The sequence below is a fragment of the Pristis pectinata genome, chromosome 1 (assembly GCF_009764475.1).
Source record: "Pristis pectinata isolate sPriPec2 chromosome 1, sPriPec2.1.pri, whole genome shotgun sequence".
NCBI lineage: Eukaryota > Metazoa > Chordata > Chondrichthyes > Rhinopristiformes > Pristidae > Pristis > Pristis pectinata.
Genome location: NC_067405.1, coordinates 88,992,826 through 89,114,721, shown reverse-complemented (window position 1 = coordinate 89,114,721; position 121,896 = coordinate 88,992,826). Strand labels below are relative to the sequence as shown.

The following is a 121,896-nucleotide window of genomic DNA, read 5'->3' as shown; positions in this document are numbered from 1 at the left end:
AGGCTGTTACACAGGATCTGGCCTCTCAGTGACAGCAGGACCCTAGACTGTGGTATAGTCTGCAATCTCTGGACACACAAGCACTGAGGTACATCTGTTGACGCCTGTCCAGTGCGTCAATGTACTTCTCACTGAAAATACACGTCCTCTCCCAGAAATTTATTGACAACTGGCGAAGCCCCCTGCAACTCCACCCTACTGCACTCCAACCACAACCACACACAGGCTAACCAGCTGTCAGAACTCTTCAACAGTTTGGAATGTCTGTGAACCTCTCTGACGTGCACGTACACCGAAAATTATTCATACTAGTAAAACAATAAAAGTTCTGAAAATAATTAGTTTTTAAAAAGTTAAAATTTCATTAAAAATCAACTACACAAAATTACAAACCAACAATTAAATATTTTAAGTTAATTCAGCATTAAAAATTGTAAAATACCTTTAACTTAAAATGAATAGAGTCGCTCAACCTTTGCTGTGTAAGATGGAGCAAGCTCAGAAGGCAGATTTTTCCCGCCAGCATCGCTGTGAAACTGCAGGACATTGACACTGGCCCGCTGCACTCCACCATCCAATCCCAGCCAGACCGACAGCACTGAGGACCTCTGAATTGATCTGGATTGTTAAACTGACCCTTCCTGCAAAAAGTGTGGCACCACTGGTTCAGCATTGCACTTGAAAGGTTGTACTACCGACAGTGCGGTACTCCCTCTGTACTGCACGGGACTATCAGCCCAAGTTATGTGCTGAGGTAGGCAGGGCATGGTCAAAGAGATAGGTTTCAAGGAAAAGCCACTGCGTGTCAGTATTGCAATACTGCGTAGGCTGTCTACATGAGTTAGGGTGCATGCAGCTGCTTCTGGAACGAGGAACCAGGTAGTAAACAAGAGGCTAAAATTGGAAGAATGCGGTTCTGGAGCATTGTCGAGGAGAAGATTAGAGAGATAAAGGGACGGTCGTTGAAGCGATTAATATGAGGGAAATCGGCGAGGTGGAAGTAGATGTTGTGAGGGAACGGGAAGAGGATCTGGATGCTCAATTCAGGGTCAACTGGAAGGGCCTGGTCGCGGGGTGGGTTTAACCCCTGCGACGGGAGTATGGGATGAAGTTTGTAGGATACGAGGGAAGCACCCATCCATTCTGGAGGTCCGGTGTATCAAACGGGCTCTGCTTGCATTACCGGACCAGTTTGGGATAAAGGCCAGAAAAAGTCATGTGTCACTTTTGTCGCGGCGATGTCACGTACAAGGGACCTGATTATGTGTTGGGACACGTGGGTGCGTTCCAAAACAAGATGAAAGGTTTGCCAAAGCTGGGGCTCCGTCGTGGCTTTTGTTGCATTTCTCCCCATTCTTCTGGTTACGTTTGTAAACGTTAACATGAGCAAATGTTTGCCCCGCGTAACAAACAATGCACACTGGATAAAACAGGTGGAGACTGGTTTGCGTGTTTACTGCATGTTCGGGTGGAAAGTGGGACAATCTGTTTTTTGCCGTGTCCGGAGGTGGCGCAGTATTGCACACACAGGCAAAGGGGTGAGAGATGACTTGTCTAGCAGTGGAATGGAAGTGATGCTCTGTAAACAATCGCACCAAGACTTTTCTAGGTAGCTCATTTTTTTATTGTGCAAGTAATGACGTGCGTCCCTGGAGCCGCCTTATTAGTAGCATCACTTTGATTGCACTTTTTTCATTTTGTTTTTAATCTCCAGGTCCTTGGCCGCTCCGATAAGGGACGTGTGGACGTGTGCGTGATTTGCAGAATGTTGCATTCCAGTCCGCGGCGGAGTCACGTTCCCGGAAGCGGAGCATGACATGTTTTTTTTTGTCGATTGCCATTAAACTCTTCCAGCATCTGGAGTTAACGTCGCTCGAGGGGCGGGAGAGAAAGAATGTTCTCAAAATTGAACTGCGTGGTACGCCGCGTCTTAGCTGCTTGTAAACTTCGATTCAAGGTATAGCTTCCAATCAAGTGATGAATTTTCAGCTGATATCACCCATCCTCTTTCTGGAAGGGTAAAATGCGAAAGAAGAACTTGAAAGCTTAATCGGCCTCTCTTAATTCGATTCTTGCACTTTCAAGTGGGAAGGAAGTATATATGTTTTATTCGTGAACGATCTTTCAAATGTTCCTTCCTAACTAACCACAGAGAAAAACCTGTCGTTTCCCTTTCCTTTCCCAAGCAGATTATGTTGAAATTCGATTCTTGGATATGATCGATCATTGCGATCGCGAAGCGATCCGACCGATATGCTATTTGAGTTTGCATTCATTCCAGGAAGAAGGCTGAGCTTTTAACGGGGCGGGGGCGGGGGTGGTGGGGGTGTAGAGAAGGTTATCTGTCTGTGCAACCCTTGGCCGAATCCCCCACGCATTCATCGTGGGGTGCACTTTCTGCGCACACCCTGTCCTCTCCCGAGTGTCTCCGCCTCCTTCATTATTTATCCATTACCGCGTACCATATGGCAACCGTTACTTTTACTTTTGTTATGCAAATTTAATTTTTCTTTTGCACACGTAATATTACCCACCAAAAAAAAACAACATGGCGCAGGGCAAGCCGGAGCTGGGCTGAAAAGTTGCTGCCTATTTTTTTTTGTTGGAAGGGGAAAAAAAATTAACATAGATACACAAAATACGGCGCTGCTCGTACTCTTGGTGAATGTGTCGACTGGCAGCGCGAGAGCCCCAGGTAAGTGTCAGGCTGTCAGTCAACGACTTGGGGGCTGGTGGATGCCCGGGGATCTGGGCTCGGCGCGCGGCGCGGACTGGACCTGCGGAGCGCTGCGCTGCTACATTACATGCACTGGCCTAAAAAAAACATTTTTATTTAAGGATGTACCGTATCCGCCACTTAACGCGGATGCAATGCAGCGAGGCGAGTGGATCGCACCTCCGAAGTTTCCGGTTATTTTAAAGGAGGAGGGAGCAATTTTGAGAATAAATGGCCGGGTGGGTGATGGAGAGGGGGAGAGTGATTGACGGGCCGCGGCGCGCGCGCGGCGGCGGTTGGCCCCAAGGCTCGGGCCGCCCGGGTGTCCCGGGAGCCCGGTGTTTACCTCAGCAGCAGCAGCCGCCGCCGCCGCCCTCTCGCAGGCCGGGGAGCCGGACGCCTGGGGCTAGAGGCCGTCCCGCCGCCCGCTGTGGGAGTCCCGTCCCGGCCCGGCACTGGAGGCCGGGACGGCGGAAGGGCAGCGGTCGGCGCCCCGAGGCCGTTCCCTCCTCCCTCCCCCGGCGGCGGCGGCCGTGACCCCCGCCATCTTCTGGAACCCGGGTGGAGCGCGGTGGCGGTGGGAGGAGGAAGTGATGGGGGAGGATGAGGAGTGGAGGGGGGAGTTGGGGGGCTGAGGAACTAAAAGAGTGAGGGGAAAACTATTAGGTGGAGAGGAGACAAGACAATGAGTGGTAGTTGGGACTGGGAGGAAGGAAAAGGATATTGAGAAATCAAGGGAGAAGTAAGGAAAGTGGCGCTCAGAAGGCAACAAGGGGAGGATGTGAGGTGGGGAGGAATTATAGAAAGAATGAAGACTATGAAGGAAGAGAAGGTAGTAAAGGTGCAAGAGGGTGTATTTGACATTGAACAAGTAGAAGAGAGATGGATTGTGAGGTGCAATGGCAGGTGGTAGTGAGCTTAGAAAAGGAAGTGGAGGGGAAGCACAGTGAAGGAGAGAACAAGAAATTGATAGGCAAACTGAGGGGAATTCTGGAGTAAAGAGGGCGTGAGTGCATGAGAGAGTAAAAGGGGGAGCCCTATATTAAGGAGATTGCACTCAATAGTTATTACATTATAAAGAAGAGAAAATCAAAGTGCTCTAAAGGGATGAAAGAGGAAGGAGGGAATTATGAGTAAAAGGGAGAAAATATTGAAGGTGACATTGAGGTGGGGAAAGAGCAGAATATGGGAGAGAAGGGAAAAGTGAATGAAGCAAAGAGAATGGGAAGCTGAAAAGGAAAAGTGGAATTTGAAAAGTAAGCAAGAGAAGATGGGAGGATGGAGGGAACACATTGTAGGAAGGTAAACAGAAGGTAGGAGAGAAGAGGTCAGAGAGAAGGAGAAAGATGAGTGATTTGGGGAAGTTGGAGTAAGAAAGTTGAAATAGATGAGAAAGGTAAGAGATTAATTGCTTGGAGATAGTGAAGATAGGAGAAGCTGCAATCAAGAAGATAAAATGAGTAGAGCAAGCTGAGAGAGGTGAAGATGCAAAGTGTAAAGGAATTGAGGAATTAAAAAAAAATCTAAGATACAAAAGATGCCAGTTGGGAAAAGTGTAATCCAGCCTACTTGTATCTTGAAGCATTAGGTCCATTGCCCTACACGTCACAACTCCTCAAGTGCACATCCAAGTACTTTTTAAATGTGATGAGGTTTCTTCCTCAATCACCTCTGCAGACAGTAAGTCCCAGACCTTTACTGCACTCTGAGAAGGGATAAAAAATATTTGTTCTACTTAAGCCACTCATGATTTTATGTACCTCATTGAAATATCCCCCAATTTCCACTTTTCCAAGAGAACAATTATTTATCCACACTGTTCTAGTAGCTACAATTTTCCAGTCCTGGCAACCTCTGCAACACAAATGCATCTTTCTTGTAATGTGATGACCAGTACTTTATTTGCAGTGCTAGGTGTGATCTAATAATTCTATGCAATTCTAATATTCTCCTGGTCAGCTATTAAAATAGCATCTCTGTAACCACCTTATTGACTTGTCTTGCTACCTTTAATGTGACGCACACCCATTCTTCCCATTCTTGGTATCCAAACATTTATTGTTTAATCCCTTGCCTTGTTGCATAGCCACAAATGCCTCTTTTCTGTGGATTGAAATCCATTTACCACTTTGCTGCCAGCTGACCAAGCAAGCCATCCCTATTATCCTCGCTGTCAAACACTCAGCCAATTATTGTATTTTATTCATTTTCTGGAACGTGGCAAAGAGTAATTCTGCCCATTTGCCTCCAAACAGACTTGTTTGGCCATTTCTGTGGGTCTGGAGTTGCACAGAAGCAGTTTAAGGATGGCAGATTGATTTCACTTTATCAATGAAATTAAACTTCCACAGCTGCTGGGGTGGGATTTGAGTTCTGGTCTTCGGATCATCAGTCCAACCCTCTGGCTTATTTCTCTGGTAACTTAATCACTGCCACCACCATACCTATTTTAATCAGCTACAAACTTCTTTCTCAAAAGAACTGGCATAAGGAAAGCAGAAAACTATAATGGAGTGGAATAAAAAGAGAAAAGGGAAAGATGAGAGCTAGTGAGATGGAAGGTAGAGGAAGAAGTGGAGTGTGCAGAAACAAAGAAAAACAGGGTTACAGAAAAGGGCAAAGGAGAGGAACTAAGCTGAGAGAGAGAGATTGAGGGGGAAGAATGATCACGAGACTTGGTCAAAGTTTTAAGTTGTTGGGAATTTCCTTTTTTTAAACTCTAAATCTGGGAAATGGTCTTTGTAAAGGTGTTTGATGTAAGTTATATGGAGCAGCAAAGTAAATTGAGGGAGGAGCATTTAGTTCCAGGAAAAAAAGGTTACTATGGTAAAGAGGAAGATTGCATGAAGACAGGAATGCAAGGGACAAGAATAACGTTGAAAAGATTTGGAGGAGTGAACAGAGGACGTATGTGAAGGATAATGGGGTGGGGGGCTAGAAGGAGAATTTGTTAGAGAGTGTGAATGAAAACGATGGCAAATGAATGTTGACAAAACAGTATAGGAGGGGCGAATAATGTGGAAGAGCCCATGCAACAGATTAGGAGTAGGTTGTATAGCATGAAAAGTAAGGATCCTGGAGTATTAACTTGGTATGATTTTAGTGAGACTGGAAGATCGTTGGGTGGAAATCAGGAGGGGGCCAGGGGACTGGAGAAGCAAAACACTTCTCTTCCTCCAGTGTTTTCTTATATTAGGATTATGGAGCTAAGGGAGTTAAAAGTATTTGAAGCTAGGTCTGGCAGTAGCAAAGCAAAATGATAACCTGCTACATGTATTTACTGTTGCAATCCTTGGCTTTGAGGTGATGAAGGTATTTCTTGTACTGGCAGGAATGTTGATTAACAGACTTTGTCACCTGATGTGGGTGAGGGCATTTAAAAAAAACAAAAACTGGGTGGTTAATTGAAGCAGCAATCTTGTTGCTTCAGAATAACAAAAGTGAGCTTGAGATGGTTCTGGGACAGGATGAGTATGATGGTTTGGAGACAGGCAGACTGGTTGTCCTAAAGGAGCCTTTTATATGATGGGTACTGCACTGCACATGTGGTCACATATGAAACATGCTGTGTTGTGATTGAAAAGACTATACTTGTGGAGCTAAGATTGGGTTGATCATGAGAGCCATGCTATAGGGGTTTAAATGGGGAACATGTCCATGAAATGGATAATATTTTAAATGTTTTGAGTGTTTTTAAACTCTAAGCAGTGTTGATGAGTTTTAGACAAGGATTTGGAGAGAAAGGGAGAAAATTCAGAGTTTAAAAAATCAGTTGTGTGTAGAAGAGTGATTATCTAGTAAACTGGATTTGGGTGGAATATGTGGATGTTAGAAGGTTGGAGAAGTTCACTGAGATAAATTTGAGAGAGACCAATTTTTGAAGTCCAGAATATTGAAAGTAACATTTTGGAAGACCAGTAACCAGTGAAATATAGCAGGAAGATTTGGGAAGGCTGAGGATAGCAGGGAAAAAGTTAAGTGTATTAAAATTGTGATGGGGAGGTATAAAAATGTAATTATAGGAAAGTGGGCCATTTAATTCCCCAGGCCAATTATACAATGTATGCTCCTTCCATTTATTTGTCTTGGTTTTGCTATCCTTTGTACACATGCTTAGCAAAAATCTAACAAATTTCAGTTTTGAAATTTTCAGTTGGTATGAGTTAGTGGAATGCAGGGTGAAAGGCATATTCTGGGATTGAAAAATGAGGGAAGGAATAGTGTTGGTTCCCATCTATTTTGAAGTGTGTTGATTATAAATTGTGAAGGAAATATTGAAACAAAAGGCTTTTTTAAGTATGGCAATTCATATGGAAGAACTTTGTGTGGGTTAATGAGTATTATGATTTTACCCATTCTCCTAGTGCACCCTGAACTTGATTTTTGGAAGGAAAGTGAAAATGGGCCTGGGGAAAGAAGGGGGGAAGCAGTGATATGAACTCTCCCACTTATATGTACCACTTGCAACTCTGTGCCCTCTGAAGCTGACAGAGCTGAATATGGCGAAGAGTGAGATGGAAGAAGTGACTGCACTGGAGAGCATATTTCCCGTGTTATAGAACAAGTGTACATGAGTAACGGGGAGGACCTCAATAAAAATGAGAGAGGAAGCAGGTGGACAGCTGAGAATGTTTTAGTAGTAGGAATAATGAATGTAAGCAACCATGTGGTAATTTAAATGGCATTCAAGGTGCCCCAAGAGGTTGAAAGAAGTAAATTTAATGGAGTTCCATAGCTGAATGCAAGGAATTTCATGGGATTAATGTGGATTTATCTTGGAAAGAAATGCAACTAAATTTGTATGTAATTTAGTAGAATGTTTGAGGGGGGTGGGGAAAGAAGGAAGATGTGCCTTTCTGTAAAGGTGTGGCACAGTCAAATTTGCAGGTTACTAGTTTCATGTAAACGGCCCACTGCTTTTTAATCATTTGCTCAAACGGACCTTCTGTAAATCTAGCTCCAGTGTGAGCTTAATTTGTATAATGTGCAAGTCAGTTTTAACATAACAGGAAGTTGAGGAGAATGTGTTTTTTAGAAGTGGTGTTAACCTATTCTCTACTTCCATACTTGCTGCTAGAAATCCTGAGTTTAAACTGCTTTGTGTGCACTGGGTGGGGCTGGGACTGGGACTGGCTACTCAAAGTCCCAGGCTAATGAACGTGGATGGAATCATGAATAAGGGTTGTGATTTTAAACCAGCATCTTATATATATATATATATAAAAAAGTGTGGGATCTGCAGCCTGGATCAGAAGAGAGCTACTGCAGAATCTGTCTGATTTGCTTGAAGTGACTTCCTATCGTTCAGTACCACTGACAGGATGAAGGTTTAAGGCTGAAGTAGTCTGGATATACACCAAGTGTAGGGGAAGATTGTGTATCTGATTCTGGGTGGGTTGCAATGAGTTCCTAATTATAGGATGTGTGTGTGTGTGTGTGTGTGTATGTATGTTGTATGTGTTTTTATATACATACGCACGCACGCACATATACACAAAACAAAATAAAAACAGGTGGGTGGGATAAACACTTTAATACCCAGTGATGTGCATCTGTTCAACTTCCCCAAGATCAATGAAATCTAGTTCATAGTTCCCAAGATTTTGGGGACAATACGTCTTGTGTATTCACTTGTGAATTGCATTTCATGAATTCAGTAAGATTGTCATCCTTGTGATGTTTTGTTTTCTCACCTGAGATGTGTGCCCCTTATCATTATGTATTGATTCATCTTTGAGGTTTTCACTAGTAGTTCAATTTCATGTTGTCACCCTGGTGATGGGGGAGGGGGAAGAATATTTCAGTTCTGTTTGATCTTTCCTCCTTAGAGGGGTGGGTCCACAGTTGTGATCAATGATTTTAAAAAATTCTATATACAGTAATAAACCTTCAAAGGGTCTGAAGTGTTGACTCTGTTTCTCTTCCCACAGATGCAGCCTGACCTGAGTATTTCCAGCATTTTCTGTTTTGTTTTCAATTTCCAGCATCTGCAGTTTTCTTTTTATTTACACTTTTAAATCATTTTTTAGGTGATCGGGATTTTCAAATAGATAGCAGATTTTTGGAGGTTTACTGTAATTGACCTTGTTCCTAAACCTGTAGCACACAAGGCCAATTGTGATGTTTCAAATATCTCCCCTTCCTGGACATATCTCTCCGCACATACCAGATCAGAAGGAAAAGCGAAAGAAAGTTGCAGACTGCCTATAAAGGTTCTGCCACCCTTGTGTAATCTGTGACAATTTGTTGAAGTTTATTGATCAGAACAAGACAGTAACAGTGAGTGTTGAAGGTCAGTAATCAGGATACTATCAGTTGAAATTTTGGAAGTTGATAAGGGGGAACAAATTTGAAATAAACTGCTGCCACTTTGCTTATTTAACACTATACAAGACCTGTTTATATAGAATGCTGAGAATCAATTCAACTGTTTCTTTTTTGTACCTTATGTAACTAGAATTATGCTCTGACTTCATCAGTTTAACTTGGAGACAAATATTTGAGGGTGGGTATTTGGATATTTCATATTGTGCACCTGAGATTAACTTGGTACTGTGGTGATTGCAGTGAATGTCTCATTGCTATATGCTCTAAGTTCACTCCATTTCCAGAACTGTTGTCAGGCATTGTACTTGACTGCAATACCCTTGTGTAGAATCCACTGGAAGTTTGTAGGAAAGACGAGATGATTAGCTTTTTTCCCCAAGAGCAAAAATTCTCCTGAAGCCTATGTAATCAGTTCTGATCAATGAAAATCATTTGCAAGAGATACTGAAATCAAAGTGTCTCAACAACAATTTGAACAAGATTGCCTTGGGACAAGTGTTTAATGTTGCCTGTCATCAGTTATGTATTACTTGGTGCTATTTTACAATGAATAAATGTTTTTACATGCTACTGGTAGAGAACACAGAGATAATTAAAAGGAAACATTGGTTTTGAAATGTCCCCCAAATGCTGATAGTGCGACCAATTTAATCATGGAATGCACGTTGAGAAAACAGTGGAAGGTGCAACAAATAACAATCTGTTCTTTTTGTCCCTTTAGTGCATAGAAGTTACAACCTAGAATCAATCCATTTTTGTTGTTCTAATCCTCCAGGACAGTGATCTTAATTCCATATCCACTCTCTTCTTGTATCCATTAACTGCATTTCTGTTGGTCGCCTATGCAAGTTTTTTAAATATCGGTGTGATCTCTGCTTCAACCGCTAATTCTGGTTGTGTGGAGCCACACAGTTTCACAATCAAACAAACTGGAAGCTTATCCAGAGATTAATCAGGAGAAAATAGAAATGCTGAGATGTTTGTTTTTGTAGTGGAAAATTAAGGAGACTTGACAGAAGTCTCTGAAAATATTATGCATGTGGATGAGGTGAAACAATTTGTGCTGGTATTGGCAGCTTTCTAGGAAAAAGTAACGCTCACGTTAAGATGCACAGTCTTCTGTTAATCCTATGATTTTATTTGCAAATTATGATCTCCCAGATAAGCAACTAAACTAGTTGCAGTAGACTTAAGAATGGCACTTAGTGGGGTCCTGATAAAACATTTCTCCTTCAGCTAAGATCATCAAAAGTAGATTAATGGTTCTCTCATTTGTCTTGTGTATTCTTTCTGTGCATAAATTGGTTGTCCTGTCCATACAATAATGGTTGTTCTTAAAATGTAATCAATTGGATGTTTAATGTTCTTTGAATATCCTGAGGATGTGATCAGGAGCTTGGAAATGTAAATTGAAGTTTATGGCTTACCATTAGTCAATGCACCCTTTCTGATACAGAGTGAGTAAAATGAGGGAGGTTCCAGGTTTTATTACTGAGTTAGACAGTTTCTACTACCCTGTTGCTAAAATTGACTCTGTCCCATCATGATAGAGATGACAGAAGAACAAAATCAGTTGGTCGTATCCAGTGATACTTCGTTGGAATGAACTTGTTGAAGAACACAGGACAAGTTTTGTCTAAGACTTGTTTCTAACTTTCATCCAGGCGTCTCTCTCGCTCTCCCTCTTGCTTCAGCTGTGAGCTGAAGTGGGTCTTGTGAATCGTGCAGTATTTCTTTAGATGTGGTAGCGTGGTGCTGCATGTAATACAGTTGAATAATCTGTTGGTGGCAGGTTTTTTTTGTCCAAATACGTTGAATTGAATAATTCACTGCAAGGTGTTTTTCTTGGCTGAATTTAAATTGAAGGATTGTGAATTGAGAGGGGTATATTGTATTACCCAGACTCTCAGGACAAAAGATCATTTAAATAAGATGCAGGAGAGTTACTGGCACCTGTGGGACTGTACTGTAGAATGGTTGACACCTTGAAGAGAGGAGAGAAAACCTGTTGAGCTATGTTCAGAGATTTAAGTATATTCTCAGATTCCAGCTGATAAAATATTTAATCTTCATAAAGATTTGCTGTAGTGGTGTGTTGCTATGCATGTATGGCATTATTTCTAATTTAATTGATACCAGCACAATCCCTCTTCACTTCTAACAATCTTAGCTGACTGCTTATTTTCTGTACTGAGAATTTGTTGTGCTCCTGCCTTGATTGGGGTTTGAGCATTTTTTTAGGAAAGATAATTTTATAGCCTGATTAATCCTGTGTGGTTTTGATGTCAAGTGGGCCATAGAAATTTGCAAACTTGGTATGATGAGTTATTCTAGAAGTGGTTTTCTATCTTGAGTTTCACTGTTGGTGTGGTACCATGGAGAATTGCTGTGTGATTCATTAGAGCTTCTGTGCTAAAGTAAGAATGTGTATGTGAGAGATGCTGAAAGTTTTTTTTTAAGTCTTTGATGTGCTTTTAGTCATTCTTGTTGCAACTTCACCATGACTTTATGGTAATTGTTAACTGCAAATTTTGCAGTTCATGCCATCTGAGGTTTACTTAGAGGCTGCTCACTGTGCTGAAATAATGCACTCCAGTTTATGTCATGGTTTGTGTTCAGTAAACACTTGATAGGTGTGTTGACTGGCATCCAGAGTTGACCTTTTTGTCCTGATTGACTTTCTCCCGGCTAGTACAGAAAATACATTAGTTTCTGTTGCACCTTTCACAACCTCAAGCCCTTTACAATCAGTGAAATATTTCTAAGTGTATCCACTGTTGGGAATGATAGTAATCCACTTCACCGCAAACCTTCTGATTTTGATGCGAGAGTGCTACCTTTTGGAATTTTTGGATGGCCAGATGGAGACGAGGCTGAAGTGAGTGATGTAAATTACCTGGTCAGGCAATTCTTGCTTTAAGAAATTGTGTCCTGTTCTCTGAGATGTTGATGAATTATTATAGTAATTTTCTTTTAAAAAAATCTTTTTGTTTCCTTAAAAGAAATGTGTAGGCATATGTATAGAGCCATAGCTGAAAAGGTATGTTTTATTAGGGCAGCTGGAATTCCAGTACAACCACTGTTTGACAGATTAGCTGTGTGATTGGTCTGTGCAAAATTCCCTGTAGACTTGTAGCCAATTTGTTTTTTCTCCCCCTGGAGAAAGGGAATGATGACCAGGTTAGGACTGGTGTAATGTTGCTTTGGTTTGGAAGCTTGACATATACCATGGTAAAGAACTCAAAAGTTTAAAGCGTGAGGTTTCAATTTTTCATTATTTTAGATACTGACCTTGCAGTTCAGTAAGTAAAGGAGAAACTTGCAATTTTCTGGAATAAAACTGATTTTTCTCTTAGCTGAGGTAGATGTTTCCTTTCCCTTCATTGTTGTGGCCATCCCTAGCTGGCAAGAATAGAAGAGGCTTCATTCCTCAGGCTGCATCAGTGCTGTATTGTAATTGATTACTAGGCATTGTCTCAGCAGGGGTTTGGGGGGGAGGTCCCAGAGTAATTTATGCTGTGTATGGAACCACCTCCAGTAGCTCTGTAACGATCAAGAACTTGACTGAGGTACCATAATTGTATACCTGGTGCTTTGTTCAAACGTTCATGTGGGTTTAGTACTTTTCCCAATCCTGGCTGCTGTTTCACAGAGCAATTTGCTGTGACATTTCAGATGAAAGCTGAAAGTTGTGGATCTCGAGTCATATGTGTGTCATACTGGACATCAGTGGACCAAATAGGATTTTCTGACAATCCAATAATTTCATGGTCACTATTTCCACAACAGGTTTCAAAAAGTACCAGGGTGCGTTCTTGAAGAACCTCTATGTGTAGTTCTGTGGACATGGTTTAGAAGGTGGAATTAGGCTGGATAGCTCTTTCTTGCCCAACATGGACTCAATGGACCTGACCACCCTGTGTTGTAAATTTTGTTGAATTCTGTTACTAATACTGAACATTGGATACCGCAGAGGCTGCGGGATCAGACAGCATCTCAGCTGCTGTCTGAAGATCTGCACTCTAGAACTAGCTGGTCCAATGCACCTGAACATGACACCAGCCTGACATTGTGGAAAATTTGCTCTGCATCCTGTCCACAAAAGATGGGACAAATCCAATCCATCTTATTACCACCCAATCGATCTACACTCAAACATCAGCAAACTGATAGCACTGTCAATGACACTTTCTATCAGTTGGGCACAACTTCCTAATAATCTGCTCAGTTTGGGTTTTACCAGGACTGCTCAGCTCCAGATCTTATCACAACCTTGGTCCAAAGTAGATTTCCTGATGTGAGTTGACAGCATTAAGGTGCCCTGGTAAAACTGAAATCAGTGTGGGCATCAAATGGTTGGAATTGCACCTCTCACAGAAGATGGTTGTGGTTGTTGGAGGTCAATCATTCCACTGCCAGAACATTGTAGGGCTGCTCAGGGTAGTGTTCTAAATCCATATAATCTATAGCTACTTCATCAATAACCATCCTTCCATCATCAAATCTAAATTTGAGGATGTTCACTAGTGATTGCACAATGATCAATTCTATTTGTAACCCATCCTCAAATGAAGCATGTTGTAACATTACTTCATGGGCTGATAAATAACAGGTAGCATTTCTGCTACATGACCATCCCCAACAAGGAAGAGTTTAACCTCTGTCCTTTGATGTTGAATGGCATTACTATCATCTGACCATCAAATATCTTGGGTGGTCGGCATAGGCTGGAAGCTCAACTGGATCAGTGACAAATATAGTAGCTATGAGAACAAGTCGAAGGCTTGGGTATCTTAAGTGAGTGACTCAACTCCTGACACCCGAAAAGCTTTCCACCATTTACAAGAAACAAACCCAGACGTAATAGTATACTCTCGATGTGCCTGGATGAGTATTGCTCCATCAGTTCTAAAGAAGTTTATTGCCAACTAGGACAAAGTCTGCTTGTTTGTCATCCTATCCACCACCCTAAATGGTCATTCCATTCTCCAGTTGTGCCACAGTGGTTGCAATATATGCCATTGTAGTTACTTGCTCAGGATATTCCAACAACTCTCAAACCTGCAACCTCTACCTCCAGGAAAGACTAGGACAGCAGGAGTATGGGAACACCACCAAATGCAGGTTTCCATCCAAGTTGCACACCAAACTGACTTGGAAATATCATGCTGGTCCTACAGTATGGGCCCCAAATCCTTGAACTCCCTTCCCAACAGTACTGTGGGAGCACATTAACCAAAAGGACTGCAGTTGTTCAAAATGGCAGCTCACCACTACCTCCTTAAGGGCAGTTAAGGGTTGCAATTAGATGCTGATCTTGCCAGCAATGCCCTGTTATCAGAAAATGAATGAACTTAAAAGAACATGTTTTGCTTTCCATATTAACTGAAGTAAAATTCCCCAGATGCTATAGTGGGGGTAAATGTACGTCTCTGCATCACTAATGCAAGAGCAAAATACTGAAGGTGTGGGAAATCAAAATGAAATGGAAAATACTGGAAATACTTAGCAAGTTACTCAGTATCTGTGGAGAGAAAAATGAGTTGATGTTTTACATCCATTACCTTAATAACCTACAGACAGCATTAAAAGATTATCTGGCTGTTATCATATTGCACTTTATGAGAGAGATACAAGTCTGCAGATGCTGGAATCTGGAGCAACAAACAATCTGCTGGAGGAACTCGGAGGGTTGAACAGCATCTGTGGGAGGAAAGGAATTGTCGACATTCCAAGTCAGTTCTGCATCAGGGTTCCGATGTGAAACTTCATTTACTTTCCTCCCACAAATGCTGTTCAACCCGCTGAGTTCCTCCAGCTGATTATTTGTTGCTATGGTTTATGGGAGTTTGCTGTGCACGGTTTTTTTTTCAAAACCACAATTTGATGTTAAGCACTTTGGCTACCTCAAGATCAAGAATCCCTGAACAAGATCTTGTGTTCTCTCTCACAAGTGCTGTATCTTGACTATTCTCCCTTTATTGCTCTCCATCCCTTTTTATCTTGGTAACTTTCATTCATTCTTGCACTTTCTCTTTTTCTTTCTTACTTTTCATGATTCAAGACTCAGAGGTGCCAAAATGTTTTGAGATTTTTTTCACATCACTTCTGTATAGTCAATCAAACAGATAGAGACAGCAAGACCTTGCATGCAGAACTAGTCATCTCCATATAAGTTCTGTTCCAGGCATGAGTTAATTTGAGAATACTGAAATATTTGGAGAGTGGTATATGAAAATGTTAGTTCTTAAATTGGTAATATGAGAGGGTATTTGGGAGCGCAGATTTTGAGTGGTGTTGATTTATCGTTGAGACCTTAACATCAGCTACAAAATTAACAAACTGTACAGAATCTCACTTTCTAAACACGTCTGCTTTAAGTTGTGTGATTTGCCTGATTCCTGAATGGTTGGGTGTTTCCTAGTTTCTGTGTGGTCCGTATGACCTGATGTAAGGTGGTCTGTTCCTAGAGGATGTGGGCTAGGTAAGCTAAAGCCACATTAGATCGGAGACTCCCTGGGGATGAGGTCATGTGATGTGGGGTGAGCTCATGCAAATACAGACCAGCTCTGAATGGGGAGTTTGTGTGAGATCCAGCTTTTACGCGTCCTTTCTCACATCTGTTCAGAGAGACTACTCTTTATAGATGGACCATGACCTGCATGTCCCTGCTTGTAAGACTACTCCTAGATTTGCATGGTGCGACAAAGCTGGTCTGAACATTTAAGTAAACTTGTTTGGTGCATCATTTTTTTTATTCTGAGTTTACCTGACCTGTTAATTGATCATGGAGTGTGATTATTACAAATTGTTGATTTGTAGTGACACTTCAGACCATTATAATCCTTGTCTGAAATACTGTTAGTAGATGTTTAAAATGATTTAATTATTTTACAAAGGTAACTAATGCCCATTTTCTGAAGCACAACTCTGTCGGTACATTAAATGACAAGGGGTCAAGAAGGTGGGTGAGGAGGAGGAAAATAGCCTGATTTCTATCTGATCTGGCTTCTGTGCAGAGTTTCATTGCGATCTGTCACATAATTACCTGAACTACACTCTCTTGCTGCTTAGCATTCTTTTTTTCCTGAAATGGATTTTAATTGAAGCATAACAAGTATGAACCAAACACTATAAATTGAAGTGGATGTTCTCTGTTTGTCAAGCTGACTGGCTAACATGTTCACTAATGGTGAATGGCAATTTATTATCATCACATTACTGCCCAGTTTATCATCATTGGGAAATGCTTTCTATTTTGGGGAATGAACAGAAATCTCTGAACCGCATGTAGTTGAAGCTGTAAGCCTGTTTGTTGACGTGTTATAAAATGCTTCTCTAACATATGAGATGGTTTCAAATAAAACAATGTTTTTCCCCAGTGAGGGAAACATTTAGTGCCTTTCACAAACTCGGGACATTCCAAACTTCTACAAGTGGGGGAGTTCTTTTTGTAGTGTAGGAAATTGCAGTGAGGTTTGCACACAGTGATGTTATGCTGGTTGAGAGATAAATATTGGCCAGTGTATAGGAGAATAGGACATAAACCATTTAGTCTCTTGTGGTAGGGAAAAAGAGACCCAAGACTTTGATGCTGCATGAATTACTCTATATCCAACAGTATAAGACTTACGGAGTATTGTGCCAGAGAGTAAGCCTGGATGATATGTTCAAGCCCTTGACCTGGGTGTCAGAGACACAACTGAGGGGGAATATTACCTGAGGCAAAACTGAGAACCCCAAATGAGTAGATTCTAGTTTCTTTGATTACGTGGCGTAGTCAGTCAATGCATTAGTAAAAGTGTAATTTCCTCTTGAACAGCAGTCTGGAGGGTATGTGTTGTCATATTATGGCTTCAGTCACGGTTTTGGCTTGGGAGCAAAACAAAGTAAGTGAGGCAATTAATTGATTTTGGGTTTTGACCTGGAGGCTAATTCGTTCAACTTGCATTAAGTTACTGTTATTGGACCTTCACAAGAAGTGCTTGAGAAATTATATGAAACTGGTAAACCAGGCTAGGAGCTAAATGTCTCAATGGTTCTCAGTTCCCTAGAGACTTTGTGAAAAATATCTAGGGGGGAAATTCCCTTGTTAGTTATAAAGGGACTATAGTTGAAAGTCCAGTAGAAACTAGAAGGGTTTAGGTTATTTAAGTAGCTGGGCAGATAAATGACCAAACAAGTTTTAACAATGTGAGTAGTTCTCGTGCTTTTGTTGAATACAGCTTTTGAGTTCGGATCACCATGTGAGGATGCAAAGAGACAAAATAGATAAGTAAATGAAAAATGATGAAAGAAAACTAAACTCTGTAATGGCAACAATGAAAGTACCAGATTATTGTAAAAACTCATGCAATTCACTAAAATCTGCTGCCCTTATTCTGTGTGGCTTGTATGTTACTCCATGAGAACATAAAGGGGAGTAAGCTATTCAGTCCCTCATGCTTATTCCACTATGAATAATATCTTGGCTGATCTTTTACCTCAATGCCACTTTGCTGTACTAACCTTTCCCCCCCAATCCCTTGATCGCCTTAACATCTAAAAATCTATTGGTCTGTACCTAGAGTACACTCAGTGATTGGAAATCTCTTCATGAGGGCAATAGAGGCCCAAAGGTTCACTACCGTGTGAGTAATGTAATTTCTTTTCGTCTGTCTGTGTTTTAGAGTTATACAACATGGAAACGGGCCCTTCGGCCCAACTCGTTCATGCCAACCAAATTGCCTAACTGAGCTAGTCCCATTTGCCTGTGTTTGGGCCATATCCCCTTAAACCTTTCCTGTCCAAATGCCCTTTAAATGTCATAATTGTACCTTCCTCTACTACTACTTCTGGCAGCTTGTTCCATATAACCACCACCCTCTGTAGAAAAAGTTGCCCCACAGGTCTCTATTAACTACTTCCCCTCTCACTTTAAACCTCTCCCTTCTAGCTTTGGACTCCCCTACCCTGGGGAAAAGACTATGACTATTCAGCTTACGCATGTCCCTCATGGCTTCATAAACCTCTAAGGTTGCCTCTCAGCCTCCTATGGTCCAGGGAGAAAGTCCCAGCCTCTCATTATAATTTAAACCCTTCAGTCCCGATAACATCCTCAAATCTTTTTTGAAACTCTGCAGTTTAATGACATCCTGCCTATAGCAGGGCGGCCAGCTGCACTGGTTTCCTCGCACATCCCCAAAGATGTGCAAATTAGTAGGTTAACTGACCTCTGTAAGTTTGTAGAATCTGGTGGAAGTTAATGGGAATGTGGAGTAAAATGGGACTGGTGTAGCATTAGTGTAAATGGATGTTTGATGGTTGGCATGAACTTTGTTGGTCAAACAGCCTTTAGCTGTGCTGTATGATACCACTGATCTTCTTAGGTTTTTGAAAATGGTGTTGCCTGGCAATAAAGATGTTTTCTGAAGTCTGGTGCAGAGACAAAATTGGCAAGTTGAGTGAATGAAACTCAGTACGAGAAAATAATTGGGCTTTTTGAGGATTGACGAGGTTAAGTTGTTGATTCTGACAGCAGAGCTGCTGTTACAGTTCTATTTTTTTTTAAAAACTGATATTTTAAAAAATTGTAATTGTGATTTATTGTAATTTGGTAATGTTAGTGGTTGTCTGGAATTGGGGCTGGAAACACTAATGTGGAAGTGTAAAAACTGCTTAGGACTGATTGTAGTGGGGCAATGTTAATTTTTTTAAAAGGTAGTTTTTGCATTGATCTCTTTAGCATGGCTTTGACCATTGTTAATCATATTAATGGAGGGCTGGGGAGAAGGCAACAACATCTAGATAGCTTTCAAAATTAGGATTGAAATAGATAGTAATAAAAGAAATGCTCATTATCGTTTTTAATGCCCTCCTGAGGGGGAAGATAGACCTATAACATCTTGACTGAAAGATGTCTCCAACAACAGTACAGTAGTGAAAAATGCTGCATTGATATGTCATATTAGATTATGTTAAAGCTTTTGTCATGAGCTTCAACACTCAACTCGATGTTTCTGAGCGGAAATGATATCCGTAAATCTTACTGGGTCAAGGAAAGATGTACATGCTGTTCAGAGCATAATGTTTAAGTTTTAGGACAAGAGAATATGTAGAATATTACAAAACAGAAACTTGCCACTGATACCAGTTTCATATCCTGAAACTCTAGGTTTTTCCCAATAGTCTTTTATACTTTTTCAAGTTGTTTAATTCCCTTTTTTTAAAAACAAAAGGACAACTTGATTCAACAAATTTTCAGTACTGTTCTGCATTAAAGGTATTCTTCCTGATGTGGACTATATTACAAGAAGTGACTGTTCCAAAATTATTTCACAAGGTGTACGATACCTTGGGATATCCTGAAGTTATAAAAGGCTTCTTGATCTTTCATTGTCTTGATTTTCTTGTCAGGTCATTTCTAAACTTAGCTCCTGCGGAAAAATACCTCCCTTGCAATTATTCTTCCTTATCCCTTGTTGCATAATTTTGTGGAAAGATTTGCATAAGAGGTGTCAGATTTGATATTCTGGATTCCTTCAATATGACTTGAAAGTATCAAATAAATTCTTAAAAACTTTCCCATCGGATATGAAACTGGTTGGGTAATGTCCGAAGTTGATTGTACCTAATGTGGAAGGTAAAGCTTGAAAAGGTGAATGATCTTTAATAGCTGCAAATTACTTTGCTGCCCCTTATTCTAAACGGTGCCCTACCATTTGGCCCAATGGATTCCAATTGCTGTGAATGCTCTTTAGTCACTTGCACTGCAATTCCCGAAGTTTAGAGCATGGAACAGAGTTAAAGGTGTCTTGAGGTAAGGATGAACAAAGTGCCAAGTTGAAACCCTCATGGAATTTGTCCTAAAATGGTTTATTAAACAGGAAGACCAAGGGGAAAATGAATCCATTTCATGGTCTCACCTCTCCTTTATTTCTGTAACTTGCAGTTCTTCAGCTCCTCTATCAACATTCCTCCATTTGTCGTGCTTTTCGCCATTTCATTAGCAGCTGTGCCTCCAGCTGCATAGGCATTGAGTTCTGAAATTTTCTTTAAACTGCTGCACCTCTCTCCTCCAATTCTTTCTATAAAACTTGCCAGAATCTGATCAATGTTTTTGTTGCTAACCTAAATCTTTCTGTAGCTTGGTGTCTAATTTTATCTGATAATGCTACTGACATTCATAGGCTCTTTTACAAATTTAAGAGGTATAGAAGTGCACCATTGTAATATGGTCCCAGTAGCTAACTAAAGGGTTAATTTGCATCTGTGGGAGAAGAGACAGTGGAACACCCTTCATCAGACTGAAAAGGAGACCAAAGCTTGTAAAGCAGTTGGGTGGGTGGGTGGGGGGGGGGGGGGGGCAGTGGCGGCAGTGTCTCTGATGGGGTGAAACCAGAATGACCAGGTGGGTAAGCTGTGAAAAAAAACTTACCTAGTCAATGAGTGAATGGGAGCAGTTAGAGAGTGACAACATAGACAAAAGAACATACAAGAATGTGGGAGTTGCAAAATGAATGGTAGGAGGACTTGCCTGGCTGGTCAGGCTGGGATGCCCTCCAATCCTGGAGAAAGGAAAAAGGGGGTGGGAAGGTGGGCTAATTTTACAGATGGATGACTGATGTAGAGAAATCAAGTTACCTGAAGTTGTAGAGTTCAGTATTGAGCCTAGAAGACTGCAACATGCCCAGACAGAAGTTGAGGTGCTGTTCCTTTGATTCTGAGTTATTTTCTAGTAGGCTAGACCAAGTTGACATCCTCCCAGCATTGTAGTGTGTTCCAGCAAGCTGCTGAAGTACAAACCTCACTGGGAGGATTAACACTTGCTGATTTTTTTTAACTTGTTTGGCAGAGGGCCTTTTTTTAAAAAATCATTCTTGTAGTCTGTATTTGGCAGCATTTAATGTAGGCATTTCAATCAGCATGTGAAAATGAGCCTCTCTGATGAATTTTGAGAACCAGAACCTAGATATGCTTGGTGAGTAGCACTCTCATTTCTAAGTCGAAAGCTTATGGGTGTTCATTGCACTTAAGAATTGGAGATAAAGTGTGCATTCAGAGGGAGGGCTGCAGTGTTAGAGAACCCATGTTTCTGATGAGATGTTAAACTAAACATTCATCTTACATGCACAAAAGATTTCGTGGCACAATTCAAAAGGGATCAAGGCAAGTTCTTTCCAGTGTCCTGATCAATAGCTCTCAACACACAATATATGAAATACCTGGAGAAAGGTACCTCGTGCATAAATCAGACAGCACGTTCCTTGTGCTTAAACATCTCTTCACTGGCTGTAAAGCATATGGGAATGTGTTGAGGTTGAAACTAGTGCGATGAAGGTCTAAGCTTCAAAGAAGGATGACATCAAGTTTCTAGGGAGGAGGAAAGAAATTAAGTGGAGAGGAAGTTTTTAATGTAAGAGATCTGTTGATAAGATACTGAGACTTGGGAAATGAAATTTCGACCAGTGTGTCTGCACCTGGGGGAGCCACATTTATGCAGTAATTGTTTGGATAGAAATGGTAGCAGGAAAATGCATTTTCCAATCGATGTTCACACCCAGGACCTTGAGTTGAAAGATTGTAATTCACTATATTTTGACAGTATAAAAATAAATAATTGATCTTCTGTGCTATTAGTAAGAATTGGCATGACACGCATGATATAAATCTCTTGCACTAAGCTAATATCGCCATTTTGCTCCTTGATAAGACTTTATAGTGATCTGGTGAGAGATTTACTTGATCCACCAGGACAGGAATTAACTGGGATTGTGAAATTTGATTCCAAGAGACAGTGTGGACTTGCTCTAGTACTGCACTTCTCGTGTACTTTTCACATGAGTGAAGAATGAAGCTACAAGAGCAAATTAACCGTGACATTTTGGTTCTTGGTCTGGTGGTGCCCTTTGTTTGTCCAGGCTTGAACTCTGTTCTTTTCCTCAGCTCCATATCTACCCAGCTCCTCTTTTGAGATGTTCTTTAAAACCTACCTCCTTGATGATGCTCTTGGTCTCCTTTTGTGGCTCAATGGCAAATGCTGCTGATTGGACTCGGCATGTATTTTCAAAGCATTTTTATCATGGGAAAAGCAAATTGTTGACCTTGTAAAGGTGGAGGTTACAGATTTCAGTTTCTATTTGAGTCATGTGATGTAGATTCCCAGCAGAAGTTTGTAATGTGATTCCTGCCTATCTTGTCCAGTGAGAGCCCCTGACAATTGTGTGGTCCTCCTGGATTTGCATAGGTAGATAATAAATTTATCCATTGTTGGATTCTGAATTCGGCTAATTGGTCTTCTGTCTTAGTTTTGGATAAATGTTTAAGATTTTCCATAGAACTGTGGGGAGAAACTTCTTTCTTGTTCAGTAGGGGTAGAAATGCACTCAAACTATATGTGGAACGTACAGCAAAAAAACAGACTACTTGACCCAACCATCCATTGCTAGAATTTATGGCCCACTTGAACCCACCAGACAGGATGCTTTCTATGGTGCACCAACTTTTATCAATGCACCATAGAAAGCATCCTATCTGGATGCATCACGGCTTGGTACAGCAACTGTTCTGCCCAGGACCGCAAGAAACCATAGAGAGTTGTGGACACAGCCCAGCGCATTATGGACACCAGCCTCCCTTCCTTGGACTCTGCCTTTACCTCTCGCTGCCTTGGTGAAGCAGCCAGCATAATCAAAGACCTCACCCACCCGGGTCATTCTCTCTTCTCTCCTCTTCCATCAGGTAGAAGATACAGGAGCCTGAGGGCACGTACCGCCAGACTTAAGGACAGCTTCTACCCCACTGTGATAAGACTATTGAACAGTTCCCTTATACAATGAGATGGACTCTGACCTCATGATCTACCTTGTTGTGACCTTGCACCTTATTGCACTGCACTTTCTCTGTAGCTGTGACACCTTACTCTGTACTGTTATTGTTTTTATCTGTACGATCGGTATGCAAGACAGGTTTTTCCACTGTACCTCTGTACAAGTGACAATAATAAATCAATACCAAACCTGCTCTGTACTTTCCTCCTCTAAATCTGTTTTTATAATGAAGAGTTATCAAGCATCTCCTTAAATACATTTATACTGTTTGCCTCAACCATTCCCTAAGCTATCGATTCCCACATTCTTGTGGCTCCTTTGTTACTGTCTTCTACACATGGTTCCTCTGCTGTGCGTACAAGAATATAGCCTTTGCATCAGAGGAACTTCATCATTTGACATGGTCCCCTCCAAACTGCCCACTCTACTTGCTTGGCATTATATGACTGCTGCTTTATTGTCACTGGGTTCATTTCCGTATCCAACAGCACTGTGGGAGTGCTTTCACACCTGTACTAGTTATCTTTTGTATCAGTCATCTCACTTTCCCAAGGGGAATTGATGACTCTGGCAGTGCTACACATAGCAGGTAAGTGAATTTGGTTTAGAACCAGCACCAAAGTGTGTGTTACTCATTAATTTTCCATCATGTCAATGAAGCATGTCAACTGCTGCTTCATTGCTTTGGTCTTAATTGGTGGTTACTGTGTAATGATTGAGCATTATCCTAATTAGAAATTAAGCATACTTGCTCTTTGACTTTTGTGTCATTGTTTTTGACCTAGCAGTTCTATATTCAATGCTGTAAAGTCTTTGCAGAACATGCTATACTTGTGCCTTCTTGCATCTTCTAAGTTCTTCAGTATACCCTTTAGTCATTTTTTTCTTGTTTGTTTATTCTATTCCCTCAAATTCATCCATACCTCAGCAGTGAGATCTACATTCCAACTATCTTCTGGAAAAGGACATCCCTCCAAAGTTCCTGGCTGGTTTTGTTAATAACTGTCATTACATTTAGAATTGATATTGCACAGGAGGAGGGCTGCCTTTGTATAGCAGTCCAGTTTTGTCCACATCTTTTCCCAATAATTTTCCTTTTGAAGGTCTGGATTGGTATAGTTTTCAGAATTATTTTTTGCACTGAGTTCCAGGTATGTTTATTTGAAAATAATTTCTTTGTTTTATCCAACACTTGTAATCTGTGAACCTTAGTCCTTCAACCATGGGGTAATAGGAGTAGGGTAATATCTCTCTTTACATTATTTAAACTACCTGTCAAATATCCTCTTGAAACATGTTAAATACAACCCTCCTTCCACTGTCTAATCCTTCTGGCAAATATATCTTGCACCTTCTAGGACCTTCACATCCTTTCTAAAGTGCTAAGCAGAATTGAGTGCAATATTACAGTTGTGACCCGGCCAATTTTTGTTTTAAATAAAGGTTCAACAGATCCCAAATCCTCCCTACTTTTGCATTCATACCTCCCAATTCATGAAACCCAGGATCAAATATGCTTTACTACTTGTGTACTCAGCATCACTTGTTGTCATGGAAGATTTACAATCATCTACACATCCTTTTGTACACCCTTCAGAACTGTGCTATTAATCAACGTGGTCATTCTTGGTTCTTCTATATTTCATCTGCCAGGTAACTGCCCCTTTCAACCTGTGCCTTGCAGTCCATTACTTTTCAATATTTGCCACAGCTGCAAGTTTAGTCATCTGCAGAGTTTGAAATTTTGCCCTGCACATCAATATTGGAGTCATTAATATATGTCAATAAAAGTATTGATCCTAGCACTGGCCCCTGGGGAACATCACTACCACCCTCCAATCTGATATGCATTCGCAATTGCAGAAGTGACTGCTTGCTACCTTCAGTGACTCTGGAATCCCCCTACACTTAATATACTTCTTAGACTTGGCCCATTCATGCCACGTTCTGCAGAGTCCGCCTTCAAGATGTCGTCTTTTCCACCGCTCTCTAATGCTGAGTACCGGCTTGAGACTGGCACATACAGTGAAGGTTTCTGCACTTACCTCTTACTGTTGTCTTGGATGGCTGCCCATTTGTTGCACTGAACTCTGGTCCCCATTTCTGGTCTTGACTGCAAATGGAATTATCTTTGCCTACGCTATCAAACACCTTCATAAATCTTGAAGACCACTGTCAGGTCACCTCTCAGCCGTTTGAGGTGCATTCCAGCATGTTCAATTTTTCATGATAAAGTGTAACCTTTTAGTTCTGATAATACCCTTGTAATTTCTCTTTACCATTTTAATAAGACAACAATCAGAATTGTTCACTGTACTTTGTGTGATTTAATGCAAGTTTAGTGTAACTTCTAAATTCTGACCCCATAAAGGAACCTTAACATTTGGTAACTTTTGTTTGTACTGACGTGTTGCAACGTGATGAGCTGTGTACTTGTGCTCTTGGATCCTGTGTCCTCTTTTCCATTCTGCTTGCTGCACTGTTCTTGATTGCCAATAAATCCAATCTAGAATTCAAAAGAGATGTCTACCCAGAAAGTGGTTAGAATGTTGATCAAACGTAAGGAGTTGAAGACTACAATGCACTTAATAGAATCTACAAAGACTATTTTAAGGTACCCTGTTTCCCTCTTTGTGTATTTCTGTTTGTAATGCAGTTAAAGTGGCAACTAATCCACATTTTTAGCAAGGTTTTGGAGCAAGGTTTTGGAACAAGGTTGTTAATAACCAGCTGCTTTGTTTTTAATAATTGTGGTTGAGAGAAATTACTGCAGAGCACCAGGAAGAATGCCAACTGAGGAATGTGTAGATTTGTCATAAGTTTCTTATTACTACTTAGTAGGTCCTTTTTGTGACCAATAATAACTTGTTTCCATTCTGATTCTGTTGAGCCAGTGTGGGACCCACTGACCCTACTGCAGAAGGTAGAGTAAGTGCTTGATGGGACAGGTGGGTGGGTATTTTGTGGGATGGTGATTCCTTCCATTGCTTACACTGGTGTTCCATGTACTTCCAGTTCACGGGCTGGAGGTTTTCAGTGCTTTCCCAGATGCTCCTCCACTTTGAGTAGTCATGTGTCAAGAATTCCCAGGAGTCAGTAGGGCGTTGTGCTTTCAAGGAGGCTTTGAGAACATGCTTGCACCTTTTTCTCTGTTCATCCTGTAATCTCTTCCCATGACCCATTTGAATAGAATGTCTGTGTCAGGAGTGTGGTATTCAGTGGGCCATCTGAATGACGTAGCCTGCTCAACAGAGCCAACATCCTATAATTTAATGCAAGAGACATCAGCTAGGGGGAAGATAATGACATTGATTCACCTAGGCCTCAAGTGGATTTGGCAAATTTTGTAGAGACAGTATTGGTGGAATTCCTCCAGTGCCTTGGGATGCCTGCTGTGGATAGTCCAAGGCTGGAAGTGTTTAGGAGAGCAAGATCACTGCTGCCTGCTAAAGAAGTTTCATATGAGGTTTGAGGCCTTTATCTTGTCAGCCAAAGGCTCTGTTGGCTCACTGAAGACAATGGTGAATTTCATCCATAAATGTCTCTTCCCTGAGAGGTGGCTGATTTGGGAAGTGGTCCATGTGATCCAGGGTCTCATCATGAACTTTTATTGTTAGAGGGTGGCATTGTATAATGGTGGGGGCACAGGTTGGTTGAGGATCTTTGATTTGTCGATTTTTTTTTTTTTGTTTCCCCCCTCCCGCCCCCCCCCCCCCCCCCAAGTACATGGGCCATCCTCCTTATATGTTCAATGAATGAGTCAAAGATGACTTGGAGTTTCCAAATGTGGGCATCATTTGCTTACTGTAGTTCAACTACCTAGTTTGGGATAACCCTGGTTCTAGAGTGGAGTCAACATAGGTTGAACATCTGTTATTTGTTCCACTCCAGTGGAAATCTTGGTGAGGCACAACATTGCAGTGAGAAAGATTGAAGACAGTGGTGGAACAAGGGTGCAGTCTTGCTTTACACTGGACTGCGCTGAGATTATCTCTGTGGTCCTATTGGTTAGGTTCATGGATTCAGTGTCATCACGAAACAAATGCATGAATTTCTTCAGGCAGCAGAATTTGAGGGTGCTCCAGTCCTTTTGGGTTGACAAAGCCAACTATTTCGGTAATGTCAAAATAGGCTGCATCTAGTGGTTGGTGCTGCTCTTTGAATTTCTCCTGGAGTTGTTGAGAGGAGAAGATCCTATCTACTGTGTCTCAATAGGATAGAATCCACACTGTGATGCTAGCAATAGGGCTGTGGCTGCTGAGCAGAGCTTGAACATCTTGCCTGTAAAGACTGCACCTGTGATAGTGTGGTACTGCATTGGAGTGTCAGCCTGATAAGGTTGAATCTCTGGAGTCAGGCCTGAATATGAGAGTATGAAGGTTACAGAGAAATGTTACTCACTTTTGTATGAATTATAGGACCTGTGGGTTCTGTGTCTTTGCCAACAAATGGATGTAAAAAGACCCCATAGCATCACTTGGAAGAGCAAAGGCAAACATTGAATCCTGAAACAATATTGTTTTTTCAAAATAAAACACTCTAGGGACTATTTTACTAACCTTGTCAATGCAATTGGAGAGTACCAATGTTTCTTCTTGTCACTTCTCTGCTCTGAAATTTCCTCAGAAAATTTTGCATGATATACAACCGTGCACTCATCAAAATGAGATTTGTTGTCTTGCTGTGATTTGAATTTGTCTCGGCAGTTTGTTATAAACCACTTCCAATTTCAAGTGAAGCTTGGAAACAGAAGAGATTGTTAATGCTGGAATCTGGAGCAAAAAGTGAGCTGCTGGAGGAATTCAGGGGGTCAGGTAGCATCTGTGGAGGGAAATGTCGACTGTCCATTTCTCTCCACAGATGCTGCTGACCCACTGAGTTCCTCCAGCAGCTCGTATTTTGTTCAAGTGAAGCTTGTAGCAAATTACTAGTTAGACCTCAACTGAAGCATTCAATCTAATTTTGGGTACCTTGCTGCTGGAAGAATGCCAAGACCTTTAGCGAAGTTGCAGGGGAGACTTAACAGAGTAATAAGAGGGATGAAAGACTTGGTTATCTGGCAAAACTAAAGCAAGGATTGTTCCCTCAAGTTTAACTGATCGATGAAGGCATTGAAGAACGAGGGATTTTGGGATGAGAGTTCACAGAAAATGTTTGTTCTGGCATAAAAGGCCCATAAGCATAGACTACAGAGTTATGATCATTGGCAAAGAAACCTGTGTGGTTAAAATGAGCACTTTTTCTTTCATGAAGCAAGCTGTTGTGATCTGGGATACACTGCCTGGAAATGGGTTCAATAGAAACTTTCAAAAGGAAATTGTACATGTATTTGATAGTAAAATAACTGAGTAATGACCAGGGATTGAGGCTAATTGGATAGCAGGAAGGAGTGAATGGTCTTCTGTACTATATGATTTTATGATTCAGGAATTCAGTGTTCATTTAGAAATTTGGTTGTAGGTGGCAAAGTGGATTTAAGGATTGTGTTGGTGGCAAGAAACTCAGTGCTAACATAAATTGTGTAAGGTAGCTTTAAAAATAAATTACAGGCATGTGGCATTGTTGGAAGCTTCATTGAAATCTTGACCATATGGTTGTCATCATTGTTAATTCTCTGTCCATTGCTGAATTTTTGGGAGCTTTTCAGCTCCTTCAGTTCTATCAAAGCTCCTATTCTTTATATTTTAAAAGCAGCACACATACACATGCGCACACAATACAGCTGACGTATAGGACTAGAAATGAACAGTTTCCAGATAGCATCTTCAGTTCGCTCTCAATTGTGGATGGGATGGGGAGGAGGAGAGACCACTGTTTAAGAAATGACACCTCGCTGTGGGTGCTCTTTGTGGGATCAGTGGTATAGTGGTTAGGTTACTGGATTAGTGATTTATAGGCCTCGAATGATAAGCTAGAAAACTTGAGGCACAAGAGGAAAGAGATTGGGGGTATTCTGCCCCTAGGGTCTGTTCCACCATTCATTCAGATTTTGTACAAGTGATTTATATTTTAACTCCATCTGCCTGCCTTGGTTCTATAGCCCTTAGTGTACTTGCTCAATGAATAATCTTATTGATCAATGTTGAATATTTTTCAGCAGAACTCCCAGATCACCTTGTGAAAGAGTTCTCCATTTCCACTACCTTCTATATGAAGAAGTGTATCCTAACATCCCCTGAGAAACCTAGCTTTGACTTCTTTTGTTATTTCCCTCTTGTTTCTGGGCTCCCCCCATGAGGGAATTATAATTCCTCTCCATCCACTTTACCAAATCCCATAATCGTATAAAAACACCCTAAATTAGGTCATGTCTTAACAAGTTTCAAGTTGTTTTTCATGTTGATTGGGAAACAGTTATGTAAACTCCTCAACTTAAGAATATTCTGTAAGTCAAACACGTTCCCTAGTTATTCACACCATCAATTAAGGGAAATTACTGCTGGTTCACACCACTGATACAGCTTACTTCCTCTCTGAAAGGAATATTTAAAAATTTGCACTGAACAAAAACAGTCCATTGAATTTTTTTCTTAATGGTTTCAGTGAATTTGGTGATCTGCAATGATGTCTTCTTGTCATTCACTTGAAGCCCCAGGCAAACACCAATTGCATCAGACACGAACAATTCTGTGGGGACTGCCAGCAATCACTTCACCTCATGATTTTAAATAAATTCTGTGCATTTGCTGCTTGCTTCCACAATGATTTGTTGCTTGGAGATGTGTGGTCTGTCTTTGATGCCAGTAAGTTCGAACTTGTACCAAAATCCTTCCAATCATTAGTCTCTTGGACGCTTATTTTTCTTTCCTCTCTCGCGCTCCTCTTCATCCTCACTTTCTGCCTTCTTGATTCTTCCTTGTCTACACCCCACTTCTGTATCCCCCTCAAAGTGGTATAAAATTTATTTGAAGTTATTTGCATCTTACCAATGTTGAATGGCACTTGAAATGTCTTGGGTCCATTGATAGGCTTAATTGTTTGGTTTGTGCAATGGTATTCCTACATTTGGATATGAAGAGGTTTGGTGCTGTAGCTCCAGAGACTGTGGGTTGTAATCCTACCATGGTTTCAGTTCTTCAAAGAAATTCAAAGGGCTGCTGTCGGTAAATATATACATAATTCTTAGATTTTTGTAGAAACCTGACTGCCTGTTTGATTCATGCCCCATAGGGAAGGAAGCATCTTGACCTGCCTAACAATGATTCTAGCCCCACAGCAACATTGCTGACTCTTAACTGCCACTAAGTGGCCGAGGAAACCATTCAATCATGTCAAGCTGTTAAATTGTGTGAACTGGGATGGGCAATAAATAACAGGTCATGTCAATAATGCTCATGCTACAGGATTGAATTATAACACTGGAAAATGCAATTTAACTTTCAACTTGGAGATCTGGGAGGAATGCAGAAATATTTCCATTAAGGGCTGGTTTGTTATTGCTCACCATTGCCACTTTCCAGTAGCACATGTCACTAAAATAAGGTGAGCACTTTTCTCATAGTCATCTACTCTAAATAGCTTTATGAAGCTTTGGCTTAAAGATCCATGGCTCTCTCTAAACAGCCTTGTGCATTTTGACAACAAGGGTGAACGTAGTTCTTCAGCCAAGGCTGCAAAGCGCATGTGATTTGTCTCATCTTCTCACAACCCAAGCCAAAATCACTCTGCAGGAAAGCCAGATCATTTCGGAGCCAAGCTTCGCTTCAGCTGGGCTTTATGTGTGCCAGTCAGTGCTGTGTTTTACAAAGAATAATGAGCATGATGTGAAGTGGTTGCCCTGAATTGTTGGACTCTGCAAGTAACTTGCACTCTGTTATTTTCATGTATCCTATTTTTACATGGTACATCTCCCCAGCCTAAACAAATAGTATCTTTGATAAACTACTTCTATTCTATACAGAGGCTCCAGCAGTTCATTCCCTACTGACTTGAGGGAATACCTCTTCCTGTTTCAACATGCCATCGCCTAAGTTTACTTGATGCCAAAGCGCCTAGTTGATCTCCAAGTTGAGGAAAAGGAAACCGAGGTTTATTTCTTGGTTTATTTCTTGGGGAGAACCAGAGCACTGGACAGGCTTGGGGTGGGGGAGGTAGGGGGGAGTTGCTGTCTGGCAAGATTGATTTTTAAAAACCTAAAATTCTTTCTCATGCTGATACACGAGTGTGATGGGATTGGGGTGTTTGGTTTGTATTTGACATATTTAAACCTTCTGTTCTGCACTTCACAGGTCTAATGATGAAATGTCCTGCCTCTTGATGTCGTATGACATGAACTGCACTGATTGTAACGTGACCAGCTTAAGCAGCGCAGCCATGGGGAAGATGATGCTGGGGCACAATGGAGTCAGAGGCAGCAGGGAATACAAGGATAAGGTTGCTGATGGTGAGAGCAAGCAGGAGTATCTTCCCAAGCACCGCAAGACGTACCCGCTCCGGAAGCGCATTCACTGTCAGTCGGGTGATATCTCTTCTCTGGAAATTGCCAAGGATCTGGAAGGGATGTCGGTTGATGGAGCGAGTCCTACGCAGGCTATGGCGGAGCACTGGGATTGCCAGGACAGGCTCCGAGCAGAAGGGCCCGAGGAAGAGAGGACGGAGGACACTGGCAAGGAGAACGACAGGATGGCAGCTGTGGTGCCACGTGCTGCTGAGCCGCGACCCCGGAGGTTGGCCAGCCTGAATGCCGAGGCAGTCAACAACCTGTTGCTGGAGCGCGAGGACTGCCCGTCGTCTAGCCGCCGATGCCGGAGAAGTACCAGCTGCGGCATGGAGTATGCCGGGAGCCGGCCCGAGGGCAAGGCCGGGCACCCGGCGAAGAAGCGGACGGGTAGTTTGGGCGGTTCCTCAGATGGCGACGTTTTTGCCAAGGCCGAGAGCGGCGCTGTGCCAGCCAGCCACAGCTGCCCGGGTGCGCCAGCTGAGCTGCCGGCCAAGAAGCGCATGGCCAGCCTCAATGCTGCCGCGTTCCTCAAGCTGAGCAACGCCAAGGACGGTTCAGCCAGCCGTCGCAGCCGGGCGGATGGGGAGGGCAAGCCGGGAAGGGGGGTCGGGGGGACGCGTCTGCCCTGCTCTCACCCGCTGGCTGGGCAGCGGTGCCTGCAAGCCAAGAGGAGGGACCCAAGGAACAGTGTCTCAGCTGTGCCGTCGCCAGTCGCTGGTGACTGTGAGGGGCCGCAGAGGAAAGAATCTGCCACTTCGGGCAGGTTGCCCATTACCACAGACCTCCCCTGCCAGTATGCAGACAAGACCAAACGATATTTCCGTCAATTCTCAATGCTCATGGGAGACCAAGCCATGATTCAGCCCAAGTATCAGGCCATGGAGGGGAACACTCCTTCAGGTGCTGACTTTACACAACCGTTCCAGTCGCACTCTAAGTTGACTTTGCTGGATAATTTTGTGTCTGCTTCAGACCACTACGAGTTGCTGCCTCCTGATGTCTGTCTTGCTTCCCCAATGGATGACCTCTACCTACAATATGATAGAAGTGACCTATTGCCCATCGGATGCAATTCTCCACACAGCTGTTCCATGTGTTCAGCCAGTTTCTCCTGTTGTACCCCACCTGATGACGAAGGGACCCTCCTCATGTCACAGAGCACTGTACCCTCAGGTATCTCTTTTTCACATGCTCCATGCAGGGACTCCCTTTGCTTTGTGGGAGATACAGCATCTGTACAGTGCATGGGTATCACTGGCTACGATCTCTGCAGAATGCTTCATCCATCACTGAACAGGGACATAGTTGGGAGGACTTTAAACTCAAGCCAGACAAACTCTCTCCACGAACTGGGACGGAAAACAGGTAAGAAATCACGATTAGTAGAGTTTTTAAATATCATCTTGGGGGTGGGATGGTATTGGATGAATTTGAAATAGTTGAATGAAAGCTTTGGTTCTGCTCTGAATTTCGTTGTCTTGGTTCACTGACATTGTGGGTAATAAATATGTAAGGTGGTCAGTTAATGAATCCAGGAAAAGTTGCATTTCCAAGAAAGCAGTAAGAATGTGGAGTTTGCTAGCACATGAAGGATCTGAGGCAAATTGTATGGACGGGTTAAAAGAGTTGCCTGGTAATCATGCTAAAGGGAGGAATAGTATTTGTTGTTAAACAACAAGCTGAGAAGAAGCTTTTAAACACTAGCATCGATTATGGTCTTAATGGGCATTTCCTTCTGAGTTTTCACTTGTGACCCATTCTCTGATACTGTTTGGTCTTACATCCAGCCAAGATGAAGTCCATCTCTCTCTGGCCACAGTCTTGCAATAAATGTGATTTTTTAATGATGTTGAACCCAATTCTATTTACTCATTGCCCTAGTGCATCTGGATCTACATTTGGTTACCATTCTGATGATGGCTGAACTTGAAATTCTGGCCCTTGTGCTCAAGTCTTTCATGACATCCCCCTTTTCTGCCTCTTCAACACTTAAAATTATTCCACTGCCCTGTCTTTTATCTTAGGAATTTACTCTTTTAAACCATTTACTGTCTCTCCTATTCTTTTTTTGTCCTCCCGTAAAACCCCCTTTGATCAAACTTCTAATGACCTGCCTGTTGCAATGTGTCAATTTTTCCCTGACCATTCAGCTGTAAAATGCCTTGTTTTTCTATGATAAGGATATGTAAATTAGATATTTTGATGCTATCTTAAGGGTTTGAATGTTTTATTTGGTTTGTTGTGATGTCTAAAGTTTGCGTGCATTATACCAGGAGCTGTAGATTTATTGGGCAGTTGGATCACAGGAGTAGTATCCTACATTCACTGTGTATCACCTGTAGCTGCACACGTTGTTTCCAACTTCATCTAGTTGAATATTGCCGAAGTATTATCAGTATGTTTATGTAATAAAGGGCCAGATCATCTCGTAGCCGAAGCTGGTTTTGGCTTTCTGGAGAATGACAAGCAAACACTATTGTGATTCCAAGGTACTGTTGACAATGATGTAATTCCAATGTGTCCAGTTTTCAGAGAGGGTCCTCTGTTCAGTCATTCCACAACTGAATGTCACTCAGATTGTTTACCCACTAATTTCAGGTGGGGGAATTGAACAAAAGATGTTAACTGAAGAAATTTTACTTTAGTCACATCCTAACTTGAGGAAACCAGTTAGAGAAAGAATTGAAGCCAGATCCTTTGGTTGAGTACCCATTCACCATGGGGAGTAATGGTTGGAAGGGTTTTGGAATCAAATATTGAAGATGGGGCAGTTTTTTTTTGTGGGGAGGAGGTGGGTGGTGGCAAACTGGAGGTCAATTTTAGCTGCAAGTTATGGGATTGAACGCCCACTGACTCCTCGTATCATACAATCAGCTGTTTGGAGTATTGGGATTCTCTTCATTTTCATGTCCTGAATGACAAAATATGTCCCCAGTTTCTATAAACTTGGGCAACTGTGGTAATTCATCAGACAAGCCACTTTTGAGATGCAAGTTATTCTGAACAAATTAAATGGGACATTTATATAGTGTTTTTGCAATGTGCAATCTTGAAGTATTTAGACCTCCTTTCAAAGTGTAATATATAAAAGTGAAACAAAAATGCAAGGAAACACTCAAGTCGGGCAGGGTGGAAAGAGAAACAAAGTTTAAAATTTTCAGTCATTAACTCTCTCTCTGCAGATGCTGTCTGACCTGTTGATTGTTTCCCATCACTTTGTTTTTTTTACTTCAAATTTCCATAATATGCAGTCTTTTTATATTTTGTTTACTGGAGACCAAGAGTTGAAAGGCAAAAGTGATGGTGGTAGTGCTGGCTGAGAGAGAAATAAAGATTCACCAGATTTCCAGCGTGTGCTTCCAATTACTACAAGAATTTTAAAACTTCAAAATTGAAGCATCCCTTAGCTAGCAGACAATGTAGCTCGGGAAGCAGAGGACAGTAGGGCTTCATGTGTTACGACAGGTCAGTAGGGCTTCATGTGTTAGGACATGGATGATGGCTTTGAAAGACCTCAAGTTTATAGTGGCCAGAAGCGCACACTAATAGTAAAGTCTAGTTATAACACAGCACTGATGAGAGTTTTAGCAGCAATTGAGTTGAGACAGGGACAGAGTCTGACCATTTTGCAGATAAGCGGATTTTGCAATGGCAGGTGTACATCTGAGATCAAGAAGGCAAATGGTCTTGTTCAGCTTTGTCTGAATGGATAGAACGTGTGACATGGGCCAATAATGATGGCTTTGACCTTTCTAGCATTTGCTCAACCAGAACTAGATGTCAGGCAAGCAACTCGACAGTTTAGTGGAAGGAGGAGTCGAGAAGTGTTGGTGGAGAGGAGCTGGCTGCTTGTGGCAACTGGTGCTGTATGACGTTGAGGAGCAGAATGTTTATTTAAAAAAAAGATGTTGGAGGGAGGCAAAAGAAGGTCCTTGGGGATACCAGAGGTATGGCTTTGGGAAAATAAACCAATGCAGGTGATTTCTCTGGCTCTGATTAGACGGTTGCAATGGAGCCAGGCAGGTGTGATTTCTCCAGCTTGGATAAGGTTGGGGATGTGCTAGAGGGAGAATGTGTTGTCATTCATGTCACGGGCTGGAAGAAGGGCAAGAAGGGATCAGTCAGTCTCCAGAATGTCGCTGCTATCTATTTTTATGTTGAGCTGGGGCATGTGCCTAACTGAAGAGATTCATATAAGGAGTTTTAGGAACTATGTATTTGGGGGGCTATGTTGGAGAGAAAAGAGAGGTTGGAGATGGGATGGTAGATAGGACAAAGGTGTAAAGCATTCCTCTTTAGAAAGAGTGGTGATAACAACTGAGTTTAAGAGAGTGGCATGGTACTGTAGAAGCTAACATGGGGGGAGGAGCCAGAACAGAAAATTGGGTTGTCAACATTTCACTGGGAATAGAGTCATGGGAGCATGAGGTTCATCTAGTCGATTAGCCCAGTTTGGCAAAGAGCAGAGATGGGATGCAGTTAGACAATGGTGTAATGTTTAGCCTAACCAGGGGAAAATACTTCGAAATTTGCCTCATTAATCTTCGGGAAGGAGGGGAAGCAGAAGATGTAGATAATCAAATTGTGCCAGTTTTATGACCAAGTCCACGAACTCCCTGTCGTGGAGGGAAGATGAAAAATATTTAAGGTGATGGCTTGCAGTTGGGAAGAAAGCCAGGGCATGTCTTTGCAGGCCAAGAGGATTTTGGCAATGTGGTGCAAGCAGGTATGATGGTGAAGTATATAGTCTGCCATTTCTGTTCAGTTCTGCATCACTTGGCCTAAGGGGAGTAGAGATGAGAGAGAGGCCAAAAAGTGAGAGACTAATGAGAAATGGGGCATCGAAGGTGGTGGTGATGTGGTTGAGCAGTTCTGTAATTGCAAATGGAGAGCCAAAGGCTGAATCTTGCAGCACAGAATGAAATAATTTGGCCTGTGATGGTTCTTTTGAAAGAGCTGTCCGTTATTCCCACCTCCTTTTCTTCATGGTTTTTATCTTTTTCAGGTTTTTATTCAATATTTTTAATAGGATTATGTTATTGATCATATTGGGTTACCGCCTTGAATAAGTGCTGACCCTGCCCCTGTAAAAGAGGTAGGTTAATGTCCATCACACTGTGGTAGTAAGCTAGCGATTACTGACTGACTTTATGTTCAAATGCATCAATATGTCTGCAGAATGCTGGCCTGATGTATAATAATTGCTGCATCAATCCCATCATTTGGTGAATGTGTCAACATTATCTATTCAGAAATATTTTATGGTTATGGTGATACATTAAGTTGCTGGGAGAGAAATCTGACTGTTTCTTGGGATTGGGGTGGTGGGAGAAGGGGTAAAGTGAAACTGTTCCTGTGATGGTATTGGTTTATGGCAGGAGCTAGCAAACTTGAACCTAGTCGCGAGGTTTAGTGATTCTTCTTTTCCTTCTTTCTCTGTTGGCCAATTGCAAATTTAATCTTTAATGAATTATTGATCTGGACCAATTTGTTCAAGTGCCATTTGTTGGATTGTCCACCAAGCTTCCAGAATCTGACGTGAACTAATTTTCTTCTGCCTTGGGTGTACCGGCCATGGCACACCGTCGATAGTAATGTTACATCTGGATCCCAAGGCAATGGATTCAAATTCTGCTTCAGAGATTTCAGGATATAATGTATGCTGGCACTCCCATTTATCCTTCTGGGGATTCACTGCACTATTGGACATAGCAGCTCTAAGGTGAGACATTAAACCAAAGCACTAGTACCAAAAGAGCAATTCAATGGCATTACCTTGAAGAAGAATGAGCAACTCAAATCCTGGCCAATATTTTATCCCTGAAGTAAGATCATTAAAACACCATTGAAAACTGATCAAATTGTGACTGCACTAAAAATACACTATCACCTCTTGATCCTCTAGGATATCCTGAGGCTGTGAAAACAACGGTACAAATTATCTTCACAGACCACTGGCAGTGTCTCAGGGATCCTGGGAGCCAAGCAGACTACTAGTGTCCACACTTGTTAGCTCCTTTCTGCTGGGGCAAGCTCAACTGTTCACTGTGAGTTTGCTGCTGGACTTAAGGGTGAGAAGTTGCAAAGAAAGTTCCTTCCAACGTCTTCAGTATTCTCGTGATGCAGTACGCTGCTTCACATCGCTGAATTCCTTCCAAGTATTGCTATCTTGCAAACTGTATCAGAGGCATCTTGCTGCTGCTGCTCTCTCTAAGTCTGAAATAAAACCTGCAGCATCTTGGTTCTTTTATGTAGCACCTTCTAAGATGGAATATCACTGAATGGATATTTTGCCACAGGAAATGGAACAACTAGAACTTAACATATTGGAACCAGTGATAGGAGCGGAGAGGAAAAAGTTAAAGAATGGGACCCCACAGTTTGGCCTCCAAGATTATTCCCTGTATCGTGTGCTAGTGAAGCTGGATACATGACCAGAAAGTGGTATAGGAGGGAGGTGTTCAAATTCCTGGCCATTAGGACTAGTTCTGGAGCAGGGCAAAGAGTAACAGAATAAAAAAATTATTAATAATTTTTTTCAAAGAAAACTAAGTTGAGGAGCTGCAAAAAGAGCCTAATCTAACTTCATTTTGATGCTGAGATACACAAGGAGATGTTATGACAGGGATTGCTTTCAAAGAGGAAAGGGTGAGTTTAGGGAAGGAATTCCAGAGGTTGGTCTCCTGCTGATTAAATGCAAAGGAAATGAGGTCACATTAAAGGAACACGTTTCCTGGCAGGTTTTAGCACTGTAGGGATTTAAGGTGGAGAACAGTGTTGTCATAAAAGCAGAGGTGTGAATATAGGAATTCAAACCGTCATGCTAAGGCTGCAAACTTCCTGCAAATATTCTTGAACACCAGGCACCTTTTAAGAATTTAAGGTTGCCACCTTTTTTAAGGTGCAGCATAAGCATAGACTTGCAGTGTTTAATGTCACTGCCAAAGAAAAAACTGATGGCAAGTGAGAGAAGCCATATCACATACAAGAAATCCAGAACTATGGATATGGGCATACTCAAACTTATTAAGCATAATAGTTTTGCTCTTGGATTACTAATAATTGAAAACTATCATTCCTGTTGCCTCCTTTTTGAAGTGTTTTGCCATATGTCGCTGTTCTGCACCAGCTTTAATCACAGTGGGGTCTGTGTGCATCAGTTGTATTGTTATCTGCATGCAGCCTGCAGCTGTCTGCACCTGACTACTGTTCAGAAGTCTGTTTGGTCCGAAAAGTAATATGAAACTGCAAGTTTGGAATAAGTTAGCTACTGGGATTTGAAATAATCCCCCTGGGCTTTTGGCCTGCATGAAATTGAATCCCTCACCTAAGGCTTGACACATAAATGGACTTTAATTGCATCAATACTACATGACCAGTTGAATGACCTGAGATTTGTCCCACCATTGTAAGAAGGTATTAATTTGGAAAGTGCTATAATTCCTAGTACTGAATTTTATTTCACTATCTAGCTTTGTGAAAGGAAGGAAAGCAATTTGAAGTCACAAAAGACCAGTTTTAGAGAAATGATGTGGAAAGAGTTGGTGTGTAATAACACAACAGTAATACAAAGGGTATTCCACAGCATTGCAACAGGCTTAAAGTGACTGATTGCACAAGGAGGTTTACAGCTACCTCATATGTAAATGATGAGAAGTTTAATATATTTTGGGGATTAAAAAGACATTTGATGTTAATAATGAGGATTTCTTTTTGTATACAAAGGCAACATTTGGATGCTAATACATAATGAGATATCTAGCAGCTTTATAATTGAGCACAAAACGAGCTGCTGGATGAACTCAGTGGATCAGGCAGCGTCTGTAGAGGAAAATGGATGGCGACTGCCCACTTCCTCCTTCAAATGCTGCCTGACCCACTGAGTTCCTCCAGCAGCTTGATTTTTTGTTTGCTCCAGATTTCAATAGTCTCCTGTGTCTCCAGTCTTTATAATTAAGTTGTACAGATAAGGTATATAGTATTATAGTGAGTGTGGGTATGCCACATTTTTGGCTGGAAGACCTAATGGAAAAAGGAGTAGGCCATTCATCATCAGTTTGCTGTCATTTATCTTTATGTTGATGAAATGAAACTGTTAGCATTTAATCCTTTTCTCTTTTACTTTCTAGATAAGTACAAGTCCTTGGAGCCACTCAGTGTAACCACCCCAGTCACAGGTCATCCAGTGTCACCAGCAAATCCTCTCTCGGGCTGCCCTGTCCCCGCAGCTCCTTCTGCCGCTGAGCCTGTACCCCAAATCCAGCGCCCTGGTTTGGACACACCAGCAGCCACTAGGCCCCACACCTTGTCTATGCTGAAGCTGACCCGAGAGTGTCCTCAGAGCTCCAAACCTCCCAGCAGCTCCAAGTCCGGCCTCCGTAATGCGATCTGTCTACCTGCCCAACAGAATAAAGCTGGCACAGGCCACACAGAGAGTAGGCAGCAGAGAATCAGCAGGAGACGCGCCACAAATGGCTGGCTGCCTGTAGGAGAGCCCTTCGAGAAACCAGTCTACATCGTGGTGAGTAGATTTTGAAGATGCTTTTCTTGAGATTGCGAAATTTGTTCTTCATTAAGACAAAACGATGGAGGCTAGAAAGTCAACTTCAGCTCTTGAGTATAACCTTCGGTAGTGCTTGGAAGAAAGGACTTCTATGTTGCATTTTTTTACAATCTAAGGCATTCGAATGCACGTTGCAGTTAACAAGCTGCTTTCAAAGAGTGGGACGGAAATGTTGGTGCTTGGGGGGGTAGAGAGAACTGCAGACACTTTGTGCAGAGCAAGCTTCCATAATGTCGTCTTAATCTTTTTGTTACAAGATGTTGTCTGAGGGATTAGTATAGTTCAGAGAAATGGGAAGAACACTCTTGTTGTATACTGATCCATACTGATGCTGAAGAGCAGTCCAGGGAAATAATGGATTGTTGGAGGTGCCATCTTCCAGAAGAGATGTTCAATAGAGGTTCCTTTCTGGATGCTGTTGGAAAAGGGCTTCTCTTGGCCACTAATTACCCCTAACCAGGATCACAATGAACTGGATCATTCAGTGGTGGTGCGAGAGAACTTTCCCCCACAAAGGGAGTGAAAAGCATGGATCAGTCTTCCAGAAGGTTGTTGAGGCTGGGGGCCAATTGAACATTCAAAACAGACAGAAAGTTTCTTATTAAGGGTTGGGGAACGAAAGCTGGTAATTATAGTTAAGTCATATATTAACCATGTTCTAATTATACCCCAGAGCTGGTTTGAAGGACTAAATGGTCTCTTCCTATTTCCTTGTTCTTTAAAATGTGATTTGGCTGCAGCATAGGCCAGTGAGGAGCATGTGGGAAGTCCTCATCCATCCTTTGCCCAGCAGGATGTCAGCGAGTACAGGCATGAGTTACAACAATTGACTTTACCTTCTGTAAGCAGTGGAGCTCTGCCTAGCACTGATTCTCAGTAGCTAACCGCACTGCACCAACCATGAAGCTTTGCTCTCATTCTGCTGGTTAGTCATCCTATTGGTGTGCAGGTCAGCCATGTGAAAGGGGAGCATAGATACCGAGTGTTACAACTGATCGTTAACCCTGACAAATTAAAATCGGGTTCAAACACTATTGAGTGGGTCTGGAATCTCCTCTCCATTAAATGCTTTTCATCCAAACTGAATGACACCATTCATGTTTCAAGGGTAAATGGTTCAGCTAACTTTGCAGTCACAGTCTGGTACTGTGATTATTCATTCTTTATGATATTGTGGGACATTCAGTTACTCACTCCAACTGGGTCATCTTTAAGTTTTCTATTCTCAGAGGGAAGGGGCCCAATACCTCTTCAGTTCTAATATCAATATTGCCGATTTAATACTGTGACTTTGTTTTGTTTCCTGAGTATGTAGTTATATATAGTGTGTTAAGTAGCTTCCACCTGTCTTGACATTTACATCAAAAGTCTTTTCCAAAATACACACAATTGAAGGTGCCCTTAAATTGTGGAGTAAATAAAAGCGAAATGCTGGAAATACTCAGCAGGTCAGGCAGCATCATTGGAGAGAGAAACAGTTAACTTTTCAGTTAGTGGTATTTCATTTGTACCCTTAAGTTGTGGTTGGTACAGACTAAGAAAATAACTTTGAACTGACAAGCTAAAAAGTATGCACTAATGTTAATGTATTTTGAGGTTTACCAGGCTGTGATCTCTGTAACATCAAACAATCCACCAAAATCTGTGTTCGATTCTGATCTCTCTGCATCTCTGATTTCAATTGCCCAATGGTGTACCCTGGTGGTGCAGCCACAAAATAACTTTTTTCTTGTAATGGACTAATAATCCGGGGACTTGGGTTCAAATTGCACCACCTCTTCCTTCTCCCCCACGCCCGCCTCCCCCCCCCCCCCCATGGCAGTTGTGGAATTTATAAAATGAAGACCACAAAATTTCTGGATTGTCTTAAAATCCTCTGTTGTTCGTGTGACCTTCATGAAAGGGAATCTGCCGTCCATGCCTGGTCTCGACTATGTGGCTTCAGATCCATCGATGTGGTTCACTCTTAAATACCTTCTGCAATGACCAAGCAAGCCACTCAGTTCATTAAGGATTGGCAGCAATGGCCAAATCTAGAAATTAAAAATTATGTGGGGGGAAAAAAAAATTGGTGACCATACTGCTTTTCACTAAGGTCCACAGTTATTGAATTCCTTTCCTTAACCCCTCTGCATTGAAGTTAATGGTGTTGCTGAACTGACACAAGATCATTCCACGCTGTTACAGTGTTGACATAATTCTTCCTGAAGTGATTAAGGTTACTAATCTGCCCCTCTTCATGGAAGTTATACACCACTGATTTACAGGATGAGAATATTGCCCCTCATTACCCTCCACTGAAGGTAATGGTAAAGTGCAGCAGTCTTCTGGTGAAGGTACTCCTACTGTGCCAATATTTAGGGTGCTTCAAGATTTAACCCCAACGTAAGTGAAGTAATGAAATAAACTATTATTTCTAAGCCAGTATTGTGTATGATTTAGATGGAAAGTTGAACGTACTACACTTGTCGTCCTGGCAGAAGTCACAGATTTGGGAGGTGCTGTAAGCTAGTGAGGACATGTTTTAAGATTTTTTTTCAATGAAAACCAAAGCTAAGGTTTGTTTGTGTCCAATTTGACTGCATGGAAATAAACACAATCCTGATTTGGTTTTGTCCCTATTGATGAAGGGAGGCAAGAAATTGCACTTAATTTTTGTTTGGCAATCTCGTCAGAGGCTAGCTGTCAATTTCTGGAACTGCTAGTCACAAAAAAGCTACTGAATTATGGCAAACTGCAGTGTTTTACTGTGGTCTGAAGTTAGGATTGCATGCTTGCACCGCATTGTGGCTTGTCTTTAATAATTGGTTTAATAGAGAGTTAAAGATAAGATACAGTACGATCATAACATTGTTGGTACAATGCTAGGTGACACAGTAGTGTGTGAAGAGCATACAGAGAGGTCTGTATGATATAGATGAGCTAAGTGAATAAGCACAGATGTTAGATGGAATATAATTGGAAAAATACTTTGTCCTTTTATCTTTTTTCTACCCAAAGTATTTTTTTAAAAAATAGTTGGAGATTAAAAGGTGCTCATGTTCTGAGGGACCTTGTGGTTCTTGTGCACAAATCACAAAGTTGAGATGGAGATTCAGCAAGCACTTAAGAAGCAAACAGGCTTTTGATGCAAGAGGATTTGAGTACGAAGTGCTTTGCTCTTATACAGGGTCCTGGTGAGATGGCTTCTGAAATATTGCATATAGGTCTAGCCTCCCTGTGTATACTTGCAATGGAGGGAGTCTGGTAAAGGTTCAACAATTTTGATTCCTGAAATGGCAGGTTTGTTGTCTTAATCAGACTGGGTCTATATTGTTTAGAGTTTAGAAGAATGAGAGGTGATCTCATTGAAATGTACAATATCATTAAGAGACTTGACAGGGTAAATCCATAGTTGATGTTTATCCTGACTGGGAGATCTAGAAACAAGGGTCAAGATCTCAGCACAAGGGGTTTGCCATTCAAGACACACGCAAAGGAATTTCTCCATCGAAAAGATAGTGAATCTTCAGAATTTTCTGCCTATGCAAGCTGTGGAGGCTCTTCAAGATGTCATTATTGAGCATTAAGGGAATCGATGGATATGGGATTCATGCAGGAAGGTGACACAAAAAGATAAAAGATAAGCCGTGATTTTATCCAATGATGATGCAGGCACTATGGGTCAAATAGTTGCCGCCTTTTTCTAATGCTCATATGTTTTAGAAATTGCATGACTTGCAGATATGAATATATTCCACACAATGCCGCTGTCCAGTTTAGATTTACCTAGTGGCCTTTGGACATTTAAACAATAAGCACATATGCATTTAGTGGCTTGTTTACTTTCTGGAATTTGTAAGAAGATTGAACTCTTCCTCATTGCATTGACTCATGATCTGAGCAACTACTAAAATGTGTGGGAAGAGAATTGCAGTGATGCCTTTGGGTTAAAATTAAAACATAAATTAAAGCAGCCACTCCTTTTTAAACTACAAATTAAAATGTTAATGCTAAATATGTAACCACTAGATATTCAGCACATTGTTGCTTTGTCCTGACTAGTTTATTGTTGGTGCTATATATAGATGATAATTATTGTTGTGGTTCAGTAATTTTAAACTGCTAAATTAATGCCTGTAGGGCACTTTCAAAATAACAAAATTTTACATCATTTGAATGCTCTTATCACTGGCCAAACCTGGGGAATCCTGTCTATTCATAGCAGCTGACCAGGGATTTCTAATTAGACCACTCTTCTGGAATCAAATGTTGAAAACATTTTCAGATGAGTTCTAAATATGTGGACGTTGTTGGCAAATATTTTATTACCTGGGAAGGCAATGGTGAGCTAGTCCTTGAACCTCTGTGGCCAGGAGGGTTTTAGCTTTCACTGATAACTTTTCATATTCAGATTTTTTAAATATTGGCATGAGTAACCAGGAGACACTGTCCTGTCTTCACAATGACAACTGTGTTGCGTGGTTCTACTGTTAGGCAAAGGAGGAAGGATTTCAAACAGGTCTAACAGCTCGAAATTGAGCATTCATCCTAACCAGGAGAACTATTCTAGCCCACTGTACTTCACTCCCTTCTATCTCCATGAAGCCAGGGGGCCAACCTTAGCTCAGTGAGGAGTATAGAAGACTATGCCATGTTCCGCAACAAATGTACCAACAATGAGGTATCGGTCTGAGTGATGCTACAACACATGGAAGCAGCACGTATAGATTAGCCTAATAGTAAAACAAATGGATCAGATCAAAGCTAAGCAGTCGTGGCATATCCAGTTGTCAATGTCAGTGACTGATTAAATAACTAATGGAAGAATGCTCCATATGCCTGCCCACCTTCAATACTGAAGCCAGCATGAACACAAGGCAACTGAAATGTTTGCAACCATCTTTAGTCAGATCTATTCTGGCCACCTCCTGTGATCAGCATCATATTCAGTCTGTGATATCAAGGAGCAGCTTTGTGCACTGGATACTGCAATGGTAATGGGCCCTGACGACATCCCTGTTGAGGTGCTGACGATTTGTGCTCCAGTACAAACCCTGCTATTGCAGTACAGCTGCAGCACTAATATCTTCCCAATGATGTGGAAATTACCAGTAGCAAAACCTGGAATATGCCCAATATCAATCAAAGCAGTGGAAAGTGCCACCAACAACTCCCACCTCACTGATGCACTGATGAGTTCCACTAGGCCCTGATTCCAGACCTCATTATGCCCTTGAACTAAACATGGAGAAAGGAGTTGAATTCCAGATGTAAGATGCCTTCATTGTGAGGGCAGCATTTAACTGAGTTTACCATAAAGGAGCTCTAATAAAATTGAACTGGGATTAGAAGGGGGAATAGCTTTCATTCGTTTGAGTCCTACCTTGCACCAAGGACAGTGGTTAAAAGCTGCTAAATCATAGACATTGTTGTGGAGATCTTCAAGGGAGTCAGCAAGGCCAGCTACTCACTGTCACATTGTCCCAACTCCCCAGACCAGGATAATATTCGGATATGGACTAAGAAGTGTTGGTACCTGCATGGATTTGTGGTTTTAAGCAATTACTGATGCAAACAAGACACTCTGTTTCTTTGGCCACTCAATGGCATTTCCAAATAGGCCTAAATCAATTATCGTAGGGTTTTCGTTTTGATTTAAAAACAACAGCTACACACAAGCAGGTCAGAGGCTGGATATTCTGCAACTCCTGCCACTCCTCATGACTTTCCAACCTGTTCCACCGTCTGCAGTACTCGAGGATGCCTGGATAAGTACAACTCCACCAGTACGGAAACTTCATGTGATCCAGGACAAAGTAACTGTCTTGATTGGCATTCCATGCACTCCCTCGGCACTGTACTGTTTTTTTTTAAGATGCACTTTCAAGCCCTTTTAAAGCTTCATTTTGATGGCTGTTGTCATTCATCATCTGGACGGACAAAGGCAGCAGGGTCATTGCAGCCTACAAGTGCCCTTACTGACTTGGAATGTGTTGCTTCGTTATCACTAGGTCAAAATCCTGGAGCTCCTGATTCTCGGTGCCTTCAAATTGCAGTGGTTCAAAGTGGTAGTTCACCACCATCTTCGAGTGGGCTAGTAGGGATGGGCATTAAATTAAAGGGGATTGTCTGTAACACCCACATCTCTTAAAATCAAAAATTAAATAAAAACTGAATTCATTCACAAATTGCCATCATGACACTTCATTTGGTGTTCTTTTGATAAAAGGCAGATGTTCCAGTGCTGTACTGAGGGAATGGCACACTGTCAGAAGTGCTGCCTTTAAAGTACATTAAACTGCTCTGGCAGAAGCACAAACTGTCCCATGGTACTCTTTTTGGAGGAAAAAAAAAGGTGAAGTTAGCCAAAATGCATTATTTCCCATGTATTGAAATGTTAGTTGAGGCAATGTTATGTTTATGTTCCCCTTTGTGTCCCTTCAGAATGGCACAGCGTCCTTCCAATAGAGTTTTTAAAAAAAAGGGCACGTGACAGATGCCAGGTTGTTAACAGAGCAGAAGTGAAAAAGAAAGGAGGCACTGAGAAAGCATGAGTCCAAAAACACTCTATAGACAAGTGAACAGGTATAGCGTTATAAGAGGTGTTGGGGCCAATCAGAGACCAAAAAGAAAATCTACTTGTGCAGGCAAAGGGCATGGCTAATGTACTAAATGAGTACTTTATACCCATCTTCGCCACAGGAGAAGATGTTGCTCGAGTCTCAGCAAAGGAGGCACTAGAAACAGTAATCAGGGTTGGACTAATGGATTGATTAGAGAGAGCCAGCATGAATTGGTAAGCTAACTAACAATAGAGTTTTTGATGAAGTAACAGAGGGTTGATGAGACAGTTATTGTAGATATGGACTTCCAAAAGACCATTGAATAGCCATTAAATAATTGATCTGTCATCAACAGAAAATGTTAACTCTTTCTTTCAGTTGCCAAGTATTTCCAGCATTTTCTGTTTTATTTCTGATTTCCACTATGTGCAGTCTTTTGTTTTATTTTCAAGCTCATCACCAAGGTTGAAGGCAGTGGAATGAAATTGGATGTAGCAGGGTGGATAGAAAATTGGCAAGGTAGCAGGAAATTAAGAGCAGTAGTAAATGTTTTTGTTTTGAACAGGAGGAAAGTAGAGTTCTCAAGTGTTGATAGTAGGATCACTGCTTAATGCATATTAATAACTTTGCATTTGAGTGTAGTGAGGACATTTTCTAATTTTACTGATGATATGAAACTTGAGGTGGCATAAACTGAAGGTAGGGTAGTAAATAGGCTCGGGAGATCTAGACAGCCCAATGGAAGATGAATCTTAATGCTGAGAAATAAGAAGTGTTTTTCTCAAAAAATGAGGAAATTAAATTAGAGGAGACAATTACAAGAAGTGAAAGGACAGTGAGATGTGGGGTTACTTGTGCATAGTTTATTGAAAGTAGCAGGGCAGGTTGAGAAAGTAGTTTCATAAAGTGTACAGGATCATTTAGCTTTATAAATGGAGGCAGAGAGTATAAGAGCAAAGAAGCCATGGTGAACCTTTACATAGCTCTGGTTGGTCTACAATCAAAGCATTATGCCCAGTTCCAGGTGCTGTTCTTTAGGAAAGATGCAAAAGCTTCAGAGAGGGTGCGGTAGTGATTTACTAATATTATTCCAGGACTGAGGAGCTAGTTGTTGTATGTTGATGTACTGGAGAAGTTGGATTGTTCTCCTTTTGAATAGAGAAAGTTGCGAGGGAATCCTGAGTATTTAAAAACATGAAAAATGTAGACTGAGTGGAGCAAAAATTGTTCCCAATAACCAAGGGAATGAAGATGATTAGCAGAAGAATCATAAGTGAAATAAGGGGGGAAAATTATGATGCAAGTTGTTAGTGTCTATAATGCACTGTCAGGGTAGACAGGGTAGACTGTCAGGGTAGACAGTGTAGCATTTACAGGGGAATTTTCTCAGTATATTTGTGGAAAACCATGAGGGTGGTGGACTGAAACTAACTGGATTGTTCTTGCTTGGAGCCAGTATGGACTCAGTGGGCCAGATAGCCTCCTGTGATGCAGTGAGCACAACTTCTAGAGATAAGTACAGTAATCGGTTTCCACAACAAGATTGCACTAATAGCTTTGAGGTAACTGGGAAACTGATCTGCTTTGGTGTTTATGAAGGCAGAATGTCACCTTATTTAGCTGGAGAACTTTGCTCCACAAATAGCATTGTGAGGACTTCAAGCAGACAACACCTTGTTTTGATATCACGGCAAAGGAATTTATCACAGAAAATCATGGGAACACTCAGGTTAGTCAGCCTCTGTAGAAGGAGAAACAGTGTTAAAGATTCAGGTCGGAGACCACTACGTTCTCTGCAACTTAAAACACTTTTTTTTTGTGTGTATCTCTCTTTCCCAGTTGTGACAAAGGGTCTCCAACCTAAAATATTAACTTTCTCTCTTTCAAGAGATGCTGCCTGACCTGCTGAGTGTTTCCAGCATTTTTTTTTACACCATCAGAAGTATCACTGAATTAATCACTCTGATAGTCCAATACTGTTACTGGATTGTTGATTTGGGTTATGTTGTCAAGTTGCTAGAGTGGATATTCAAGCCACACTGTTCTGACTTGGAGAGGACTGTGCAATGAGTTGAGTCAAACGGTAACCAAACCACATGTTTGGCTGAACCCTGGAAATACCACATTTGGCTTTGGCACCCATTGGGCAAAAGAACAACAAGGTGAGACGTGATCAACCCGATACTATAGCACCCTATCCAAAACTAGGACCATCTTTACAAAATAATCATTATTAAATCCAGTGCGAAATTTGAGCCAAACATCTTTACAAAGGAAGAATTTGGAAATTGGAGCTTGGTGGAATAGTTGAGGTTGCAAGCAGAAGCATGTCTAAGAGGAAGCTGGATAAATGCACAAGGGAGAAAAGACGGGCTGATGGATGAACTAAGTTGTGTGGAATGATAGAATGTCGTAAGTCTGTTGGGCCCAAAGGGTCTTTGGTGCAATTTCCATGTTCCTGTTATTGGATGAGAAAATAATCACTTTGCTTTAAGGCATTTCATAATATTGTCAAACGTGGTTTTTGTGTGTTAACTAGATTGGATATTAATATGAATAGAGGATTAGTTAAAGGAAGGAAAATCAATTATGAAAAAACTAGTCTCTCTTTGGAATGTTATTCATAGGGTGCCACCAGGTCAGTACTAGATGCTCAGCTATTCACAATTTGCATAGGCTGGAATTTAGCATTCACCAGTAAGCTGCACACATTCCATCATGGACTAGGTGGGGCGTTGCTTCACCTCTGCTCTCGCATACACAGGAGAACACCTGCACTTCGACATGGGACTCCTGATGTTGCCCTGCACAGTCCAGTCAGGACTTGCATGAAAATACAGATGGTAATTGCACCAAATTTACATGCGATGCCTCGGATTGGTGGAGTCAGAACACTTCATCTTTGACCTGGAAAGTTAACTCTGTTTCTCTTCCCACAGATGCAGCCTAACCTGCAGACTATTTCCAGCAATTTCTGTTTTTACTTTAATTGTCTCTAAATAGCAATTTATCATTAGGACTAGAGCTTGGTGGAACAAGAAAAATTATGGCAATGATCACCTGATTTACTTTCATTGCCGAAAGCCCTTGGTCTATCTGTTGGATGTTCATTTGGAAATATTGGTACAATAAAACAGTGACAGCAGTGTTTCTTTGAAAGTAGTTACTATTAGTAAGTGTACAAATTAAGAAGCCCTTGTTCTCCAAAGTTAGTAAACAAACCTTGGAGGTGCTGCCAAATGGATATTTTCTAAGAATCAGGAAATGTCCAAATTTGGAGCAATTTTGGCTGTGCTTAAATTGTATATTTGTTTCTTTTTTGCTGCTTTTTCTATCCCATGTAATTAAATTCAGAAGTTTGGACCAATTATTTGCAATGCTCTTGTAAATCCTGTTCATCAGTCTTCAGTTTATCACTTGGCTGATTTCTCCCATTTTGCTGTTTCTTAGTGAGACGAAGCAGAAATTTCTAATGTAGATTGTTGGGGGTAAAATTGAGTTTGTATTTTCATCTAAATGTTTGGCTGGAGTTTCTAATGTAATTTTGTCTGACCCCTAAAGCTAAAAATAAATCTTATTTGAGGTCTATAAATTTTTGTCTGAAGGTGAAGTTACGGTCCTTTATTCCATCCTATCTGTTAATTACCTTCAGTGACTTTTACTAGATTATGTCCACTGCTGAGGTGCGCACAGCAAATTCACGTTTAATTTTGAGGCCACTGCATAAGTTGATCAAGGCAGGAAGAATGTACAATAGTTGGCTCTGGTAAAACTGCTTAAGATCTCCATTTATTTTCATGCTTCATATTTTTTCAAGTTCAAGTTATACGTTATTGTCATTCACCCATATGCTATAAAAACACATGGAGGAACAAATGTCATTTCCCCCAGACTCTCACAACAGAGGACATACAATAAACGCAGACAAAAAAAATTGTGCAAGTACAAATAGTGCAAAAAACGGTGTATACAGAATACAAAATTAGTGCAGGGTTAGTGCAAAACCGAGTTGGACGAAGAAAATACAGATCTCAGTGTGTTGCACTAAATGTATAAACATGTTCAGCAGCAGCCAAAGTTCTTATACACCGTTGTGCAAACCAGGGCTTTTGATGCGGCATTTGTCTGAAACTGCCTCTAGGGTATTCAGGAGCCTGACCTGTATCGGAGGAAGCCTTTTGTCCCATCAAGCCTGTTTCAGCTCTCAGATCAATCCCATCAGTTCCATTTCCCCCAGTTACTTCCCTGTAACCTATTCTTTCACGTGCCCATTAACCACATTGCCCCTCCTCTAGCATTAAAGCTCCAGGCATTTTTGAATGTGGGATAATAATCTAGGTAGTGATTGCTGTCGGTGAAGGGATTCATTACCTGTCTGTACACTTGCCACCCCTGTGCATGCTGGCCTGCATTGGCTCCTGATCTAGCAGTACCTCAAATTTAAAATCCTTGTGCTGGTGTTCAAATCGTTCCATGGCTTCGACCCTCATCCCTCTATTCTCTTCCAGACCTAATAACTCTCCGACTTCTCTGGCCTCCATTGTAGGTGTGATTTCTATACTTTCTGCCATCTGGGCCCGAACTCTGTGATTTGCTTTCTAAGCCACTCCCAGAGACTAAATTTTCACCAAATTTGATCACCTATGGTGTATTTTAATGTTGCTTAAGTTAGTTTTTGTTTGAATATTGCTCCTGTAAAGTGCTCTGGGACAGTTTACAGGGGCAATTGAAGGTGCACTCTCAATGCATCAGGTTGTCAAGGATCAGGTTAAAATTGGTTGGTGTGTAACCTTGCAGTTGCACAATCTGTCAAGGTTGTTAAGGTGAGGTTTTGTAGGGTAGAAGAGTACTTTGCATAAATTGGTGCTTTAGAAGGGGACTATGGGGCGATTATGAAAGCCATAATATGGTGAGATTGGCAGTGTGCTATTCTGGATTAAGCTGCTTGACTGCATCGAGGCCTGATTCCTATCAGCAAACTTTGTACAGTTTGTACTCTGCACATGGACGAGAGAAATATGGGGATTTTCCATTGATATGTTCTGGATATTTCAGGCTAGGTAGACTGCATACCAGAGGAGGCATCATAATTTTCCATGCAGAGTTGTGCTAGTACATATTGAGATTAGTATTACTTTTCAAGATGGGTGTGGAATACTCTTTCAAAACACCTTTCCCAAACTTAAGATATCCTACACCTAATGAAGTATGTTTAAGTTGTAGCCACTATTCAAATGTGAACACAGTTCCAATTGGTGCACAGCAAAATGCCCAAAACAACAATGCAATCTTGTCCATATAATCTCGGATCTGTTTTTTTTTATCGTTGGCAGAATATATTCTACTTATCACCATAGAAAGAACTACTGGGCTCTTAATTATTTTTAGTATTTGTTTGAGAGATCAGATGAGAGTGCTTAGTTAGTAACTTGTGATATGTGGCACTCCCTCAGTACCAAATTGCATGTATCTGAGTAGACTTTTTTTTAACAAAGTCTGTGATCTGGACTTCAACCTGCAACCTTCTGAATGGGTCAGTGACCTTTTTTGTCATTAATGCTCCTTCCAGTTGATTCTCTAACCCTTTTTACTCTCCAGGGTGAAGTGCAGCCCCTGATTCGCAAGTGTTATCCAGCTGTTGAAAGAGATGGAGAAGTGGTCAAAGTTCGGGACACTGTTTTATTGAAGTCAGGACCTAGGAAGAAGTCAATTCCATATGTTGCCAAGGTTTCTGCACTCTGGGAGGACCCAACATCAGGTCAGCTAATTGATCCAATGTAAAAGCAAATCAGGGTATACAAGGAGACGTTGTGCCTCTTGCCTTTTAGGACTTAAGAATCCATGTCGCATAAAGCTGTTCTAAATGTTGACGTGAAAGATGAGTTCTCCTTATTGACTTCTTGTTCCATCCTCCATAAAATTGGCATCAACTAGCTGAGCCCTGTGTCTCAACAGTGTCGGTTTCCACATAATCCTTGTGTTTGCCACCCTAAATTGTTGCTATTTACAAAAGACCATGATCTTAAAATGTTTTCACTTGTTTTTAAATCCTTCCATGGCCTTGCCCCTCTCTATTAATCTTTTCCAGCCCTACAATCCTCCTCTGGCCTCCTGGTCATTCCTGAGTTAATCACTGCACCCTTTGGCAGGTAGGGTCTTGGTAGCTGGGAATCCCTTGCTAAAGCTTTCCACTTTGCCCTAAGGTGTTCCCAAACCAGTCATCTGTCCCTCACGTAGTTTAGTGTCCCAAATTATTGGTAACACTCCCATGCATTTCTGTGTTACTTGCAAGATCATTGTTGTCCTTGGTTTCATTAGGTAATCCAGAGAGAGAGAGGGAGAGGGTTTATTAATGAGGTGAGGGTAGAGGAAGAGAGGGGAAGGCGACCCCTAAAGTGCTGGGGTGGAGAATGAAGGGAGAGGGGGACACAAATTCAAAGTTGTCACCTGGATTAAGGAATTGTTTTAAAGTAATATTATAGCAATTAACATTTTATTGTTATAACTTGTATGTATGTATTCACAGGATTGAAAGTTAAGGGCATTTTGAACCACTTGTGTTTGCCCTGCAATGCAACTTCCCTTTCTACATGACCCCTTTCTACTGTGTAGCCCTCCTTCAGTCCCACACTAGATTTCTGTGCTTGATCATTCTGATGGCTGTGGATTAGAAATGGATTCCTGCTTTTGCAATGTATTTCATCTAATTAGTTCTGAAAGGCGCTGTTCCTTTTGTGAGGACTGGGATATGATTTTGTAGGGATATGATTGTTCTTCTGGGGTGGGGGGGTATTGGAATTTCATGCCACATCCACTTTCCAGTGATCCTATCATTAAGGAAATCCCTATCAATGCAGAATCGGCAAAGTGGGGTCTCGGGGTGTCTGAGAGCAGCTTGTATGTGTCTACTGGGGTGTTTATTACCTCTGCAGGACAGCATTGCGCTGTTTGCTACACAACTGATTCACGAGAGTTCCCACAGAGCTGACCCAGGTGGAGGAGGTGTGGGTGTGAATTGCATCCAGTTCCTGTGCTTGTTCCCCTCCAGCTTTGGGTTATTGCAATCCTAAAAAAAATGGCCTTCCGCTTTGCTAATGGGAATGGAGAATTGAGGGCTCTCCAGTACTACAGTCGTTTAGTGCCGGCTGGGGGATTGTGAAGTGACTTTTATTGCTTGGGAGGGTTATTGTGCTCGTAATAAGATGTCAAGGGAGTTGCACAAGGCAGATGGCCTGTGAAATATCACAGTGATTGATGGTTGGCGGCAGGCAGCAGAAAGGAAATAGGACCACCCCTTTTTATTCTATGAGTACCATGCAGGAGCTTGCAATGGAAATTCTGTTACTCCATTACTCAGCAGATTTATGATCTGTCTGACTTCCAATTCTTCAGTCGGATTACCAGCAGCACCCACTGCCAAAAGCAGGAGACTGGGGAAACCAGTTCTGCCTTGGCTTGGTCCAATTCCAAAGGCTTGGTATCGGGAGTCAAATCCTAGGATTTGCAAAAGTTAAATTGAGCCCTCTGTTTCTTCCCAGTATGCCATTCTGGCACTCTGACAGTGGGCAGTAATGTAACACGGCAGGAGCAGACCAGGGATTCTAGTCTCTTGCTTTAATATAAAGGTATTGTCTTCACTCTTAAGCATACAGTTTTATAATGTAGGTGGAGACCACTCGGTCCATAATGCCTGTGCCAGCTCTTTGAGTGGGAAGTATCCAGTTAGTTTCACTTCTCTGCTGTTTGTCTGTGGCCCAGTAAATTAATTCTTTTCAAGTATGTATCTAATTCCCTTTTGAAACTTGCTATGCAGTCTATTTCCACCATTCTTTCAGGCCATACATTCCACATCGTCATAGCTCACTGTGCTCAAAAAAAATCTTTCTTTCCACCCCACTAGACTTCATCCTAGATAGTGTTTGTTCAAATGAGATTGCCAAATCCAGATCTAACCTCCCCTGAGCTATGCTCAAATAGCTGGCAAATCTGCAGTCCTTCCATAATTTGAGGCTTAGTCATAAATATTTCACGCATCTGCCACTTGTGATGTTAAGTGGTACTCTCTACTGTTCAATTGGTAACATTAAGCACTCATTACAGAGGGCATTGTAAATCTTCCAAGTTGTGTCTCAGTGCTCAGCGAATGAGCGGGGAGCTGCTGGACCCAACCTTTACATCAAATTACTTAGAATTTACAGCACAGAATTAGGTCATTCTTCCCAATTGGCTTATTCTCCACACAAGCCTCCTCTTACACTCCACCTCATCCTCTTCTTTCATGCTGATCTGAATTCCCCTCAATCATTTCTTTTGCTAATGAGTTCCAATTCAAACTATCCTCTGGTAACATAGAAGGAAAACTTGCATTTAATTTAGCTCCTCTCGTGTCTTTTTCAGGATGTTGTAGTTTACAGCCAGTGAAATACTTATGAAGTGTTGTTATTGCCTTGTAACGTTCTACATTTACAGTCCCTTAAATGTGGTTTCCGCCCACGCTGAAACATCCTTGTCTAATTTTAAGGACTTCTATTGACATTTTTTTTAAGAGAAGTGAAGCCAGAATGCTCGGTCTTCCCTGCTGGATCAGAGACCTTTAATTTTCTTTACTCTCTGAGCTGCTTAAAAGGGTCTATGCAGGGAGGAACTAGCCAGTGGTAACCAAGTGCTTGTCCCTCCCATAATTTGGGTTTGTAAATCTAAACTATTCAGTCAGCAGTGTTGAGGTTGCTGTGAATAGCTTTTCTAATCTTTTTGCCCCTGTTCCCTGTCTGGTTTTGGATCTGCTGACTAATGTAGCTAGTGCAGTGTATCCAGCAGTGCTAGCTCAGTGTTGGAGAAATGAGCTGCTGTAATCCTAATTTGTTTAGTGTGGTGGCAGATGATCTTAGACTGCACCAGTCAAGGAATTCTTCATACTTTGTGGGATGCTGGAACTTCAGCTCCAAGCCTGATCTTTTTCCTTGCCACACCTTCACATGTGGCACAGGATGTTACTAGTCCTCTCCTTCCTATTCTTTTTCCTTTCTCCTCCCACTTGTGATCTAGGGACTCCATGCAAGTGGATTTCTCAGTAATTTATTTAGAAGTAATTCCTGAATATTGCTGCTTGAAACCTTGTCAATTCTTGACACTGTCTTGCTGATATTGAGGACTCAGCACCACTATTTTGATGCATTTTCACACTGAAACAAAAGACATTGCCCATTTTTTAAAACTTAATCATTTTTATGGGATTTTTTTGGTAGTCTTGCCATAACACTTATTTGAGAGTGAATTCTCTTTCTGGTTGGCTGATTCCAATCTTTCTATTGGAACCAGCATAACCTGTGCCTAGAGAGGGAGCAGGTGATTAAAACACCCTAGTGTATCAGTATATGAATCAGACACCAAGTGCTAATTACACCTGTCTATTTTAGTCAAACATCAGTCCTGTCTGCTTGCAACATGCGGGTTTTGTTCAGCTGTGTGCAGTTACTGCTGTGGAGAATTCTCCATAGTTCTGGCTCTGGCTCAGTGGTTGTGAAATGTGTGGTACAAACCCTGATCTTACTGGGGAATCCAGCCAGTCTAATCTGGTGCTGCTGCTGGCTGAGAGAAACCTGCAGAGTAGAAGCCAATGTGGTCCTACTCCTTGTCTCAAAACGTTAGTGTTTTTTTCACACCCTTGGGACATCCGTAAAGTGCTTCACCGTTAATAAAGCACTCCTGAAGCACATTCACTCGTGTGGTGAGCACAGCAGCCATTTCACAAGTTCCCAGAAATGCCAGTACAATGGCCAGATAATCTCTCTCGTTGATGTTGGTTGAAGGGTGAATACTGGCCAGGATACCAGGGAGAGCTCCCTGTCTGTTCAGTGCATCAACAGAAAGGCAGCATTTTAAAAGTTGCAGTGCCATCATACTGCAGAGGATTATCAACCTAAATCTTTGGAGTGGGATTTCAACATAAAAACACAAAAGGGCAGGGATAGGCCACAAGTCCCTCAAGCCTGTTTTGCCATTAAATAAGATCATGGCTTATCTGATCTTTGGTCTTAACTCTATTTTCTTGTCAGATGTTCAACATCCAGATGAAAGTCCCATTTCAAAAAAAATTCTTTCTCTCCATCTTTAGACATGTCTGGTATGCTGGTCTGATTTGATGTTTTGGTTAAATAAAGGACAAGGCAATGGAGTTGCAACATTGTGTGTAAGCTTTTTTTTACCATCGTCTTAGTTGGCCATGTGTTTCTACTTGCACCCCCTCCTGAATATATGTCAGCAAGGAAACTCACAGCATCAATCACAGGAGTGCACTGAAGTTAATTGGATGTGTTTATGACAAAGCATGGGAGAGCTAAAGCTGAAGGGTCTGTTCACACAACTGCATGGAATAGATTCACTGTTTATGCACAAGTCTGGCACAGGTTGTGGAATCAAAATGAATCAAATGTAATTAGTGTAACTGTCATAATCTATAGAGTAGTTTACAGATAATTGATGCATCTGTCACAAAACTTGGATTGGATTACAAGTGGATGTCGACCACAAGTCGACAATGGTGTACCACAAAACGTGGACTGGATTTTAAAAAAATGGTTGGAATGGATCTCTAACACAAATGAAGTGTACATCACAAAACAGTGCACTACATACTGAAGTCCAAGATCATCACATTAGGCAAGACATATCTTATGCAAAGATGTATATGTTGTGCATTTTATTTCTCTGAAGATCTCCACCTAATCTTGTTGCAAAGGATGTGGCCAAGTGGTGGCAGCTTTTTTTTTTGCTTAATACACAATTTCTTTGCATGTTATTGAGTTCCCAGTGTAGTAGTTTGAGTGAATGAGGTATTCCATTCTCTTCTGACTGACCAAGAGCCGAGTGATCCTCTGCTGACTAGATGGCCTTCTACTCAGCAGTTCTATAAAATGTCTTCCCACTCAACAGTACTATGGGCCATCAGTGTACAAAGGTGGGCTCACCAAATGGTGGTGCTTGTTATTCATTATCTATTCTCAAAAATGCATCATCTACATCTGGATTTCCAGTAGCCACTCCCATAAGGATTTACTCTTCCCTGCCTTCACTCCAGTCACATCCCAAATTACCATACCTTAAAAGAAAGTGTCAGTGGCCCTGAAGCTGGTTTAAGGATTGAACTGTAGATCTTCTTGATCTGCATTGGTTCAGGTGCTTTTTAAAAAAAATTAGCTGCACAGCAGTTTCATTAGATTAAACTTTCACCAGATCTAGTTCCCTATACCTCTGCTCATGATTCATATGGGGTCTCTGTCTGCACTACCTTAGATTGAGGATTAATATCCCCACGTTTCGCAGTTTCACCTCTTTCCAACCTTGAGCTCTGCTCCTCCAATTCTGGTCTCCGGTGCATCCCCAGTTCCTTTTGCCCCAGTATTGGAGTCTTGGATATTCAGACATAGTTCTGGACTTTGCTCCGTAAAGCTTTCTACACCTTTTCCTTGAAGGCACTTCTCAAAACCAAGATTCCAGTGATGTATCCCATATGTGGCTCAGTACCAAATTTTGTTAGTGTCCCTATGAAACAATTTGGGATGTTTTTATCTATTAAATGTGCAATAAAGACCACAGTCTTGATGCAGTTCCAGTTACTTTCGCTTCGCACTTAAGATTTAATGCACAGATCCTCTGCTTTAGATACCAATTTGGTTCTCCAGACCTACGCTGGCATTCATTTTCAAAACCCAAGTCTATTATTCACTTTGCCATGGAAATAGCAGAGAATTCTAAAGCTTTGGACCTAGGGCACCAAAGGAAGGCTGTAGGGACTGGGGAATGGACATACCATAACTGGAACATGGGGGATCTCGAGAGGTCAAGTAGCAATAGGCAATTCTCCTTTAGAGCAGAGGTGTCTTAGTTAAGCCTGATTTTAGTTTCATCCCAATGCCTATATCGGTATTTTTCTGGCAGCGGTCAGTGGATCAGCTGGGAAAAGGCAGTTATAGCCTTTTTAATAATTTAAAAAAAAGACTCCATGTAGAATGTCAGTTATTACATGCTGTTGAGATCAAGTGAAGTTATGAATTGCAGATGCAGTATGGTATACTGATTTATGAAATGCAGTGGTATTACATCTGGATAACAGTCCCTGCCTTGAATCAATGTCTATCTGATCTCCTCCCTCTCCACCATCTAGATTCATATTGTGCTAGGTTCGCTGGCAATAATTATTGGAATATAAGTGGTTTGTGAAAAGTTGTATCGGGAACTGCATGCACAGAGCACCCCCCACAGTTTTAAATATATAAATAGTTTCTGCTCTTGTGATTTGAGTGGATCCATATTCTTCAGTTAGTGTAGTGCCTTATTTTAGGTGGATTCTAGTTTATTTTTTGAAGTGTAGTTGTCACTGATGAAGCTGGAATTTGCTGCGCAGCTTGAGTTGCCTCAGTGAGGTAGTGGGGGGACACTGTGGAACTGATAGAGGCTAGAGGTTTGACACAACAGAGTGGCTTCCCAGGTCACTTTAGAACCCAGCTAAGAATTAACAAGGACTGAAGTAACATGTAGGCAAGAATGTCTAGTTTCTTTCACAAAGTGATGCTTAAGTAATGAGACCATTTAAGTTTTGAGAGTTTGATAGCTTTTTAGATAACTGAATTCGTATTCCCAATACATAGTCAGATTTGGACTAAGCTCTCAAGCAACAAACCTACAATGCTAGCCCTTGTGCAACAAGCCCAGTGCAGCTGATTGCAGGGAAGCTTATCGATTCCCTGGAGGTACCTGAAGTTGCCAAGGGCATTGTGCAAGTTTGAATGGTTGTCTGAGCCTTCACCTGAGTCCGTGCTCACTAAAGTGTTACTTTCTTCCTGTAGGGGAACTCATGATGAGCCTTTACTGGTACTACAGGCCTGAGCACATCCAGGGAGGCAGAAATCCCAGCATTCACTGTGAGGTGAGCATCACCATCCTTCCCTATGGAATTTGTAGGCAATCCTTCCCACATCCTCTCCCTTTGCCTCTTGCTCTGTGCCATTACACCCTATCCTGGCCTTTTGCCCTCGCTCCACCTCCTCCTGCTCTCTGCCTCTTGCTATATTAATCACTCACTAGCATCTGTCTCCTGTGTTGGTGTGACTACTTGTACTTTATTGAGCTTTTGTCTTGGCTTTTTTTAAGTGGTTATTTTTGTTTCATTGCAATTACATTCCATGTATATTGAAACAGTGTTTAAGCTAAGCTGGGTGAAGTTAGAGGAAGACTTGCACTTAACAAAGTGCCCTGTATCACATGTTGCATGGAGCTTAATATTCTAATGAATTAGGGAGTATTATAGGTCATAAACAGTAACCACTTCTGAATGCAGCAGGGTTCAAAGCAAACGAGCAATGAATGGTGTTGCTTTTCATGAGAACTGGGAGAGCCACCTTTCCTCCTGGTGCCTGGCAGGCTGAAACTGAGCAAAAACTTGCAGGCCCCGTTTCACTGCTCTGTATGGCGAATGTTACTGCTGAACTTTTGACTTTCACAGAAGGTAGTGGAGCAGAGCCTGGGGTAGACAACTGCCAAACTGAGGAAAACATTTTAACCCTCTCGCAGCTCATTGTTATGAGAGTGTATTGGCTAAAGGTGGTCAGGTGCAGTTAGGGACAATGCTGAACGACAAACCCTGTCCTGATTCAGAGTCTCGACCCAAAATATCGACAATTCCTTCCCCACCCCCCAACAGATGCTGCTCACCCAACTGAGTTCCTCCAGGAGATCCTTGCTCCAGATTCCAGCATCTGTGTCTGGAGAATAAATATTGTCTTTAAAGTGGAAGCAGGAATAAGTCATTTGGCTCCTCGGTGCCTTTTCATGCACTGATCCCATTTTCCTTGATACCCTTAATATTCAAAAGTCTATCAATCTCTGCCTTGAATGTATTGGCAACCAAGCCCCCACAGCCCTCTTGGGTAGGGAATTCCAAAGATTCAGCACCTCCTAAGTGAAGAAATTTCTCCTCCTGTATCTGTCCTGAGTGGCCAGGTGCTTATTTTGATACTGATCCCTACTTCCTGATCTCCCAGCTGGAGAAGCATCTTCCCTGTCGTGCCCCTTTCAGTGTTCCAATCTTGTAGTGGAGCCTTATCAGCTTCATTTCATACAAGGAGACCACCCCTAAAGAGCTCTGTTTAATTTTACTAGCAGAAAGAGTGCTCTGCCCTTGCATGCCAAATAAAACGAGATCTATTTACTTGAAATACCAATGCAGAGCAGGTCTTACTCCCCTTCTGCTGTGAGGGAGGGATGTCATTGTTTCTGATGTTCTGTTATTCTGCTGCTGCTCGGTTAGCCAGGGAACCACAAACTCCCTTAAGTCATAAAGTCATCTTCTCCAAGTAGACTGAGATTGAATGCATCTGTGCCTTTTGTTCAGGTTTATTAATTTGTGTCCCTGCTTCCCCTGCAGAATGAGATCTTTGCTTCTCGGCACCAAGATGAGAACAGTGTGGCCTGCATTGAAGAGAAATGCTATGTGCTGACTTTCTCAGAGTACTGTAGGTGAGTGACTCAGGGCTATCCAGTTCTATGGCTGATGGAAAGTGATGGTGGGAGAAGGTGCTCAAAGTAGATCCTTAAATGTAAAATGGTAGCTAATAAATCCAAAATGGAATTCGGGAGAAACTGCTCCCGAATGGTTAGAATAGGAAGCTGGCTATCTCTAGGTTGGATAATGTGAATAGCATGCATGCATTGAAAAGGAAGTTTAAAAAAAAATCACAAGGGTGAAAGAAACGTGGGAGGAAGAGAACAAAGAGGTAGAGAATTAATACCAGGAAGATGAGCAGGTAGGAAACAAAATGTAATGGATGGTTGTTAGGTGGGCATCTTGTTTTTTTTCATTTTGCACTGCTCTTGGCCACACTTTACATGGGAAGAGAAGTAGGTCACTCCACCTTGAGCATGCTCTACTCTTCAGTCGTATCGAGGCTGATTTAACTCTATATCCCTTGCCTGCTTTGCCCAATAACAACAAAAATCATCCTGAAGGCTCCAATTGTTTTCCAGCTTAGAGCCGCCTTGAGGGAAAAGAGTGTTTCAATTTTCCATTCCCTTCATGTGGAAAAGGCTTCCTGATTTTGCTCCTGAATAACCCAGTTCTTGTATGGTGAGCAAATCTTTTTTTTTCCAACTCCTGCATAGTTGAAATAATCTCTGAATATCTCACTCATACAGTACTTTTTTTGTCATTTTAAAAACCTGGACTAGATCATGCCTTACTCAAATTTAAGCCCCAGTAACATTCTGAATCTGTGCTGTACTCACTCCAGGATCAATGCATCTTCCTGAGTTGTGGGGCCCAGAATTGAATGTAGTAACCAGATGGGATCTGACTGAGGCTTACATAACAACAATCATCACTTTGTCCTTTTTGAAATGCATTGAATGAAACTTGTTAATTCTCTGCAAATTTGCTTGCAGTTGGGGCCCTGAGGTGCACATGCAGGCTCTGGTACAAGATGTTGCTGGTGTAAACCCCCAAGGGCTTGTGTCATTCTCATTCGTATTCTCAACCTGGCTTTTCTGCAGATTCTGTGCCTTGGCAAAATGGCGAGAGGAAGGGTCTCCTGATCACAGGCCAGTGGTACCTCCTTCCGAAGAGTACTCCACGCCTTCGCATCGCAAGGTCCCAGAAAACACCGATCCAGATCTGGTCTTCATTTGCAGGCACGTTTATGACTTCCGTCATGGACGAACTCTGAAAAACCCGCAATAGTTTATAGCACTTCCCAGATTCCAAGAGAACTCAGGCTTAGAAAACAAACACACGCAGCAACAGAAAGAAATCAGAATGAATGGATTTTGACTGGAGGTATAATTCCACAAAGCCTTCCTGGTGGACAACAGATACTCTTACCTTTGCCTTATGTACATAGATTAGATGAGTTTTTATGACCTGTTCAATCACGTTGACTGGATACCAAAGGACAGTGACCGACCTGAAAACTGGCTCCTGGGAAACGGTGCTGGTTTCTGCACTAACCAATTCGACTGTCATCACAACACTCGAGTCACTTTTCCCATCCTCATCCTCATCACCACTAACAACGGGTCCCATTTCCCAAATGATCACTGACCCATTTCACAATTGCTATGAATTAAAAACAGCGACAAGAAATATTGCACTTGTATTCCAAACCAATTTATTTCTCAAATGACCCTTGCCCAATTTCCAAGCTGGCAATCAGTGAATGCCAGCACTAAAATGTTTACGTCTGAATTCGGATATCATTCCAAATTCTCTCTCTCTCTCTCTCTCTCTCTCTCTCTCTCTCTCTCTCTCTCTTTTCCTCTATTTTTAATTATTATTTCAAAGAAAATTGCTTGTTGGAATTAAATTTCAAAATGTATTGACTTTTGAGGAAGAAAAATTAATATATGATTTAAGTTTGATAGCTATGTTTGAAGAGACTTTTTTAAAAAAGAATAGTTCTTTCTCTACTGATGTTCTGATGTTTTCACTTGAAAGGTTTAATAATGTTTGAAGTGTTAGGCCCATGGCCAATAGAATTAAAGATGTTTCTTGGGGGAGCCATAGTTTCTTAGTTTTGGTCTTTAAAAGGATTAGCCTGTGCATTCACCATTAGGGTTTATCTTCACTGATGCTTCTGCCATCATTCAGCACCACCAGTTCTGGTTGGGATTTGCCAGAAAACCCAAGCTCTGGTCATTCTTTGGATTTAAAATGGACATCAACCTCTGTGGACAGATTTCAGCCAACCTGGCATCAGCTTGGTGTCACCAGTGGCCAAATGTGCTATTGAAGCTCCAGGGGAACAGTCGGCATTTTTATAAAGAGCCTTTTACAACATCTTGAAGCACTTTGTAGACATGAAAAATATTCTTGAAATAAAAGTCAGAAGATGCTTGGTATGTCAGGCAACATCTGTGCAGAAAGAAACAAAGGTTATCATCTTGGGTGGAACAGGGAAAACATTTTTAAAGGAACTGTTGAGTCGAGGTAACAGAAGGCTTACAATTAGATGAGGCAAAAGAGAATAAATGGCATTGTGGATGACAGTGCAAGCTGAATGGACAAACAATAAGAGAAGGGTTTGAGATGTTAATGAGAATATAAAGATTCATTGTCACAGTGTCTGTCTCAAAAATGGTGCGGTCTGGAAGACTATGAAGCACCTTATTGAAAAGTGAGGCAGTGTTCCACGGGAGCCTAAGACACGGGCCAGAGGGAGAGGGTGTAGAATTACAATGACCAAGAGCCCAGGATCATGCTTGTTATACTGAGCTGTTTCACAGAACAGTCACTCAGTCTATATTTTATTTCCCTAGGACCGAGGTATTGTGAATAAGTAAATTGAAAGTTGTGAAAGTAAGTTGCTTCTCTACAAAAAGGGGATAGGAGCTTTGGACCATGGAAGAGGTGGGAAATAAAAGAGCAAGTATTCTGTACAAGCACTACCTGTGCAGAATGAAAGGAAAATAACTCGTATTGCTGCATCTGCACTTGTACCAAAGGCAGCAAAGAAAGGTACTTTGGAAATGGGCAAGAGAATCATAGAGGGAATAGTCCTTCAAAATGAGGAATGGGGAGTGAAAGTTTGATCATGGGTTCACACTGAGTGTAGAGGCTGGTAGGGGGGAAGGTGAGAATAAGAGGAACCCTATAATGATTCTGGGATGGAAGGCAAGAAGATGAGAGCAGTTGAAGTGGAATGCTCAATTGAGAGCTCCTTCAACTACGTGGAGGAGCAGCATCAGTTGAGGAAAAAGAGCCATCAGAAGTAATGATCTGTAGCTGGTGTAATCAGAACAGATACAAAGAAGCAAGATGTTGAATCCTCACTGGAAGTAGGGTGGAAACGAGTATAATCTGTGGGAGTCAAAAGGTCTTGCGCTTTCAATTAATATACAAGTATATCTCAAAAATGAAGATGGCAAAAAGGAGGGAGGAATAGACCAGAAGGAAACATGGAAATTGGGAAGCAAAGTTGATGACGTTTTTCAGTTTGGGAGAGGGGCAGGGGACAGCTCTTACTGGGTAGGGAGGGGAAGGTAGAGGAATGTCCTGAGTAGGGCTAGAATGAGGAAGCAATGTTCTACATCCGACTGAGAAAGTAAACTTGACATACCTGGGATCCATATGGCTTCCCATACTGACACCTTTTAAATAGATGGAAGTGAGTTCTGTTGTGCACTGTGAAAGTTAAGCCAGGCAGAGGAGGGTGGTGGTGGTAGTAGTTGGAGACTGGTTGGGCCTCCATTCAAGATGTGGAGAGCCCCAGACCATCCTTGGTAGCAGTGGAGATGATCAGGGTCAGGAAACTGAAACAGGGCTGAAACTGTTGCAGTACTTTAGAAGTCCAGTTACTGTTGTAAGGTAGGAAATGTAGTACAGCAGTGGGCCACAAACCGAATGAAGTAATGGCCAAAAGATCTCTTAACGCTCAGTTGTGGGATAAATATGATCATTGCCCCACACTCTGAAGGGAGCACTTGCAGTTTTCATGACCAACTGAAAGGGCAGTTAGGAGCAAAAAGCTGGAGGACCTCGGTGGGTCAGACAGCATCTGTGGAGGCAAAGGGATAGTCAACATTTTGGATGGAAACCCTGCATCACGGCTGAGAGTGTAGAGGGAAGGTGGCCAGTATTTAGAAGTGAGAGGTGGGACGAGCTGGCAGGTCATAGGTGGAATCAGCTGAAGGGGGGGAGGTGGATGATGGGCAGATAGAATCGGGTGAGGGAAAGGTTAAGAAAAGTGAACCAAGGGAGAAGAAACCCAGGTAGATATGTGGGTGATGGGTAGATGGGGGACGATGATCTTGGTAATCAGTTGTTGTGGCGGTCTTGGTAATGGGGAGGGTGGTGAGAAGGGATGAAAAAGGTATAAAGGGAAGGAACCCTGGCTGTACTGGTAGAAATAGGAAAGGAACATGGGGGGTGTAGGTTACCTGAAATTGGAAAATTCAATGTTCATACCATTGGGCTGTAGGCTACCCAACTGGAGTACAAGGTGCTGTTTGTGTTTGGCCTTGTTGTGGCAGTGGAGAAGGCCAAGGACAGATGGGTCAGTATAGGAACGGGGATGCAGTTGAAATGCAACCAGACCCTCTGGCTGTTGCAAATAGTCGCCAAAACAGTCGCCTTGGTCTCACTGATGTAGAGGAAGCCATGTTGCAAGCACTGAATGCAGTAGACCAGGTTGGACTAAGGTGCCTGTGAATCTCTGCCTCACCTGGAAGGGCTGTTTAGGTCCCTGGATGGTGATGAGGGTGGAGGGATGGAACAAGTGTTGCACCTCCTATGGTTGCAGAGGAAATTGCCAGGGGTCAAGGTGTGAACAGACCAGGGAGTCATGGGGAGAATGGTCCCTGTGTAAAGCAGAAAGGTGGGGGGAAGATGTGGTCAGTACTGGGATCCCATTGGAGCTGGCAGAAGTGTCAACGGATATGCTGGATGCAGAAGCCAGTAGGATGTAAGGTTAGGTTCAGGGGAAATCCATCTCTTCTGTTTGGGGAGGGTGGGGGAGAGCAGAAGTGCAATATATGGAGGAAATGCATATGAGGCCTTCATCAACCACGGAAGAGGGGTAGCCACATTTCCTGAAGGAGGACATTTCAGAAGTCCTAGAGTGGAAAGCCTCATCTTGAGAACAAGTGCAGTGGAGACGGAGAAACTGAGAGAAGGGAATGGAATCCTTACAGGTAGGAGGAGGTATAGTCAAGGTAACTGTGGAGTCTATAAGTTTATAGTAGATATCAGTGAATAGTCATTTCCTGAGGTGGAGATAGAGATCCAGGACAGGAAGATCCAGAAAAAGGTGTAAGAAATGGCCCAAGTGAATTTGAGGGCAGGGTGGAAGTTAATGACAAAGGTGATAAAATTGATGAGTGCAGGCAGCAGCACTAATGCAGTTGGTGTAGCGGAGAAGGACTTGGGGAGGGCTGCCAGAGTAGGTTTGGAACAAGGACTGTTCCACTTAGCCAAAGAAAAGACTGGCATAGCTGGGGCCAATGTGAGTGCCCATAGCTACACCTTTGATTTGCAGGAAGTGGGAGGAATCAAGAGAGAAGTTAGGGATAACAACAAACTCTGCCAGGCAAATGAGTGTTGGGGAAAGGGAGCCGATTAGGTCTATGTTCTAGAAAAAAGTGGAGACCCCCAAGACGTTCCTGATTTTGGGGGAGGGGTGAGCGGATAGAGTCGTATGAAGATTAGACATCTATGGTGAAGATGAGGTGGTTGAAACCAGAAAATTGGAAGTTGTCAAAATGGTGGTGGGCCTTGGGGTTGTCCTCGATGTAGGTAGGAAGAGACTGGACAAGGGGAGACAGGATAGAGTCAAGGTATGAAGGGATATGTTTGGTGGGGCAAGAGCCAGCACTAGCAATGGGTCTACCGGGGCAATCCTGTTTGTGGATATTAAGAGAGAGAAGCAGGCAATGCAGGGTTGGGGCACAATCTGGTTGGATACTGTGGAGGGGAGATCTCCTGATGTGATGAGATCTGTAAAGGTCCAGATGTGTAAAGGCCTTGTGTTTGTTCTTGGAGCCATGGTCTCTAAAGTAGAGGTCAGTGTGCCAGCCCACAGCAGCACCCCACTTATCAGCAGGTTGGGATTGGTGGGAAGTGAGCGGGGCGCTGCGCATTGGGGGGGCGATAAGTATGGAATGGGTGAGGGGAGTGTAGGAGTCACGGCAATGTCACGTCAGCAATTGGAAATGAAAAGGGTAAGAGGCCAGAAGGGGTGTCCAAGTGGAAGGAGAGTGCTAGAGACGTGAGAATGGGTCATCAGTAGGGGGACGGGGCGGTGAAGGATTTCCTGCCGAAGAAACGGGCATGAAGGTGAAGGTGGCAGAAGAAGAGTTCAACGTCACATTGGGTCCAGAACTCACTGAGGTGCAGCCGCAAGTGTACAAAGGTGAGTCCTCTGAAAGGGCAGTTTCGGGGTTAAGTAAATGGGTTAGTAGATGTGGAGCTGAAGGTTCAAATCCAACCACTACAACTGTGGAATTTATATTTGGGTCATTAAATGCATCTAGAACATGAAGCTGTAGCATCTGTAGTGGTGACTGATACAGCTGGGTTATCACTTTAGCACAAAACAACCCATGTTGTTCACTGATATCTTTCAGAGAAAGAACCCTCTCATCCTTAACCAGTTAGACTCAACAATTGTGGTTGACTCTTACCTATCCAATGAAATGTTCTACTTAGCCACTAAGTTAAGGAGACCGTTAAGGCTCGGCAGTAAATGTCAGAAAGCCATAAGTAAGTAAAAAAAAAGTCTTTGTTTAACATCTCATGAAAGATGGCAGTCCAACTATGCAACACCACTTTAGTCCTGTAGTAAGGGGTGATCCTAGTTTTTGCTCAAATGTCTGGAACAGGCTTTCGCCCATCACCTGACAACTCCGAGACTGCCCACTCAGCTATTCAGAATAACACGGAAAATGCTGGACGAGCACAAATCAGTCCACATTCAAAATGGTGAAAAGGTAGGTTGATTTCTGTTTTCAATGCCCTTTTGTTAGAATTGAATGACCAATAAATCATGTTGCAGTTTAAACAACGGAAAAGAGTAGTGGGGGTGGTGGTGGTGTTGGAGTGAGTTCAGTGGCGTGGAATTACGTTTATACGTGCAACGTGCATCATTGGATGAGCAAAATGTTTTGCACATGCACATACTTTGGTTAAGCATCTTAAGTGGTGTTTTACTGGAAATTTGCAGGCATCTATCAAACTACCAATATTTGAAGATTAAAAATCAAGAAGGTTGTTTGAGATGGAGAGGTTGAGAAAGGGAAGAGGAGTGTCAGAGATGAGACCACATGAGGGTGAGTGCAGGTGGAAATTGGCAGCAAAAGTAATGAAATTCGAGTGCAGGGAGCAATACCAATGCAGTCATCAATGTGCCTGAAAGAGCTGAAGGGGGGCTGAAAATGACTATTCCAATTATCAAATTAAAAGGTGTAGTTGGGCTCGTGAAAGTCCCTTCAGTCTGGAAAAAGTGATTGGAATTGAAGGAGGAGAAGTTTAATGTGAGAACAAATTCAGCAAGGTTGATGAGTGTTGGTGGAGTTAATGGTTTGTGTGTCTGTTGAAGGAAGATGCGGGGGTCTCTCAGACCACCATAGACATGCAGAGGGACGGTAAAGATGACCTGGTAGGGACCAGGGAATTGCGAACTGTCAAAAGTGGAGGAGGACGTCAGAGGTGTCATACATGCAAGTTGGAATGGACTGGGTCAGGGGAGAAAGGATAGAATCAAGGTGGAATGAAATGAGTATTTTGTGGCAAGAGCAAGCTGATACAATGGGTCTGACTGGACAGTCCCGCTTGTGGATTTGGACAAGAGTCTGAAGGATGATCTGTGTGCACTCTGCTTCCTGAGTAGAGGGACAGCCAGTTCCCTCGCCAACAACTCATTCATCTGGCTGCCCTTGTGTACAACTCCAATCACTTTTTCCAGATCAAAGGTGTAGCCATAGGTGTAATGTGAGCCCAAGCTGCACCTTTTAGTAGGATACATGAAATGGTCTTTGTTTCACTTTGCCCATCCAATAACAGGCTGTGCATATAAACACCATTCCCCACCACTGAACTCGGACCAACCAACAGCCCCCACCTTTCCCTTGGCTTAACCCTGCACTCACTTGGCTTCTTCCTTGTTCCCTATCTCGGAACTTTCTTCTGCATTTCAATGACTTTAATGCTTGCCGATGAGAACCTTGTTGACCAACACCTGTTTTTGCTTGTCTTTTGAGATCCCCTTCACTGCTGTTATCTTCTGAGCTTTCCCTGGTTCAAGACAGGAAAATCCACTGAATCCCACCATTAGATTTCTTCCTGTACCCTTGCTGTCGAGATTCCATTTCCCCCCCGTCTTTCCTCTGCCCAGTGCTGTCACTTGCCATATGTTGAAGCACCCTTTCTCTTCAGCTGTTTCTTACTTGACTTTTGGTTGACTGAGGTTTTGTCCTCTCAACGGGATTTTCGCTCCTTTGCACAGGAAGCTTGCACCCCCCCCCCCCCCCCAAATCTATTCATCTATCCATTTCCTGGCAATTTCCTTAGTAACCATAGCAGATGTGACATCTGTTTCATGCATGTTTGGTTGTCCAGAGGTCTTAAATTTACCTTCCATTTGGGGGTTTATGTTTATCCTGCTTTTTGTAATCCTGCTTTTTGTTAAGTGCATGCTTCTCAAGGTCTGACATAAGGTAAAATCTAAGGTCCTGGTCTGTTGGATTACTCGCAGTGCCTTGTCAATTCATCTCCCTTATTCCCACTCCCAATGTATTTCCCCAACTTCCTGATCAAGTCAAACTCTGCAAACTTCAGGGACAGTATCACATTTCCTTAACAACCTGTAGCTTTCGAGCTGCTACCTGTTATTCTATGCTAAGCTGCTCCATTTTGGAACCATACCAACCCCTTTCTGATGATGCCATTGCCTGAATAACATTACTCGGTACAGGCCGTCCCTGGGGAATGAACAGCTCCTGTTTTTACAGATGTTCTTAAGTTGATTTTGTCCGTAGTGGGAAAATCCACAAAGAATCACTTGATACAGTAACCATACCTCCACAGTACTGTTATGAATGGCATCAAGCGCGCATAAGACTGATAAGAAGTTATTACAAGTGGAAAGAGAGGAAACTAGTTCTGCTGTTCATAGGAGTAAACGTATGTACATGATCCAACTTTAGAATGAATAATATTTATGGGAGCTTGTTCATATGTGCAGGTGTCTATAAGCTGGGGACAGTCTGTAGATTTTACTCCTGACCAAGGCCCCCTCAATGCCCAGCCTCCCTTGACGGGAAGCTTTTTATTAAAATGACACTCGTGTGTAGCGGTTAACATAGTGCTATTACAGAGCCAGCGATCCGGGTTCAATTTTGGCTGCTGTCGTTAAGGAGTTTGTACGTTCTCCCCGTGTCTGTGTGGGTTTCCTCCGGGTGCTCTGGTTTCCTCGCACATTCCAAAGACGTACGGGTTATGAAGTTGTGGGCATGCTACGTTGGCGCCGGAAGCGTGGCAACACTTGCGGGCTACCCCCCAGAACACTCCACGCAAAAAAGATGCATTTCACTGTGTTTCGATGTACATGTGACTAATAAAGATATCTTAAGATTGCATTTGCCAAGTCATTTTAAAGAGTTGCAACCTATCTGCTGAAAATACTCTCACAATATTCCTAACTGTGAATTCCAAGATTTCCAAGCAACAATGAAGGTTTGGTGATTACATATCCAAGCTGTGATGTTGTGTGCCTTGGATAGTGAAATTCCGATGAGCCTGCTTCACGTGATTATCTAGCTAGCTACCAAAGGTTTGAGAAGTGCTGTGTAAAGTGCCTTGGTAAGTTACTGCCATGTATCTTTGTAGATTAACCATATTCACCTTTAGCATTTGCACCCTTCCCCCATTCAATTAAGTCCTTTATCCTTTCCTTATTCCTGGTTCTTTTTGAACAAGTTGTGCATTTGTTGAGCTGAACATTTTCAGCACCTTTTTTATTTGTTATGCAGTTGGTTATAACAGTCTTTAAACTCTTGGTTACTATCATAATGTCACAGAATACAGCAACTTGTAGGTGCAAAGTGGTCCCACGAACAGTTCTGTGAAAGTGACTAGATTCTTTTCTTTTTGGTATGTGTAATTGAGGAATAAGTATTGGTCAGGGGGGCCAGTGAATTGATCACTGTTTGGATGTGGTCCTGTTTCTCTGCAACAACTACTCCCCTCTGAGATTTGGCCAACCTCCCTTGTACCTGGCCATCCAGGTATTAGGGATCACCCAGCCAAAACCCCTGCTTCCTCCTGTATATACTTTCCTCCCACCAACCTCCATTCAGCTAGACTCTGATTAGGCCCATTGGTTTTGACAGACACTAAATTCTTTTCAAAGACTGGGGGCTCAGCAAGTAATTGACATAAAATCTGGGGAGAGATGAGATCCTTTATCTGCAGAAACACCTTTCAAACTGGAGTGCACTGTCTGAAAGTGATTGAAGCAACAGTAACTTTAAGAGAATTAGTTAATTATTTGGAAAGAGAAATTTGCATTGCTACAGGGGAAGAACAAGGAAGTAGAATTAACCAAAAAGCTCTTTCAAAGAACCTGCACAAATCCACTTATCCCAATAGCCTCAGATACTGTATGATTCAATGAGTCAATGTACCTGTAGCTGTACATTGCTGGTGGCCTAACCCCCCTTGAGTATTTAACAACACAAAAAAGGGCACAGGAGAAGGCTATCTGGCCCTTTGAGTAACATGGCTGATCCACCTTCCCACATTATCTTGATATCCTTTAATACTCGCAATATTCAAACCCATTATCAACCTGTCATACTGAACATCTACAGCACTCTGGGAGTAAAGAGATGGAGAATTCCAGCAATTCAATGTTCTTTGAATAAAGAAAACTCTCTTGGTCCCAAGTGGCTAGCCTTCAGACACACTAGCCTTCAGACCAGCAGTCATTGGGTAGGGAAAATAAAAGTCCTAGTATAAAGCATGCCAAGATGTATGACGACGAAATCATCTCTCATCCCTTTAAGCTCCAGTGAATATAGGCCCATGTCTCTTCATAGAACACCCACCACCAACTCCATCCCAGAAATTAACGTCTACTGCTTTCCCTTTTGAGGCCCTCTACTCTTCCCCAGCTAAAGAGACCAAAACTGAATACAGTACTCCAGCTATAGCCTTACCAAAGCTTCATCTACCTGCAGTGAGATCTGTTTACTTTTCAACTTTAATCTTTGTCACAAAGGCATGTTTCCAGTCTTTTAATCTCCCCAGTTGTTTGCTGCATCTGCATGTCATTGAAATGCATTGCAGTTAGCTGAGTCCCAAGCACTGATAGTTGTGGTACCCCTCGTTGCATCCTACCAACTCAAAACAAAAAGGCCCATTTGTTTGAAATCTGTTCATTAATCCTGTCTCCAAGTTGTGCTAATATTGTGCCCAATCTGCTGAGCCTTGACTTTGATCTAATTTCCTGGACCTTGTATATTCTTACAAAAATATAAATTATCTCCATGCCCCATCTGACAATTAGAACTTCGAATAACTCTAACAAATTTGTCTTGATATTTCCACTAAATGTTGACTCCACCGGAGTGCATTACAATTTCTCCCTTTTACAGTCTTCCTAATTTTTAATGCTTTCCGTGCTAGTGATGTCACATTTCCCATTAAAGTTACTTTCTGTCCAACAGTTTCCAATAGAGTTAGGGTTACCAATCCTCCCCTATATGGTCCTGAACTGCAGAAAGTAAAGATCTCTCTCTCAGGTTCCCAAGGGAGAGAATTACTGTACTGGTTGCAGCTCTTGTGAGCTGTGAACAGAGTGTAGGGTGAACACTAAACAGTTTAGTGATGAGAAGTAGATGATAGAAATTTGGTGTAGGAGATCCTAAGAAATTAGATAATTTATAAATGATATTTATAATACCACATAGCATAAATAATCAGTAAGTGTATCTAAAGAGGCAATAGGAACATTAAAGCTGTCTGTTTTATCATGAAGACAGGAAGGTTTCCATTTATGTAGTGCCTTTCATGACCCAAGAGCTTTCAAAGTATTTAAAAAAAAATGTTATACTTATGAAAATACAGTCATGGTTGTAACATGGGGAGCAGCAAAGGGGATTTTCCAGCTTTTAATACTTTTTATAACGTCAGGCATGTAATGCTAGGTATTATATGATGCATCATAACAAAGTAGTCAGTCGCCTGTCATTGCAATGCAGGAGGAAACAAGATGACCCATAGACTTCAATGGTTGGAGTCTGTGGAAACATGAGGCTGCAGATGCTATAATCGGGAGCAAAAAAAAAAACTGCTGTAGGAACTCAGTGGGTCAGGCAGTATCTGTGGAGGCAGAGGGACGGTCGACATTTTGAGTCGAGACCCTGTATCGGAGCACAGTGGATCGGCTAAGGGACAGAAAGCAGGAAATAGTTTTGACCAGTAGCTTTCATACTTAAACATATACTAGCCCTTTTCCTTTATTAACATATGAACATTAATGGCCTAAACTTGGAAATATAGGCATAATTTCAAAGTTTGCTAATAACACAAATCTTAACTTTATGGAGTGTGAAAGATATTGATGGACTTCAAAAAGGCACAAGACAGCTAACATTCAACATGGTGGAGTGAGTTTTACTGAAAAGACTGAAGAAGAATATGAACCAAACAGTGCAATTTGAAAGAGGTGTTGGAACATGACCTGAGGGTGTTCACTCACAAATCAGGTAGTAGGACAGCTGGAGAAGGTTGATGAAAGAAGTGCGTGGAATCTTTTGGTGGTGTTAACAGAGGCACAGAATGCAAAAGCAAAGCAGTTATGCTGAACCTTAATAAAACTGCTTAGACCCCGGCTGGGGTATTGTGTCCATTTCTGGGCATGACTGTAGGAAACATCTGGAGGTCGTGGTGAAGGTGCAGAGAGCATTGACTACAATTGTAGCAAAGATGAAAGGCTTCAGTAAGCACAGAGTTTTATAGAAGGGGAACAGCTAAAAAAAGAGAAAACAGTCAGTAATTAGGGGATTAAGATAATTAAAAGGATCTGGAGGTAACATAAGCGAGTTATGATCTGGGACATGCTGCCTGAAAGACTGGTGGAAGGAAGTGGTTGCTCTGGTTCCCCAGTACTTCATCCAACCATTGTAAACACTGCATTCAGATCATCTCTTAATCTGTTGTATTCAGGACAGTACAGGACTGGAACAGGCATCCTGTCCCCACATTGTGACCCTTTCAGCATATAATGCTGCTCAATGACAGACTCCCTCCTAATGTCTTCTCCCAGTGATCTCCAGTGAAAATGATGACAGAGCAACATTGAAGGGACTGAAAGCAGATTGTTTCGGGACCAGTGTTAGGGAGAGCAGAGTACGCAGAACCAGGAGTTCATAAATTCCCGAGACTGCTTGTCCCAAGGTTCTGCACTGTGCCTAATGGCAGGATTTATTAGTAGAATAGAAGAGAGCGTGACAGCTCCTGAAATATTTTTCCATTTGGAACAATTCCAGTGCAGTACCACTGCACTGCCATTGCTGCTGTCTGTCGGGCAAGATATTAATCCAAGCCCCTCAGGTGGAGGTAAAACATGTCTTGAATGCTTTTGGAAACGGGTAAGAAATCTGTTGCTGGCCAATAGTTATCCCACAGTCGGTATCACCAAAGCTAATTATCTCAACATCACCTTGCTGTTCATGGGATTGCCTGGAATATTGTGTGCAGTTCTGATTGCCATACCACAGGAAGGATGTAATTAAGCTAGAGAGGGTGCAGAAAAGATTCATAAAATTGCCTATTCTTGGGTTATAAGGAGAGACTGGATAGGCTGGGATTATTTTCCCTGGAGCAAAGGAGGCTGAGGGGTGACCTTGTAGAGCTTTATTAAATTATAAGGAGCACAGATAAGGTGGATGTCACGGTTTTTTTTCCTTGGGTAGGGGAGTCTAAAATTAGAGAGCATAGATTTAAGGTGAGAGGGGAAAGATTTAAAGGGGACCTGAGGGGCAAGGTTTTCTGAACAGAGGTTGGTAGGTATATGGAATGAACTGCCAGAAGAAGTGGTAGAGGTAGGTGCAATAGAAACATAGAAAACCTACAGCTGCCGAACATGTCTTTCAGCGATTAAAAGACATTTAGACAGGTACATGGATAGGAAAGGTTTAGAGGGATGTGGGCCAATTGCAGGCAAACGAGATTAGGTCAGGAAGATACCTTGGGTGGCATGGACAAGTTGTGCCAAAGGGTCTTTTTCTGAGCTGTATAATCAGAATCGGGTTCTGTCCCGAAATTTGTTGTTTCGTGGCAGCAGTATAGTTAAAGACATATAAATTACTATAAGTTACAAAAATAAATAAATAGTACAAAAGAGGAATAATGAGGTAGTGTTCATGGACCGTTAAGAAATCTGATGGCAGAGGGGAAGAAGCTATTCGTGAATCATTGAGTGTGGGTCTTCAGGCTCCTGTACCTCCTCCCCGATGGTAGTAGTGTGAAGAGGGCATGTCCTGGTTGGTGAGGATCCTTAATGATGGATGCCGCCTTCTTGAGGCATTGCCTCTTGAAGATGTCCTCGTTGGCGGGGACGGATGTGCCCACAATGGAGATGGCTGAGTCTACAACCCTCTGCAGCCTCGTGATCCTGCACATTGCATCACCGCCTGGTATGGAGGCTCCAACCAGTCAGAATGCTCTCCATTGTAAATCTGTAGAAATTTGCAAGAGTCCTTGGTGACATGCCAAATCTCCTCAAACTCCTAATGTAGAGCTGCTGGCGTGCCTTCTTTGTGATTGCATCAACGCGATGCTATGAATCTTTCTGTGCACACTTGGGCGGCAATATCCCCATATTACAGCAGTGAGTTCACAGTGACTTATTTTCATGTGCTTCATTGAAACCAAATGGTTTGGGATTTGTGAAAGGCATTACAGAAAAAGCCAAATTTCTTCCCACTGGGTCCTTTTGTGATCAGGCAGAGAGGTTATTTTGTACTCAAGCTGACATTCAACACTAGATGACACAATGCACTTGAATAAGAAGCCTTCTGGTCACTCTTGATGTAAACCTGTTATCTCTTGACAAGCTGCTGCCTGAAGATCAAAAACTGATGCTGTGCCACATTGGGAGAGCTGATCAAACACTTGGCCTGGGGTAGGCTTTAAGCAGTGAATCAAAAGGTGGAACAAGAGGTTTAGTGGAGGGGAATCCCAGAGCGTTAAGTCTAAGCAGTTGAAGGCTTGGTCCAAGTGGAGGGTTGGGAGTGCCAAGAGAAGCAGACCAACACGTCAGTTAAAGGCAGGCTATGATTTTGCTTCAACACGCAAGCACTTGGATAAATGGGGAATAGTTTGGTTATTGTTTGTCTTTTTTGTCACTGCCCTGCTTTCAGGAATGGCAGAGGGGGGGTTTGAGACGGAGAGAAAATCAGGGAGAGCCAAGAGGGTGCAAGGGTAATTGTCAGACTTCTTGTTCTGTTCTGGAGACATCAGAGACTGCAGATGCTGGAATCTGGGGTAAAACAAACTGCTGGAGGAATTCGGCGGGTCAGGCAGCATCTGCGGAGAGAAGTGGACAGTCGACGTTTCGGGTCGACACCCTTCATCCGGACCGAAAGACAGAGGGGAGGAAGTCGGTATAAAAGGTGAAAGGAAGGGCTAGAGCTGGCAAGTGATAGGTGGATCCAGGTGATGCGGGGTGATAGGCAGGTGGAGGAGGGAAGAGTGGGAGTAGCAACAGAGGCTGGGAGGTGATGGATGGAGGTGCAAATTAGCTGGAGATGAGGGAATCTGATAGGAAAAGGTGGAGCACGGAACCAACGGGGGGGGGGGGGGGGGGGGGGGTGGGGGGGAGGAAAGAAACAGGGTGATGGCGGTAGTGTGATGGGTTGGGCATAGGAGGACCTGGGTAAACCAGGGAGAGAGAGAGAAACGGGACAGAGTTCCCGCTGAGTTCCTCCAGCAGTTTTTTTTTCGTTCAATGCTGACTTCGTTACGCAAGAAATCCAGAGTCCATTTCCCCAATGCTCAGGCAGGTGCTAGTGAACCCCCTCTGTGGGACTCTGTGCCCCTTCTGCTAACAGTGCTCTTGGAGTGCGAATTGGGAGGGACGTCCAGGATTTAGACCCAACGATGATGAAAGGATGGCGATGTATCTTCAGGTGACTGAGGTGAAGGGGGAGTTGGTGGTGTTTCCATGTATCCAGCCCTTCCAGGTAATCAGAATTGCAGGACTCGGGGGAGTGGGGGAGGAGGGGGCATTGGAGGAGCTTTGGTGGATAACGGAATGCATTTTGGGGATGGTACTCACTACAGCGATGGTGGAGGGAATAACTGGTTAGGGTGGTGGGTGGGATGCCAGTGAAGTAGGCTTGAGTGTGGTCACAAGGAGATCATACAAGCTCCATACAGACAGCACCTGAGTTGGTATTGAACTTGTGTCGCTGGAGCTGTGAGGCACTCTATCCAGTCCCACTCCCCGGCTCTCTCCTGCATCCAATTCCCTTCTGAGAACCCAATTGACTGTTTTCACCACCCCCACGCTGCAGGTTGAGAGTTCCAGATCGCAATCTTCTCTGCATAACAGGTTTTTCTTCATGGTCTCTTATGCCATCAACTTTGGATCCAAGTCCTACTGATTGTCATCTCCCAACGGGAACAGCTTCTCTCCAATTACAGGTCCTCCCCAGGCTACGAGCAGCCACATACATACGAGCCAGTGTTCGAGAGACCAGCAGGATGAATTTGCCGGCTGCTGTGGGGCTGCAGGTATCTTCTGCCCTGTGGGAACGGGACATGTCCGTGTGCCTTCTCTCCCCACCAGCCACCCCCCCCCCCCCCCCCGAGCCACAACAACTGGGGGCTGGGAGCGCAGAGCGGACTCGCTGGCGGGCGGCCACTCTTCCCGCACCTGCTCGATCTCCTGCCACAGCTGTTTCTGTGATCCTCTTCCCCCACACCGTCTCTGCTCATTTCTGACTGGCAAATAGGTTCAGGTTACAAAGAGTTCTCTAAAACGGACCCCTGTTGTAACCGGAGGATTTCCTTTTTCTTATCTGAATCAATCATGATCTTATCCATCTCCATCAAATCTACTTACGGGCTTCTTTTTTCCAAGGAGATCAGCCCCAGCTTCTCCAGTCTAATCTTATGGCTGAAGACCTCATCTCGGGAAACAATCCTGCAAATCTTTTGTGTAATAATAAATCAATGTACCATCTTCTCCAAAGTGTGGTGACCCAAACTGGGCAAGTTACCCTAGTTGTGCTCTAATTCTTTTGTATCATTTTGTTTCTTGCATAATCTGTGTTTGTTTTTTCCTGTGAATGTTGTGTCTCTGATGCTCTGTGCCTGTGATGCTGCTGCAAGTAAGTTTTTCATTGCACCTGTGCACACATGTACTTGTGCATCTGATAATAAATTTGACTCTGACCCGTTTAATGGAAGTTCAACGTAACCTCCCTCCTTTTTGCCTCCATTCATATATTCCAGGATCCCATTCACTTTACTAACTGATCTCTAAATTTATCCTGTCTCCCTCAAGAATTCTTACACATTCACCTGGGCCCCTCGATTCCTTTTCTGCTTTTAGAACTCTGCCATTTACTCGACGTTGTCTCTTTGCCGAACCACCTCCCTTCATGCATTTTTGTACTAACTTTCACCTGCCATTGGTCTCTCCATTCTATTGGACCATGTCCTCTTGAGGTTACTGTCCCCCTTGCTGTTTATTACCCCTCCTAAATTTTGTGTCAGCTAGAGCTGTACCTTGCACACCCGCATCCATCTGATTCACATAAAAGGAACCACTGGTCTCCGGCAAAGTTGCTGCTTCCCATCCCACAGCTGAAACACTTTTCTAACCCAACCCCACACGGCCATCAACCTCCCCGAAGGTTTCTTCGGCAATACTGTTCGAAGAGTTACCTTTTTTAAAAAAATAATCGTATTTTTTAATTCCCTTCCTTTGCGGTTCCTCATGGTGGTATTCTAATGATTAATTTGTAATCCACGGAGAGCAGGCAGCCCTATGTCCATTGGGTGTATTGGAGCAGCAGTGATCGCCGCCACTTAGTGCATTGATGCATTCATGAGTTGCTAGCGCCTGTCTCCCGCTTAACCAGCCTGACACCAAATAAAACTTACTCGGCCATTTATTTTACTGAGTGTCTGTTAACACCCTGGCACCAATGAGCCGGGCGCTAGGGAGCAGAGTTTGGTGATCCCGACTTGTTTTAATTCCATTTCACTTAAGAGTGTGGCTCCAAGCCTGTTCTTGCCTGATTCGTGGTTAAGGCATGGGGAAGTGAACCGGCCTAGGAACAGAAGGCAATCCCGAGCGCAAGAATGAACTCGGGGTTCGGTGGGCAGAACTCCCGTCTCAGAGCCTGAAGGTTACTGGTTCGAATCCCCCTCTAGCGCACACAGAAACTTGTAATATAGTAGCAGATCATTTTGCTTCGGGAAATAAAGGACTGCAGATGCTGGAATCTAGAGGAAAGACACCATAATGTTGGAGGAACTCAGCAAGAGCTTTTCTCCCCGGGTGCTGCCTGGCCTGCTGAGTTCCTCCAGCATCAGAGTGTTTTTCAGTCGTTTTGCTTCAGTAATCTAGTCTAACTCTTCGATGAAGCAGTAGGAAGGGCTTCACCGTTAGAGGCACTGGCTCTCAAATGTGACATAGACTTCAAGCCATAGAGTAATACAGCATGGAAACAGGCCCTTCGGTCCAACTCGCCTGTGCCCACCCAAGCTAGTCCCATTTGCCCACCTTTGGCCCATATCCCTCTAAACCTCTCGTCTCGCTGTCTGTGAGATGTGCCACGCAGCTCTTTTGAAGGGTTACGGGGCTCATTAGCCATTTATTTCTTGCCGATTAGACCATCGGCTCATTTATATGGTGGGATCTTGCCATGCCTGAAATGGCTGCCATATTTCCTGAATTACAGCAGGGATACCAGGTCAGTTGTAAGGTAGGAACATTTGACAGCCCTGATTGTTAGCGGTGACCTTGAGGGAGGAGACGCGAGGCCGCGCAAGGAGCTATTTTAACACGAGTCCATTGCTTGCAGAATGATAGCTCGTCTGGTGAGGAAGGCACAGGCGAGCAGGGAGCGGTGCCCGAACGCACACGATGCAGTGAGGGTCCTGTGCACTGTGCCTGTCCGGGGCTCTGCCGCCGCCTGCTGGTTGTCCCCCCAGCAGCAGCAGCAGCTGCTACTGCAAGGTGCCCAAGAAAGGATCATCCACTCCACCACGGAGCCTTTCTTTCTCCATTGCTTCTCGCATTCCCACAGGTGAGACGGCAGATCACTACGAGGTTCGTCCTGCGGAATTTCCTGCACGTTTGCGATTGTTGATGTTTATTCTGGCTCCCCCACCCCCATCCCTGCCCCGATAGGTTTGGGCTGAAGGGTTCCCACTAGTTACCTTTGGATCCTTGCTGAGATTCCTGGTTGTCTTTAGCCATTCACTGGGCTCTGGGCACATTGGTTCCTCCTGGTCCTTCACAGGGCTTTGGGCCCACTGGTCTCCTCTGGTTTTTCACTGGACTCTTATGCTCATAGGTCACCCTTATCCCCTGCGCCCCCCTTCTTCCAATCCACCTCTGCTCCTCTCAGTTTTGTTCCATACCCGCTCCACCCCCAACACCTATTTCCTCCCCTCCTAGTTCCATGCTATTACCCCCACATGTCACCCACCAGATCCCCTCCCCCATCTGCCCTTCACCTCTCCCCTAATGGTTCCCATTATCACCACCTTTACATCAGATTCTGGCAGCCCTTTGTGTCCCTGCTGATCTCCCTCCAGGAGCTGTCTGCAACCTTCACCCTCCCTTCCTCCCACCTGGCTTCATCTGCCCTTCTGTTTTCCTTCTTTGCCTCCACCTATCACCCACCTGCCTCTCTCCCAACTCTACCCATCACCCCTTCTCCCACCTTGCTCCATTTGCCCATCATCATCCCCTACCCCTCCTCAGTCTACCTATTGCCCACTGGCCCCTGTCCCACCCCCGCCCACCTTAATACCAGCTTCCTTCCTTCTCCACTCAGTCCTGACGCGGGGTTTCAACCTGAAACATTGACAATTCCTCCTCCCCCCACCCCCCCGCCCCCACAGATGCTGCTCGACCCGCTGAGTTCCTCCAGCAGATTGTTTATTGCTCCAGATTCCAGTATCTGCAGTCTCTTGCATCCCTAAGCCCACTAGTTCCCTCTGCTCTGCCTTTACAAGTTTGCTCAGGTTCTTCACTGGGCCCTGGGCTCTGGTTTGCTCTGTTCCCTCCCTTGGCTCTGGGTTCAGTGGTTCACTCTGGGCGGTGGTTGCCTCTGGTCACGAGCCTTAGCTAATGCAAAATCCAGGCTGGCTTTTCCATTCCTATGGCAGGAATAGGTGTTACTGAGCACATACAGGTCCATTGATCGGTGATTGAATATTCAACATAAATGTAGGTCCAGGGGAAGAGAAACAATAGAGAGATAGGCTCAATGGAGGGTCCAGATGATGGGTCTTAACTCAAGACGTCAACAGTCCATTTCCCTCCATAGATGCTGCCTGACCCACTGAGTTCTTCCAATGCTTTGTCTGTTGCTCCAGATTGCAGCATCTGCAGTCTTATTTTTATTTCAATAATAAACCTTATGTAGGGGAAGGAACCTAAGCTGTGGTCCTTCCCCACAGAACCTTTGCATTGGCTGCGCCGAGCTTCAGTGCATCCCTCAGCACATACTCTTGCAGCCTGGAATGTACCAGTCAGCAGCATTCCCTCACGGACATCTCGCTGTGCTGGAAGTCCAACAAGTTTCGGGCAGACCAAAGAGCAGCAACTTCAGTCTCTTGTGTCTCAATGGAGCCTCAGTTTCCTGCTCTATCTTATTCAGAGGGTTGCACTCAAGCTTCCCCAGACACATTTTGAAGGGACTAGCAGTGGCCCTCCCACCTTGTCATCCAATTGGTCAAGCCAAGAGAAGTTTCTGGAAGGCTGCAGCAGGGGTACAACTAACCCCCATTGGCAAGTCAGAGGAGCAATACCTCCACCTGGTGGTGAGCGACAACTCTGCCTGATGGTCAGCAGTGGCAGAACCTCGACAGCAGGCAGAGAAGCCAGTGAATACTACAGCCAGGCAAAGGCCTGCTTGCCTACTTTAAGGGCTCTAATCAAGGAAGTGAGGACAAACATCCGCATCACCCCAGGCAGGAAGCCAACCTTTGCGAAGAGCAGGGACAACAAGAGATTCTGCAGATGCTGGAATCTGAAGCAACACACAAAAAATGCTGGAGGAAACTCAGCAGATCAGGCAGCATCTATGGAGGGAAATAAACAGTCGACGTTTTGGATTGAGACCCTTCATCAGGACGCATTGGGAAGGGGCTCGACCCAAAACATCGACTGTTTATTTCCTTCCATAGATGCTGCCTGACCTGCTGAGTTTCTGTGTTATTATCATAGAATCATAGAGCAATACAGCACAATACAGGCCCTATGGCCCACAATTTTTTTTTAAAACTTACATCATGGTAACAGGCCCTTCCGGCCCAACGAGTCCACGCTGCCCATTTTTGTGCCAACAATGTTGTGCCAACCTTTAAACCTCGTCTAAGACTATCTAACCTCTACCTCCCACATACCCCTCTATTTTAAATTCCTCCATATGCTTATCTAGCAATCTCTGGAATTTGACCAATGTACCTGCCTCCACCACCACCCAAGGCAGTGCATTCCATGCCCCAACCACTCTCTGGGTAAAAAACCTTCCTCTGATATCTCCCTTGAACTTCCCACCCATTACTTTAAAGCCAATGCCCTCTTGTATTGAGCATTGGTGCCCTGGGAAAGAAGCGCTGGCTCTCTACTCTATCTATTCCTCTTAATATTTGTACACCTCTATCATGTCTCCTCTCATCCTCCTTCTCTCCAAAGAGTAAAGCCCTAGCTCCCTTAGTCTCTCCTCATAATACATACTCTCCAAACCAGGGCAGCATCCTGGTAAATCTGCTCTGCACCCTTTCCAACGCTTCCACATCCTCCTTATAATGAGGTGACCAGAAATGGACACAGTACTCTAAGTGTGGTCTAACCAGAGTTTTGTAGAGCTGCATCATTACCTCGCGGCTCCTAATCTCAATCCCACGATTTATGAATGCTAACACCCTATATCGTTTTCTTAACTACCCTATCCACCTGTGAGGCAACTTTCAGGGATCTGTGGATATGGACCCTCAGATCCCTCTGCTCCTCCACACTACACAGAATCATGTCATTAACTTTGTACTCTGCCTTGGAGTTTGTCCTTCCAAAGTGTACCACCTCACTCTTCTCTGATTGAAACTCCATCTGCCACTTCTCAGCCCAGCTCTGCATCCTATCAATGTCCTTCTGCAAGCTTCGACAATCCTCCACACAATCCACAACACCACCAACCTTTGTGTCATCTGCAAACTTGCCAACCCACCCTTCTACCCCTCATCCAGTCATTAATAAAAATCACAAAAAGCAGAGGTCCCAGAACCGATCCTTGTGGGACACCGCTAGTCACAGCCCCCTCCAATACTGAATGCACTCCCTCACCACAACCCCTCTGCTTTCTACAGCAGCCAATTCTAAATCCACACGGCCAAGCTTCCCTGGATCCCATGCCCTCTGACCTTCTGAAGAAGCCTACCATGTGGAACCTTGTCAATGCCTTACTAAAATCCATGTAGACCACACCTGCTGCACTACCCTCATCAATCTTCCTGGTCACCTCCTCAAAGAACCCGATCAGGCTTGTGAGACATGATCTGCCCTTCACAAAGCCATGCTGGCTGTCCCTGATCAGACCATGATTCTCTAACATACCCATAGATCCTATCTTTAAGAATCCTTTCCAACAGCTTGCCCACCACAGATGTAAGGCTCACTGGTCGATAATTCCCTGACTATCCCTACTACCTTGTTTGAATAAGGTGACAACATTTGCCACCCTCCAATCCTCCGGTATACCATTCCTTTGGACAACGAGGACTCAAAGATCCTAGCTAATGGTTCAGCAATCTCCTCCCTCGCCTTGCAGGAGCAGCCTGGGGAATATTCCGTCAGCCCCGGGGACTTAATCTGTCCTAAGAGTTTCATATCAACATGCTCTAGAACATTAACCTTACCAACACTGTCCTCGCGTCATGCAAGGCCCCTCTCCTTGGTGAATACTGAAGAGAAGTATTCATCGAGGACCTCACTCACTTCCACAGCTTCCAGGCACATCTTTTCCACCTTTATCCCTAATCGTCAGACCTTTACTCTCATCATCCTTCTGCGTCTTCACATAAGTGAAAAATGCCTTGGGATTTTCCTTAACCCTACTCGCCAAGGCCCTTTTCATGTCCCTTCTTGCTCTCCTCAGCCCCTTCTTAAGTTCCTTCCTTGTGTTATTATGTAGTTATAATAAAGAACTACAGTTCCCAGTAGGCAATGCAAGGGTCACATGGGGAACAGGAAGTGGCTGTAAAAAGAGAGGGAAAGCAGCCATTCGGGTGTTGGTTAATAATATGTTCAGATGTTAAACCCACGCAAGTTTTGTCTCCTGATGAAGAACAAACATAACAAGTTCCTCCAGCATTTTTGTGTGTGTTGTGAGAGCAGAGAACCCAGCAAGGATGCCTGTAATCAGCCCTAAACATGGCACTTTGGACAGATAACTAGCGGCTATGTCAAGTATTGTTGTGTGTGAATAAAGCTGCATTTGCAACAGGGATTCGACTTGTATCCTTTTGTTTGCCTCGAGTATAAAAAAAAGCGCCTGGGTAAACACATTTAAAGGGATGTTGGACAAAGTGACTCAGCAAGCACAGGAACACACAGGTGCAGTCACCAGTAGAGAAAGGGACTGAGCTCATCTCTTGGTCCATTTTGTCAGTTTTTTAAGGTGCATTGCCCATTCCTCCACTAGATGGACCTCTTCTCCAACTGGGGACACTCTGCACTGGGCATTCTGCCAGAAGGGGGCTCTGCTGAGCAGTAGCTGTGTTGGCTGTGGACATGGGCATTGCCAACTCGGAGACGTGCCCAGCTTCTCCATCCTGACAGCTCTGTCCGGTACTGGCTGAGGGCAAAACGAGATCAAATATTGACAGCAATAGATTCAAGGTTAATCTCTGCAGCCTTTGGCTCCTGGCCAGATCTGCTTTTCAAATATTTCTTCGGCTCCTGCCAATAAAATAATAAAACACGGAGGTAAACGGAAGCTTGGTAGCACAGGAACTGAGTTTAATGTTCACAGGGATATCAGTGTGTACCGTCTGCTTCTTAGTGTCTTAGGAACCTTTGTAGAATGAAGATTAAGGGGGATTAATTGTATTTAAAATGCAAAGAGGAAGTTATAGGGTTACATGGAACATAGAACAGAATAACACAGGAAGAGGCCTTCCGCCTATGATGTTCTGTGACGACCATGACTGCAATTTAAAATAATCCCATCTGCCTACACGTGGTCCATATCCCCCATTCCCTACCTGTTTGTGTGTCTGTCCAAATGCCACTTAAATGTTACTATCGTCTCTGCTTCCACCAACTCCCCTGGCAGCACATTCCAGGCACCTACCACTCCCTATGTAAAAGAAAAACTTGCCCCATAAATCTCCTTAAAACTTTACCCCTCTCACCTTAAAGCTTTGCCCTCTAGTATTTAACATCTCTAACCTGGGGAAAAAGGACTCTGACTATCTACCCTACCTCTGACTCTCATCATTTTATATGCTATCAGGTCGCCCCTCAGCCTCTGATGCTTCAGAGAAAACAATTCAAGCTTGGCTAACCCCTCCTTATAGCTAATACTCTCCAATCCAGGCAACATCCTAGTGAATTTCTTCTGCACCCTCTCCAAAGTCTCCATGTCCTTTCTGTAGTGTGGCGACCAGAACTGCACACAATATAGATGGAGAGATGTAGAGGTTGAGAGATATAGAGAAGCACGGTGGTGTAGTGGTTAGTGTAACGCTATCACAGCGCCAGCGACCCCGGGTTCAATTCCAGCTGCTGTCTGTAAGGAGTTTGTATGTTCTCCCCGTGTCTGCGTGGGTTTCTCCCGGGCGCTCCAGTCTCCTCCCACATTCCAAAGACACGGGTTAGGAAGCTGTGGGCATGTTATGTTGGCACCGGAAGTGTGGCGACACTCGCAGGCTGCCCCCAGAACACTCCACGCAAATGATGCATTTTACTGTGTGTTTTGATGTACATGTGACTAATAAATCTTATCTTCTCTTGTGAGCAGATTCAGAAACATATGGGCTTTATTTCAAAATTAGAGCCAGCCTGTGATTAGATAAAATGACAATCTGGAACGTCCCCCTCAAAGGGGTGTGGAGGGGCAGATCTGAGTGAAGGGGGCATGAGGGTGTATGGACTGAGGTCAAGTTACCTGAGTTGAGATGGAGCTTAGCCATAATCAGTGAGTAGTGGATTAGGATTGATGGGCTGAAGGGCTGTGATGTGGCAGTGGGTAATAGGTGAACAAGCAGAATGTGTCCTCAGAGTCAATGCTTGGCTGGTGGTAAGAAGGGCCCTTCCCGCCAGATCCTGGACAGCTGGAATCTTGGTCCCACCGGACGCTGCCCTCGAGGTGGATGAGACAACCATCCACCTCCTCGTGCACTGTGTGGTTGCCAAGAAGGTCTGGAAAGTGATGCAGTGGTTCATCCCAAGCAGCTGTGTAACACAGCACTCTGTGCTCCCTGGTCTGTTCTTATGGACACACACTGAGACAAAGATCAACTGCTACTGGAAGGTCATCAACTCAGTGAAGACACACTTTGGTCTGCCCGAAACTTGTAACTTCCCCAGCATAGGGGAGATGCCTGTAAGTGAATGTTGCTGACCAGCACATTCCAGGGTGCAGGAGTACGTGCTGAGGTCACACTGAAGCTCGGTACAGCCAACGCTTCGTGGGGAAGGTCTACAGCCTAGGGTCCTGCCGTCACTGGGCATTGAGGGGCTGGGTGTGGAGTAACAGCCTCTCAAACTTGGAAGATTAAGGGAGAATTAAATTGCATTTAAAATGTAAAGAGGAGTTTATAGGGTTACATAGAAGTAATGTTTGAGATGGAAGCACTAGTGACATGTCGACATCATGTCAATATTCTGAGTAAATCCAGGGTACATTGATCGAAGAGTGAAATATTTTATGAATGAAGTATATTTTGTGACAACTCCTACTCACTGCATATGGACACGGCTCAGCAAACAGTAGTTCTCCCCACCATCCCTGACTCCCTGTGACGGGCTGACCCAAGCTGAATACATTTAGCTCCATTTTATAAAAAAATGTATTTATGCAGAGCCAATCACACCTCGGAATGTCCCAAGGCAATTTACAGCCAACAAGTAGTTTTGAAGAACAGGAAGCTTCAATGTAGGCTCCCTTGTCCCAGGTGGCTCAGCAGGGGCTAACTCTAGTTAACAAATGAGGAAGAGACAAAAATAGTGTGCCACAGCCTCATTCGTATTGGTATTGGTTTATTATTGTCACTTGTACCAAGGTAGCAGTGAAAAACTGTCTTGCATACCGATCATACAGGTCAATTCATTACACAGTGCAGTTACATTGAGTTAGTACAAAGTGCATTGAGGTAGTACAGGGTAAAACAATAACAGTACAGAGTAAAGTGTCATAGCTACAAAGAAAGTGCAGTGCAATAAGGTGCAAGGTCACAACAAGGTAGGTTGTGAGGTCAGAGTCCATCTCATCGTATAAGGGAACTGTTCAATAGTCTTATCACAGTGCGATAGAAGCTGTCCTTAACCCTGGTGGTACATGCCTTCAGGCTCCTGTATCTTCTACCTGATGGAGAGAAGAGAGAATGACCTGGGTGGGTGGGGTCTTTGATTATGCTGCTGCTTCGCCAAGGCAGCAAGAGGTAAAGACAGAAGTCCAAGGAGGGGAGGCTGGTTTCCGTGACGCGCTGGGCTGTATCCACAACTCTCTGCAGTTTCTTGCGATCCTGGCAGGAGCAGTTGCAGTACCAAGCCGTGATACATCCAGATAGGATGCTTCCTATGGTGCATCAATAAAAGTTGGTGAGTGTCAAAGTGTCATATTCTACCTCCACATTCTCACCCCCTCGCACAGCTTGTCCATACCCACTTGAAGCCTCTGTGCATCCTGATCACAACCCATTTAGTTTTCCATCATCAGCAAACTCAGAAATAAGGCATTTGATTTCTTGTAGACAAATTGTTTATATAATTTGCAATAACTGAATTCCTGGTACTGATCCCGTGGTGGCAGGGAAAATGATGGAATGTGGTAAGAAATAAAGAACCCCATGATAAGGATAGTTATGTAGCGGAACGTCAGCCCAATACATCACGGGCCATCCCTCCCCACTATCGGTGGTATCTACATGAGGCAATGCCTCAAGAAGGCAACATCTAGCATTAAAGATCCCCACCGTCCATGCCATGCCATCTTCTTGCAGCTACCATCGGCACGAGATACAGAAACCTGAAGCCCCACACACTAGGTTCAAGAACAGCTACTTCCCTTCAACCATTCGGTTCTTGAACCAACCTGCACAACCCAATCACTACCTCAGTATAGTACACCATGATCACTTTGTGCTACAATGGATTTTTGTCTTTTTTGTTCTAATTGTGTTCTTTCTTGTATAATTTGTGTTTAATTTATGTTTTCCTTGTGAATGTTGTGTATCTGATGCTATGTGCCCGCGATGGCTGCTGCAAGTAAGTTTTTCATTGCACCTGTGCATACATGTACTTGTGAATATGATAATAAACTTGACTTTGAAACTTTATCTTTGAGTAGATTGAGAAAAAGTCTCCATGGATTAATGAAGGGAAATGTGTTTGCCTATGGGAGATCTTTGAGGATGGCGAAGGGGTGGGGGGAACCAATGATCAAGTCAAGTTTATTGTCATGTGCGCAAGTACGGTGAGGTACAGGTACAATGAAAAACTTGCTTGCAGGCAGCATCACAGGCACATAGGTACAGACAACACACAGAATATAAATTATAGATAATCATACCAGACAGTGAAGGCCAGAGAAAAAAAGACACAATCAGAGACAAGGCCATGGTAGTGCAACAGGTGGTCTGTATGTTCCATTGCTGAGGTCGGATTAGGGTTGTGCAGTTCGTTCAAGAACCAGTTGTAAGAAAGTAGTTGTCCCTGAACCTGGTGGTGTGGGACTTCAGACAATGATGTGGTGTATTTACATTTTTAGAAAGCTTTCACTAAGGTTGCACGTAGGAGATTGGTCAACAAGCTTAGAGCACACAGTGTTGAGGGTAATGGACTGGCAATGGATTGAGAGTTGGCTATCAGATGGAAAAACAAAGAGTGGCAGTAACAGATCGTTGTCAGGTTGGCAGGTTATGATGAGTGGGGGAGCACAGGGATTGTGTTTGGAGCCCAGCTATTCACCATTTATGCTGACAATTGGGTCTTCAGGACCAAATGCCGATTTCCAAGGTTGCTGATGATGCAAAAGCAGGGTGTGATTGTGAGTAGGGAGGAGGGATATTGAGGGGATGTAGAAAAGGTAAGTGGGTGGGGGAGAACGTGGCAGATGGAATACAATGCCGAAAATATTTACCCACTCTCATGCACAAACAGAAAACTTTCAAAATGGTGAGAGATTGAGTCATGTTGACGTTCAAAGGGAACCTTTTATGCAAGTCGCTGAGGTTACAGTGTGGTAAACAATCAGGAGGACAGATGGTATGTTGAACTTCATTACAAGAGGATTTGGGTACAGGAGGAAAGATGTGTTTGCTGCAATTATATAGGGGCTTGCTGAGACTACACTTATGTTATTGTGTAGCAGACCTGGTTTCCTTACTTAGGAAAAAGATGTACTTGCCTTAGAGGGAGTGCAGTTTAGGTCATCAGACTGGATGGAGAAGGGTGCAAGAGATGTTTGAATCTGGAGGGCAACAAACAAACTGCTGGAGGAACTCAGCGGGTCAGACAGCATCTGTGGAGGGGAAATGGACAGTCGATATTTTGAGTCAAGACCCTTCATCTGGACTGAGGGGCTTGTCATATGAGGACAGATTGAGTGGACTGGGTCTGTTTTCTCTGGTGTTTAGAAGAAAGAGAGGTGACCTCAATGAACAAAATTCCCCCAGCCTAAACAAGTTGGGAGTTGAGTGGCTGCTTCCCCTAATTGAGGAGTTGAGAATCCAGGGATCACAGTCCCAGAATAATGGAGAGTCCATGTAGGACTGAGGTGAGGAGAAATTTCTTCTCTTACATGGCAGTGATTCTTTGGAATTCTGCACCTCGAAGGTTCAGACATTAAGTTCATTCAAAGCAGAGAGTTTTGGATAGTGCAGAAAAGGGGAGCTGTGTTAGAAGGTTAGTCATGATCTCCATAAATAGTGGAACAGGCTTGAAGGAGTATGCCATCTGGCCCTGAATTTTATGTTCTTGTACTTGGTGTAAAGGTTGCGCCTCACGATGTAAGGATATGCTCCTGATCTTGTCATCCTCCCTGCCAAGTTTGGCAGGGCTCCTCCAGCAGACCCTTGGCAAGTGGAGGCACTGCCTTAAGCTCAGCCCACCTATTGCATTTGGGTTGGCAGCAGGGCTTACATTGTGTGCTCACTGCACACGTGCAATGGGGATTGGGCAATGGCGCTTTTGGCCATGTTACTGGCTTGTTGGCCAGTGCCCACCCTTGGGCTTGTGGTGGTGATGAAACAGCAAACTACTGCAGGATAAGGAGCCCTTGCAGGTGACAGGAGATAAGGGATTGAATCAGCAGGCACAAGATCACAGCACCAACTGGAGGTTGAGGGAGTGGAACCCTTCTCAGTGCTGGTATTTGGAAGGGTGGCTATTCCAATCAAGTCATTGGACATCCTGTGGCCAAGGAAATCCCACAGTCCTTGCAAAAAAACCATGCTCATGTTCCCTCTGGCTCCTGGGAAGGGAGAACACAAATCAGCTCTCTTTAAACAGTGGTCTGTGAGTTCCATTATGCAGCACTGAATTGCAAACTGCAAAGTAATACAACAGCTTCCAGTTCTAGCCTGCCTGGATCCAACACACAGTTCATTGCTATGGTCGACTTCCTAGGCATTGGCAATGCAGTCCTCGTCCTGCTTTGAGGTTGATATTGAGGACGGTGGAGTTGGCTGATTGCAGTGAGAACTTTGTACACCACAGAGGTTTAGGAAAGGAAGTTGCTCCCTGAATATCCTGACCTAAATGCTGGGAGACTTTCCACCACCACCAGTCACAATATACTCCCGGGGGAAACACCTGCTAATGTCCCCTTATTCCTGAAACGACCACTCTGTGCAATGCACTGAATTCAGCAGAGAGCCACTCACTCCGTGGATTTACCGGTTACCCCCGGGTTACGACAGGGTTCCGTTTCCTGTGAACCGTTCGTAATCCGGACAGTTCGCAAGTCGGAAATGCGGTCGCGAACCGAGTTCCCACCCGGCAGAAGATGCCACAGCCCCGCAGCAACCGGCAAACCCAAACCCCCGGTCTCCCAAGCACTCGATCGTATGTACGTGCTGCGCATAATTCGGGGCGTTCGTAACCTGGGGAGGACACCTGTGTTCTGCAATGTGGAACAGTGATAGGGAGCAGCAGATTCTTGCAACAGCCAGAATGGATCAGTCCGCAATGTGATCCCGTCACACAGCACTGCCGTGAGGGGTTTCCAACTGCCGACCACACAGCCAGCCGTGCAAGGCGAAGCTGGGACGTTAACAGCTCAAGGCAGCCGCATGAGTGTCAAATTATTCTGGCAATTGACATCATGCTGTCGTAGTTCTGTGTCCGTGGCCCGTGTGCTTCCTGGTGCTGCACAGATACAGCCCCCGGCCTAATGCATCGGCTGTGCTGCCAAGTGTCACAGATGCCGCCTTCTGGGGCTTTGAAGTAGTCAGGACACCCAAAAGCTGGTGCTGTTGATCGAAATTTCTCAATCTGAAATTACTTCATTTCTTTCCTGCTCTTTCACGACTCCTCTCTCACCCTCCCCTCCACTTTCTCCTTTCCCTGCTCTCCCTGTCTGTCTTTCTATCACCCTTTTTCTCATTGCACTCTTCTACTTTCTCTTTATTGCCCTCACACTTCTCTCCTCCTGTTGCTTTCTCTCTCTCTCTCATTCTGTTCTCTCTCTCTCTCATGCTGTTGCTCTCTCTCTCTCATGCTGTTCTCTCTCTCTCTCATTCTGTTCTCTCTCTCATTCTGTTCTCTCTCTCTCATCTCTCTCATTCTGTTCTCTCTCTCTCTCATTCTGTTCTCTCTCTCTCTCATTCTGTTTCTCTCTCTCTCATTCTGTTCTCTCTCTCTCAATCTCTCTCATTCTGTTCTCTCTCTCTCATTCTGTTTTCTCTCTCTCTCATTCTGTTCTCTCTCTCTCAATCTCTCTCATTCTGTTCTCTGTCTCTCATTCTGTTCTCTCTCTCTCATTCTGTTTTCTCTCTCTCTCATTCTGTTCTCTCTCTCATTCTGTTCTCTCTCTCATTCTGGTCTCTCTCTCTCAATCTCTCTCATTCTGTTCTCTCTCTCTCTCTCATTCTGTTCTCTCTTTCTCTCATTCTGTTCTCTCTCTCTCTCATTCTGTTCTCTCTTTCTTCATTCTGTTCCTTACTCCCTCTCTCTGTCCTCTCATTTTCCACCCTATCTCTCTCCTTGTGTCCTATACCATCCCCTGTCTTTACTCCCTCTCCTTTCTTCCCTCCATTTCTTTCATGAAACCATAAAGAAACTTTCAGCGGATCACTTCTAATGGTCAAAATGAGTCGAGCTGTACGTCTCGGCAGGGTTTGGCATTCCTTATTGTGATGTCTTTATGCACAATATATGTTATATACGTGTGTGTGTTAGAGAGTGTGTGAGTGTGTGTGTGTGAGTGTGTGTGTGAGAGAGAGTGTGTGAGAGTGTGGTGAGTGTGTGTGTGAGAGAGTGTGTGAGTGTGTGTGTGTGAGGTGTGTGTGAGTGTGTGTGTGAGAGTGTGTGAGTGTGTGTGAGAGAGTGTGTGTATGTGAGTGTGTGTGTGAGAGTGTGTGAGTGTGTGTGTGTGTGTGTGAGTGTGTGTGAGAGTGTGTGTGTGTGAGAGTGTGAGTGTGTGAGAGAGTGTGTGAGTGTGTGTGTGAGAGAGTGTGTGAGTGTGTGTGTGTGAGAGTATGTGTGAGTGTGTGTGTGAGTGTGTGTGTGTGAGAGTGTGTGTGTGTGAGTGTGTGTGAGTGTGTGAGAGTGTGTGTGTGTGAGAGTGTGTGTGAGTGTGTGTGTGTGAGAGAGAGTGTGGTGTGAGGTGTGTGTGAGAGAGAGTGTGTGGGTGAATGTGTGTGTGGTGGAGTGTGTGTGTGAGAGTGTGTGAGAGTGTGTGTGTGTGAGTGTGTGAGTGTGTGTGAGTGTGTGAGAGTGTGTGTGTGTGTGTGAGAGAGTGTGTGAGTGTGTGTGTGTGAGAGTGTGTGTGTGAGAGTGTGTGAGTGTGTGTGTGTGTGTGTGAGTGTGTGTGTGACATGGATATCGAACTTAATGACATCATCATGTACATCAGTGTTACAAGCACCGCATGTTGATGTTCCTTTACAGACCATAATGCACAACGAATGGCCAGACCCCAGGGAGTACTGAGGAACAGAGGGACCCTGGTGTACACATCCAAGGATCCCTGGAGATGGCAGCACAGGTAGATAAGGTGGTTAGGAAGTCATTTAGAATACAGGTAGTCCTGCTATAAACGCATGTTTCCATAACGCAAATTGGTTATAACACAATTGATAGATTAGGGACAGTATTTACATATGTGGGGCCACTTTGGTTATAGAGTGAGTCGCAATCGGGAAAACCTGCTTAAATCTGTGCTTTGAAAGCAACTACACAGCCTGTTCTGCTGTAACACGACTTTCTACAACGTGAGGTTTCTTAGGAACATTACTATAGCAGAACTGCCTGGACTTGCCTTCATTGGCCAACGCATTGAATATAACTACAGGGAGGTTATGGTACAGCTTTATAAAACATTAGTTGGGCTACAGCTGGAGTTAGGCTGCACTTTTAGTGCTGTGTGCAGTTCTGATTGCCACACTATAGGAGGGATGTGATTGCACTGGAGAGGAGCTTCAGCAAGATGTTACCTGGGATGGAGTGTTTCTGCTGTGAGGAGAGATTGTTTTAACGCTGGGTTTTGTTTTTATTGGAGCAGAGGGGGTATACAAAGAGGTGTCTGTAACCAAAGGTTTAGGGTAAGGTGCAGAGAGTTAGAGGAAGATTTTTTTCTCTCGGTGGGTAGTTCCAATCTAGAACATGGGGTCTGAAGGGGTGGCAGAGGCAGCTACTCTCACAACATTTAAGAAATATTTAGAAGAGCACTTTTCTTTTGCAGTTCCAGCAGTCCAAATCAGCAGCGGGGATGAGCCAGGACAGCTGTTTCTTTAAGTGTTTCTGATTGGCTAAGTGCATGGCAACTGAGGCCAATAAAAGACGAGGAGGGTAAAGCAAAGTGGCCATTAGGTGAGTGGTCCAGTGCAACAGTGGGGAGCTGAGGTTCTGGTTCTGGTTCTGGTTCTGGTTCTGGTTCTGGTTCTAGAGGCTTAGAGGTGGAGGCAAGGTGAGGTTCTGTTAAGTTCTTTCTTATTGTTTGCACAGGTGGAGCAGTGGGAATGACACCCAGTGCAGTGGTGTGCTCCTCCGGCATGATGTGGGAAGTCAGGGAGACCTCCAGTGTCCTGATGACTACATCTGTGAGAGTGCATCTGGCTGCAGCTCCTTACAGACCATGTTAGGGAACTGAAACTGGAGCTGGAGCTGGAGGACCTTTGGATCATTCGGAGAGACTGAGGGGTTACAGGGAAGCAGTCACACCAAAGATGCAGGAGGCAGGAGCTGGGGTGACCATCAGGAGAGAGAAAGGGAATAGGCAGTCAGTGCAGGGTACCCCTGTGGCAGTTCCCCTCAATAACAAGTATGTTGTTTAGATACTGTTGGGGGGGGGCTTGGGAGTGACCTACCAAGGGGAAAGCCACAGTGGTCATGTCTCAGGCAGTGAATCTGGCTCTTTAGCTCAGAAGGGAAGTGGGGAGAAGAGGCAAGCGGTAGTGATAGGGGATTCATTGGTTGGGGAGCAAACAGGAGGTTCTGTGGAGGAGGACAAGAATGAGACCCTCAGATGGTATGTTGCCTCCCAGGTGGCAGGGTCAGAGATGTCCATAGCATTCTTAAGGGCGAGGAGGAGGAGTCAGGTCATGGGACAACGTTGGTACCAATGACAGAGGCAGGAAAAGTGATGAGGTCCTGCAAAGTGAATTCAGGGAGTTAGATGCTAAAGTTAAAAGACAGGGCCTGCAGGGTGGTGATCTCAGGATTGCTACCTGTGCCATGTGCTAGTGAGGCAGGAAATAGGAAGATAGTGCAGTTTAACATGTGGCTAATCAGATGATACGGAGGGAGGGCTTCAGATTTTTAGATCATTGGGCTCTCTTCCAGGGCAGGTGGGATCTGTACAAATGGGGATGATTTGCACCTGAACTGGAGGGGGACCAATATCCTTGCAGGAAGGTTTGCTATGCTGCTTGGGGGGTGGGGGGGGGGGTTAAACTAGAGCTGCTGGAGGGTGGGAACCAGAGTGGCAGGTCAGCAAGTGGAGTGGCTGTGGGGAAAAGTAGATGTTAAGACTACAAGCAAAGATGGAAACCTACTTGTTGAGTGTGGTGGGACTAATGGTCTGAGTTGCATCTATTTCAATGCAAGGAGTATTGTAGGTAAGGCAGATAAACTTAGAGTTGGATCTGTACATGGAATTATGATGTTGTAGCCATTAGTGAGACTTGGTTGCAGGAGGGGCAGGACCAGCAACTCAGTGTTCTGGGGTTCTGTTGTTTTGGACGTGGTAGAGGGGGAGGTATTAAGGGGGAAGGGTGGTATTACTCATCAGGGAAAATGCCACTGCAGTGCTCAGAGGATATACTGGAGGGCTTGGCTACTGAGGCAATTTTGTTGGAACTGTAGGATAAAAACGGGACAACCACATTAATGGGACTATACTGTAGACCTCTCAATAGTCCGCAGGATTTAGGGAAGCAAATTTGTAGAGATAGCAGACAGTTGTAGGAAATATAAAAGTTGTGATAGTAGGTGATTTTAACTTTCCACATATTGACTTGGACTCCCATACTGTAAAAGGACTGGATGGGATAGAGTTTGTCAAATGTGTTCAGGAAAGTTTCCCTTATCAATATGTAGAAGTCCCAACTAGAGAATGCGATACTGGACCTCCTCTTGGGGAATAAGACAGGGCAGGTGACAGAAGTGAGTGCAGGGGAACACTTCGGATCTGGTGATGATAATTCCATCGGTTTCAAGATAATTATGGAAAAGGATAGGACTGGTCCCAGGGTTAAGATTCTAACTGGAGGAAGGCCAATTTTGACGGCATCAGAAGGGATCTGGCAGGCGTGGATTGGATAGGTTGTTTTCCGGCAAAGAGATTCTTGGTAAGTGGGAGGCCTTCAAGAGTGAAATATTGAGAGTACAGAATCTGTATGTTCCTGTTAGGATAAAAGGCAAGGCTAACAGGTTTAGGGAACCTTGGTTATCAAGGGATATTGAGGCCTAGTAAAGAAAAATGAGGTGCATATCAGGTATAGGCAGTTAGGGTCAAATGAGGCACTTGAGAAATGCTAGAGAACACTTAAGAGAGAATCTGGAGGGCTAAAAGAGGACATGAGATTGCTCTGCCAGACAAGGATGAGAGAATCCGAAGGGTTTCTATAGCTATATTAAGAGCAAAAGGATAGCAAGGGACAAAATTGGTCCTCTTGAAGATCAGTATGGTCATCTATGCGTGGAACTGAAAGAGATGGGAGAGGATATTAAATGGATTTTTTGCGTCTGTGTTTACTTAGGAGTCAGACACAGTCTATAGAACTGATGAAAAAGATAATGAGGTCATGGACTGTATCTGGATTACGGAAGAGGAGGTGCTGGTTGTCTTGAGGCTAATTAGGCTGGATAAATCCCCAGGACCTGATGAGGTGTCCCCTTGGACCTTGTGGGAGGCGAGTGCAGAAATTGCAGGGAGCCCTGGCAGAGATATTTCAAAACGTCCTTAGCCACAGGTGAGGTGCCAGAGGACGGCTAATGTTGTTCCGTTGTTCAAGAAAGGCTCTAAGAATAAGCCAGGAATTATATGCTGGTGAGCCTGACATCAGTCATGGGTAAATTATTGGAAGGTACTGCAAGGGACAGGATATATAAGTATTTGGATGGACAGGGCCTGATTAGAGATAGTCAGCTTGGCTTTGTGCAGGGAATGTCATGTCTAACTAATCTAGTAGAGGTTTTCGAGGAGGTTACCAGGAAGGTTGATGAAGAGAAGACGGTGGACATTGTCTGCATGGACTTTAGCAAGGCCTTTGACAAAGGCCCGCATGGGAGGCTGCTCCAGAAGGTTAAGTTGCTTGACATTCAGGATGAAGTAGTCATTGGATTCAATGTTGTCTTAGCGGAGAAGCCAGAGTGGTAGTAGATGGTTATCTCTGTGATTGGAGGCCTGTGACTAGTAGTGTGCCGCAGGGATCGGTGCTGGGTCCGTTGTTATCATCTACATTAATGATTTAGATGATAATGTGGTAACCTGGGGGCGTAGTGGACAGCGAGGAAGGCTATCAGCTGGCAAAGTGATCTGGACCAGCTGGGAAAATGGGCTGAAAAATAGCAGATGGAATTTAATGCAAGTAAGTGCAAGGTGATGCACTTTGGGAGGACAAACCAAGGTAGACTTGCACAATGAATGGTAGGGCACTGAAGTGTGTGGTAGAAGAAAGGGACCTGGGAATACAGATGTATAATTCCTTGAAAGTGGCATCACAGGTAGATAGGGTTGCAAAGAGAGCTTTTGGCACATTGGCCTACATTAATCAGGCCATCTCCCTGCCCCTACACTCATCCCTGGAGCTATTGTTTATTGACTACAGCTCTGCCTTCATTATTATAATTCCAAGCAAGTTCATCACCAAACTCTGAGACCTGGGACTCAACACCTCCCTCTGCAACTGGATCCTTAACTTTCTGACCACAGACTGCAGTCAGTGAGGATAGGCAGCATACCTCCAGCACGATTATTCTCAACACTAGTACCCCACAAGGCTGCATCCTCAGCCCTCTACTCCCTATACACTCATGACTGTGTGGCCAGATTCTGCTCTAACTCCATCTACAAGTTTGCAGATGATAACCACTGTAGTGGACCAGATCTCAAATAACGATGAGTCAGAGTACAGGAAGGAGATAGAGAGCTTAGTAACATGGTGTCATGACAACAACCTTTCCCTCAATGTCAGCAAAATAAAAGAGCTGGTCATTGACTTCAGGAAAGGGGGCAGTGTACATGCACCTGTCTACGTCAATGGTTCTGAGGTCAAGAGGGTTGAGAGCTTCAAGTTCCTAGGAGTGAACATCACCATAGCCTGTCCTGGTCCAACCATGTAGATGCCATGGCCAAGAAAGCTCACCAGCGCCTCTACTTCCTCGGGATGCTAAAGAAGTTTGGCATGTCTGCTTTGACACTCACTAACTTTTATTGATGCAGCATAGAAAGCATGCTATCTGGATGCATCATGGCTTGGTATGGCAACTGCTCTACCCAGGACTGCAAGAAACTGCAGAGAGTTGTGGACACAGCCCAGCACATCACAGGAACCAGCCCTCGCCTCCGTGGACTCTATCTATACCTCTCGCTGCCTTGGTGAAGCAGCCAGCATTATCAAAGACCCCACCCACCTGGGTCATTCTCGCTTCTATCCTCTCCCATCAGGCAGAAAGATACAGGAACCCGAGGGGCACATACCACCAGGCTCAAGGACAGCTTCTAACCCATGGTGATAAGACTATTGAAATAGTTCCCTTATACGTTGAGATGGACTCTTGACCTCACATCAAGCTTGTTTGACCTTGCACCTTATTGTCTACCTGCAATGCACTTCCCTGTAGCTGTGACACTTTACTCTGTATTCTGTTATTGTCTTTACCCTGTACTACCTCAATGCACTGTGTAATGATTGATCTGTATGAATGGTATGCAAGACAAGTTTTTCACTGTACCAGTGACAATAATAAACCAATACCATTGAGTACAGGAGTTGGGATGTTATGTTGAAGTTGTATAAGACAGTGGTGAGGCAAATTTAGAGTATAGTGTGCAGTTCTGGTCACCTGCCTACAGGAAGATATCAATAAGTTGGAAAGAGTGCAGAGAAAATTTACAAGGATGTTGCCGGGACTTGAGGACCTGAGTTACAGGGATAGGTTGAATAAATTAGGGCTTTATTCCTGGAGCGCAGGAGAATGAGGGGAGATCTTATAGAAGTATACAAAATTATGAGGGGTATAGATCGGGTGAATGCATGCAGGCTTTTCCCCCTCAGGTTGGGTGAGTCTAGAACCAGAGGTCATAGGTTTAGGGTGAAAGGTGAAATATTTAAGGGGAATCTGAGGGGGAACTACTTCACTCAGAGGATGGTGCCAGTGTGGAACGAGCTGCCAGCAGAAGTGGTGGATGCGGGTTCAATTGTAACATTTAGGAGAAGTTTAGGTAGGTACATGAATGAGAGAGGTATGGAGGGCTATGGTCCGGGTGGAGGTAGATGGGACTAGGCGGAAAACCAGGCCGTCGTGGACTAGGTGGGCCCGAAGGGCCTGTTTCTGTGCTGTCGAGCTTTATGACTCTAAACACCAAGGCACAGAAGACTACAGGCCCCGTGCTGGGATTTGGATTGATGGAGATCGATCAATGGTCGGCACGGACATAGTGGGCTGAAGAGCCTTTTTCCACACCGTATGACTCTGTAAGTCTAAAGTACACACACTTGTTGTGAAGGTTGTGTTCCCTACAGATGTTAATATGATCAGAACGAATCTGTACTCCCAGCAATAGCCAATAGTCCATCGCAAGTAGCATCGCACTTAGAACGTAAAAATAGAAGCAGGAGTAGGCCACTCAGCTTCTTATGCCTGCATCACCATTCACTAAACTCATGGCTGCTCTTTTGTTATTTGCACCACTTCCTTGCACAAGCCCCATATCCCTAAATATCTGCTGCATTCATTACCATTGACGCTTGAAATAGTGAGAGAGCAAAATTGGTTCTCTTCACAAGCAATCCCTTCAGAAAAATAAACACTTCAAGGTGCAAACATAATGGAGATAATTGAATGGCAAAGTTTTCTGAATGCACTTGATGGCTACACTGGTTCATCCTTCTCAAATCAGCTAATGATATGTTGCTATAGAGACTGATGCTGCATTTTCAGCGATGGTTGCTGTGATGTTCTTTGTATAGCTTGGCTATTGAGTCTTCAGAGTGAGTGTTTAGCAGGAACAACTTGGAAATAATTGGGCGCAAGGATCAACAGCTTCTGTCTTTTCAATATCGCCATGGTTTTGTTTAGACAGTTTCAGGACAAAAGCGATTCAATATCACAGTAGTGCTATTAAGCCTGTAAAAAGCTCTTGTAAACTCTTCACATCAAATTATATAAGCCTCAGGACATCACAGAGTGATTGCCTGCCATGTCTCTGTGCAATACGGCACATGTCGTATTGCACAGAGACATGGCAGGCAATTCAATACACAGGAAGATCCCACAGTCACAGAAAGGCTGCCTGACTTGGGTTGCTTGGTTTGAGGAGGAATTTTGGACAGCAAGGACTTGGATCGGGGCTGCCCCATTCGAGATCTCGGTGCTTTTGAGGTGCACTTACCATCAAGATGTAGGAAGTGTGGCACAGCAAGATCCCACAAGCAACAACTCAGTGGTGGACAGCTCCCCTGTTTTAGGTATGATGCTTAAGGGATAATTTTTGACCTCCCACAATTCTTCAGAATAGTTTGCCCGAGAGGGAAGGCGGGACTTGTACAAAAGACCTCTGACAGCACAAGATGGACAGTGATCTGGATTATGTACTCAAGTGTCCGAAATGGGATCTGAATCCATGGCCTCCCAAGAGTTCTACTGACAAACCTATTGACAACCAGTTACACAATTGGTCAGTACAGGGGAGAGCTGGCCTGTGTCCCAGAACGGTTCTAAAGATCTGTTTATTCCCACTGTCTGATAACCAGGTCTCAATCCACGTCGGTATGTTAACCCAACTCCATGTGCTCTAAACCCCATGTGTGGCACCTTATCAAAAGCCTTCTGAAAATCTAATGACACCACATCCACATATCTGTTCTACGTTCTCAAAGAGTCCCTGTGGATTTGCCTTTCATGAATCCATGCACACTCCACTCAATCCTATTGTTTTTTTTGAAGCTCTTCTGTAACTACATCCTTCATTATAGATTCCAGCCTTTTCCCTAACAGTCACATTAGGCTAACAGTTTGATAGTTTCTAGTCCAAGCTGAAGACATTAACCCTGTTAAATCTGTTCAAACATTAACTCCGCTTCTCTCTGCACAGACGCTGCCTGACCTGCTGAGTGTTTCCAGCGTTTTCTCTTTTTATTTCAGATTTCCAGCAAATGCAGTTGTTTGATTTCCATCTCCTGCTCTCCCTCAAAGTAATCCATGGGATTATTTTCCTCCACCCAGAAGGAGAGGTTAATATTGCATCCAAAGAAAATAGTGCAGTACTCCAACACTGCAGCACTCTCCCAGTATACCACACAGGGGCCTCAGCCTAGATTCTGGGTACAGTGTGGTAGATGTGTGGACAAGTATCATGTCATAGTGCGGATTGGATTGAATCAGGACCAGAGCAAGTCAAATCCTTCTGTTGTCCTGTGTGTAGCATTGAGTTTGCTTTGAATGTAGGTCTAAGCCAACATAAAGGGCAGAGCCTGATGCAGGGTTTCAACCCGAAACGTTGACAATTCCTTTCCTGCCACAGATGCTGCTTGACCTGCTGAGTTCCTCCAGCAGATTGCTTGTTGCTCCAGATTCCAGCATCTGCTATCTCTTGTGTCTCTAAAGAGCAGAGCCTCCCTCTGTTACACCATTGTAAAGGAGTGATAGATATTGGTTCTGCAAGGAAGTGAGTGCAGCCAATAGAAAAGAAAGGTTCCTGTCCACTTGTATGGAAGATGAGGTAGACAGAGCAACAAACAATCTGCCCGAGGAACTCAGTGGGTCCATCAAGGTCCCGATAATTCCTTGCCTCCCACAGATGCTGCTCGACCCGCTGAGTTCCTCCAGCAGATTGTTTGTTACCCCAGATGTATTTGTTACATCAATAGTCTCCTCTGTCTCCATGAAGCAGACAGATTTTTGCTGTCAGTGTCTCCTTGAATGGGTCTTGAACACACAGCCTTGTGGCTTGAAGATGAGAAGGTGCTGAGACCAGCAACCTGCACAGCCTTATGATGTCGGAAGGGGGTCTGGGACTAAGGACTCGAGCTTGAGGAGAGACCACCATTTTGAAGGTTCAGCCAAGCAATGACCTTGAGCCATTCTCACCCCCCTTGTAGCTAATCTCATAACTTCACTGACATCTGGAAGGTGTGTTTATTCGGCTGAATCAAAGAGTCTGTCAAAAGTAATTGCAAATTTTGCACCAGTATTCAGCACAGATCTCAACCAGCCAACCAATGACACAGCCTCATTAAGTCAAATAATTTGTTTGTAATATCTCTCCTGCGGCAACATACATTAAAATAATGCCAGCAAGATCTTTTCCTGGAATCAGTTATCTCAGGAACATTGTGTCATATCGCAAGATCCAGGCCACTCCCTTTTCTGAGTTCTGTGTATTTTTGTTGCTCTTGTCCAAGGAGAAAGGACCTGGCTCAGTAAGATGAGAACGATCTGTGCTCCTCCAACTTTGCAGCTTCAGATTCTTCCTGAAAAGTCACACTGGCGGAACTGAGGTGAATATTGACTCACACAGACTGAGGTGTAGATTGACACTCGCCCATTCATCTTTGGAATACTCTGTGGCTTCTTTGGAATTCCAAGTTTGGCTCTGATATCTCCGATTGGAGAAGGAATCACATGAGTATGGAACAGAGTCCATTGTGAAGTTCTATAGCCTGGAAGGACCTTGACTTAAGAACACAGGAATAGGCCATTCAGACCCTTGTTTGCTCTGCTGTTCACTGAGGTCTAGCTCATCTTTTACCTTTGCACTGCAGAATGTTGAATTCCCTGCTCCTTCTGTTTCTGGCCAAGAGAGTCAGTGTTCCATGATCCCCTGAAAGAGGATGGGCTCACTGAGACTACCTGCCTTCTTTGAGACAATGCCTTCTTGTTTCTGGATTCCTCTCTGCACCTGTACTGCCTACCATTTATGGAAACCGTCCTGGTTGACCAATAGATTGCAAGCACATGCTCCCCCTTACAGACCATGAGTGGCAAGTAGTCAGCTTCCTTCTGTTGCAGTACTGCCATAATGGGTTCAAGAATGCAGGGCTAATTCCTTTATGGTTGGGATTCAAATGAAGTAACAGGGTGAATCACACTGGCAGTGAGTTAAGTCAGACCGAAACGATTAACAATAAAGCTCTCTGTGACTCTTTGGTCTGCTCATCCCTCCCCACCCACCCCTCCATGACCCCTGGACCTATCCCTTGCAATCGTAGGAGGTGCAACACTTGTCCCTTCACCTCGTCCCTCACCACCATCCAGTGACCTAACCAGTTCTTCCAGGTAAGGCAAAGGTTCACGCGCACCTCCTCTGACCTCGTCTACTACATTCAGTGCTCCCGAGGTGGCCTCTCTACATTGGCAAGACCAAGCGTGGACCAGGCAACTGATTTGCAGAGCACCTTCACTCAGTCCGCAGTGGCCATCCCGAGCTCCCAGTTACATTTCATTTTAACTTCCCCTTCCCATTCCCACACTGACCTGTGTGTCCTCAGCCTTCTCCACTGCCAGGATGAGGCCCAATGCAGCTTAGTAGCACAGCATCTCAGGTTCTGCCTAGGTGGTCTACAATTGAATCTTCCAATTTCAGATAACCCTTGCCTCCTGTGTTCCCCTTTCTCTCTCCTTCAGATCCACCACCCCCCCCCCCCCCCACCTCTGATCCTCCCATTTTGGTTCCCTTTCCCATAACGCCCCGCATCACCAATTTTCATCCCCCTCCCACATCTGGTTCCATCTGTCCTTCATCTCTCCCATAATCACCTTCCTTACTTGTCAGGTTCCAGCACTGGCAGCCTCTGTGTTCCTGCTTATCACTATCCAGCCTCTATCTCCACCTTCTCTCCTCCCCTCCCCTGGCTCCATCTGCCTTTACTTGTCTGCCTCCACTTATCACCCACCAGCTTCCCACCTCCACCCCTCCCCCACCTGGCTCCTTTTGCCCGTCGTCCCCCACCCCTCCTCAGTCCACCTATCACCTACCACCCCTGTCTCACTAGTCCCCCTCACCTCTTTATACCGGCCATCTCCCCTCTCCACTCTCAGTCCTGATGCAGGGTCCTCAACCTGAAACGGTGAAAATTCCTTCCTCCCCCTCACAACACAACAACCACCACCACCAACCCCCCCCCCCCCCCCCCCCACCCCGCCACAGATGCTGCTCGGCCCACTTGAGTTCCTCCATCAGATGGTGTGGTTGCTCCAGATTCCAGCATCTGCAGTCTCTTGTGTGTCGTTAATGATAAATCATCTCACTGGCACATGCCAGCCTGAGTTCCAGTGTTGAGTTGTTCATTCCTCACTGATCCAGACTGCAGAGAGCTTGAGATCAATAGCCATCACAACATCACAAATGCTGTAAAAGGTTAGTCTTATTATCAATGTGGGAGAGGGTGCATAATTGTTAAAAGGCTCGTGGGGCACCAATTTGAGTATACAACAGCATCTGAGTGAATGGTACATGTGTGCCTCACAGCACTACATCCATTCCAGTCTATTTGTCTTCAAAGGCACATGACTTTAATGCTGTCCAATTGACATTTACAATGCCCATCTGCCAAATAATTACTCACCATAATCTTAATTTGTTTAGAATTTCAAAAAGCATAAAGTAAAGTAAGGAAAGGGACCCAGGTATTAAACTTCATAAAACTATAGAGTTATACAGCACAGAAACAGGCACTTCAGCCCAACTGGTCCATGCCGACTAAATGAGTCCCATTTCTTGCGTTTGGTCCACATCCCTCTAAAACCTTTCCTATCCATGTACCTATCCAGATGTTATTTAAATGTTGTAATTGGACTTGCCTCTACCACTTCTTCTGGAAGCTCATTTTATATACCCACCAGACTGTGTGGAAAAACTTGAACCTCATGTCCCCCTTTAAATCTTTCCCCTCACACCTTAAACCTGTGCCCTCTAGTTTTAGACTTCTCCTGCCCTGTGACCATCCCCTTATCTATGTCCCTCATGATTTATGAATCTCTATAAGGTCACCCCTCAGCCTCCTTCATTCCAGGGACAACAGTCCCAACCTCTATCCTTATAACTCAAGTCCTCCAGGCAGCCAACTGAATCTCCTCGAACCTGCCTTGCAAGGTAGATGAAGTCCTCTTGATTGCAAAGCCTGCCAAAGCAGACTGAGGGTGGGTGATGGAAGGGTCAAGGGATCTTGTGTCATAGAGGCACAGAATCAGACAGCACAGAAACAGGCGCTTCAGCCCACTGAGTCAGTATTGACCATCAAGAAACCATTAACGCTAATTCTACACTAATCCCATTTTATTCTCTCCACGTTCCCATCACACTGATGACAGCACTGTTGTTGGCAGAATCTCAGATGGCAATGAGGAGGCGTACTGGAGTGAGCTAGATCGCTGGTTGAGTGGTGTCACTACAACAACCTCGCATTCAACGTCAGCAGACCAAGGAATTGATTGTGGACTTCAAGAAGGGGAAGTCGGAAGAACACGCACCAGTCTTCACTGAGGGGTCAGCGGTGGAAAGAGTGAGCAGCTTCAAGTTCCTGGGCGTCAACGTCTCAGAGGATTTATCTTGGGCCCAACACATTGATGCAATCACGAAGAAGGTATGCCAGCGGCTCTACTTCATTAGAAGTTTGAGGAGATTTGGTAGTCAGCAAAGACTCTTGCAAATTTCTACAGATGTACGGTGGAGAGCATTCTGACTGGTTGCATCACCACCTGGTATGGAGGCTCCACTGTGCAGGATCGCAAGAGGCTGCAGAGGGTTGTAGACTCAACCAGCTCCATCACGGGCACAACCCTTCCCGCCATCGAGGACATCTTCAAGAGGCGGTGCCTCAAGAAGGCAGCATCCATCACTCAGGACCCTCACCACCCAGGACATGCTCTCTTCTCGTTACTACCATTGGGGAGGAGGTACAGGAGCCTGAAGACCCACACTCAATGTTTTAGGAACAGCTTCTTCCCCTCCACCATCAGATTTCTGAAAGGTCCATGACCCCATGAACGCTACCTTATTATTCCTCTTTTGCACTATTTATTTATTTTGTGACTTATGATAATTTTTTGTCTTTATGTCTTGTACTGTACTGCTGCTGTAAAACAACATATTTCACCACATACTGTATGTCAGTGATAATAAACCTGATTCTAATACTGATTCAACTCCCCCCAGATTCTAATCCTCACCAACATGCTGGGAGGCAGTTTCCAGCAGCCAATTAACCTACCAATCTGAACACATTTGGGATGTGGGAGGAAACTGACACACCTGGGGAAAACCCACGCAGTCACAGGGAGAACGTGCAAACTCCACACAGACAGCACCCGAGGTTAGGATTGAGCCCAGTTTGTTGGAGCTGGGAGACAGCAGCTCTACTAGGACCCACAGTGCTGTACCCCAGTGTTACAACAGTGACAGACCCACCCCCACCGGTGCTGTATCCCAGTGTTACACAGTGACAGACCCGTCCCCACCGGTATGTACCCCAGTGTTACACAGTGACAGACCCACCCCCACCAGTGCTGTACCCCAATGTTACACAGTGACAGACCCACCCCCACCGGTGCTGTATCCCAGTGTTACACAGTGACAGACCCACCCCCACCAGTGCTGTACCCCAATGTTACACAGTGACAGACCCACCCCCACCAGTGCTGTATCCCAGTGTTACACAGTGACAGACCCACCCCCACCGGTGCTGTACCCCAATGTTACACAGTGACAGAGCCACCCCCACCGGTGCTGTACCCCAGTGTTACACAGTGACAGACCCGTCCCCACCGGTGCTGTACCCCAGTGTTACACAGTGACACAACCCGGTCCCCACCGGTGCTGTACCCCAGTGTTACACAGTGACAGACCCGTCCCCACCGGTGCTGTACCCAGTGTTACATAGTGACAGACCCACCCCCACCAGTGCTGTATCCCAGTGTTACACAGTGACAGACCCACCCCCACCAGTACTGTACCCCAGTGCTTTGCAGTGACTGGCCTGTCCCCCACTTGAATTCTACCCCAGTGTTATAAAGTAACAGACCATTTCCCACCCTTACTGTACCCCAGTGTTTTACACTGACAGACCTGTCCCACCGGTACCATACCCAGTGTTAAGCAGACCTGTACTCAGCAGCACTCTACTTCAGTGTTATACAGTGACAGTTATGGAAGGTTGGGGAAGGTTGAGGGATGTAGGAGTTGGAGGGCATCAGGGAGGGAACTCCAGTGGGCAGGGCTGTGGCAGCTGCTGACACCTCGTTTCCCCCCCCACCCCACCTCCGGTGGTGAACCAGAGATAGACTATAGCATATCAGGGAAGGCACACTATGGATCATCTAATTAACAAGAAAGCACTAAGCTGGATGTACAACTGTCAAAACAACAGACTCCTCTGAAGTTGAATTTTGCATTGATTGATGAACGTAATAGAACGTAATAGAAACCTTTAATAAGCAGCTTGGTCCTTGTCTCCCTGGGGATTGGAGACAAGCCTCTTCAATGCTTGACCAATTTAAGACTCACAAACTGCAGTGCCGTTTTAATGTTTCATTTCCATTTGTACGCACTTTAATTACATTAGCCAGGCCTGAGGGGATTTTAATCTAAATGCTTGGCACTTAAGAGAGATATTTCAGAACAAATCTCCAACCTTCTTCTGAGGCCTCAGGAGAGCAATCTTCCAACCCCATGCTTTGGAGAGGGGATGATGTGTCAATAGACATGGAATACTGAGAGACTAACCACAAACACCCCCCCCCCCCGACCCCACTCTCAGTTGACCCGGGTTGGCACTGCCAAGATGCTGAGACGTCTTCTTTACCTCTTGACATTGCAAGTACCTTGACTGCTTCATGCAAGACCCTGCTCGGGAACAGTTGCGCAGCTATTGGTGCTGCTGCCTCAGGGCTCAATCCTGAGCCCCCAGTGCTGTCTGTGCTGAGTTTGCACGTTCTCCCTGTGAGAGTATGGTTTCCTCCAGGTGCTCCGGTTTCCTCCCATATGCTAAAGCCATGCGGGTTGGTAGGTTAATTGTCCATTGTAAGATTGTCCCTGGTGTGTAGGTGAGCGGTAGAATCTGGGGGAGATGATGGGGATGTGAGGAGAATAAAATGGGATTAGTACTAGATAGTGTAAGTGGATGGCTGATGATGGCACAGACTCGGTGGGCTGAAGGGCCCTGTTTCCATCTGCTTCCAGGTGCATGCCTTGAGGTGCTGGAGAGGGTGCAAAAAGGACCTACGATGACTTCACCAGAACTGCTAGGTCATATCTTCTAGGACAACATGATGCACCTCCTTCCATTGGCAAAGAGCATGCTGAAGGATTCACTTGGCCTGAGAAGGGTAGGGGAGCTGCAGATCAGATGATCTAGACTTACCATCACATGGTACTGTTCTTCCAGTGCTCGGCCAGAGAAAATCACTTTTTGCCACACGCAAGATTATGGTGAATTCTAGGTTGAGTCACATCTCCCTGGAAATTCAGCCAGTTGCAAATCTTCAGATTTTGGGGAATGTAGTCCAGGTTGTTCTCTGCTTCTTGACCTGCTCCCAACTTTCAATAGTCCTGCCCTCTGTGATTTAAAGGAAGCCTTTCTGAGCATGTCCCATCGCAGTGTTGGGAACTTGCCGGAGGTAGGTCCTCTTTGGTTTAATTACTTCAGGGACATCACCCCACTCCTACCACCCGCTGTTCTCACCCCACTGGCCCTTGGCTGACCCCCAACCTCCTGACCTTCAACACCACCACCCACTGACCTCCAAATATCCCCAAGCAACTGATCTCTCAAACACAGGTCCCAGCCCACAATCTCTCTCAATCCCAGGTCTGGAATTGATGAGTCTTCCACTATGTCCAGATGCAAACATATTAGTTAAGGACAAGAAATGATCAGTCAGCCCTTGAAGCCACTCAATAAGATCATGGCTGATCGGATTATCACCTCAACCCCACCTTCCTGTCTACCCGCCGTAACCTTTCACTCCCTTGCTTAACAAGAACCTCTCTACCACTGCCTTAATCAGACTCAGATTCAGCTTCCACCTCCCTTTGAGGGTTCCAAAGACCCATGACCCTCAGAGGGAAAAAAAAAATCACCTCAGCTTTACATTTTTCAAGATCTCCCCCAAGGGGACACATCCACTCCAGAACCACCCTGTCAAGGCACCTCAGGATTTTACACTTTAAACTGTTCCCTCACACTCTTCTAAACTCTGCAAAATCCTCGTACCCAGGCCTTAATCTACAACCACTCCTAGGCCTTGGCCCTGATCTACAAGCCAGGCCTTTAACAAGGACAGCTTGTGACCTCAGGGTCTGATCCACAGTCTTTCTAACCCCAAGCCCCAATAGGACAACCCCTCTCAACCACAGGTCCCTATCCAACACCAAATCGAGCCTGGGTCCCAGTCTCTGATCCCTCTCAGTCCCCCTGGACCCATTCCATTGATCTGAAGCCAGAACACTGTCCTCTTTTCCTCTATCAGTACTCCCAATGATCCGGCCTCCACAACTCTCTGGGGTAGAGGATCCCAGAGATTCACCACCCTCCTGTGAGAAGAAATTCATATGCACCTCAGTTTTAAATGACAGCCCCCTAATCTTGTAACTATGTCCCGCACTCTCCCATGACTGCAAACGTCACAACACCTACTCTGCATTGCCCCTTAAGCATCTTATTATGTTGATAGATCACCCCTCATACTCTTAAACTCCGAAGAATACAGATTAGCCATTTTTAGTCGTTTGTGTTAGGACACCCTCTTATCCCAGGAATTAACCTAGTGAATCTTTTCAATGCTAGTAAATTCTCTCTTAAATAAGGGGACCAAAACTGTCCACTCCAGGTGTTGTTGGCCCATTGAATCTCAGACACTCCCTCTTGCAAGGCAGACCAGCTCCAGAGAACATAAATATAAGACAGCCAGATATCAACGTGGTAACAAATTCAAGAGGAACTTCTTTATCAAGCTGGTGTTGAAAATGAGGGAGAGATCAAGTAGCAAAGTGGACATGAGGTGTTTGGAGATGGAAAAACCCACAGGGGAACAGATTAACTAAGAGCCAGACACCGATAAATATTTATCAGCCACCCTCTGAGCTAGCAAAATTAATCAATAAATAGGATTGCAAGAATGAAAGGTCTGCTTCATTTTCTGTTGTCTAGGGTGTAATTATCCCCTTCACAGATTTATGACAGGGTTATAGAACATGGAACATAGAACATTACAGCACAGTACAGGCCCTTCGGCCCACGATGTTGTGCCGACATTTTGTCCTGCTCTAAGATCTATCTAACCCTTCCCTCCCTCATAGCCCCCCATTTCTCTATCATTCTGGTACCTATCTAAGTTATAAGTAGAATGAGTGTAGAGATTGGTTGAAACTGTTTGCTGGATGTGTGGTGGGCATTTTCCATTGGCTGTACCAGAAAGCTGATGGTTCGGGTCTTACTCCACCACTTATTAAGTGTCTGAAGTTCAAATCCCAACAATGTTGCCGGGGAATTTAAATTCAAGTCATTAATTGAATCTGGAATTGTTAAAAAACAATCCAGGCTTAACAACAATCAGATTGTTTAATACAAACCCACCTGGTCGCTATAATCCTTCAGGCAGGGCTATCTGCCTCCTTACCTGGTCTGTGTGTAACTCCAAACCCACCAATGTGATTGACCCTTCACCACCTCCTGAGACCCAGGGCAACTGGGGATGGGCAATAAATGCTGGCATTGCTAGCAATGTCTAGATCCCAACAATACATCAACGCCCTATGACACAGCTTATTTATATGATATCTGAATACAATGTGTGCTCTGAACTAACATATTTATAATCTGTCAAGGTTCCTCCAAAACCATAAAGTCATAAGACCATAAGATAAAGGAGAAGAATTAGCTTATTTTTTTTTCCACCCCATTCTCCCACCTTCTCCCAGTAACCTTTAACCCCTTTAACAGTCAAGGACCTATCAATCTCTGCCTTAAATACACTCACGACTTGGCCTCCACAGCCCTCTTTGACAACAAATTCCACAGATTCACCACCCTCTGGCTGAAGAAATTCCTCCTCATCTCAGTTTTAAAGGGACATCCCTTTATTCTGAGGCTGTGCCCTTGGATCCTAGACTCTCCTACTGATGGAAATATCCTCTCCACATCCACTCTTTTCAGGCCTTTCAGTATCCGGTAGGTTTCAATGAGATCCCCCCTCGTCCTACTAAACTCCATCGAGTACAGGCCCAGAAACGTCAACTGCTCCTTATGTGTGAAGCCTTTTCATTCCTGGGTTCATTCCTGTGAACCTCCTCTGGACAGTCTCCAGGGCCAGCACATCTTTCCTCAGATACAGGGCCCAAAAAAAACATTAACAATCACCAAGTTAGTGTGGCCAAATTCAGAAAGAACTGCAGCCCTGCAAAATTCCAAGGATCAGCAAACAACAGACTGAATCTTCTTTGGGAATACTGGCTAATGCATAAATATTGTGAGCAGATTGACTGCTGTGTTTCATTCATTACAACTATGATTATGCTTCAGAAATAATTGAATTTGAAAGCATGAGAGAATGTCCTCAGGTTGTGAAAGGTGCTATATCCATGCAGGTCTTTTGCAATCTCCTCTCCCCCTCTTCCACTGGATGGTTTTGGTTTTACTCTGAGTAAATCGGAAGATGCGGAGTGTCGCTCCTTTATCTCATTTGCTCAGCTTATTGAATTACTGAAGAACACAAGGAAGCAAAGGAGGCTTAATCTTGCCTGCATTAATACACAAAACACAGAAGACAATTGATTGGCAATCGTTACAGGCTGTTCATTAAGGAAAAGGATAAAGGTAAAAGTGACAGCGAGGTTAGAATTTTTAGTTAAAAATCAAAGCTGACCTTTACTGCCCTGTTTCCCTGTTGAAGAAAAGTATGTAAATGTGGCAATGCAGAGAAGTCGTTTGATCCAATGTGCATTTCCAGTAGCAGATCAGCTTTACATTTTCCTGATATACCAAATGATATTTTACTTCTTCATGTTTATAATATATTTCTTGAAGAGAAACTTTAAATAGCTACACTCACAAGAACATAAGAAAATAAGTGCAGGAGTAGGCCACCTGGCCCCTCAAATCTACCCCACCATTCAACGAGATCATGGCTGATCTGCCCCAGGCCTCATCTCCTCATCTCACCAGTTCCCCACAGCCCTCAATCCCCAATCTTTCAAAAGTTTACCCACCTCCTACTTAAATACTAAAGATCCAGCCTCCACAACCTTCTGGGGTAGAGGATTCCAGAGATTCAACAGATCTTTCAAAAATAAATCTCTACATTTCTTAAGTGACCGGCTCCTTATCTTGTAACCAATATTCCATTTTTGAGTAATCCACGGCATGCAAACTTCACTTTGTGCTGAACTTTAGTATCTCCTGAGCTATTGTGATGCTGGGTCTCTTGTTACCTGACCAATGAGAGAATTGATGAGGAACTCCAGTGCTGTCTGTGTGGAGTTTGCACGTTCTCCCTCTGACCACATGGATTTCCCCAGGTACTCTGGTTTCCTCCCACATCCCAAGGAGGTGTGGGTTGGTAGGTTACTTGGGTGTTGTAAATTGCCCCGAATGGGTTCACGTGAGAGAGAATGTCTCCAACTTCCACGTCCTTCTCCATGCTAATTATTTTAAAGAAATAACTAAAAGTGCAAAAATAATTAAAAACTATGAAAGCAAAATACTTTAGAAGTTTCATATCACCCCTCTTTTCTTCCTAGTCCTTTTTCCAAGAACCCACATTGAGATAAATGGGGATTAATCTGATCCTTTGCCAAGTCAAATGGAACAGAACCCAGGAGGCAGTTCCATAGTTTAATGCTAAGGACTTCCCAGAAACCTGGGCTCACTCCGCTGGAGTGAACTAACAGATTTGTGCCTCCATCCCCAACTCAGGTTTGATAGTGCACATGCAAAGGCCCAAGATTTATTAACAGTTACAGCAGCTAAATACTATAGTCCCACGTCCAAACGTCCAACGTCCCATTGCAAAGGCTACGCCTCCCGCAGAGAGGCACTGGAGTATCAGCCTAGATTTTGTGCTCATGTCTTCTGAACGACCCTTACAGTCCTCAGTCAGGGAAGTGACTGTCTCAGTGTTGACCATTAGCGTTCACACTGAAGCCTTTACAATTCCCATTTCAACTGTTCATTAAAATCGAGAAACCTCAGGGTGAAATAATTTACCTAATAATCTATTTATATTAAGTTCCCTTTTATATAAAGACTGTTGAAAACCTGTCACGAAGCTGCCAAGAATTGTCTGTAAGGCCATAATGTCATCATATAAATTATGCGAGAACTGCTGTAATCTTCACATGGACACAGCTGTATGGTTCGTCTTTTCTATACATGTGAATAGATGAGGTTGCTTGTGTTATAGCCTGAGTTCATCCAATGAGCCTTTGACTTACTGAGCTAATAATACCTTGTGTAAACCTGAGGTGGTGGTCAGGGAGGAAGTGGTGATCTGGCTTTTTGGCTCAGTTTAAAATCAAGACCATTATATTGTGGGCTGGAAGATGAAGAGGGGAGAGCAGTCAGAATTCACTGACCGTGAATTGTTTTAGCTTCCGCCCACCCGACCTCCCCCTCACCACCACCACTTGACAGTGCACGTGCAAAGGTCCAAGAATAAGCTGCTAAATACCAGAACTACCCTTTGCAAATGGCAATTGAGGTCCAGTCCAATGTTGCATTGAAAAGATTATGCCTCTTGTGGACAAGCACTAGAATTGGTGCTCAAGTCTTTGGAGTGACCTGTGGGCTCCCTTCAGAAGGTAAAGTGATTGAGTTGGTATTGACCTTCAGAATTATTTTCAGTAAAAATGTCGCATTTAACCATAAAAGTTATATATCAGTAGACAACCATCCAGTCCTGTGCTGAGTCTCTGAAAGAACTATTCAACAAGTCCAATTCCCTTGTTCTTCCACCTTAAGCCTTAATTTCATTTTCATTTAGTTACAATTCCTTGTTAAGTATGTCATCGCATCTGCTTTCACCACCCACTGGGACTGTCTCTTCCAGATCTGTGTAAAATTAGTTCTCCCCAATGCCCTTCTTGTTCATTTGCAGATTAAGTTTGACATCCTCAGGCCACTGGCCTCTGGGGAACGTTGCAACTGCATTCTGAGTGTGCGCCTTGTGAGTACTCAGTTAAGCAGACAGACCCAGGCCTGGTCAAACCTTGGATGGAAGACCACCTGGGAACGCCAGGTGCAGTAAACTTTCTGTCTGGGGAAAAGGATCTTCTAACCAGCATGTCACAACAAGAATCTCAGTCCCATGGTGATGCTGATAAAACCCAGTTCTCTCTCCAGTGACATGCCCCTCTATTAAAACCCCTCATGACTTAATTTCTATTATGAATTGTTATATTGGGAATATGATTACAGAAACCAAGTTAAATCAGATTTTTAACTCAATATCTGAATTTGGTGATCTCACCATCTGATGGTGAGATGGTCTCACCATCTGAATTTTACTTCCAGTCATCCATGACTTTCATTCTTCACTCGCTCCCACTCTGACCGCTCTGGCTTTGATGTCGTAAACTGTTCCAAAGAATCCCAACCTAAGCTCAAGAAACAGCTCCTCATCATCCGGCTAAGCACAGCACAATTCCAGGGATTCAATAAGGAATTCAACAATTTCAGATAACCAACCTATCCTGCTTGACTCCTGTAGACTCATGACTTCTGATGACTCTCCTGTAAACTCCCCTCTCCCATAGACTCCCTCCTTCTGTGGACTTCTAATTCCTAGATGTTCTGTTGATTAAGGCACTTGGGATCCATGGAGACTGGATTCAAAACTGGCTTGGCCATAGAAGCCAGAGGATAGTGGTGGAGGGGTGTTATTCTGACTGGATTCAGTGACCAGTGGTGTTCCACAGGGACCAGTGCTAGGACTTCTGTTGTTTGTGATATATATAAATGATTTGGATGAAAATGTAGATGGGCTGATTGGTACATTTGCAGACAACACAAAGATTGGGGTGGAGTTGTAGATAATGAGGAAGGTTGTCAAAGGATTCAATAGGGACTTAGAACATAGAACAGTACAGTGCAGGAACAGGCCCTTTGTCCCATAATGTTGTGCCAAACTAATTAATCTAAGGCTGCCCAATTAAACTAAACCCATCTGCCTACACTGGCTCCAGAGATGGCAGATGGAATTTAATCTGGGCAGGTGCGATGTGTTGCAATTTGGGAGGTCAAATTTAAGGGGAAGGTGTACAGTAAATGGCAGGATCCTTAGGAGCATTAATGTACAGAGGTATCATGGGGTACGAGTCCATAGCTCTCTGAAAGTGGCAACGCAAGTAGAAAGGGAGGTAAAGAAGGTGTGTCGCATACTTCCCTTCATTAGTCAGGGTGTTGAGTATAAAAGTCAGGAAGTCATGTTGCAGCTGTATAAAATTTTGGTTAGGCCACATATGGAGTACTGTGTGCAGTTCTGGTCACCACATTACAGGAAGGATGTGAAGGCTTTGGAGAGGGTGCAGAAAAGGTTATCCAGAATGTTGCCTGGATTAGAAAGTATTAGTTATAAGGAGAGGATGGACAAACTTAGATTGTTTTCACTGGAGCATCAGAGACTGAGGGACGACCAGATTGATGTATATCTGGGAGGGTTTAAACTAATATCGTACGAGGGTGGGAATCCATGCAGAAAGACAGAGGGAAGCAAAGCAGAGACCAGAGCAAAAGTTAGAAAAAAGAAAAGTAAGAGCGGAGTACCAAAAAGTCAAACACAAAGGACACAAAGGTTAGATTCTAAAAGGACAATGAGTGTAAGGGCACTTCATTCGAATGGCCGTAGTATTCGAAACAAGGTCAGTGAACTTTTGGCACAAACCAGTACAAAGGGGTATGATTTAGTGGCCATTACAGAAACGTGGTTTCCGGGTGGAGATGAGTGGGAATTAAATATCCAAGGGTATCAGGTAATACGGAAGGATGGGCAGGAAGGTAAGGGAGGTGGGGTAGTGCTCATAATTAAGAATGAGATTAGGGCAATAGTGAGAGATGACATAAGACCTAGAGAACAGAATGTTGAGTCCATCTGGGTAGAGATAAGGAGTAGAAAAGGGAAAAAAGTCACTGATGGGAGCTGTCTATAGGCCACTGAATAATAACATTACAGTGGCACAGGCAATAAACAAAGAAATATTTAATGCATGTAAGAATGGAAAGGCAGTTGTCATGGGGGACTTTAAATTCCACATGGATTGGGTGAATCAAGTTGGTCAGGGCAGTCTTGAGGAGGACTTCATAGAATGCATCCGTGATAGCTTTCTCGAACAGCATGTTAGTTAGCAAGGGAAAATGCTCTCTTAGATCTGGTCCTGTGCAATGAGATGGGTGAAATTAATAATCTTGTTGTTCGAGATCCTCTTGGAAAGAGTGATCATAGTATGATTGAATTTCTCCTCTAAATTGAGGGTGCAATAGTTTGATCTAAAACCAGTGTATTATGCCTAAACAAGGGAGACTACAACAGGATGAGGGAGGAGTTGGCTCGCCTAGACTGGAAACACAGGCTATATGGTGGGACAGTTGAGGAACAGTTGAAGACTTTCAAAGAGATTTTTCACAGTGCTCAACAAAAGTATATTCTGGTTAAAAGTAAGGACAGAAAGGGTGGGAAGAGCCAGCCTTGGATAACTAAGGAAATAAAAGAAGGCATTAAGCTAAAAGCTCATGCATACAAAGTCGCCAAAAGTAGTGGGAAACCGGAAGCTTGGGAAAACTTTAAAAAGCAACAAAGCCTCGCATTCAGAAGCTGTGATAATCTATAAGGAACTACATTAACAAAAGTTAAGATGTTTGAAATAAAATGACAAAGAGACAAGCATTTGCAAAATTCTAAATGAATCAATGTTTGCCAAAGTTGCTGGCATCTATTCCACTCCACGTAAGTGAGTGGGGAATCGCCGGCAAGGAATCTTTCAAAAAATGCCTCTCTGTTGTGGTGGGGGTTTGTGCTTTGTGGGAATTCCAGCATCGGGGATATTAAGCCAGAGAAAAGCAAGTGCATAGTTCAAGCAGCATTACGACTCTGGGGTTCCTTCTCCACATATGCTGCCTCACCTGCTGAGTTTTTCCATTGTAATCTCAGATTCCCAGCCTATGTTGCTTATGTTTTAGATCTTCTGTAGTAGCTCTCATGAGCTCAGTGACTTGTAACCAGTGAAGCACCCACTTTCTCCGTGTTGCAATGTTGGAAGCTGAGTGGTCAATTTCTGCACAGCAAGATGACCAAGAGGCAACATCTTTGGAGAAAGAAACAGACCTAATGTTTCAGGTCAAAGACCTTCTACTCAGACGCTGAATTTAGTTTTGATGAATGGTCTTTGACCTAAAATGTTAACTCTGTTTCTCCCTCCACAGATGCTGCCTGATCTGCTGAGCCTTTCCACCATTTTCTGTTTTTATTTAGGATTTCCAGCATCTGCAGTGTTTTTATTTTTGTGAGCAAGTTGTCTGTTGGTCGAAGGATAAGTATTGTTAGGTTCCAGGGATACCTGCCCTGTCTTCTTCAAAATGACCTGCACTGGAATCTTTGGTGGGTGGGGACAGGTGGGGTCTTCACTTAACGCCTCATCCAGAGAGCGTCACCTCCAGTAACTGGCTACCACATTGAAAGGGAACTTGTTCCTGGATGCCCTCTGACTCAGGAGCAACCAAGCCCTCTCACTGAACCATGACCAGTCCCAGAGCCTGTTTGCCAACAAGGCATTCAACAACCTCTTTGTGCTCCCTCATCAGCGTTGCTTGTCCTGGACCAAAGGTTTGGATTTACCTGAGAACAGTTGTTGAATTCCATCTGGAGAATCGCCCCCATCACTCTCGCTACTTAAATAATCCTGAACTGATTGCGAGGACAATTGGCGGTCTAACGAGTCCACACCTAATTTGCTTCCTTCTCTTTTTTTCTGCTTTTTTCCAACTAACTTCCTGGATGGTTAGCTGAATTGCAAGTAATGGCTCTGAATTCAGAGCTCAGTGTTGGATTAGCTCTTTGTCGCTTCACAGTGTGCTTTGGGGAAGTGCTGCAGCTTGGCTCATTTGGTAGCAATAAGGTTTCTCCCTCCATGTAATCAGAAAAATAAACTGGGAGGTGATGATTCTGGCCTTTGTCACAGCGGGCACTTTACTCAACTCAACTGGTCACCGTCCTCACACGCAACTCAGGGGGAGAGAGGGGAGGGTTAAACTCTTTGTTGACCGGAGCCAGAATGAGACAGTCAGTAATATAGAGTGTCATCAAAAAGTGAGGGTTCAAAATTCATTTCTGTAGCACAGCTCTTGCAGAGCAATGCAGAAAGGGAATTCAATCTAAAACCCATTAGTGAAACGTTCTAAGGTCCTTTGAGTTGTGCTGTTCCATGAATTTGTCTGGCTCCTCCACTGTGGTTAAGCGCACCCACGTACAGGCTGCAGGATATACACGGTGACGTTACATGTATTTTGAAGTCGCACACAGAATTCACCGATCACAGATTCACATCAGATGAAGGGTCTCGGCCTGAAACGTCGACTGTCCGTTTCCCTCCATAGATGCTGCGTGGCCTGCTGAGTTCCTCCAGCGTTTTGTGTGCATTGCTCCAGATTTCCAGCAAATGCAGTCTTTCTTTCATCTCCATGGTTGAGGCTTGCAAATGGTATTTGGGAACTCTCACTGAAGCAGGCTTAGAGCGACAATCAAGCCTCGCATTAGTCAAAGATGGGAGTGGCGTCCGAGTTGTCTTCCTTTATCTCGAACTGTGTCTTTGCATCTATTATAATCGTCAGAGCCCTTGATTGCATCTCATCTATTTCCCACACCTCTGCTCTCCTGGACAGAGCAAGGTTAGAGTCCCTCTGGTCCTCACTTTCCACCCCACCTGCCTCCACATTTAGTGGATCATCCTTCACAATTTTCCCCCATCTTCCGCAAGGATCTACCACCAGACCCATCTTCCCTTCCCCTTTGAGCATCCCAGTAGGACAGTTCTCTTTGCACCTGGCCCACCCTTCTGCCTCCACCAACCACTCCCCACTGGATGGCACTTTCCCGTGGGACTGCAGGAGGTGCAACTCCTGCCCTTTCGCCTCTTCTCGCCATCCAAGTCCCAAAAAGTCCTTCCGGGTGAAGCAGTGATGCACTTTGCACTTCTGCTGCTGATCTAATCTACTACTTTCAGTGATCGCAATGTGGACTCCTCTACAATAGAGGAACCGCACACAAGTCGGGTGATCGCTTTGCAGAGCACCTACGTTCAGTCCACAGGCGTGACCATGAACTTCTGGTTGCCTGCCACTTTAATTCTCCATCCCACTCACACTCTCACCTTTCTGACTGAGCCTCCTGCACTGTTATAACAAGGCCCAATGTAAGCATGAGGAACAGCACCTCATCTTCCATCTGGATGCATTGCAACCTTCTGAACTCAACACTGAATTCAACAATTTCAGGTTTGTATCAGAACTGGCCAGCTCTGATGTAATATTGGCTCAGTTTTTCTCTTTCCACTATTACTGCCTGATCTGTTGAGCATTTCCTTCAACTCCGACCTGTATTTCACAGCTTTTACATGTTCCTCTGTTTTTTTCTCTATCTCTCTACCTGTCCTCATTAATCTTTCACCCTGATGGCTTCATCAATAGCTTATCACACGGCAATCTTACCCCCACCTATCAGGAATATTCCCTTTGCCCACCTTTTCTGCAACTTAAAACTAACTAACTTAAAACTTTCTTTCTTGCCCAGCTTGGATGGCGGTTCTTCGACCTGAAACATTAACTCCGTTTCTCTTTCCACAGATGCTGCCTGACCTGCTGGGTGTTTCAGACATTTTTCTGCTTATATTTTACTAAAAGCACTTGATCTATTCACAACATTGCTGTCTGTGGCAGCTGCTATGTGTAAATTAGCTGCTGTGATGCTTACATTGTAAGAATTGACTAAACTTCCAAAAAGACACGTCATTGATTACAGCATTCTAAAGCCACGGGAAACATTGTACAAAGCTAGATTCTTTCCATTAGTCTTTCTTTCTTTTCTTCCTTTCCTTCCTTCCTCCTTCCTTCCTTCCTTCCCTCCTTCCTTCCTTTCTTTCTTTCCTTCCTTCCTTCTTTCCTTCCTTCCTTTCTTTCTTTCCTTTCCTTCCTTCCTTCCTTCTTTCCTTCCTTCCTTCTTTCCTTCCTTCCTTTCTTTCTTTCCTTTCCTTCCTTCCTTCCTTCCTTCCTTCCTTCCTTTCTTTCCTTCCTTCTTCCTTCCTTCCTTCCTTCCTTCCTTCCTTTCCTTCCTTCCTTCCTTCCTTCCTTTCTTCCTTCCTTCCTTCCTTTCTTTCCTTCCTTCTTCCTTCCTTCCTTACTTCCTTCCTTCCTTCCTTCCCTCCTTCCTTCCTTTCTTTCTTTCTTTCCTTCCTTCCTTCCTTCTTCCTTCCTTCCTTCCTTTCTTTCTTTCCTTCCTTCTTTCCTTCCTTCCTTTCTTTCTTTCCTTTCCTTCCTTACTTCCTTCTTTCCTTCCTTTCTTTCCTTCCTTCCTTCTTTCCTTCCTTCCTTTCTTTCTTTCCTTTCCTTCCTTCCTTCCTTCCTTCTTTCCTTCCTTTCTTTCCTTCCTTCCTTTCTTTCCTTCCTTACTTCCTTCCTTCCTTCCTTCCTTCTTCCTTCCTTTCTTTCCTTCCTTCTTCCTTCCTTCCTTTATTTCCTTCCTTCTTCCTTCCTTTCTTTCCTTCCTTCCTTCCTTTCTTTCTTTCTTCTGCTCCTTCTCACTTTCTCTTCCTTTCTCCTCTCTTTCTTGTTCTCTTTGTTTGACAGCAGAAAATTGCCGAGGTCCTGACCATAATTGACCAAACATCCATTGATTCAGCGCCCAAGGAATGGAAAATAACAAATGCTGTGTCCTTTGTTCAAAGAAAGACTGTAACGATAAATACAGTCACTGCAGGCCAGCCAGTTTAACCTCAATGGTGGGGCACGTTCAAGAAACAATAATCAGGGAAAAAATTAACAGTCTCAGGATTAAATAGAGAAAGCTAGCATGCATTTTTTAAAGGCAAATTATTCTCCACCAACATGATGGAGTTTTTTTGGTGAAGTAATAGAGAGGGAAATTCGATTGATGTGGCCTTCCAAAAGGTGTTTGATAAAATGGCACTTTAATAAGCTGGTCACCAAGATTAAAGGCCAGGCGATCAAAGGGCCTGTAGGAGTATGATAGAAAATTGACCGTGTTACAGGAAAGAGAGAGCTGTGGTGAAAAGCTACGTTTCTGGACTGAAGGAAAGTGTGCAGTGGAAGTTCCCTGGGGTCAGTACCAGGATCACTGCCACTTCCATGTACAGTATATAAATGACTTAGATATGGGTATACAGGGCACTACTTCCAAATTTGCAGATGTCACGAAACGTATAGGTGCAGTGAACCCTGAGGAGGATAGCACTAGACCCCATGGAGTTAGAAACTTTTTGGAATGGGCAGACAGGTAGGTGGCAGATTCAATGTAGTGCTGAGAAATGAGAAGGGTTACATTTAGGTCAGAAGAATGAGAAGAGAGAAGATAAACTAGAGGGGACAATTCTAAAAAGGGTACAAGAAAAGGGAGATCTTGGGTGTGCATAGTTCATTCAAAGTGGTGAGGTAT

General features: G+C 43.8%; 1 protein-coding gene across 3 annotated transcripts; it reads left to right on the top strand.

The window, feature by feature from the left end:
* Nucleotides 1-836: 836 nt before the first annotated feature.
* On the top strand, nucleotides 837-63,361 carry bahd1 (bromo adjacent homology domain containing 1). 3 transcript variants are annotated; one of them, XM_052017173.1, is made up of 8 exons: nucleotides 837-879; nucleotides 1,715-1,957; nucleotides 31,080-32,656; nucleotides 39,421-39,812; nucleotides 51,998-52,157; nucleotides 59,245-59,324; nucleotides 60,822-60,913; nucleotides 61,943-63,359. In XM_052017173.1, the coding sequence occupies exons 3-8, from the start codon at nucleotides 31,093-31,095 to the stop codon at nucleotides 62,127-62,129; spliced, it is 2,475 nt and encodes an 824-aa protein (XP_051873133.1). In that variant the 5' UTR covers nucleotides 837-879; nucleotides 1,715-1,957; nucleotides 31,080-31,092; the 3' UTR covers nucleotides 62,130-63,359. The 3 variants fall into 3 exon arrangements, with proteins under 3 accessions (XP_051873133.1, XP_051873139.1, XP_051873148.1); XM_052017179.1 differs by lacking the exon at nucleotides 837-879 and adding an exon at nucleotides 1,378-1,609 and having other exon boundaries at nucleotides 61,943-63,361; XM_052017188.1 differs by lacking the exons at nucleotides 837-879; nucleotides 1,715-1,957 and adding an exon at nucleotides 2,324-2,695 and having other exon boundaries at nucleotides 61,943-63,361.
* Nucleotides 63,362-121,896: the final 58,535 nt, after the last annotated feature.

Bases quoted from the DNA above. Each gene is read 5' to 3' on its own strand.
- bahd1 (XM_052017179.1), top strand. From the start codon at position 31,093: ATGTCCTGCCTCTTGATGTCGTATGACATGAACTGCACTGATTGTAAC. The intron at 52,158-59,244 runs GTCAGCTAATTG...TTCTTCCTGTAG, and splicing joins CTGGGAGGACCCAACATCAG to GGGAACTCATGATGAGCCTT. The intron at 59,325-60,821 runs GTGAGCATCACC...CTTCCCCTGCAG, and splicing joins ATCCCAGCATTCACTGTGAG to AATGAGATCTTTGCTTCTCG.